Genomic DNA, 140,208 nt, shown 5'->3' with positions numbered 1-140,208 from the left:
ACGGCCGGATGGAATTGTATACCGAGGCAAGAGCAAGTCACGGAATTGCAGCTAGGACTTGTCACGTTCAGGTTTGGACTGCATTTTCTCCTTAGAATTCGGGGCGGTGGGGTGCAGGCCCCGAGGCCCCCTCCGGTGCCTTCTCTGTGGAACGAGACGTCACATCTACATCTGACTTTGCAGAGCCCTTTCGGGTCCATTCCCACGTGAGCCTCCCCAGAACCCAGCACAGAAGTTCGGAGAGAGGGATCGGCATTCCCATCTTATGGCTCGGAACTGAGCGCCGAGGGGGTTTGCCTAGGAGGGCAGGAGGTTGGGTGTACCCCTAGCTCAGCACAGGCTTGTCTCCGCTAGGCCCGACCGGTTGCTTCTAGACGCAACCTTTGCCTGGGTGTCCACTCAGCTGTTGGACTACTAGACGTTGAGTCCGGAGCATATGACGTTTCTCTTCTTTGATCCAGTCCAAGGGAATTTAGTTACTTAGCCCCTCAGAGAAGCTTGTGGAAACATTGCCTTACCAGGATGTGGGGAGTCTGGGCCTGGTTTTATGGAAGGTCCGGTAGAGCTGGGGATTGATACTAATCACCACGCGAGGAGAGTGGGTCAGGAAGACTTCCGAAGCAATTTAGGAAGGAGTCAATTGGGTCACCTTCCCAGGTGCCTCTGAAATGAAGCTTGGGGCTGAGGCGCTGAGCAGGTGCAGGGGTTCTGCGGGCTCGCCGTTTGCTGACTCAGTCTTCGCTTCGTCTCCCAAATTATGTGCTTCTGTGCAGATTCCTTTTTTTTTTTTTTTACCACTTGTCTCTCTGTGTTATTGGAAACTGCAAGCTATCCACAGTAAAGCCAATTTAAACCCAGTCAAGCCTGCAAGTATTAACACTCGGTCTTGAAAATAGGAAAAATGGCAAAGGCTGCTGAAGAAAGCTCTCATTGCGCTCTTTGCCAGTGTCGCCGGTGGGGGGTGGGGGGGGGTGGGCGAAGGATGACAAATGACCTCGGGGGTGGCGGGGGTAGGTGTGTGTTTGGTGGGGGGGGGGGGTGCTGCAGAGGAGATTTCATTTCCGGCAAAGAAAAAAAAAAAAAACCCGAGATTAAAAAGATTTCAAGGTAACAAAGTACCTTCCCGTGTCTGCCCCGGGCATGTAAAGCAGCAGTGACAGGTGTCGGGAGGAAAATGAGAGGGCGCAGCAGGGTCTGTGCAGCCTGGGGGGGGCCTCAGGGCCCCGGGGCGCTTGTGAGGTGCCAGTCACAGAAATGGCAGTGTGCCTTCCGGGTCAGGGAGTGCTGGGAGCCGGCCCGGGCTGTCCTTGTCCCCATGTCTTCAGCCTACTGGCGGATCTCAGTTCACATGTCTCCCATCCCACTCACCCAGAGCAGTGTGAAGCACCTTTTCCCTCTTGTGGCCCAGAGACCTGCTTTCGGACGTGTCCTTTTCTGGACTTCTAGAACACGGTTTCTCAGCCCTGGCCCCTTTGACATCTGGGCTGGATCGTTCTGTGGTCTGGGGTCATTCAGTACAGGACGTGGGACATCCCTGGCCTCTACCCACTGGGTGCCAGCAGCACCGCCACCCCCTCCCCCAAAGTGTGACATCCCAAAATACGTCCAGACATTGCCAAATGTCCCCTGTGTGGCAAAGTGGTCCCTTCCCCTTTGCACTAACACCTCTGCTCTACGAGGTGGCAAAAATTGGCCGAGGCTGAATGCATTTCGGTGTTGAAAGGGGCTGCCTTGCTGAGAAGGGGCCAAGTTAATCTCGTCGAGTAAAATCCTCTCCATATGATCTGTCACTTAAGGGTTTGGTGGCTGTGGCACACAGAATAACGGCCATCCAAAGACGTCCATGGGCTGAAGCCCCAGAATCTGTGAAGACGTCAGTCCACGCTGCAAAAGAGATCCCGCAGCTGGGATGAAGTTAAGGATCTTGAGATCGGAAGGTTGTCCTGGGGGATGCGGATGGGCCCCGTGTAATCCCAGGGTCCTTGTAAGAGGGAGGCAGGAGGCTCAGAGACAAGAAAGGAGAAGGGTGTTAGAAACAGAGGTGAGGGAGGGGGAGAGAAGGGGGGGAGAAGGGGAGAGGGGTAAGATTCTGCACTGCTCATCCTAAACATTCAAGAAGGGGGCCGTGAGCCACGAAACAAACAGCTCTAGAAGCTGGAAAAGGCAAGGAAACAGACCCTCTCTGCAGAGCCTCTGGAAGGAACCACAGCCCGGCGCACACCTTGATGTTAGCCCAGTGAGACCCATTTCGGACCTCTGACCACCAGAGCTCTAAGAGGATAGATTCGTGTCCTTTGAAGCCACTGTGTTCGTGGCGATTTGATACAGCGGCCCTAGAAATGAATGCAGTGGGTGTCCCTCCCTTGTGGTCCTGCTGGGCCATAGCTTCTGAGGGCGGAAGCACACCCTGGCTTTCTGCACCGGTGTTTGCTGGTGGGCTTACTTCCATCCTGACAGCAGCAGCTTTCCAGAAACTCTTTCCCGGCGGGGCCCGCCTAAAGCTGTGGCCTGGATTTTGACGTAAATGCTACCCCCTTGGCTGGCACGATTGCGGTGTGGAAGTCAGGCTGCCGAATTCTGCAAGGCTTGCCTGGGTCCTACGACTCTGCCCTGTGCCCTCGTCCCCTCCCCGGTGCCTTGGCCACAAGTATCCAGCAGCCAGAATCTCTCCTGGAGCCCCTTGGACTTTGCTTCCGGAGAATCAGCACTCCGGGATCTCAAATGCAGGTTGGGTGGTGTAATTGTGGGGTCCTTCCCCTCTCTAGCGTGGGGGTCAGACTGTGCGAAGACTTGCCGATGTCATAAATTCATTAAGTTTTACTTTGAAATTAAAAAAAAATAGTTTGATAGACTTAAACTTTTAGAGCAATTTTAGGTTGACAGCAAACTAGAGTGGAAAGTACTAGAGAGTTCTTTTATATCCCTTGCCCCCCTCCCCCACCTTCCTCACTATCGACATCCCCACCAGAGGGTGCATTTGTTACAGTCGATGAGCCTGCACTGACACATCATCACTGCCCCAAGCCCACAGTTGACATTAGGGCTCGCTCGGCGCTGCAGAATCCGTGGGTCCGGACAAACGCCCAACGGCGCGTATCCATCACTGGGTATCACCCAGTTCCTTCTTGGGGCAGACCGTAGACCTGACCTGTTACATGTCAGGATCGGTTTGCTCAGTAGATATTTGGGGTCATGGAGCCTCCCCGGCACCTGCAACTTGGGGGCGTTAGCTATTAAATGTATATTTTTTGTTATAAGGAGGAACAGGAGAGAGAGTGCAACCAGGTCAGTGGAAAATCCAACTTTACAAAAATATGTTTAAGGCATGTTCACTTATTGGGATGAATTCAGCAAATACAAAGCAGCTGCCATACAGTTTTCTTCCTTCCTTCCTTCCTTCCTTCCTTCCTTCCTTCCTTCCTTCCTTCCTTCCTTCCTCCCTTTCTTCCTTCCTCCCTTTCTTCCCCTTCCTTCCTTCCCTCCTTCTTTTTTCTTTTTCTTTCTTTCTCTTTCTTTTTTCTTTCTTTCTTTCTTTCTTTCTTTCTTTCTTTCTTTCTTTCTTTCTTTCTTTTATTTATTTTTGGGGGGGGTGGTGGTGCAGAGAGAGAGGGAGAGAGAGAATCCCAAGCGGGCTCCACATTATCAGCGCAGAGCCCAACGAGGGGCTTGATCTCATGAACTGTGAGATCATGACCTGAGCCAAAAGCAAGAGTCAGTCGGCCACTCAACCAACTGAGCCACCCAAGTGCCCCGCAGCTGCCATATGTTAGGGAGGAAAGGTCGCAGAGCTCTGCCGTCCCAGAGCTTTAGGGAGCTTGGCGAATGTCAGACACAAATGATGTCTGCTCAGCTGGAGTAAGGCGGCGTGTGCCTGCATAGCCCGCCAGGGCTTAGGAGAGGATAGAGGTGGGGTGCAGGTCCTACCTAGAACAAGGTCAGGCAAAGCTCCAGATGCCGGAGCGTGGGCCAGGTGCTCCCTCCCCATGTCCCTTCTTTCCTCCTGGGATCGTTGCTTAGTCTTATGGGCCCATGAGAAACCTGGGCTCTGGTCCGGCCCAGGGACCTGGAAGCAGGTCACGAGGCTCTCTGAGACCAAACTGCCTCATCTGACAACGTGGTGTGAACGCGAAGGCAAGGCGTGGAGGGCTTCTGTGAGCCAGGATGGACTCTGATTGGACGCCAGTGGAGGCCCTTCTGGCTCGGGTCCGCCTCTGTTTCCATGTCCCTGGTTACCTAATACCACTGGCCCTTAGGAGGTAGCTTCAGATTAATTCCCAAGGTTGGGGCAAAGTTTCAGCCAAGGCCCCCTGCCCTCAAATCCTGCACCACGTCCAAAACGAACAAGTGTGGTTGGCCCTGGTCTCTTTCCAGCCAGGGGGTCCGTAGGGATGACTGTGCCGGTTTGCAGTCTTGCAGGAAAGAAATCTGCGGGGGGCCTGGGTGGCGCAGTCGGTTAAGCGTCCGACTTCAGCCAGGTCACGATCTCGCGGTCCGTGAGTTCGAGCCCCGCGTCAGGCTCTGGGCTGATGGCTCGGAGCCTGGAGCCTGTTTCCGATTCTGTGTCTCCCTCTCTCTCTGCCCCTCCCCCGTTCATGCTCTGTCTCTCTCTGTCCCAAAAAAAAAAAAAAAAAAAAAATGTTGAAAAAAAAAATTAAAAAAAAAAATAAAAAAAAAAAAAAAAAGAAAGAAATCTGCGGGTGCAGACATGGGGCGCCTGCCCTTGGATGCCCTGGGCCGGACATCTTGCTCTTGGCGTGGCCTTCTGCGTGCCCAGAGGTCGGTGCCTCCTTCCGTGTGGCTAACGCTGGGGGCCAGGGTGGAAGGGGAGGCGACCAGACACAGGAGGTGCCCATGTGCTGGCAACTTCCGCTCGGCCCTCCCCTCCGCGAAGCCTCTGCTTGTGTGGTTCTGTCTCCCTCTGCACCGTCTCCCCCGGGTCGGTGCCGGGGCATCCGTCGTTAGCCTGTGGCTCGTGGCCGTTTTCTGACCTTCCTGTTTAAATCCCCGAGTTCCTAGATTGTGCCCAGCTTTCATCCCCTCCTCGAAAGGCACCGATAACTCAATTTGGGGGAAAGTGAAAACCTTAACAGGTATCACTCTTTCGAAAGCGGTCTTGCCTGAGAACATAGTTAATGCGCCAGCGGCCGGGCAGGGTGACTCATTTCACTCTTGTTGCCCTTGGCCTAAGAAGAAAACCTGAACAGAAAAGCTGGACAGTAACATTTGAAGCCAATATATAAACTCGTTTTAAACCAAGGGCCTGTTTTTGTCGCCCAGCTCTAGAGATCCTAGAAAGTACAGAACAAGAATGTGTATATTTTGCTTCGGAAGGTTTAACATTGCTTCTCATCGCCACGGTGGGGGCTAGAGCGCTAAATGTGGGCTCAAGGAGAGGCCCTAATCCACTGTCACCTTCTTTATGGCAGAGCACTCACACCCAAGGAGAAATCCAGTGTCTTTTCCTAGCCCCCTGTGCTCTCTGAGGTGCTCTGGGCTTTCTTGTGTGAACACAGCATGGGGAGCCCTTAGGCTGGCCCCAGGGGTCGTTTGTCCCTCCCGGACATTGACATCGCGGTGACATCAACCCTCAACACTTGCCAGAAGAAAGACTCGGCTGCCATTCACCTTGAGCTGCCCTTACTGGGAATTAGGTGACTTTCCCGAGCCTTTTTTTCAGGATGAGCCAGTAATCCTTTTTTGTTTTAACTAAAAAAATTTTTTTGTTTGAGGTTTATTCATTTTTCAGAGACAGAGCGTGGGTGGGGGAGGGGCAGAGAGAGAAGGAGACACAGAATCCGAGGCAGGCTCCAGTCTCTGAGCTGGCAGCACAGAGCCCAACGTGGGGCTCGAACTCACGGACCGCGAGATCATGCCCTGAGCCGAAGTCGGATGCTTAACTGACTGAGCCACCCAGGTGCCCCCAGTTTGTTTTTTTTTTTAATGTTTATTTGTTTTTGAGAGACACAGAGACTGAGTGGGAGAGGGGCAGAGAGAGAGAGGGAGACCCAGAATCCGAAGCAGGCTCCAGGTTCCCAGTTGTCAGCACAAAGTCCCACGCGGGGGTCGACCCCACGAACCGTGAGATCGTGACCTGAGCCGAAGTCGGACGCCCAACTGATTGAGCCGCCGGGCGCCCCGAGCCAGTTACCCTTCTGTAGTGGGTTGAATAGTGTCTCCCACCCAAGATATTCTGTATCTTAGCCCCTGATAGCTGTGAATGTGACCTTACATGGACTGTCCTGGTAGATGGAACTGAGGATCTCGGGATGAAGTCCCCTTGGATTTAGAGCCCCAAATCCAATGGCTGGTTCCTTCTAAGAGAAAGGAAGGGGAGTCTGAGACCCAGAGACCCAGAGGGGAAGGCATGTGAAGACAGAGGCAGGACCAGGAGTGATGTATCTATAAGCCACCGGACGCCAAGGATGGCCCACATTCCCCAGGATCCAGCAGAGAGGCCTGGAACAGGTTCTCCCTCGGAGCTTCCAGAGAAACCGGGCCTGGTGACACTTTGATCTCAGACTTCTGGCCTCCAGAACCGTGTGAGAACACATTTCTGTTTTAAGCCCCCTGGTATAAGGCATTTTGTTACCATAAATGTAACATAAACGGCGAGATTATTACACCTCCCCCCCCCAACCCCAAACCCTTACAGTGGGGCCTGCCCACAGGCTTTGCTCCGGTGTCTGCTCCGGGGCCCAGGGGGTGCCTTTCTCCCCTTCACTGGGGTGGGTCCATGTTGTTTCCTCCTACCTGGTCCTCGGTTCTCTGAGATTTGTTTATTTATTTGGAGAGAGAGAGAGAGAGTGAGAGAGAGCAAGCAAGAGGGGGAGGGGTAGAGAGAGAGGGAGAGAGAAAGAATCCCAAGCAGGCTCTGTGCTGTCAGCCCGATGTGGGGCTCAAACTCACAAACCAGGAGATCATGCCCTGAGCCGAAACCAAGAGTCAGGACGCTTAACCCACTGAGCCGCCCAGGCGCCGGGAGAATTGACTTTATCTTTTGATAACTTCTCAGCTTTCGCTAATTGCTTGGTCCCGGACTGTTCGGGAGAGAGGCTGGGAGCTCCTAATTCCCCCCGTGGGAGAAGATGGCCAGTGCAGTTTCATCGCAGAGGGTGCTGCCCGGGGTCCTCTGGCAGCACCCCAGAGGGTGAGCCCCTCTCGGGAGGAGACACTTCCCTGCCTCTTCTGCTCTGACCTGGGGCTGATCTCTGAGCCAACCGGAATCCCTTCTTCTCTGAGATGGCTCCTCCCGGTGGAAAATGACAGGCCTGCATGGAGGGGATTGAAAAGGCCCAGGTGCGGGTCTTGGGAGGCTTACCACCCTCCCCCTGGTCTTGCAAGTTTCCCCAGGGAGCTCCCCGTGGGAAGGGTGAAGGCGTCTGGAAGTATCTTTCTTCCCGGTCACTCCCTGAACACAATCAAGTGTCGGTGTTTGTGGGGGAGGGGCATAAGGGGCCCTGACCTGGCACTGACCTTTGTTACCCAAGATTCTAAGATTCACCCTCCCTGTGGATATGGTCTCTCTCTAACTTCTCGCTTTGTAGGACTGGGATTGGTTTTATTAAGGGGGAGGGCAGGTTGGGGACCTGCAGGCCGCGGTGGGGCATCCGGAAGGAAGGAAGGTCAAATCGATCACTGTCTGGGAGTCAGTCGTGGGGAGGGTCTTGCTGGCTCAGGCTAGTCCTTATGCTTGGGGTGGGTAGTTGTTTTTGGTTTTTTTTTTTTTAAGTTTATTTATTTTGAGAGCGGGAGAGAGAGAATCCCAAGCAGGCTCTGTGCCATCAGCACAGAGCCCGATGCAGAGGCTCGAACTCACGAACCGTGAGATCATGACCTGAGCTGAAACCAAGAGTCCTAACCGATGGAGCCACCCAGGCGCTCCTTGGGGTGGGTAGTTTCTGTTCCCACGTGGGACGCTTTGCCGGCAGGGTCTTTTGCCTGAGTAAGAAATTTTGCCTGAGCTAGAAAGGAGGACTTAATGAGAGAGTACAGACTGAGGTCAGAACGGAGGGTTTGAAGCCCCCGTTCACCACCACGCGGTTGAGGGGACTCGGACAGGCAAACCTGGCTTCAAACTCTTAAGGGAGCATAAGGCAGGCTGACACCCCACAAACTACCCCCTCCCCTGAGGTGGCATGTGTGTGACAGTCCTCAGGCACTCCTGGTGCCCAAACACAAAGGAAAGGGAAAGACGACCAGTGGGTAAACGGTAGAGGTCACAGTCCTGCGGGGGCAGGAGTCTCTGTCAGTTTACAAATAAGTTCCTAGTAAATTACAAGAAAAAAGATAATCGTTATCAATAGCCTAATCTCCAGGAACTCCCTGTGGTTTTAATGACAATGCTTTGCCAGAGGGAAAAACTTGACCTTAGTTGGACCTCTGGTAATCTGTGAACCTTCTTTAGCATATGGAAATCCCTTTAAGAAACTTCCCCTTGACTGTACCTCCCCCAACTCCGCAGTCTATAAGCAGTCACTCTGCCCAAGGCCCCTGCAGCTCTCCCTGCCCCCGGGGTGGCTGTCCCCGTGCTTTAATAAAATCACCTTTTTTTTTTTTTGCACCAAAGATATCTCAAGAATTCTTTCTTGGCCCTCAGCTCCGGCCCCCCCCCCCAACCCCCCCCAAAGACCTCAACAAAATCATACTCTGCCACTTGCTAGATGTCATCCTGGGCAAGCGGGCTAACGTCTTGGGGCCTCAGTTTTATCTGCAACACTGGAGAATGGTCCCTCCACAATGGCATTGTGCCCCCTTACTCGGTGAGGCTGAAATGAGGCGTGAGGCCACCTTGCGCGAAATGTCACGTTCACCTTGCTCTCCCAGGTGAGGGAGCACGTTGACAAATGCACACTGAGGTTGAAATGCGGCTGATCTTTCCTGACGGTGGGTTTTGCCACTGGATCCCGAGATGGGTCAGGATGGGAAAGGTGGTGGGGTCAACCTTGGCCGTGGCCCCCAAGCTCTGGATCCAGCAGATGAAGACGGGGGGTTTCTGTCCCTATTCTGCCTCATTTTCTGATGCTGGGGATAGCTGACCTTTCATCCAGCATCCTTTAGAGGGTTATTCAAACCCTGTGGCCCTCATGAGCTATCAGTACAGAGCCCGACAGCCATGAACCTGGGGCTCAAACCCATGAACCTGCAAGATGATGACCTGAGCTGAAACCAAGGGTCAGATGCTTAACAGACTGAGCCACTCAGGTGCCCTCGGACATTTATATATTTCTTGTCTTTTCTTTATTTATTAAAAACATTGTTTTAATGTTTATTTATTTTTGAGAGAGACAGAGCATGAGTGTGGGAGGGGACAGAGAGAGAAAGGGAGACACAGAATCTGAAACAGGCTCCGGGCTCTGAGCTGTCAGCACAGAGCGTGATGCGGGGCTGGAACCCACAAACTGCAAGATCATGACCTGAGCTGAAGTCAGATGCTCAACCGACTGAGCCACCCAGGCACCCCCAGGAACGTGTATATTTTAAGTGAGTTGTTTGATGAATTCTTCCACCATATTTTCACCCAGTAGCACTCAGAGAAAGGGACAGGTTGGGGAGTTTTCTGGAGAGGAAGTTGGAAGGATCTAGGGTACAATGCTGTCTACACTCTGGGGCTGGGCTTCTCTGGGGGGAAGGGAAGCCCTCCTGAAGGGGCTGCTGGTCTGAGTCGATTTCAGGGCAGATAATCTGCCCTTGATACTGTTTGAATATATTGTATCTTTATTTGAGCATTGGTACTTTTAGGATAAAAAAAAAAAACCTCGATTAAAAACTTTTTATTTAAAAAGTCAAATTATTGCACAACAACATTGAGAGCGTACTAAATGTCTCTGGATGGAACACTTTAAACTGTTAATGCTGTGTGAACTTCATCTCAACGAAAACATTTTTTTTTTTTTTAACATGCGGGGATGTTATTATCGACTAAAGAAGATTAACGAGTAATCCAGTGAAACTCATAAGCCTACAATAGACACCGGTTTGAAACTAAGTAGTTATAACAGACGTTCTTGGGAAATTTTGAACATGCAGCTACGGACTAGGTATTAGCTGAGTAGGTAGATCGTTAGATGACGTTATGAAATTACTGTTAGCTTTCTAATGTATGATTATGGTTTTTGGATTGTATACAAAATTCCTTACAATTGATTATATACATGAAATGAGTATACTGTATATGAGATTGTCCTTATGCTTTGAAGAGTTGTGCTGACATAGTTAGGGGTGAACTGTCCTAACGTTCACCATAGACCCCGAAATTACGCAGCAAACACACATGAGAAAAATAAAGCACATGGGGCAAAGTGCCAGAAAAAAGTCAAATCATTCTTTTGGTGACTTCCCCCGAACATCCTTGATGTTCTGTGGCCTGCCCTCCCTGCGTGTGCGCCCATGACACGCGCGCGGACACACGCGAAGACGCATGGACGAGGGCACGTGCGCAAACGTACGCACGGGAACGCATGCACGGGAACGCACGCACGCGCACACGCATGGGGCACACACTAGCGCGTGGATGCGGATACACGCATGCACGCACGCGTACCCCTGCCAGTTTCCGCAGTTCCCTCGCTATGGCCCCTGGATGGTCGAGCGTGGCTACAGCTCGTCCCGCAGTAGAGCTGTTTGGCACACGCCCCATCTGAATCGTACGCAGCCTCTCCGGCCTTCCGCTGCCGTGTCTCCAGCTGCGTTCCCGTCGGTACCCCGCAGCATTGTCTCCAACCTCCTGGCATCCCCTCCAAGGGGGTCCCCCTCTCCTCTTGGTTCCCGAGCTCAGCGCCAGCCTGCCTTCCCTTCGTGGGCTCCTTTCCCTCCGTGCTGGCCAGCCGAGGCGGGGCCCTTCTCCAGGCCTCGGGATGGCCGTCCGTCCATCCGTTCTCGGCCTCTCACGCGGCTGAGCCTGGGAGGGCGCATTAGTGTCCTGGGACTACATTAACAAAATACCCCAAACTGCGTGGCCTAAAGCAACGGGAGTTTATTCTCTCACAGTTCTGGAAGGCAGACATCAAAATAAGCATGCCAGACCCTCCACCCCAAGACTCCCAGGGAAGATCTTTCCTGTCTCTTCCAGCCTCTGGGGGCTCTAGGCGGTCCTTGGCTTCCCGCCGAGCCCCTCCAGGCCGTTTCCATCTTCACGGGGCCCTTTCCTCCTTCCCAAATCTCCCTCTGCCTTTCTCTTACAAGGACACGTTTTGGATGCAAGCCCAACGGGATAGTTTAGGATTATCTCTAGACCCTTGCTTAATGATATCTGCGAAGAATCTTTAGCCAAATAAGGACACACGCACAGGTTGCGGGGGGTGGACACGTTTGGGAGAGTGAGCGTGCACTGGCGAACAGCCTCTGCCGTTTCTGAGCTGTCCTTCCCTCTGTTGATCTGAAACCCTGTCACAGAGCTTTCTGGGTGTCGTTTGCAGCCGGCTGGATGCAGAGGGCAGCAAGAGGCCAAGGAAGGAGGCGGGCCACTCCAGGTTGGCAGGTGGCAGTGTTAATAAGCAAAGGGAACTTTGTAAGAGGTTGTCTTGGGCGGCAAGATGAATGGGTCCCTGGGGGCGCCTGGGTGGCTCAGTCGGTTGAGCGGCCGACTTTGGCTCGGGTCATGATCTCACGGTCCGTGAGTTCGAGCCCCGCGTCGGGCTCTGTGCTGACGGCTCAGAGCCTGGAACCTGTTTCGGATTCTGTGTCTCTCTCTCTCTCTGACCCTCCCCTGCTCATGCTCTGTCTCTCTCTGTCTCAAAAATAAATAAACGTTAAAAAAAAAAATTAAAAAAAAAGATGAATGGGTCCCTGTACCCACCTGCCACATGTTAAAAGTTTATAAAGAGGGGACGCCCCGGTGGCTCAGTCGGTTGAGCGTCTGACTTTGGCTCAGGTCATGATGTCACGGTTCATGAGTTCGAGCCCTGCATCTGGTTCCGTGCTGTCGGCGCAGGGCCTGCTCCAGATCCTCTGTCTCCCTCTCTCTGCCCCTCCTCTGCTCTCTCTTTCTCTCTCTCTCTCTCTCACAAAAATCAACGTTAACAAAATTTACCCCCCAAAAAAGTTTATAAGGAGGCCTTAACTGGGTTCAGTCATAGGTGGTCTGCTGGTGTTCCCCACTCCACATCACGATGTCGAGACTGTCCTTGGAGCGGCCCCCCGGGAGCCGCCAAGGCGAGCGGAACCCGCATTCTGAGGACGGGAGTTGGGGTGAGGAGCCTCTGAGTGCCTGGGTTCAGCTCAAGGGTTAATCGGCAGTCACATTTCTTTGATGACCTTCCCCGGCTCCTTCCCGGGCCTCCCTAAAAGGTGGCCCGTCCTTCCGAGTGCCTGGCATCCTCTCTCACATCTGCAGTGGCAAACAGACCTGGGTGTTTGCCCAGGGGTCTCTGCTGTTACCCCTCACTGGCTGCCTAACGACACTGAGCGAGACATCTCTGGGCTTTGCAGGTTTAGCTGCCGCATGATCACAGACGGGCGGGGGGGGGGGGGTGGCGAGGGATGAGGCCCAGTGTTCCTGAAGCCCCCGGATCCGCAGCTCAGGGCGGCCTCGTCCGTTCGGTGTGGCTGAGGGTTTCTTCCTGTGAAGTCTCTATTTGCAACCCCGGCATGGAGCGCTGGGTAATGAGCCTCGGCACCTGCTGTTTCCTGGCCGGGGAGAATGTGCATGTCTGCTGATGAAATTCTGTGTGGATTAATTAAAATGGGAGAAAGCGTTCCTCCTGAATTATTTACCCGCTTCCAGGGGAGCAAACCTTCATTGCGGCATCTTATTATTGACGTGCTGGAACCTCTCTTTTGGGGGTGCTGCTCCAAGCCTGGGGTTTGGGGTCGGGCAGTGGGGGGGGGGGGGGGGAGGAGCTGGTCTCTTCCGCGGCTTTGAACGGCTTCGTCTCAGGAGGCCTCAGGATAGTCGTTTGTAGCATCAGAGGGGTGCTTAATCCTTAAAGCTAGAAGGGAGATGCCCCCCATGAGGCGGGTGGCAGGGGAACTCTGTAGAAAGTCCCTCCCACAGAGCCTCGTCTCCCTTTCTCTCCTCCCCCCGCCCTCCAGCACCGCCTCTGAGAGGGCCCACCTTCTCCAGGGAGGCTCCGGGAGGGTCAGCTGTCACCCCAGCCCTGCCCCGGGACGGAAGCGACTCACCCGTGCCCAGCACAGGTCTGGGTGCAAGTGTGGGTCCCCAGGGGCTTCTGGGCAGCGAGTGCTGGGTGCTCTGGGGGGTGTGGTGTGCTTCTCAGCTGTCTGGCTATGGAGGATCAGCGCGAGGTTCCTGACTGTCATCTGTGTGCACGTTTGCAGAGCGCTTCTGTGCTGTGGATGTGGGAACAGTGGTACCAGGCCACACGAGCCCCTTGCCGGCGATGCCATCTATCTTCAGTCACCCTCGGCGCTGAGAAGGGCCAAGGACGCTGCTCTGAATCTTTAGGTTGGCCCTTCAGTCCCGAAACGGATTCTTTTTTTTTTTTTTTTTTTAATGTTCATTTATTTTGAGAGAGACAGACAGAGACAGAGACAGAGCGTGAGCGGGGGAGGGGCAGAGAGAGCGGGAGACCCAGAATCCGAAGCCAGCTCCAGGCTCCGAGCTGTCAGCACAGAGCCCGACACGGGGCTCGAACCCACGAACGGCGAGCTCAGGACCTGAGCTGAAGGCAAGAGTCGCACGCTTAACCGCCTGAGCCACCCAGGTGCCCCTGGAAAGTTTTAACGTTGTGACCACAACAATACAACCATTAACCCTGAAGATTTGATGTAGACATCTGTACTTATGTGTGGGGGGGCTTTTTTGGGAGGGGAGGTGTATGTTTTGCTTGCAACTTGGTACTTGTCCGTATATCACGTGCGTATGTCTGTGTATTAGTTAGCTGTTGCTGTATAACAGCTTATTCCAAAACGTGGATGTGTAAAACAACGAACGCCATCTCGCAGCTTCTTTGGGTCGGGAGGCTGGGCACAGCGTAGCTGCGTGCCTCTGTCTCAACGCTTCTCGTGAAGCCCGCGGTCAAGGGTGTTGGCCGGGGCTGGATTCTCATCAGACAGTAGACTGGGGGAGGATCCACTTCCAAGCTCACTCACCAGGTTGTCTGTAAGATTCAGCTCCTCCCCGGAACCGGTCAGAAGCTGCCCTCCGTTTTCTGACCCACGGGCCTTTTCATAGAGCAGCTCACCGCCTGGCAGCTGGCTTCCCTCAGAGAGCAAGAAAGGATCAGTCAAGACAGAAGCCGCAGATTTTTTTGCAGCCTGATCTTGGAAGGGACGTCCTACCACTTTTGTCTATTCCGTTGGCGAGAAAGGGATCACCCGGGGCAGCCTACGCTGAAGCAAAGGAGATTCCACAGGGGTCCAGATGTGAGGGTCGTGGGGGGGCATCCTGGAACCTTCCTACCAGTCTTCAGCGTCCATGGGAGCGTAACATGTGTTGGGGGGGAGTGTGATCTTGGTTTTGCAGGAGCTATTAACACGCACACATTTACAGATCAGGAAATTCTCTTTCTGGCTATCTGGCAGGGATAGGCCTCTGCAGTTCATTAATTTATCTGACTTTATCAAATTTTACACTTTGCAAACAACTTGCCTCTGCCTCTGATAGAGCATCCAGCTTAAATCCATAAATTACAGCTATACATAACAGCAGGCAGCGGCAGATATATGAAAATGCCAGCTATAAAATATCGGCACGGAAAGATGCCTTGCCGGTGGCTGTGGTTTGCAGATGGGGGTTCTGCCTGGGAGGTAAGCTGAGTGAGACTAGCCTCCAGGGCAGGGGCCAGCCCTGCCTCAATGCATCCTCACGAACCCGCTCACCCCCGCGGAATCAAGGTCCTCAGACATAGCGTGCTGTCCACTTCCGCTGTGGGTGACAATGACGTGGCCTCGGCTCCGGCTGAGGGGGACATTCTCACTGAACGGGCCACGCCGGTTCCTTAGGCCACTGGGCAGAGTACTGAGGGAGAGTGAGCAGGAATCGGGCCACTCTCTTCCCTTTCCTGAACAAGTACATGTTTTAAAGCAACTCGGAATCCAGGGAATCCACAGGGCATGCTAAATTCAATTCAACTAAAGGGGACCCCCCAAGAACGACCACTTCTGGTCAGGACCATTGGCCAGACTCTACTTCTGGGATAATCTATTGCTCCTTGGGGGAGCCCCACTCAACCAGAGGAAGTCTCTGGTTCTTCTGGGAGTGTGATGTGGTAGAACGTACCCGGCTTCGGGATAGGACAGACCCTTTAGGATCCCGGCTTCATGGCTTCCAAGCCGCGAGATCTCAGTTTTCCCGTCGGTAAAATGGGAATAATACCACTTACTAGTGAGGTTGTGTCATGATTAAGTAATTTATGCAGAGAGAGGAATTACAGACATACCATGGTCACGTGAAATATCAGTTCCCTCCTCTCTTTTCTCTGTCCCCCAGTCCCTCTCCTTAGCAATTTATTCCAGGAGCATCTCTCTACGAGGGGTGATGCTCCTGTGCAGGCGGCCTGCTACCTTGATGGAGCCCCCTCCCCAGCGACAGCCCCAGTCCATTCCTCTGCAGCGAGTTTTACAGCCAAGCAGCCTCCCTGGTCCCTTGTGGGGGGACAGTGGAGAAGGAGCCTTATGGTATTTAGAGATGGGGCTTTGGGAGGTAATTAGGTTAGATGAGGTCACGATGATGGAACCCCCATGATGGGATTAATGTCTTTATGAAAGACATACCAGAGAGCTTGTTTTCTCTCCGTGAGAAGACATCCACAGGCCAGGGAGACAACTCCCATCAGAACCCGACCACCCTGGTACCCTGATCTCAGACTTCCAGCCTCCATGACTGTAAGAAAATAAACTTCTGTTGTTTAAGCCACTCAGTCTATGGTATTTTGTTACGGCAGTGGAGCAGACAGCCTTCCAAACTGTTCCTCTGGAAGCTTCTGCCTTGCACGGCGGGAGCTACCCTCCAGTGTAGTTACAGGACTTCCCTTCCTGCTGGAGGCTGGGGCCCAGAACCCTTGGATGGAGGAGAAGCACCCTTCTTAGGAAGAAGTTGCTTGTCATTCAGCAGACGTTGGGGATGGTGGAGGGACGGGAACTGACTGGGTCACAGCCCTTGACAGGTGGTGGCCTCTTAGGATTGAGAGCAAGGCCCTAGGTCTCTTCTGAGCCAGGGCGAGTCTAAGTGTCTTTGGGCAGGGATTGGGTTTTTTTCTTCCAAGAGCCAGTTGCAAATTCTGTTCCTGCTGAGACCCTGAGGGCCTCTCAGAGGCTTAGGGAGGACAGCCACGTACCCTGACCCAACAGGGGTCTTCTCCAGCCTGGGGGGCTTCACTGATCCCTGCAGCTTTCACAAGGACCCCCAGAGAGTGGTTGGATTCCAGTTGGTTGCCTTCAGCTCCCCCCCTCCCCCTCCCCCAGGCCCTGTCATCCCCTGGCCTCTGTGGACTCGGGGGTGGGGGCTGGGGGTGTGGGCAGGCTGTACGCCCGGCACACTGTGTCCTGGGGGAAGTTGTTCCCCACCCGGACGTGGCCGAATCAGCTCTGTCCCTCCCCGAAAAGATGCTCTCTTTGTTGTTAAACTTACTTTTGTCTTGTCTGAGCTGATTTATGCTTATTTTCTTCTTTGGCTGGCCTCTGAGTAGGGACAGGGAAGGGGAACAAAACAAGGGGAAAGGGTTTGCTCTCATTGTGTCCACACAGTGCCCATTTTCTTTGTGTGTTTGAAATGTCTGGGAGTCTGAGCTTTGAAAGCTTGTCTTAAATGGTCTAATTGCGCGATCTCAATCCTGGCGTGGCGCCTCGAATTTGGCTTTTTGTGGATTTGACTTGGGAGGGGCAATTGTGGGGGTGGGGACAGTGTGGGCTGCCTAACTGGTGGATATTTTCAGCAAATCAAAGTTTGTTTTTCTGGGGCGATTCTGTTCTCCCTCATCGACTTCCTGACCTGTTGTCTCTGATCTTGTCACTTTCCTTGGTCTCTAGGACCTAGCATAAGGCCACCGCTGTGCTGCTGAATTATCGACAGGACCAGCACAGTCCTGACAGGGTTCCCCGGGGACCCAAACCAGGAACACCTGCCCAGCCCTCTTCACAGCTGCTGTCTGTGCTGGACATTGGGTGCCATGTATCAGCAGTTCCCAACCCGGGGTCCCCATGACGCTCCAAAAGTTTTTCTTTACACGCTTCAGTCGAAATTGGCCAAACGCAGAAACAGACACCAGAATCCGGCTGGCTTCGATTAAGCCAGACACTAAAAAGATTTGTGCTAATGTAAAACAATACCTTTCTGGGGCGCCTGGGTGGCTCGGTAGGTTAAGCCTTCAACTTCAGGTCATGATCTCACGGTTCATGGGTTCAAGCCCCGTGTTGGGCTCTGTGTTGACAGTTCAGAGCCTGGAGCCTGCTTCAGACTGTGTCTCCCTCTCTCTCTGCCTGTCTCCTGATCACACTGTCTCTCTCTCTCTCTCTCTCAAAAATAAACATTAAAACAAATTTAAAACAATACCTTTATTTTCACTAAAATTGCGTTGTTTTGGAAACTAGAATTTTTTTCACTACAAAATGTTACTTAACGGTAATGTGCAATAGTTTATCGCATTGACTATTTTTAAAGAGTTAAACAAAAATTCACATTTCTCAGTTAGTTTCTCACACAGTAACTATTGATCAATATCATGCATGGAAACACAGTTCTTTGGGATCTTCAATAATTTTTAAGAAGGTAAAGGGATTCTGGGGCAAAACGTTTGAGAACCGCGGACATCATTAATATATAATTATCCAGCCACTTATCTGGGAAGCAGTATTACCCCCATTTCACAGATGGAAAAGTGAAGCCCCTGGCAAATGACCGGCTCATGGTTTCACAGTAAGTGGTTGAATCGGGATTTGAAAAAAATTCGGACTTAAAAGCAACAGTTCATATATACTAACTGTAAAACAAAATTGGAAAATGAAAAAAGTGTATAAACCCACTTATAAGTCAGCCATGCAATATTTTGGAACATTCCCTTCGTCTCCAAACTTAATTTATATAGTTTGGATCATCACGGTCGGCAGAGGATTTGAACCCAGAGCTGGGTCAGGGCGACAGGCTGAGATTGTGTCTCCTGGCCGAGGCGGAGGGCAGCTCCCTGTGCGGCAGGGGGTCCTGCCCGTGCGCCCTCCTGTCTCGAGAGCGTCCAGGAGCAGGACCCGTAGATTGTGTGTTCAGGCTGAGCTGTGTCCCTCCAAAGTTGGTGTGTGGGAGCCCTGAGCCCCAGTGCCTCGGACTGTGCGTCTGGAGACAGGGCCTGGAGGAGGTCAATGAGCTAAGACGAGGTTGGATGGGGGGCCTCCTGCTCTCTGTCTGGTGTCCTTAAAGGAGGCGAGTCTGGGAAACACTAGGGGTGCGTGTGGTCCCAGAAGAGGCCCCGTGAGGACGTGGTGAGAAGGAGGCCTCTGCAAACCGGGGAGAGAGGCCTCGGGAGAGACCCACCCTGCCCCCCGCCTGGATCTCAGACATGCAGCCTCCAGGATGTGAGAGTGTAATTGTCAGGCTAGCGACCCCCTGCCCCTGCCCGGTCTGTCCTGCTTTGTGTGGCCGCCCCAGCAAACACACGGAGTCTGATCCCCTCCATGGGTGGGGCCTTCGGACGAGCCGGGCTCTTTCCCTGTGGGGGATCTGTGGGGTGATGGCCACGATGTCACCAGAAGCCGCAGGGGCCCGATCTTAGAACCCCTGCCCAGTGGGTTCCGCCTGCTTGGGGCCGGGGTCACCCCCTTTGCCCTGGGCTCAAGGTGCCAGGAAGCAGCTCAGAGCCTTCCAGGGGGCCTGGGAGCGGGTCCGCCCCCGTGAGAAAGCTCTGACCCGGTGGAAATGGCTCTTCTTCTGGCCTAGACCCCTGTTACCCAGTTACCACCGAAGAGCTCAGCCCGGCTTTGCAGGTGGGCCTGTGACACTAACACCTGGGTCTGGAATGAGCGGAAAGCAGAGCGCCAGTCCAGGCCAGCCCCCTCCCTTGCTGACTCCCAGCCTCTCAAGGACACGCGGAGACAGGCGCGGTCGGGCATCATCCCTGGCTCCCGGTCCTGCCTCCTTAATGGCCTCATTGACCTGAGCGTCCTTCCCGCCCGCTGGTTATCGCGTTGAGCTAACGTTCACTGCTTCCCTCTTATGTCCACATGTCCGCGCCCCCGTGCTCCTGACAACCCACTCCCATCGGCTTTGACCTTGGGTGGCTGGCCCTGTCAGTGCCGTCTCACACACGTGGGCTCTTGCTTCTTAAAGCCCCCAAGTTTCCTGGGTTTCCCTACTGGCCATGCCTTCCTCCCTCCCGCCCCCCAGCCCTGCTCTGTAGGACTTTCTGCGATGGGGGTGGGGGGGTTGCCCCCCGTGCGCAGGGCGGTGAGGGAGCCCGGACCCCGCACCCACTTACTGGGGTTTCCTTTCTCTTTCATTTTAATTAATTTAAATGTAAATAGCCACAGCGGCTGTTGGCCACCCCGGTTATGGACAGTGCTGCCCAAGGGGTCTTCAGATATCTGCTGCCGTCTTCCAGATTTCCACTCCCTGCTCTGACACCTGCCCCGGCCTCCAGAACCACCTCAGGCTGCCTTCCAGACAGCCCAGCAGGGTCCCTGGGAGGTGGATGGGCTTTACCAGGCCTAAACTCTGGCTCTCGCTGCCCCTTCTCAGCTACGGCACCCCACGCACCACCCGGCTCAACCCCCAGGCTCACCTGAACCTGAGCTCTGTCCGGCTCAACTTTGGGCTCCCAGTCAATATACTTGACTGGCTCTGGGCTGGGTCAAGTTCATACTCTCTCTCCCTCTCTGCACCCCTGCTGGCTTGGCTCTGCTCTCACTGCCTCAGGACACTCCCCCTTCTCTCACCTGTTCCCCTCTTTTGGGCAGAGGGTAGAAGGAAGGAGGGGGGAGCTCCTGAGTGAGAGAGGTGGACATCACATCATCCGTGTCCCAAGCTGACGTTGGGACTTGCTGCTCGTGCCGTGTCCTGCAAGGGGGTCCCTCTCTGCTCCATCACTTGGCCTGGCCCCACCCCTACCGGAAGCGTTCTTGGGAATATTTCCTGTTAGACCCAGTGGGGCCAGGGTGCTTAGATTCGTTCTCTGGTATCTGTAGGTTTTGGACACCCCCTCCCGTAGCTCAGGGAGCAAATCCAGCTGTTCTCGGGGAACGTTGGCTGATCTGCCCTTACCGGGTTGGAGCAGGTGGCCAGCTGTCCTCTCTTGGAGGGAGGAGGGGGTGTGCTTTGACGGGGGGCCATCCAGAGGCTTCAGGACAGGGTCACCTTGATCCAGGTCTGTCCAGAGCCAAAAGTGAGGACTGGGCTGGAGTCTGCCTACTTCCGCCGTCCCCTCCCTCCCCTTATGACAGAGCCCCATAGCGGCAAACCCAAACTTCTCTGTGAGCACAGTCCCACCCTAATTATAAGGCAGGAGAGCGCCTGCTCTCGTCAGCCCTGACATTAATTTCTCTAATTACAGCTGAGCTTCCGAGCAGTATTTCCCCCCTTAATCTGCTTAATGCAGACACACACTCCCCCTCCTCCCAATCCCCCCTTCCTTGGCTTCTAACTTTAACCCCTTTGCTGCTGGGGGGCAGTTTTCTGAGCGGGCACCTGTCATGGGCTGAATTGTGCCCCCCTCCCTGGATTCACATGTTGAAGCCTTAACCCCCTCCCCCCCCACCCCCCCCACCCCCGGCACCTCGGGATGTGACTGTATTTGGAGATGGGTCGTTGAAGAGGTGACTGAGTGAAAATGAGGTCGGTGGGGCTAATCCAGTATGACGGGTGTCCTTATACGAAGAGAAGTTGGGACAAAGACAGACACAGAGGGAAGACTGCAAAGGTCCTAGGAACCAAGGAGAGAGGCCTCTGAAGAAATCCAACCCTGCCCACACCTTGACCTCAGACTTCTGGCCTCCGGAACGGAGCGAAACTAGATTTCCGTCATTTAAGCCGCCTCATCTGCAACACTTTGTTATGACAGCCCTAGGAGACGGGTCCAGCCCCAGAGGCCACTGCCTGAGAAGCTTCCCTATGAGGCAGGTGACCCAGGAGGGGTCAGGCTTCAGGACCCACCTGTGGCCAGTGGTCCAGTTGGAGCTGCCTTTTCTCCTCTGGCCTGGTCTCAAAGTGTTGGAACATCTGGGAACATCTGGAAGAGAGGACCGGTGATGCCTCCCCGCTGGTCCATGCACGCAGGCGTGAGGTGTTCCCCGAGAGAGTGCTTGCACAGCATGTCTGTTCCTTTGCATGTCTCATGTTGGCACGTATACGAACAAGAAAGACCCATCAGGCTTCCTGATTCCGCCTTCCACCCTATGGAAGACTCAGTGTGCCCTTGCTTGCTTTATTTAAAGAAAAAGAATCAGGGGCGCCTGGGACGCTTCACCGACCGACTTCGGCCCAGGTCATGATCTCTCGGTCCGTGAGTTCGAGCCCCGCGTCGGGCTCGGTGCTGACAGCTCAGAGCCTGGAGCTGCTTCTGATTCTGTGTCTCCCTCTCTCTCTGCCCCTCCCCTGCTCACGCTCTGTCTCTCTCTGTCAAAAATAAACATTACAAAAAAGTTAAAAAATAAATAAGCTTTACTGAAGTATAGCTTTCAAAGTGACACATAAGTGTGTCAACATCATACTCACCTCGTCACCAGCACCATAATCAAGATATACAGTATTTTTTCCAGCCTTATTGAGGTATAATTGACAAATAAAATTGTAATATTTTTAGAGCGTATAGTGTAGTGATTTGATACAGTGTATACACTGCGAAAGACTTCCCACCATCGAGTTAATTAACAAATCCATCACCCTTTTTATGTCAGAAGACTTAAGGGCTTCTCTCTTAGCAAATCTCAACCCTACAATACAGTATTATCAACTGTACTAACCATTGTTTGTTTGTTTGTTTGTTTTCCAACATTTATTTATTTTTGGGACAGAGAGAGACAGAGCATGAACGGGGGAGGGGCAGAGAGAGAGGGAGACACAGAATCGGAAACAGGCTCCAGGCTCTGAGCCATCAGCCCAGAGCCTGACGCGGGGCTCGAACTCACGGACCGCGAGATCGTGACCTGGCTGAAGTTGGACGCCCAACCGACTGCGCCACCCAGGCGCCCCCAACTGTACTCACCATTGGATGCATTAGCTACACAGACTTCACAACTTACTCGTCTTATAACTGGAAGTTTGTATGTTCCTTCCTTCCTTCCTTCCTTCCTTCCTTCCTTCCTTCCTTCCTTCCCATATTTACTTTTGAGAGAGAAAGAAAAAATAAGCGGGGGCGGGGGGGGGGGGGGGGGAGGAACAGAGAGAGAGGGAGACACAGAATCCGAAACAGACTCCAGGCTCCGAGCTGTCAGCACAGAGCCCGACGCGGGGCTCGAACTCGCGAGCCGCAAGATCATGACCTGAGCTGAAGTTGGATGCTTAACTGACTGAGCCACCCAGGCACCCCAAGTTGTCTCTTTTAAAATTACATTTAAAAAATCTCTTGCTTGCTACTGAGTTGTATGAACTCCTTGTATATTTTGGATATTAACCCCTTACTGGATAGGTGGCTTGCAAATATTTCCTCCGATTCCATAGGCTGTCGTTCCCCCCTTGTTGACAGTTTCCTTCGCTGTGCGGAAGCTGTTTAATTTTTTTTTTTAATGTTTATTTATTTTTGACAGAAAGAGACAGAGCATGAGCGGGGGAGGGGCAGAGAGAGAGAGGGAGACACAGAACCCAAAGGAGCTGTCAACACAGAGCCCGACGCGGGGCTCGAACCCACAGTCTGCGAGATCATGGCCCGAGTTGAGGTCGGACGCTCAACCGACTGAGCCACCCAGGCGCCCCTGTGCAGAAGCTGTTTAAATTGCCGTGGTCACCCTTGCTTGTTTTTGCTTTTGCTGCCTTTCCTTTCACAGCGTGCCATTCTACGAGGATGTCAGAAAATCAATCGGTGTCTGGTCAGGGCAGGAGCGGCCGAGCTGGGCTTGCGTCCCCTTGAATGTGACTGTCCCAGACGATCTGTTCTGTGATGAGACAACGGGGGACAGAGATCGTATGGCGTATGGAGCTGATGGCTGAGCTCCAGCTCCCGGCAGGCCAGGTGCTTTCTGGGACTCTGAGTCATTCTGTTGCCGTCATTCCCCACGGTCACAGCCGTGCCTGCCCGGGACTCTCGTTGTTGGAGATCTTCTGGTCACTGCCCAGTTGTGATGGGCCCACTTGTGATGCATGCCTGACATGCACTGGGGGTCAAAAGGAGAGGAGGTGAGTCTCGCCCTTGACAGTGACCCTCAAGAGAAGTCACAGGCGATGAAAGGTATTACAGAGAGGAGGGAAGGGGGTCCCGTGGAGAGGGTGGGGACAGGAGCCGGGAAGGCCTAAAGAGGATGGGTGTGGTCAGGTCCCAAGGCCTGGAGCTGCCCACAGTTACCCCGAGTGGGGAGCAGGATTTCTGCCCTGGGGTGCTCTTATCCTAACAGGGGAAAATGGCTGGGTGGCCCACAAAGAATAGACTGTCCACCCCATGCCTGACTCCTCACCGGGATGCTGAGCAGTTCTGTGAGGCCTAGATTCCCCGCAGCGTCCCTCTGAGATTCTATTCTATGTTCAGGTTCAGCCGCTGCGCCTCCCACCGGGGCAGCCCCTCCCCGTCTTCCATGACTGTTGTGCAGAAGGGGTTCTAAGTTTTCAGACCATGTATAGCCAAGGCAACCCATAAATACAGCACAAACGGATTCCTGTTTTGGATCCAGACAGTTTATATAAATATAAAAACATAAATACAAATATAAATATAAATATATAAATGTTTATTTTTTATTTTTATTAAACAATTTTTTTAAATGTTTTTTTTATTTTTGAGAGACAGAGAGAGACAGAGCGTGAGCAGGGGAGGGGCAGGGAGAGAGGGAGACACAGAATCCGAAGCAGGCTCCAGGCTCTGAGCTGTTAGCCCAGAGGCAAATGCAGGGCTTGAACTCATGAACTATGAGATCATGCCTGAGCTGAGGTCAGGCGCTTAACCGACTGAGCCATCCAGGCATCCCACATATATATCTATTTAAGTTTATTTTGAGAAAGAGGGAGCGCGCGCGAGGAAGGGCGCAAGTGGGGGAGGGGCAGAGAGAGGGAGAGAAAGAGAGAATCCGAAGCAGGCTCCTCGCTCTCAGCACAGAGCCCGACTTGGGGCTCGAACCCACATACCCGTGAGACCATGACCTGAGCTGAAGTGGGATACTTAACCGACTGAGCCCCCCAGGGCCCTCCCCAGACCGTTTTTACTGGCTTCCCATTTAGTCTCATTCTCTCTCCTTGGTTCCCTTGGGTTTTGGGGTCCCTGAGACCGCCCCCAGGTCTGGTGATTTGCTGGAAGCTCTCGCAGGTAGTTGTGCCCACGGCTAAGGTTTATTACAGCAAAAGGACGCACAAAAGTATTGGCGAGGAGAAAGGTGTAGGCAGAGTCCGAAGACCCGTGCGTGCAGACGTCTGATGCTCTTTGCTCCCGTGAGGGGGCACCCAGAGCAAACAAAGACACAGTAATAGATGTGCTGTGCCTGTCCAGGGATACCCATCAGAGACTCAGCTCCCAAGGTTTCTGCTGGGGGCTGGTCACGTAGGCATCTATGCTGAGCACCTACCAGATTCTGGACTGCCCCAAGCAAAGCCAGTGTTCATCACAAACCACACTGTTTGGACAAACAGTGTAGGTGCAGTGAACCTTCCTTATCGGTTAGGGAAGGGAGGGATCGTTCAAGTGCCAAGTGCCCAGATGCCAGCTCCGAACCAATTCGCCAGCAGGACCTTCTTTTTTTTTTTTTTTTTTTTTAATCTTTTTAATATCTATTTATTTTATTTATTTATTTTTTTTTTTTTAATTTTTTTTTTTTCAACTTTTTTTTTATTTATTTATTTTTGGGACAGAGAGACAGAGCATGAACGGGGGAGGGGCAGAGAGAGAGGGAGACACAGAATCGGAAACAGGCTCCAGGCTCCGAGCCATCAGCCCAGAGCCCGACGCGGGGCTCGAACTCACGGACCGCGAGATCGTGACCTGGCTGAAGTCAGACGCTTAACCGACTGCGCCACCCAGGCGCCCCTATTTTATTTATTTTTATTTTTTATTAAAAAAAATTTTTTTTTCAACGTTTTTTTTTATTTATTTTTGGGACAGAGAGAGACAGAGCATGAACGGGGAAGGGGCAGAGAGAGAGGGAGACACAGAATCGGAAACAGGCTCCAGGCTCCGAGCCATCAGCCCAGAGCCTGACGCGGGGCTTGAACTCACGGACTGCGAGATCATGACCTGGCTGAAGTCGGACGCTTAACCGACTGCGCCACCAAGGCGCCCCTAATATCTATTTACTTTATTTTATTTTATTTTATTTTATTTATTTATTTATTTTTAATTTTTTTTTTTTTATTTATTTTTGGGACAGAGAGAGGCAGAGCATGAACGGGGGAGGGGCAGAGAGAGAGGGAGACACAGAATCGGAAACAGGCTCCAGGCTCCGAGCCATCAGCCCAGAGCCTGACGCGGGGCTCGAACTCACGGACCGCGAGATCGTGACCTGGCTGGAGTTGGACGCCCAACCGACTGCGCCACCCAGGCGCCCCAATATCTATTTATTTTTGAGAGCAGGAGAGAGACAAAGTGGGAGCAGGGGAGGGGCAGAGAGAGAGGGAGACGCAATCCACGGCAGGCTCCAGGCTCGGAGCTGTCAGCGCAGAGCCCGTCACGGGGCTCGAACCCACAGACCCTGAGGTCGTGACCTGAGCCGAAGTCGGACGCTTCGCCGATGGAGCCACCCAGGCGCCCTGCCGGCAGGACCTTCTAAAGAGAGCAGCCGGGACCGAGTCAGGCCTCTCCGATGGCTAATCTCTCCTGCCCTCGTCTTCTTTCCCTAACAACTGGCCGAACCTCAGCTCCCTCTCTTCTTCCACCAGCTGTGACCCTGGCTTCCCTGCTCTTTGCCATGGAAACTTCTATTGTACCTCAGACACCGCTATTGCATGGGGACTGCAGAATCTGCCTCGAAAAGCTCCCCGTCTATCAGCCACTCTTCTCTTCCTTCCTGCCGTTAACCTGTAGCTGTATTCATAACATACCTAGCACACTGGATATATTTTCCCGACTAATACCCCCCCACAGGCTCTTGGCTTGAGAGGCTTGGAGTCTTTCTTGAGGGAGGTTCTAGCTTGTGAGAGAAGGACCCCTTTCTGGCTGCAGACCTCTTCCAGTGCCTTCCACGAACTTCAGCTGACAGAGCCGTGGGCTCCTGTGGTCGTCATCTATTGCTGTGTTGCAAACGATGTGCAGAAGGGAAGGAGAGACAAGAAACTGGTAACGTAAGTTGTCTCCATGGAAGGTACTGGATGGCCGGGGGGGCGGGGAGCAGGGGTGGAAGGGACACAAGGCGCTGAACACCCTTTGAGAGCCTCTTAAGTGTTGTACTGTATGCACACATCACCTTTTCAAACAACATTTTAACTGCCACAAAGGAGAGGAAGACGAGGAGGGCACGCGGAGGAGGAGGAGAAGGGGACGGGGAAGAAGAACCCACAGCAGCTGAAAGGTGGGAGCAACCCATGTGTCCACGGGCGAATGGGTGGATAAGCGAAATGTCGTCTGTCCCCACAGTGCAACATTATCTGGCCATGAAAGAGAACAGAATTCGATACACGCTGCGATATGGATTGAACCTTGAAAACATACTGCTAAGCGGAAGGAAACCAGTCACAAAAGACCACATATGGTGTGATGATCCTACCTGTATAAAATGTTCACATCAGGCAAATCCGCGGAGACAGAAAGCAAATTAGGAGCTCCCAAAGGCTGGGGGGGAGGAGAGAACGGAAAGTGACTGCTTAGTGGGTGCGAGCTCTCCTTTCGGGGTGATGAAGTGTTTTGGGGACCAGAGGGAGATGGGGGTTGCGTAACCAGGTGAATGTCCTAAATGCCCCCGGACTGTATGTTTCATGCAAGTATAAAAGGCTAACTTTATATGATGTGAATTTCACTCTGATTTCAAAAAGAAAAAAACAAAACAAAACAAAAAAAACCCATAAGCCAGAAAGAGCCAGCTCAGCAGGAAGGGCTCTCTGTCCACATACCGTGGATTCTAGAGGGACAGGAGTCCTGGGCGTCCTGGCCACGCGCACCCTGCTGTCCCGTGTCCTGCTCATTGCCCGTTCCGCGTCTGGCTTTCCTGGGTTCCAGAAGCAAAGCGGGGGTATGTCAAGGGCACACTTCTACAGTGCAAGTTAAATGGAGTGGTACAGGGGCACCTGGGTGGCTCCGTCGGTTGAGCGGCCGACTTCGGCTCAGGTCACGATCTCACGGTCTGTGGGTTCGAGCCCCGCGTCGGGCTCTGGGCTGACGGCTCGGAGCCTGGAGCCTGCTTCGGATTCTGTGTCTCCCTCTCTCTCTCTGCCCCTCCCTCACTCACACACTCTCTCTCTCTCTCAAAGAATAAACATTAAAAAAAAAAAACAAAAAACTGGGAGCCTGGATGGCTCGGTCGGTTGAGCGTCCGACTTCGGCTCAGGTCACGATCTCACGGTCTGTGGGTTCGAGCCCCGCGTCGGGCTCTGGGCTGACGGCTCCGAGCCTGGAGCCCACTTCCGATTCTGTGTCTCCCTCTCTCTCTGCCCCTCCCCCACTCTCACTCTGTCTCACTCTGTCTCTCAAAAAGAAATAAATGTAAAAAAAAATTTCTTTTTTCATGTAGCGGTTACACCACAGTGGCCAAAATAGCACTCAGGGGCCGACTCCCAACAATGCCCCACAAACAACTATTTTCAAAATGCGTCAGGATATGGCCAGCTCTGCCATCAACCTCAGGCTCGCGGGCACTTCAGGCTCGGTGGCTTGCAGCTGGGTTGTGCTGAGGGGGGCGGGGTGCCAGCATTGCTCAAGGGGCCCACGGCAAGTCTGATACTCCCTCGGGTTCCTCTGCTCGTGCCTGCTTTCTCCGAGAGACCGGAAGAAAGAACGTATTCATCTTCATGGGTTAGGCTTTTGGACTTCACTGGACCTGGTTGATAAACCGATCATATTAGGAGAACGGGGGCATCAACACCCAGCGGACAGACCCTACAAGCTGCAGGAAGCTTTCCTGCCATCAAGGTTAAGGTTCAAGCTGTTTAGGAAGACAGACGGATGACACTAGAGCCCTGGGGTCCCCAAGGGTCGTATTGACTCCTCCCCTGGCCGAGGACAGTTACACTCAGGACACCCTGGGACAGGGCTGCATTTTATGGGCAGGCTCTGGGAGAATCCATTGCCTTGCTTTGTTCAGCTTCTAGAAGCCACCTGCATTCCTTGCCTCGTGGTCTCTCCCTCCATCTTCAAAAGCAGCAAGGACCAGTCCGGTCTCCCTCACGTCTCATCACTCTGACACTGACTCCCGCTGCCTCCCTCTTCTATATTTCAGGACTCTTTCGATTACATTAGGTCCAGCCAGACAATCCAGGACGATCTCCCTATTTTATGCTCGGTGGATTAACCTTAATTCCATCTGGGACCTTAGTCCCCTTTGGCCATGTTATGTGACATAATCACAGATTTCAGGGATCAGGATGTGACCATCTTTGGGAGACCACGATTCTGCTAACCCCACGTGCCTGCACTGACCTGTGGGACAGTGGTGCAGGGGAAACTGTCCAGAAAGAAAGGGGGGGGGGTCTTTTTTTTTTTTTTTAAGTTGCCCAGGTTGAGCAAATGTAAGTAAAATAGCGGTGTCAACGTGGTAACGTATTTAAAATCCCTGAGTCATTTCCTGGCACATAGTAGGTGTTCAATAAACGGGATCTCATGACGATGTTGAATGAAGAGCTCACCCGTGTCTCCGGTTGCCGGGAGGGGGCCCACTTGGGAGGGTCCCCTGTCTCGTCTCCCCCCCGGCTCCCCTGCCGCCCAACCCCGATGCACACGCGCACGTGCACACGTATGCACACGCATGCAGACACAGACGTGGGCACAGACAAGGCAGCTCACTTCCTTGCAGAGCAGGCACAGTGCTATAGCTGTGTTCTTTCAGCTCCCACAAGCTGTGTGGCAGAATGGCCTTCTGGCATAAATAAAAATAAACCCCAGACGCTGCTTTTCAATCAGAGGATTAGCCTAAATGTTGTGAAACAGAAAGCATGAAATATGCATCGCAGAAACAGCTCTGCCGGCTCCCCGGCCTCCTTGCATGGCTCAGGGCGGCTGGCGTCCGCGTCGGGCGGCTTGTTCCCGCCCGGGGAGGCCGCTGATGATTTGTGCACAGTGTCAGTAAATGCTGTTATGACATTATTAATGCTCTGCACTCCGGCAAAGGACAATGGCCTATTGCCTCTTAATGTGCTGGCTGCTGCTGTAGACGGAGCACATTAAATGAGGATTTCAAACCCCGTGAACTGTTTGTTTCTTTTCTTCCTCTTTCCACCCGGGCCTGTCTGTGAGCTCCAGAAGCAACCTTGAAGCCTTGAACAGGTGGGGGCGGCAGTCAAGGCTCCAATATGCCCAGGAGGCTTCGGGGTGACGGGGGGGGGGGGGGGGAGCAGCGAGGGGGCAGGGGAACTTCGGGGAACCCCCGAGTGCACGTAGGAGTGCTGACCTTCCTCCAGGGGTGTTTGCAGTGGGGGCAGGCCCCAGAGAAGTGGGGCTCGCCAGGCGGGCAGGGCTGGTGGGCTTTGCCCTCTGGTGACACCCCAGGGGGACCCGGATGGCAGGCCTCCGGTGGATTTTATTGGTCTCGCCTAATGTTCTAAAAATACTGAGTTCACCTTTTACAATTATGCGACTGCTCGTGGGAAGTCCAGATTTCTGACTCTTGAAATAACCGGGTCCCTATTCACACGAGGCAACGGTGCCTGTCCCCCGGGGGGACCTCCTTGGCAAGGACCCCTCCGGCCCCTTCCCACTGGGTCCCCGTAGTAGGTTGAACAGGTGTGCGCCCCCCACCCCATTCATGTCCGCCTGGAACCTCAGAACACAATCTTGTTTGGAAATAGGATCTGTGCAGATGGGATTCGTCAGGATGAGCTCATACTGTGGTAGGGGGGGCCCTAATCCAACGACTAGTGTCCTTATAAGAAGAGGAGAGGACACAGAGGGACACACACGGGGAAGGCCATGTGACGATGGGGGAGAGATTGGGTAACGCAGCTGCCAGCCAAGGGTCGCTGGCCCCCACCGGACGCCATGGGCCGGGTCCCCCCTCAGGGCCTCTGGGAGGAACTGACTCTGTCAGACCTTGATCTAGAACTTCTGGCCTCCAGAACTGTGAGAGAATCACTTGCTTTTGTTTTAAGCCCCTCATCTGGGGTAGTTTGTCATAGGAACCCTGGAGACTACTAGAGCCCCTTCCCTTCTTCGCCTGGCCCACCCCCTCGGTACTTTGAGCACGCACCCCTGCGTGCAGGTGCATCACCGGCTTCCCCCAAATCCCTTCCCCAGAGTTCTGCCCTGCCCTGCCGCCTCCCCCCTTTTCCAGACAGAGGCCCTCCAGCCTGGCCAGGGCCTCCTGATGCCCTGGGCTTCTGACCCTCCGGCCAGGCCGCAGGCCCGCGCGGAGGGCAGTGGAGGGTAGAGACAGGAAGTGCCATGTTCAGAGCCTGCACCCTGACACCCGTGTCGGGCCAGCTCGTGGTTCTGCTTGTAGCCTCGGGAGAGAAAAAGAGCGGAAAGGTGCCCAGGCCCCCATCTGCGGTACCGAACCGAGGCAGGGAGTTTCTGTTTTTTTACGTTCTGCAGGTAATTCTGCTGAGTCAGGGCTGAGAACCACTGGCCCGTAGGGTAGGATCTTGGCTCGGGTTCCCTGGAAGTAAATCCTCGGACAAGGACGCAGGTGCCAGGAGTGTATTTTGGAGGTGACCCCAGGAACATGGACGGAAGAGTAGGGGGCGAGGCCAGGAAGGGAAGGAGGCCGGTATGGGTTGTGCTACAGAGCCGGCCACGGCTGTGGGCAGCAGGGGGCTCAGTTTCCCTGGGGAGCTCTGGGAGCATTCCCGCCCGAGGGAGAGGGAAATGGGTATCGGTCCATTGCTCGAGGGCTGCTTCGGGGCATCGATTCGCTGGCGTTTCTGTGTTGGTCTTGTAGGTTCGAGCAGAAATAAAGCCGCGTGTATTGTCAGGAACCTGCCTTTCGGCCTCTAGAGGGGGATGTCCGGGGAATAGGGTGGGGGCCCCAACAGCACCCACCCCAGGTAGGCAGTAACAAGAAAAATCACAACCGCTAGGCTGTGAGGGCTCACGGGCGCCAGGCAGTGGGCCGTTTACAGGCATCCAGGGGTGACTTCTCAGGTCCCCCTAAAGAGCCCGACTGAGGGACGCCTGGGTGGCTCAGTCGGTTAAGCGCCTGCCTTCGGCTCAGGTCATGATCTCACATTTGGGTTTGAGCCCCACGTCGGGCTTTCTGCTATCCGTGCAGAGCCCACTTCAGAGCCTCTGTCCCGCCCTCTCTCTGCCCTTTCCCCACTTGTGCTCTCTGTCTCTCTCTCTCTCAAAAAAAAAAAAAGAGCCTGATTGACAGCTGAGGAAACTGAGGCATGAAGAGGGTATATCTGAGGTTGCATGACCAGGAACTCGCAAACTTCCTCCTAAAGTCTACAACGGGCAGCAAGCAGGACCTTTCACACGGGTCTGTGCTGTAGGCAAGAGGCTGGCAGAGGGGGACAGTCTGAAAGGAGGCGGCCGGGTGGTGGGGCTCAGAGAGTGTCTTTGACTGCCCCCCGCCTCCCTGCCTGGCCACAGCACGCTGTCAGATGGCAGCAAGCACTCTCCCCTGCCCGTCTCAAAGGCCACATGCGCGAGGGCAAGGCCCAGAGCCGGTGGGGAAGACCCCCTCCCACCTTGTGAGCCAAACCAGACATGGCTGTGCCCCTCCTCCCCTTCGGCCTGAAGTGCCAAAAGCCCGACCCCCAAACTTACATGAGAGGCACACAGTTGGAAGGGCCCTTTCATTACTGAGCGTGGATATGGCTTTCACCTTGCCATCCAGGGGTTAAATTCGTGCCTGGGTGTGTGGCAGGTGTGGGCCTGGCAGCGACCCGTGCCTTCAGATCGCTCTTGGGCCAGCCTGCCAGGATGCCCAAGTTTCCCCCCCTGCCACTCCCCTGCAGGGAGGCACGGTCAGCATGTCCTTGTTCAATGCAAATTTGTTACCTAGCTGAAGTCACACATTAATCCGCCAACACCAATTCATCATTGGCTTTCACATTAGCAGAGAGCAAGGCGATGAGATAATGGAACACGGGGCAGGTGAATTTTGATGAAGAAGGGGCAGGAAAAGCAGGAGCATGAGTCACTGCTGGTGAGAAATGGCTCAGAAGCGCGGCCGGCCGGGAGGTGCGCTGGCAAAGGGGATGGGGCCCCAGTTGGAGGGGACCGAGGCCGGGTGCGTGAGAATAAAGGTTTTTCTCCTCTTCTAAACCAGGCTGCAGAATCACTGCCAGGGATGGAAAGATTCAGGGTCATCCAGATCCTTCTAACGTGGCCCGAGGCCTTGGGCTCCTCCTGGCAGGTCCTTCCTTGTCTGTGCTGGGTCAAGGTCTGGTCTGGCAAGTGCTGTTTCTGCCTGAGTGCTTTGTCCGTTGCGGGCCTGGCTCTCGCGTCGCTGCACTGGCCTCCTGGGCCGGTAGAAGCCGCTGACCCACGCCTGTAGTGGCAAACACATCTCCAAAGTCGAGAAGTGGAGGGGGACGGGGCCGAGGGCACGTAAATGCTTTATCGAGTTGGAAAGCCCCTTGGCCAACCTCAGGTCACTCTCATTTCATAGTGGAGAAGCCGAGGCTCTGAAGTGTCCCTGATCTGCCGGCGTCGGCCACTTGTTAACGGAGCGTCTGAGACAAGAGCCCGGGTCAACACCGCGCAGCCTGGCTTCTGGGCTCAGTGGATGAGCCTAAGCGCGAGAGGCGGAGTTTGAACTTAGCTCAGTAAGCAAAGGGGAGCCGCTGCAGTTTCTGACCAGAGAGGGCCAGAGGATGGGTGAGGGCTGCAAAGCGACATCAGAGGTGGTGTGAAGGGGCCAGGACAGCAGGCCACCGGGGGGAGATAGGGGCAGGGGCGGCGACTCGAGGAAGGGCCCAGGCGCCGGAGGAAGTGGGGAGGGGGAGGGGGTCTTCTCCCAGCGCCGACCTTTTCTGTGCTCCGCAGGAGCCCAAGCGGGGCTGGTGGCTCGCGGGATGCTCCCGAAGGCCTGGCGGGGGAGGTGGCACAGCTGGTGAGGGGAGGCGCAGGGACCCCCGCCTCCCCTCCCACACCCGGCCCGGAGGGCGCGCTTCCGGGCCGCAGCCACGAGGTGGCGCCGGCGCGCCGAGGAAGCGCGGCGGCCGCTCCAGGGCCGCCCCAGCAGCGGCTCCTCCGCCTCCTCCGAGGAAACAATGCGGCGCCTCCCCGCGTAGCGCGGCGCGGGGCCGGACGCCGGACACCCGGGCGCGGGCAGCCGAGCGAGCGGGCGGCAGGGCGGGCGCGGGGCGCCCTCGCCGAGAGCCATGGGCGCGGCGCGGCGCGGGGCCGGGGAGCGGCGCGGCCCGGAGGCGCGGGGGGCCGGGACGCGGGCCCGGGGCCGCTTCTAGCCGGCACCGAGGGCGCGGGTCCGGGGATGAGGGCGCCCGCGGCGGGGAGCCCGTCTGCGCGCCGCGGCGCCGTCCCGCCCAGCGAGCGAGCCCCAGCAGGCAGACGCGCGGCCGGCGGTCGGGGAGCGCGCCGCCTCCCGGCCCTAAAAATGTGAAGCGGGGAGGGCGGAGACGCAGAGACGGCCCGGCTGGGCGCCCTCGCCGCCCTCCGGCAGCCGCGCCGCTCCCCTTCCCCGCCCGCCCAGGCCGCGCCGACCCCGAGCAGCGAAGCCGCCGAGCCCCCGCTCCCCCCCCCCCCCCCGCCTCCCTCCCGGCCTCGCTCAGACCCGGCTTCGGCCCGCCGCGGGTTCGCGGCCCGGACGCGGCGGGAGCAGGGCCCGGGACGGTGCGTCCGGCCTTGCCCCGCGGCTCCTCGCCCAGACAAGTTTGAACAATGATCACAGTCAACCCGGATGGGAAGATAATGGTCAGAAGATGCCTGGTCACCCTGAGACCCTTTCGGTAAAGTTCTCTCCCGGCTGGCGCGGGGAGGTCTTTTTGTCCGAGGGGGCGCGGGGTAGGGGTGGGCGAGGTCGTTCCCCGCGAGGGTGCCCGTCCCAGTGGCAGAGGGCGGCGGTTCGTGTTTGTGATGGCCGGCGGGGCTGTAGAAGGGATGGGGCCGAGGTTCGGGTTCGGGTGGGGAGGGGCGTGGAATTCTGAGTCGTGTCCCGAGGTGGCGAGGACTCGGGGTGCGAGGGTGGGAAACGGGGGCAGAGCGCACCCGGGTTGTGGCCCTGGGCCCGGGAAGTCGCCTCTGCCGGGGTGCCCCTTCCCCGCCCCTCAGGGTCCTTCCCACTTCTCAGACGGCCCCACCCCGGCGGCGAAGTTCTTGCGCGGTGCTGGGAGGCTTCCCCGCCCCGCGTGCGAGTCGAGCCCTGGGTTGAGTCGTCCACCTGTCCCACCGCTTTGCCCTCGTCTTCTGCTCGCGCTCCCGTTCTCGCGGCGGCGTGCGGGCCTGTCTCTAACGGGAGGTTCCCCGAGATGGAGCAAGGACACCCTCCCACCCCCCTTTCTGCTGGGAATTCGACCCTCCTTAGCGTCCGGGGAGAGTGGGTGGCAGGGGCGGCGCTGTGGAGCGCCGGGGCAGCGGGAGCCGGGACCTCTGGGAACGTGGAGGCAGGATAGAGGCGAAGACGGATCCTTTCACCCCAACCTCGGGGGGCCAAGTCTAGCTGGGGCCACGCGGGGCTGGCTGGGCTCTGTCGAACCCCTCCAGGCCCCTCCCCCCTCCCAGACCCCGGGCTCCTCTCCCTAGAGCCCGCGGAGCCCGCCTGCTGCTGGGGGTGGGGAGGAGACGCTAAGCGATGGGTGCCCAGCGGGGTCGGAGAGCCACCTTGCCCAGGGGGGCTGGGTGGCAGAGGGCGCCGAGGGAGCGGCGAGGGCGGGGCGGTGGTCGCACTCCGGATGCGGCCACAGGTTCGGTGTGGACGCGGCTCCTTTCCGCTGGGGCAGGAGCTGGGCAGGAAGAGGCGCCGGAGGGCTGTGGGAGGGTCGGGTTTTGAGCCCCTCCCCTCCGGGCCTTTGGCCGGAGTCCCCGCCCCTTCCAGCTGGTCTCCCTCCAGCCCCCAGACGGGGAGACCTTGGCTCAGGTGTCTCCGGCCTCCCCAGCACCTCCAGCCTCTGGATGGGCTGGGCCTGTAGTGTGGAGCTAGGCAGCCTGCCTTCCCGACAGCACGGCTCATGATGGACCGCCGATGTCTGGAGGATGCGGGAGGGGAGGATCGTAGAGTTGGCGGTCCCAAGTGTAGGGCCTTGGGCAGGAGGCAGGGGGATGGCTTGACGCAAGGTTCGCGTGGGAAGCAGGGCGGGAAGTGGGCGTCCCTGGAAAGGACCTTACTCCTCCAGCGAAATCCTCGAAGGCCTGGCTGACACTGACCGTTGAGAGGGTCCTCTCCCGGTCTCTGCCACCCCATGTCGTCCCGCCCTCCAGGTCATGGGAAGGCCCGCCAACCGACCCGAGCTTTGGCTGGACGTTTTCCGGTGCAATTGGAGGCGGCTCTTGGAGCCAGCACCACGGACAGCGCCCACTCCCCAGAGCTCCTTCCCTCTGGGGTCCCGGCTCTTTCAGGCTTTTATCTGAAGCCAGGATTCAGAGGTGGTACTGCATAGACTCCCCTCCCTTCAGGTTCTGTTTATTCACCTAGGGTCTTCCTAGGCTACCCAGAGAGTCACAGCCAGCAGTGGAATCTTCGTGTCCCCTTCAGATGGAGGGGGGCTGGCCTCTAACCACATCACCTCTACCTGTTATTTATTTATTTTTTTTATTACCCGCTAATTTAAAAAAAAAATATTTTTTTTTAACGTTTATTTATTTTTGAGACAGAGAGAGACAGAGTATGAAAGGGGGAGGGTCAGAGAGAGGGAGACACAGAATTGAAACAGGCTCCGGGCTCTGAGCTGTCAGCACAGGGGCCCGATGCGGGGCTCGGACTCGCGGACCGCGAGATCGTGACCTGAGCCGAAGTCGGACGCTCAACCGACTGAGCCACCCAGGCGCCCCTTTACCCGCTAATTTTTAAGGCCAGGCTGGGAGCCCTGCTCCCTTTAGTTTCCCCAGAGCCCCATTCTGTAGTTGCTCCTGGAACATCGTTTGAATGGATACACAGACGGACGAAACCATTTTTCCTTGAATCCACCATCAATGGCCCTAGGATTGGGGTCTGGCAGAGAGAGATTCAGATGAGGTGTGTTTGGGGCGTCAGGTTCTAGGCTAAAAGTTTAGATCCCTTTCTCATAGCAGGTTTGTTTGGGCCCTGGCTCTAAATACAACCCCGTAGCTGGGGAGGGGGTTTGAGGGAGCGGGAGACAATAGACTTGAGGAATCCGTCCTTGGCCTCAGGCCGGGAGACGACAGCTGATTCTTTCAGAATCTTCCTGGGTGTACAACCACCCGCCTCCTACACTGTTTCTCTGGCTGCTGTCCTGAGACCAGCCTGGCTTCATCTTGGGATCCCAGGGACCCATCCTCAAGCTTGGTGGAATGCAGTGAGGGTCCCTCAGAGGTGAGGGAGCAGTGTCTCGTGCTGGGTCGCCTGTCCTCCTGTCACCTCCAGGGGGAAGCCCCCAGGGCTTTCTCTGCTTTGGGGTTGTGCCCCCTCTCCAATTTAATCTCTAACAGCTTCATTTAAATATGGGGTGGGAATTTTGTTGTGCTTTTATTTTCTTCTGCAATTGTGTGTTTTCTTTAATGGGCCAAGTTTTAATTAAATACTGCTCTGCTAGCTTCAAATAATGAAGATTAAAATGCATAAAGCAAGTCTTGCATGGGGACGCCCACAAATGTGGAGTTGAGGGTGGCGGGTGGAGGTGAGAGGGCTGGAGGTCTCTAGCATGACTTGTGGGGCTCCCTGTGGTGAGCCTGGCCCCATATAGGATGGGGTTCCTCGCCCTGACCAGAGCGGCGGGGGTCTCCGTTTTTGGCTCTGCCAGTTCTGCAAGTCCTCTGATACATTCGAGGTCCCCGAGAAGCTGCTACCTCTGGCCTCCCTGGGACTGTGCTGGTTAGCTCAGTTCTCCTGTTTGAGGCCCAGCACCTAGTACGGAAACGGCAGGAACGTGGGGCTCCCTGCTGTCCCCCTGGGGCTACCCCAGTGCCTGGCACCTGGGAACTAATCAACTATGTGTTGAAGGGACGAACAAGGGTCCTGTTTTGACCAGCTCTCCTGATCCGTGCAACAACGCGCTCCCCAGATGACACCCCGTGCTCAGGCATCCGCCTCCCTGATCGGTCAGTCCGGAAGCTGACGACTGCTATGTGCCTGCCCGGTGAAGATGTGGGTTGGGAGTAATCTGGGCCTGGAAGGTGGCCACATGGCCCTGGCCTTGTAGATCGTACCCTCTGGTAAGAATGGAGGCACACGCCACCCGCCTCGAACATGATAAGGAGGTGTTCAAGCCAGCTCATGACTGATTGCCTTGGCAAGACCTGTGTGCACAGTGCTGAGCTGAGCCCAGGTGATTGATGGGATCCAGGTGGGTTTTGTCTGGACCAATTACTTGCCCTCTGGCTGGCATCGGGTCCTGCTGTTTCCATCTATGCCCGTGCTTCTCAGACTTCAGCGCGTGGCAGGATTGCCTGGAGAGCTTGTTAAAACGTGTTGCTTGCACCACCCCCGGAGTGATTCAGTAAGCCTAGGATTGGAGCCCAAGACTTTGCATTTCTACCAATTCCCAGGTGATGCTGTTGCTGGCCTGGGGATCACACATTGAGCCTGCTTAGTGAGCCAGGCTCTGTCTGGAGTCTAGAACTTGCCGGATCTATGCCTGTATCACGGTCCCCCGGGGTTTCAGCCCCTTGTGGTCCACTTCTCTTTATTCTGCTGTGAGAAGAGACCTGGCCAGGAGCTCAGCCCCACTTCATCCTCACACCCTCACCCGTTCATCTGTACAGAGCCCTTGCTGGGTAGGGGTGCACTCCGCCGACCTGTCTCTGACCCGCCCTGTCGCTCCCTGCAGGCTCTTTGTCCTGGGTATTGGCTTCTTCTCACTGTGCTTCCTGATGACGTCTTTGGGAGGCCAGCTCTCTGCCCGGCGCCCGGGGGACTCCCCCTTCACCATCCGCACAGAAGGTATCTCGATGGGGAAAGGTGACTTGGAAATGGGTGCGGTGTTTGTGGGTTTGGGAGAAGGAGGCCTTTGAACCTAGCGAACTCAAGGGACTTTCTGGGTCTCCGTCCCAGGGATCCTGGCCACCTCGACTATGGATGTGTGCTTGGAAAGGGACCGTGGCTTGGGCCGCGTGACCTGGCACGTTGCTCTGGTGCCCCAGAGCTGTGATCATCAGGCTTCTTCTGGTGCAGACTCTCGGGCCAGGGAAGGGCCTTTGAGTCGGGGTCTCCCAGGCATCCGAAGGGGCTGCTTGAGTTGTTTCCTCAGTGTGTGTGTTGGGGGAGAGTGTTTCCGAATATGACGCTTGTCCCTTTGAGACACACATACTCTGTGCTTTTGACCCAGGCTGTGGCCACGGCTGAGGGGGTGGGAGGTGGGGGCCGGAGTCAGAGGGAAGACCCAGTCATGGCTCATGTGTCTTATCTCTGAACCCTTGGGACACAGTCCAGACCTTCGTGGCTCCTTGCCCACGTAATACATGTGAGGGAGTGGAACAGGGGTTCAGAGCATGGGCTTTGGGGACCAGATGGAGCTGGTTTGTACCCTGGCTCGTTATCCCCCAGCTGCATACGATTGGCCCTGGCACTTAGCACACCTACAGAGAAGGGAAGTCATGACCGTCTTCGGGGGCTGGATTGAATGAGCTCACAGCGTTGGGGGCATGACGGGGTCATGACCAGGAAGAACCCCCAAGGATGGCCCTCCTCCCCTCTCTTCCTACTCCAGGAAGAGCGGTGAACAGTGCAGAGTCTTGCTCAGTGTTTCTTAGAGGCTCTTTTGGTGACAGTGGGCAGGAGACACGCGGGTTAGTGGGGCAGCTGAGACACATGAGGCTTCTGGAACTATTCATCGGGCTGGCTGGGTAGGCGACTCTGCAGAGATGTCTGTTTGAAGTCCGCTTTCTCGCCCCGCCTCCCCCCTCCCCGCCCCGGGGCTCAGCGATGTGGCTCCCCTGTTCCCACTGGCAAATATACCCTAAGTAGAATGGGCTGTCGTCCAGGGTGGATGCTCTCAGGGGTCCTGGTTAGGCCATCTGGTGTCTCATCATTAGATTTCTTCCTTTGGTTTCACATGTACGTCTTTATATTTGCAAAAACTCCTGGCAGGAATTTCACATTTATTAGTCACTCAAACCTGGATATACATGAACGTGTCCCAGCTCTGACTTGCAGAGACTTGCTTCAGTCTCCCCGAGCTCCTGTTGTCTCCTCTGATAAACGGGGATCATGCCTGCGCCCCCCAGGATGGCCACCGGGAGCATTAAGATAACACGTATGAAGGGGCTCTCGCAGCGTCTGGCACACGGTGCATGCTCCCATCCGTGTTGACTGGACGTGCTCAGTCTGAGACAGTGCAGAAAAGGTTGTCTAGGGAAGAGGGCCGAGGAGATGCTGGGATTTCTACACAGGAGATATACGTGTGAATAGGGGCTGGAAGACGGAAGGCAGGGCGCACTTGAGGGGAAGCTGGGGGGGGCGCTATGAGGTCACTGGTGGGGAGGAGGGTGGATGAGTGTGAGGAGGTAGGTTGCACAGATCGCTGGTCAAGCTCCCTGGCTGCCACTCCTGGAGAGGGGGCGTGTCCGTCTGGGTGGCTGCGATAAGGGGCTTGAGGAAGTTGGGTCTCCAGAAAGGTCAGGGATCCAAGAAGGTGGCAGTTGGGGGCCGGGGGGGAGGGAGGAGGGGCGTATGCCTGGGCTCTGGTCCCCCTGCTCATCTCCCTGGCAAGGCATGGGTCCAGTGGCCCAGAGCACAAGGGGCTTGCGGGAGCCCTGCGGTGCTGTGCCTGCATTCTGCAGTTTTGCCTGCAGAGATGCTGGGAGTCCAGGGCCAGCCAGATCTGTGTCTTGGGGGTGGGTGGAGCCCTAGAGGGGAGAGGACTCGTCCAAGGTCACGCAGTTAGGTTAGAGGCATGTGTGTGTCTGCATGTGTTGTGTGTGTGCGCATTCAACTTTCTACTGGACTGTAGTGCCCCCAGACCGAATGCATCCATGCACCCAGCAGCCTAGATCAAGGAACAGAACGTGATCAGCCCCCGCAAGTGCCCTCCTGCCCCCTCCCGCGGATGACTGCCCCAGGGGTGTCAGGACCCTGACTTCTCCTAACGCAGACGAGTTGTTCCTCTTCTTCGGACTGTCGGAGGGTGGAATTGCATGGGGGTGGGGGTGGGGGGCGGATTCTGTGTGTGTCTTTTCCTCTCAAGACTCTGTTTGTGAGAGTCGCCCGTCTCCTGGTGTGTGGCTGTCGGCATTTGTCTTCACGGCTGTCGTGCAAATTCCATTGTGTGGATGCATCATATTATGCTTATCCAAAAAAAAAAAAAAAAAAAAAAAAAATCCTTGCATCGGTCAACAGAACCATCTGAGTCCAACTGGGGAAACAGTCTGTCCTCTCCCGGCTTGTCAAGCCTGTGAGGGCAGCGGGTCACCCCAGGACGAGGCTGGGGAGAGGTGGATGGAAGAAGGGTGTTCTCCACCAGGTGGGGGGGCTGACGGTAGCCTCGGTCGACGGTGGTCTCCCTGGGGAGGCTCCAGATACCCCTCTGGGCCAGTTTATATTTTGTGATAAAGTTTGCTATTTGGGGGATAAAAATCTCCTTCTATATGCTATGCACTCGTCTTAAGATCCTGGGGGAAGGAAGCTGGCGGGGAGCATGACTGGGAGAAATGTAACCTAATTCCCTCTTGCTGCAAGGGGCTTGGGCCTTGGGGGGGGAGGCTTTTGGGCATGCGCCTCACCAAACCCCAGTCCCTCTTCCCTGCCTCCTGGCTCCACCTCCCCTGTCTTGTCCTCGGGAGGAACTTGCTCAAGGGGCCCCGATAGGAAGTTGTGTCCGAGGCCTCCCTCCCAGTGTTGCTGCAGATTCCCTTCCTGCTCCCCGCACCCCCAGCCTGGGTTTGAACCTGGGGAACATCAGAGAAATATTTCCTTGTTCTGTGGCTGTCTCTGGCCTCCGACCACGGTGCTAGGGGGCTGTTTCTCTCAGAGGCTGGTAATAGATGAGGGGCCAGGGAGGTCTCTTCTACCTGACACGACCCGGGGGGGGGGGGTTCCTCCCATTTCCAGGAACCAGCTAGAAAGCGTAGGGGTGGGGACAAGAAAGGACAAGGCTGGGGGGTGGGGACAAGGGAGGATGGGAGACAGACACAGAGAGTGTGGAGGAGGGAGCGGAGGGGGCCTGGTGGGAAATCGAGCACCTCTGTCTGTATCTCCTGGCTTCCCAGCTTTCCTTATTTATATGGAAATATGGAGACAACGCTGGGGCCTCACATTAAATACATTTCAATTTAGCCGACACCAAGAGCGGTGAGGTGACTCAGGGCAAGCCGTGGCAGGGGCTGCTCTGCTGACAGTCCCTGGATGGGTGGTGGCAGTCAGGGGACTAGCTCCGTGCCCCGGAGCTCCTCCGCAAGTGGTGGGGAGCTGGCTGCCCTGGTCTCTGGAGCTTCTAGTCTGTGCCATTTGGAGACAAGAGGGGCCACCCTGAGTCCCCCAGGGGCTGGGGATGGTCTTGCAGTGTTGGTCTGGTCCGATGGAGGTAGCCTTACAGACCCATTGGAAAGGGGCCGTCTGTGTCCTTAGCCACATCCCTCAGCCCTCGGGTCTTCTGGGGTTACCCTTTCTGTTGACATTTAAAAAAAATTTTTTTTTAATGTTTATTTATTTCTGAGACAGAGAGAGACAGAGCATGAGTGGGGGAGGGGCAGAGAGAGAGGGGGGGACACAGAATCGGAAGCAGGCTCCAGGCTCCGAGCCGTCAGCCCAGAGCCCGACGCGGGGCTCGAACTCACAGACCGCGAGATCGTGACCTGAGCCGAAGCCGGCCGCTCAACCGACTGAGCCACCCAGGCGCCCCATCTGCTGACATTTTTTAAGAATTGGCTTAATCCTTCCTATGAAGGGCCATCCCGAACCCCACATATCTCTGAGGACTCTCTGGGGGGCTTACGTTTCCCTGGCCACCGCTCGCTCTGATCTCCTGCTTCTCCCCTCCTACGTCCTCGGTGTCCCCGGCATTGACCTAGAGGGAAGGGCATGCTTTCCCGGAAGCCCCTGCACAGAGGTGGGGGTAACGGCATGGGGGCTGTGACCACTGCTCAGCAGAGCAAGCAGATGGCAGTTTCCCCCACCCCTGCACGGGCGCTGCCCTGCCCGGCCCCCCCCCCCCCCCCCCGCCCCCTGCCTGGTTCTCCCTCCTCCTCTCCCGGGCTGAGCCAGGGATCTCCAGTGTCCCTACTTGAATATGCAGGGTCATTTAGCTCTTTGTCCCTCTGCCCTGGGCATCCAGCCTCTGCTCTGGCCCCGAGCCCTCGCCCTAAGGGGATTCGGCCAACTTTGAGAGGAACGGTTCTTTCTTCTCCTATCACCCTCATCTCCAGACGCAATTAGGGGATGAGCCACAACGGCAGTCCCAGCCCATAGAACCTCAGGGTCCGGTAAGTCCAACGCCCTCATTTTATAGGAGGAGAAACTGAGGCCCAGAGAGGGAAAGTGGCGCACCTGTCGGTCCCGCACCCCTGTGGCTGGCGGCCGAGCGGGTGGAGTCCAGGCTTCACGACTCCCACTCCGGCTTGCCCGAGGCCGCTGTCCTGCTCGGACTCTGCTTGGCTTTTGGGGTCGCCGCATCTCTCAGTTATTGGCCCCAGCAGCTGTTTTGCAGCCTTCCCAGTGGGGCTAAGCGTGTGTCTGTGGGGAGGCTGTGTCCCTGCGGTTCCAGGGAGGGGCTCAGGCGGTGAGGAGGAGTGGAGGAAGCCTGGGATGGGCTCAGAGAGAGGGGCGGCAGTGTGACAGGGCCCGGGTGCCAGGCCCGAGGCCTTCCAGGGAGCACGGCACTGCTCCAGAAGCGGTGATATGGGATCAGCATCGCCGGGGTGCTGCATCTGCAGGAGATGAGCTGTTGCCCAGACCCTGTGGTCGGTCCAGTTGGGCCTGAGTGCTCTGGCCAGGTCATGGCTGGGGGAGAGGGGCTTGGTTAACGGGCTCTGACTGAGGGTGTCCCCAGCCGTGGTCTCATTCTCCTTTTTTCATCCCACACCTTTGGGGAAGAGGCCACCTGAGCCTGAGCTGTGAGCATCGGCTCATCAGGGCTGCCCCGGGAGGCCGTGCAGGTGGCACACTGCACAACTCCAAGAGTGGTACTAAGCAGCGGCCAGATCAGATCATCTGCTGTTCCCCTATTTTTCTAGCTGAGATGATGGGAACCACCACCCCCCCTCTCCGCCCTGCCCTGTTTTACTCTGTGCTCCGGGCATCATGTGAAAGCCAGGTGTTACATTTGGATGATGGACTTGGGTGGGGGTCTCAGGGATGAGAGTGATTTGAAAGACTAACCGTTGGCCCCGGTTCTGCGGAGTTGAAAGAGAGAGGAAGCTATTTATATCTTCTTGGATTGATTGACTGGTTGAGCACTGAGTGAGTGGGGCGGGGCGGGGCGACGCGATGGTGAAATCTCCTAATCCCAACTGGTTTGTTAAAAATCTACCCAGTCTTTCCAAGGGGGTGGGGAATGTGGGAAGACTTCTAGCTGCTGGTGCGGGAATGGAGACGGGGTGGAGACAGTGCATCTTTACTTCCTTCCTCTAGATGTGCATTTTCTCCAACACCGTCCCGCCGCTGTTGCTCTTGGGTAACTGTGTGTGTGTGTGTGTGTGTGTGTGTGTGTGTGCGTGCACGTGCTTTGGAGCCCGGGACCCTGGCTTCTTTAAGGAAACTGCAGCTCTGCCTTGCTGGGGACTTGGTGGCCAGCTGGCACTTCCTTCCATAGCACGTGAATGAGCCCTCCCCGGCTCCTGGTGGCCTCCCTTCTGACCTCAGGTGGGCTCAGCTTCCGGGGGACCCCAGCCAGGAGGTGACTTAGTGAGAGAAAGTGGTAGCAGCCACTGGGCCAGGCCAGGCCCCAGAACCAGGGGACACGGGGGACAATCCAAGCAGAAACGTCACAAGCAGCCTTGGTGACACGAAGCCTTCCTTGCCGCCCCCCCCCCCGCCCCCAGCTCAGTCCTATGCCTGGAACAGAGGAGAACAGCCCCCTCCTGTCTCCCCTCTTCTCCCCACCTCTGCCCCCCACTTCCTAGAGGCCTGCCATGCTCTCTGCTGCCCCCTCTTGGCACTGTGACATCGGATTATTGTTCCTTGGGTTGGGGACACAGAGGCCAATAGTGTTGCCATGACTCACCCTTGGCCACACGGCCACATCGGGGATTGGTGGCAGGGGTGGGCGAGAGCCCCTCTGAGCTCACTGGGCCCCAGTGCCCCTGGTCCCCCGCCCCCCGGCCCTCACGATGCCCATGCACACGGGCAGACTGGCAGCGTCCGGTGACTGTGGTTCTTTGCCAGGGGCTTCCTACAGTCGCTGGAGCTGGCTGTGCCACGCACGACAGGTGGAGAGTAGCAGAGCCGGGCTGTCCCTGGGAGCAGCCCTCAACAGTGACTGCAGGAGATGTTGAGCGCATACCCTGGCTCCCTCACGGCCCCCCTACCCCCAGAGGACAACTCTGGGGGCAGGCTCTGCACCTGCTGGTTTCCCCAGTTTGGTGGCTCGCCCTCTCTGGGCTGCCTCCCCTTCCCTGTGTCATCTCCTCGCTCCCTGACTGGGGTTTCCTTCACCTCTCAAATAAAAGCCTCGCCCTTAAACTCTGGTCTTGGGCTTTGCTTCCGGAGAACCCGACCTAAGGCCCTCCCATCCCCACCCCTGGAAACCCCGGGAAGCATTCAGGTCTCCATAACAGGACTCATTTGCTGTGAGAGGTTCAGAGCCTGGCCCCGGGGAATCTCACGGAGCCAAGCTGGGGATTGTGGCACCTGGAACCAAGTACCTGTGGACCGTTTGGAGGGGCTGTTAATACCTCCACGTGATTTGGTTGAAAAGGGAGGCAGGGACCTCTCTCCCACCCTGGCACGTGTGACACGATGATCGGGAATAATTAGGAAATCGTGGAGAATCTGGGCTGGTTAATGAATGGCATCTCGGTTGAAGCCCCTTGCTTCTAGTTAATTTTACTCTTCACGAGGTCTCTCTTGCCCCTCAGTCCAGGAGTTGATCTTTGGGAATTCAGTGGCCAACTGAGAGTCAGGACGAGTTCACGATGGTTTTCTATGCTGGGTTCTGGGGGAGTGCCGGGGGGTGGGAAGGGGTCTGGCCGGGCCCAGAGGCTGGCAGGAGAACAACAGCGCCCCGAGCTCCTTGAATGTGGTTCACAACCTCTCCTGTGTATGCACACCATGTGGGTGGCCAGCAGCCTGCAGACCCCTGGGCCCCACACCCTACAGATGTGAATCGACAGACGGTGACTAGGGCCTGAGAATCTGGATTTTAACAACCTGGCCAGGAGAGTCAGGTGCGGAGTGGGTGATTGACCACATTTTTGGAAGCTCTGATCCAGAAATCCTGTCTGGACCTTAGTGCTGGGGGACCCTGGGGTTCCTGCTCCCCCAACCGGCCCTTTCCCGTCTCCGCACAGACCTGAGATTATGTCTAAAGCTCCATTTTGCAGGCGACAAAACGGAGGCCCAGAGAGGTTAAGATGATCTCAGTGTCACCCAGGTGGTAGAGAGCAGGTTGGCCCCGGGCTCTGTACCCCAACACAACAAAGCTGGGGGTGGCGATCTCCTGTCCTGCAGGGTTGAGGGGTGGGGTGGGCTCACTCTCCTGACCCCTCCTTGGCCTGGGAGAGTGGGAGCGGGGCTGGAGTCTGAGCCGCCAGGTTCGGGGGGCCCCCGGGCGGCGGCTGAGCCTGACTGTGCCCGTGGGCTGTCTGCAGTGTTGGGCGGGCCGGAGTCCCGCGGCGTCCTGCGCAAGATGAGCGATTTGTTGGAGCTGATGGCGAAGCGAATGGACGCGCTGGCCAGACTGGAGAACGGCAGTGAGCTGCACCGGGCTTCTGGCGACGGGCACTTTGCTGCGGACAGGTAAGGGGTCCCCGAAGGGAGAGTGGCACTTGGAGTGGGGGAGGGGTGGATCACACCGTGCGGGCAGCGCGGGGGTGGGGGTCGGGGGGGAGGGGAGGGACAGCAGGGGACGACTGCCGTGCAGCCTCCAATGCTCTCCCAGAGCTGGGGGTGGGGGGGCGCTATCGGTCAGCCCCCTTTCTGTTAATGGAGAAAACTTAAGAAATACGGAAGCCGCACAAGAATAACACCCCAGAGCGCGTTTCCACCACCAGATTCAGCGGCTGTTAACGTCTTGCCATGTTGGTGGCCTGACTCCCTCTTGTCCCTTCTTAATAAGGACCAGAGATGAAGGCCGGGGGGTGCTTTACCTCCTTCCCGGTGGAGACAGGTGCCTTCCCGAGTTAGGCATCAATGGCTCCCGGCACATGCATGTTGTATAAGCACATGCTGGGAACGCGCGGTGTGTGGGGTTCACGGGCATCCCACAGGTGCATTTCCTGCACCTGCTTTTTTCACTCGACACGGCACTTTTGAGCTCTGTCCACGCTGACGGTCGTGCGGGGGTGGGATGGCCCCGGTGGTTACCCGTCCTCCACCGATGGGCCTGGGTCATTCTTTGCCAAAAAGGATTTCTTGGTTTATTCGTTCTAAATATTTCCCTCCCGAGTCCAGAATATCCAAACATCTCCAAGAGTCTGGGCCACAGTCCCATGGGCCTCAGCAGCAGGCCCCCCACACCAAATGGTGTCTTGGGTGTTTAAGCGACCGGAACCCCAGAGAATGAGGAAGCGCGGAGTCAGGGCCCTCGGACTGGGCTGTGGAGGGAGGGGCTTGCAGCCCCCCCCCCCCCCCCCCCCATATCCCAGGGAGACGGGCTCCGCCTGATCTCTTTCCAACACTGGGGTCCCTTGTGACGTGGATTTGTGCAATGTGTTCTAACTGCTAAAAAGTAACTGGGGCGCCTGGGTGGCGCAGTCGGTTAAGCGTCCGACTTCAGCCAGGTCACGATCTCACGCTCCGTGAGTTCGAGCCCCGCGTCAGGCTCTGGGCTGATGGCTCGGAGCCTGGAGCCTGTTTCCAATTCTGTGTCTCCCTCTCTCTCTGCCCCTCCCCCGTTCATGCTCTGTCTCTCTCTGTCCCAAAAATAAAAAAAAATAAAAAATGTTGAAAAAAAAAAAAAAAATTTAAAAAGTAAGTTTGAACCCGGCACTCAACACGATTTAGGAAAAGCTATGCCTTGGCCCGTGTGATTTGCTAAGAATGTTCTACGGCTGAAAAGCCCAGCGGAAATCCACGCTTCTAGACAACGTGTAGGAAAGACGTACCTCAGCCACCACGTGGGAGGTAAAGGCCGAGGCTCCGGGCACCTGCTGTTTGGAGTTTCGCAGAGTCAAAGTTCAAGTGTTGGCGGCCGGCCGGGGGAGGGGGCGTGTGGCACGGACCCCTCCTCTGGAGCCGCGTGGGGTCCGCTGACATAGCCTGTGCGGGCCGGGCTGCTGGTCACAGGACACACCTTACACGGGCCTCGCTGACTGAGTGTCCTGAGAGCCGGTCGGGTCCAACCCCAACGGTCATCAGTTCTACCCCCGCTTTGTGGGTGCTTTAATCTCTGCCGCGTCGAGGAGGGAACTGAGGTGCAGAGAAGTTCCGGAACTCACCCGAAGTTGCCCAGCAGCTGAGGGGCCGGGCCCGGCTCTGGACCGAGGCCACCTAACTCTGGAGCTCACGTTTCTTTTTGTTTGTTTTTGTTTTTTTTTTAATTTTTTTTTTTCAACGTTTTTTATTATTTTATTTTTGGGACAGAGAGAGACAGAGCATGAACGGGGGAGGGGCAGAGGGAGAGGGAGACACAGAACCGGAAGCAGGCTCCGGGCTCCGAGCCATCGGCCCAGAGCCTGACGCGGGGCTCGAACTCACGGACCGCGAGATCGTGACCTGGCTGAAGTCGGACGCTCAACCGACTGCGCCACCCAGGCGCCCCTTTTTCAACGTTTTTTATTTATTTTTGGGACAGAGAGAGACAGAGCATGAACGGGGAGGGGCAGAGAGAGAGGGAGACACAGAATCGGAAGCAGGCTCCAGGCTCCGAGCCATCGGCCCAGAGCCTGACGCGGGGCTCGAACTCACGGACCGCGAGATCGTGACCCGGCTGAAGTCGGACGCTTAACCGACGGCGCCACCCAGGCGCCCCTGGAGCTCACGTTTCTAACCCCTGTGCCCTTGGTGGCCGCTTATTGAACGTGTGGCTGCGTGGGGGTTAGTTTTTATTCCTTTGCAAGACTTCGCATCAATTAATTTACAGCTCAGGGGAGAATATCCTTCACTAGATCTTTGCCTTGATTTCTTTTTGGGGGGGGGTTGGGACATGGGCAGTCCTGGAACCTGGTAGTGTGAGGAACCGGCCACAGTGCCCGGCTCCTGAGTCGGCTGCCTGGCTGGGTGCTGGGTGCCTGGTTAGACGCTCTCTCACCATCCCGGGATGAGCGCCTGACAGAACAAACTAGACAGATCCTCTCAGGAAATATATTTTGGACCCACTAAGCACCAGGCTACTGGTGCTGGCGACGCAGTGATGAGCTTGTCCTCACTCCTGTGGAGGAGACAGGCAGTAGCTGAGAAAAAGAGGTAAATGAGATAATGTCAGATGCCGATACGTGCTCTGAAGGGTTTGGGGTGGGTGTCCAGGAAGCTACTGTTCACACAGGGCAGTCTGGGAGGGCCTTTCTGACTTGGTGATATTTCAGCTTGATTCTGAACAACGGGAAGGAGCCAGCCGCGCGAGGAGCTGGGAGTAGAGGATTTGAAGAAGCGAGAGGAACAAGTGCAAAGGCCCTGGGGTAGGATAAGCTTTAGTGTGTTGGAGGAAAAGAACCAATGGGAAAGGCAACATGGCGGAGGGTGGTGAGGGATAGGACAGGCTGACAGGGCAGGTGGCGCAGGGCTTTGTCAGCTGTGGTGAGTATTGAGGACACGATTCTAAGAGGCGTGGGAGTTTGCTAGAGGGCTCACACAGAGGGGGTGATAGGAGCTGGCTTTGTTGGGTTTTTTTTAAGGATAGCTCTAACTGCTGTGTGGAAAAGGGAAGCAGGGGAGCTGGTGGCAGAAATGGGGGGAGGGAGGCAAAGGTGTTGGGCTCCCATGGCGTTCCTTCCCTCTGGGGCATGAGATCATTTTCTTCTGCATGTACATGGCGTCCATCGTCCGTCCATCGTCCCTCTAATCCAACCCCTCACCCCCCGCTGTCTCTTCCTTGCTCCTCTCCTGCCTGCCCCCAGCTCTGCGGCCGCCCCTCCGGGCTGTCTGTCGGGCTGTCCACAGGTCACCAGGGCGAGGGCAGAGGACGCTGTCGCCTCTCCACTGAGCACCCAGCTGTGGGTGACAGAGCAGAGGGGCAGCTGGCCTGCCTTTTTGGCCGCTGGGGGGCGGGGGTGGGGGGTGGGGAGAGCTATCGTCAGCGGCTCCACGCCTCTCTGGTTTCTTCCAGTCCTGGCCTCTCCCTCCCTCCCTCCCCTGCCCTGCCTCGGGGAGGAGGGGGAGTCCGCGCCACCTCCTAGCTCCCTCCCGTCCCGGGGAAGTGGCAACAATCCATCAAGACCAGCAGAGCCCATCAAACCCCATAGGCAGAGCCGTAAATTTCAGGGACATTGTTGTTTCTTGTTTCAGGGAGAGAAATGGGCGTGTCCAGGGCACGCAGTGTGTCTGTGTGTGTGTGTGTGGGGGGGTTTGCTGGCTCACACCTCCCGTGTGCACAGACACTCCAGCCCCCCGCCCACCTTGACCCACCCGGGGCTGACCTGGCTGCGGCCGGGCAGATGAGAATCCTGCTGCTGTGCTTCCAGCAGACCCTGTTCCCCTGCGCTTGGATTCCCCCGCCTCAAAATGATCTGTGGCCTTCACTACCTCCTCTGTCCTCCTCCTGCCCTGCCCTGCCGGAAGCTTCTGGACTGTTGCCTTCCCCCCCCCCCCCCCCCCCCCCCGCCCCGTGGTTGGCATGTCCTCTGGGAAAGCAAATTTGCTTTTTTAGCCTAGGAAAACCTAATTAGGGGTTATTTGCAGATTTGCTGCAAATGGCATCATATTATGTACCCTAAAGCCAAACAGTAATGATCTCTGAATTTCCCATAAGGCTTCTCTGCAGCAGCAAAGACGGCCAACGTTTCAGGCTGTCTTCTTCGTTCGAGTCAAGCATCAGCCCGTATCTGCCGGGCGCTTACTGTGCGTGGAGTCTCGGCCGGGGTTTCCGGAATGGGTGGAGAGGACACAGGGGGAGCCGGGGTGGAGCCCTGTTCTCCAAGAGCAGCACGTGGGCCCTGCTGGGGAGGGGGATCCCGCACCTGGCCCGGGGCGCAGCTGGAGAGTCACGACAGCAGGTCTCTGGTCTGAATCCTGGCTGCTGACTGGGGCGGTGGCCCGGCAGCACGTCGTGTGGCTTCTCTGAGCCCCGCTGTCCTCATCTGGCGGGGAGAGATAACACCAGAGGGTTAACGTCTAGAGGACCTGGTGAGTGAGGGGAGCAAACCCCAAACTTGATGGCTGTGGAAACGGTCTGCAGACTCTAGACGCCCCAGTTTATGTCTTCAGTCTCAAATACCCACCTGCCCACCTACCTGGGGGTCCCAGGAATGACTCAAATGCGGTGTCTCCTGGGTACACCCGAGCCCCCCATCTCCCCAGCCCTCCTGACCCAGGCCATGCCAGCCCCACTGTTTCCATTGCCCGGACCCCCAACCTTGGAGTCGGCCTTGACCCTTCTCCCTCTCACTTGTATCCAGTCCGTGAGCAAATTGTCTCCACCTTCAGAATGTGCCCAGAATCCCACCTCTCCCCACGGCCGCCACCCGTGTCCCCATCCCCCCACTGATTCCCAGCTCAGCAACCAGAGAGATTATTTTAAAATACCAATTCAGGGGTGCCTGGCTGGGTCATTCGGTAAAGCATGCGACTCTTGATCTCAAGGTCTTGAATTCAAGCTCCATATTGGGCATGGAGCTAACCTAAAAAAAAAAAAAATACCAGGGCGCCTGGGTGGCTCAGTCAGTTGAGCGTCCGGCTTCGGATCAGGTCGTGATCTCACGGCTTGCGAGTTCGAGCCCTGCGTCGGGCTCTGTGCTGATAGCTCGGAGCCCGGAGCCTGTTTCGGATTCTGTGTCTCCCTCTCTCTCTGCCCCTCCCCTGCTCATGCTCTGTCTCTCTCTCTCTCTCTCTCTCAAAAATAAATAAAAATTTTTTTTAAATACCAATTTGGTCAGGTGCCTCCTCCTGCATGGCTCCCTATCATACCCAGTGGCCTGTGACCCCCGTGTACCCAGCCCTGTTGTGTGTCTGGCTCACCTCTCCTGCTATCTTCCGTTTCACTCTCTGGGCTTTAGCCCACCAGCCTCTCCGCTGTTCCCGTAGCACAGTGGTCGCCCTCTGGCCACAGGGCCTTTGCACAGGCCGTGCCCTCTGCCTGGAATGATGCTCTTTCCTCAGATCCAGCCAAGTGAGTCAGTTTTCTTACTCTCACGGTTTCCTCTGGTTTTTGCTTAAATGTCACCAGTGAGTCTTTCCCCGAGGACCTATGTCAAACTGCACCCACTCTCCTGGACTCCCCATCCCTTTTCACTTATCACCCCCTCGCCCTGTGTATTTCCATGATTTGTTTGTGTATGTCCGTCTCCCGAGCTGGAATGTATGCTCTGTGAGGGCAGGGGTTTTGCCTGTTTGACTTCTGGATCCCAGAGTTCAGTAAGTGCCTGCTGAAGAAAGGAAGGATGGGGCGCCCGGGTGGCTCGGTCGGTTGGGCGTCCGATTCAGCTCGGGTCATGATCTCACGGGTCGCGGGTTCGAGCCCCGCGTCAGGCTCCGTGCTGACAGCTCAGGGCCTGGAGCCTGTTTCCGATTCTGTGTCTCCCTCTCTCTCTGCCCCTCCCCCGCTCAAGCTCTGTCTCTGTCTCTCTCAAAAATAAATAAACATTAAAAAAAAAAAAAGTTGGGGCGCCTGGGTGGCACAGTCGGTTAAGCGTCCGACTTCAGCCAGGTCACGATCTCGCGGTCCGTGAGTTCGAGCCCCGCGTCAGGCTCTGGGCTGATGGCTCGGAGCCTGGAGCCTGTTTCCGATTCTGTGTCTCCCTCTCTCTCTGACCCTCCCGCATTCATGCTCTGTCTCTCTCTGTCCCAAAAATAAATAAAAAAACGTTGAAAAAAAAAAATTAAAAAAAAAAAAAAAGAAAGGAAACAAGGAAGGGAGGAAGGAGGAAGGGAAGACAGGTAGTTTGGGTGCCCTTGGGAGCTCTGTTAAATGTGAACCTGGCACGTGTGGCATCACAGGGAGACAGAAGCCATGTGCGCTGCGGCCATCCCCGTCCCAGACGACTTCCCGTTCTGTACACGGAGGAGGCTGGCCCATGTGGGGGTGCCTAGTTGCTGTCCTGTGGCGTCTGGGAGCAGGAGCCGCTTGAACCCCGGGGGCCGCCGGCCACCGTCTGAGTGTAGAACCCTAAACGTGGTCACAGCCCTGGACCTGGTGGTTTCGTGCTGGGAATCCGTCTTAGGAGAAGCATCTTAACTTAGAAACGCGTTTGTGAACACGTTGGTCGCGGACGCCTTTGTTATAGCGTCAAAAAGTGTGAGCAACGGGGCACCTGGCTGGCCTGGGCAGTGGGGTATCCGACGCTTGATCTCGGGGTCGTGCGTTCGAGCCCCGTGTTGGGTGTGGAGAGATTACTTAAAATAAAATAAAGTCTAAAAAAAAAAAAAGATGTTTGAGCAACGCTTGAAATGTCCACCAGCAAGGAAACGGCGCCCAGACTGTGGTGACTCGGTGGGGCTCATGCCGTCCTCAAATAGGACGTGGACGGGGACCTGCGGGGATTTCAGTGACAAGGGACACTGTGAAAAGAGCAGGTTCTGTAATTATAAACAGAGTTGGATTACAAGTTAAACAGTGCGGCAGGGATGACCGAAAGGAGGTGTGTCGAGATTCTTGTCTGGGTAAGGAGAGGAGGGTTTTTCCATTTAAAAAAAAAAAGAGAGGGAAGCCTGGGGGGCTCAGTCCGACTTCGGCTCAGGTCATGATCTCACAGTTTGTGGGTTCGAGCCCTGCATCAGGCTCTGTGCTGATGGCTCAGAGCCTGGAGCCTGCTTCGGATTCTGTGTCTCCCTCTCTCTCTGCCCCTCCCCCGTTCATGCTCTGTCTCTCTGACTCAAATATAAATAAACATTAAAAAAAAAAAAAGAGAAACTCAAAAATGCTCCTAGATGCTGTTGGCCACCTGCGTGCCAGCAAAGCCTGTGGCCTGAGCCAAGAGGCCTACGTGGGAGGGTGGGGAGCAGGGCAGGGGGCACGTAACCTGGGAAGACCACTTTGGGGGCTGCTTTTATTTATTTTTTATTTTTTAATTTTTTTTTTGGTGGGGGGCTGCTTTTAAAGGCATGCCTCAATCATGTCCCACCCTGTGCGGGCCCCCTCTCTAACAGGACAGCCTCCCTGTGGAGATCAGGGTGGGGGTGGGGGCGCTTATCTGACCCCAGGGCTGGAGAGAGGCCCGGCTGGTGGGGAGGGACCGGCAGCTGGGTGACAAGGGCAGTCAGGCTTCCAGGGCGGAAACCTAGCAAATACGAGGATAAGTGTGAATAGGTCAATCATCCTAACAAAGAGATTCTCAACATCCAACTGTATGCTGTTTGTAAGACAGGCGAGATACACCTGTACAGTAGGGTCTCCATGTGTCTTCAACAAAATATACACGTGAGATATTAAGAAAAAAAAAAAAATCCCCCGGGGGAAAGCCAGGCCTGGGGTGTGGGGGTGGGAGCTGGAGTCTGGCTCCTGTGTCCCCGAGGCCAACTTTGCTACCCCGCTTTGCCCCGCTTATGGGGCACTGACCCCTTCCCCACGTGCTGAAACCGCACGAAGCCCGACTCCGGCTCTGTTCCCGTCAGTAGTGGGGAGGTCATCCGTCTGTCTGTCTATTGCTCTAATATAAATCTATGTGGATGGATGTGTCTGTGTATTTCTTGGTGCAAGAGAGAATGCTCTCTGCTCTTGCTTAGGACGGGGCTAGAAGATCCTGGGTCAAGTTCAGAGCCCTCCCCACAGCATCAGGGGCTCTGGACGGGGGTGAAGGGGGCCAAAGACGTGGAGGAGGAGAGCGGTAAAGTTGTAGGGAAGGCTGGACACTTTCCGTCCCGTGTGGTATGTGTGAGAGGGGGACAGACAGGGAGGGAGCCAGCCGCAGAGAGAACGCGTCTCCCCGTCCACGACGCTCGTGTTTCTGGCCGAACCTGTCTGTCTCTCTCGGCCAGCGTGTCTGTGGGCACCTGTGGGCTGAGTCTCGGTGTTTTAAAAGGAAAGCGACCGGTTTCGTAATAAAATAACAACTCCCAGCAAGCACGCTGGCCAGCTGTGCGGGAATCGATACCCTGTTAATTGAAGGCAACCCTCATAAATCATGGGAGGAACATGAAATTCAACCTCCTTCCCTAGGCGTCCAGGAGAGCTTGTTCAAGGGGCCAGGGAATGAGGGTGGCTCAGGGGCCGAGAGGAGGGGCTGGGGCCTCAAGGGGGCCTCTCGGGGGGGGGGGGGGGTGTGGCCTGAAGCCAGGAGATGACTGGAGCCCAGCCAGCCTGGCTGGCCAAAGGGACAGATAAGTGGCATCTGTGTCCTGGCCCTGTGATGACTGGCTGTGGTGTTCGCTGCCTCTCTGGGGGGGGTGGGGGTGGGGGAGGGGGGCTGGAGCAGTGGCCGGGGGCTGGCCTGTTCAGGAGGCCACCTGTGCTCTGGTGGAGGGGTTGGCGGTCCGCCTGTGGGTGCGAGGTGAGGGGTGCTCAGGCAGGAGAGCCGGAATACCGTGGACACTGGAGTATTGTCCCAGTGGCTCCCCGGGGCTGGGGAGCAGGGTGACCAGGGGCCCGGCTTGGCCTTCTTTCCCTTTTCAGGTAAGAAACCGTGGGCCGCATGCCTGTCGCTTCCTGGTTGTGCAGAAATCACACAGGCCCGTGTCCTGAGCTCTGGGCGTGCTTTCGTGTTTTGCAGACGCAGTGGGAAGGAGCAAGGGCCGGCAGAGAGGGCCACGGCCTGAGTCCCTGCCCTGTCCCCAGCCTGCATGCCACCTCAAGGACGTCGTCGTTGTGATTTTGTCTTTTCCTGGTCAGTTTCCCTTCCATAAAGTAAGGGGCGAGGCCGGCAGGGCTCTGGGGTCCTCTCCGGCTAATTTGGGAATGCCGATTCCCAGACCCGGGCAGGCCCTCAGGGCCCTCGTGTGCCCACGAAGTCAGTGTGATGGGTTTGGGCACCCCGAGGGGGCAGCTCCACCAGGCAGGGCAGGTAAGAGCTCCTAGAGTGGGCGGGGGGGAGAGGGGCATCTCTTAGCCCTTTTCCGTGGGGTAGGGGCAGCGGTGGCCTCCTCGGAAGCTTGCCCGCGGATCCTGGGACATGGTTTCCCCTTCCCACCTCTGCCCTGCCTGCTGTCTACAGACTTTGTGTCTCAGGCTGGCTCAGGCCCCCTTGGGCCCCTTTGCTGCCCCTTTGCTGGGAGAGGGAGGTCGGGGGCCTCTTCTAGCCAACACCAGCCTGGGGTGGCCCTCCGCCCTGAGGGCTGAGTCCTGGTGTCCAGTGGACTTTGATGGAGAGCTGGCTGAAGCAACAGTAATAATAGTTAATGAAGATAATAAATAATAATAGCAGCCTCTCTCTGTTGGGTACTTATTATGTACTTTGACTTGACCAGTGGCCCAGTGAGGAAGGTTCTATCCAGGTCTGTGATTCGCAGATGAGGGCCCCGGGCTCAGGCAAGGAAGGGCCTGGCCCAGATCGTAGACCTGGAGGGGGCGGTGCCCGGCCTGCCTTGTCTGCCCAGCCCTGTGGTCCTGAGACTACCACGTGACTGCCACATTTGGAGACAGGGGGCGGGACGTGAAAAGGTCCTGTGGTTCTTCGTGGAGCGTCTGCCCAGCTGGGAGGGATGGTAGGACCCAGCTGACCTGAGGGCCTGCTGGCCTTAAGAGCTTCCCTCTTTTCTGCCCCTGCCCGGCACCCACAGCTTACAGGTTGGGGCCGGAGAACTTCACTCGTCGTGGGGAGCTGCGGGGTCGGGCTCGGGAATAACGCGCGGCTACAGGGTTAAGTGCAAAGGTGCTTTCTCCCGGGGCCTCTCTGAAGTCTCCAGCCCGCCCTCCTCCCGCCTCTCCCTGACGTGACCCTGGGTCTCCGCTCCTCCCATTCAGGCTGCCCCCTCACAAGCCCACCTGTTCAGGCTCATCTGGCTCGACCACCAGATGCACACACGGAAGATTAAAAAAGGAGAGGAATAAAAATATGCAACAAGGAGGAGGGACTAAAAAGCCTTCAGTCACTCCTATCAGCGGGAGGAAGACTGGGCACCCGGGGTGGGAGGGGCCGTGGGCGTGGGCCCCCTGTCGGGCACACACATTTTCAGTTTGTACCCTGGTGACGGGCCCTCAGAGTTAGGATTGATGCTGACGGGGGAAATGCTTTCTGCTACAGCTCTTACAGCCTTCACCACCTGCCCGGGGAGGTGGGGGGGCAGGGGCATTGGGCGGAAACGGTCCTGAGGGTTCCACTCCAGGGATGTCGCTCCCTAGATCACGGCCTTGGTCCTGACAGCTTGCCCCACCCCCACCCCCTGTGCCCACCCTTGAGCATAGACCCCTTGCCTGTGAACTGGTACCTGATTTTTCCACTTAATAGCTCCGTGGCCCTGGGCAAGTAACTCAGCCTTCCTGTGCCTTGGTTTCCTCCTCTGTACGATGGGACCATTAGAAGGGATCCTGATGCTGCGGAGAGAATTGCCTGGGGCCCCCTCAGCAGGAAGCCCCTGCACAGACATCCTGGTCCATCCCCCCCTTTTTCTTTGGCACTTGGGAGCTTCCGAGGCCGTGGCTGTGGTCTGCGGTCTCGTGGCACCTACTTTCCCTGTCGTTCTTTAAGAGAGCTTCCCAGGGAGAGAAGACTAATCATATATATATATATTCTAATGTTTTTAAAATTTTTTTTTGAGAGAGAGAGACAGAGCGTGAGCAGGGGAGGGGCAGAGAGAGACGGAAACACAGAATCCGAGGCAGGCTCCAGGCTGTCAGCACAGAGCCCGACGCGGGGCTCGAACTCACCGCGAGATCATGACCTGAGCCGAAGTCGGACGCTCAGCCGACGGAGCCACCCAGGCGCCCCAAGACAAATCACATATTATTTGAAAATAAAAGTGCTGGGGCGCCTGGGTGACTCCGTTGGTCGAACGTCCGACTCTCGATTGCATCTCAGGTCATGATTCCAGGGTCACGGGATCGAGCCCCGCGTTGGGGCTCCGTGCTGAGGGTGGGGTCTGCTTGAGCTTCTCTCTCCCTCTGCCCCTCTCCCCCACTCAGTCTCTCTCTTCTCCCTTAAATAAAATCAAACACAGAAAATGAAAGTGCTGCTCACGTGCGAAGTCCAGGATAATGGCGGTGGCGTCACGTCTGAATTGTTAAGTCGGACGGATGTCACCTGCGCAGGTTAGAGCCCCTGCCAGTGATGCTGCCTGAGAAACGCTTCCCGTGCGAAAATCCTCCAAAAAGCGAAGTGCTTTGTTCTGCGGGCAGACTTGCGACGCTTCCTTTTGGGGCCGGGGCGATGGCTGCGGACAGGGAATAAAGGCGTCTCAGGCATTTATTGTGTTCGAGCATCGCTGAGCACCTGATATCCTGGGCATCACCCTGTGAGGTAGTCGAGATTCTCCAGCTGTGGTAGGAGCTGGCCCCTGAGCTCAGAGAGGTTAGTGGAGAGAAAGTCTGACAGCAGGGGCCCAGGACAACCTGGACTCTCCTTTTGCGATGGACTAAAAACCATTTGCCCTCAGCTCTGTATTAGTGTCCTCGGGCTGCCACCAAAAAAATGACCACGAGCCGGATGGCTTAACACGACAAAAATTTTCTGTCTTGATTCTGGGGGCTGAAGTCTGAAATCTACGTATCAGCAGGGCCCCGTTCGTTCCTTCCTAAGCCTCCAGGGGAGGATCCTTCCCTGCCTTATCTAGTGCCTGGTGGCTCCTGGCAGTCCCTGGCTTGTGGCCACGTCCCTCCGGTCTCTGCCTCCGCTGTCCCGTGGCGGCCTTCCCCTGAGTGTCTCCACATGGCTCTCTTATAAGGACACCAGGAGCGGAACCGAGGGCCAACCTGATTCCGCATGACCTCGTTGTAACGAATGACGTCTGCAAAGACCCTATTTCCAAATAAGGTCACGTTCTGTGGTTCTGGGTGGATGTGAACTTGGTGGGGGGCGGGGGGGGGGACACTACTCAGCCCAGCACAGTGCTGGAGCCCTGGGCACATGACCCATGCTGGACAGTGCCCACGCTCCATCCGGAAGCACGCTCCTGTCCTTGAGAACTTGGGACTCCACTGGGGATTTCTTCTTCCTCTATCTCCTTCTCCTTTTTTTTTTTTTTTTTTTTAACATTTTTTAAAGTTTATTTATTTTGAGAGAGAAAGAGTAAATGAAGGAGGAGCAGAGAGAGAGAGAGAGAGAGAGAATCTCAAGCAGGCTCCACACCCTCAGTGCAGAGTCTGATATGGGGCTCGAACTCACAAACCGTGAGATCATGACCTGAGCCAAAGTCGGACGTTCAACCGACTGAGCCACCCAGGTGTCCCCTCTTCTTTTTTTTTAATTAAAAACAACTTTTGGAAGTAATCTCTGCATCCACTGTGGGGCTCAAACCTACAACCGCCAAGTCAAGGGTCAGACGCGCTACCGACTGGGACAGCCAGGTGCCCCAGGACTCCGCCGGGGGTCCAGCTGGTCACAACCACACCCCAGCATTGTGAGGGGCTCAGAGGAGAGATCTGCCTCCCAAAGCCAGATCTCTGGATGGATAGAGCGGAGCCTTGAGGGAGAGGATCCTTCAGGAAGGCTTGAAGTGGGGTGAGGTCCCTTCCAAAGTCTCTGGGGACCTAGCAGGACCCCCGCCGGTCCCCTGACAGGGGTTGTTTGCGCTCTGGGGTCTCGGTTAGAAGTTGGGAGGGGTTCCCGGGAGCAACCTCCCTTGTGCTTGGCCGCCCACGCTGGGCACCGACCCTGGCCCAGCAGCTGCAAGCTCCGGGCCCTCCTCCCGGTGGCTGCCTCCTGCGGTCGGCTGAGTGTTCCTTCCGGGCAGAGGAATGTCTGTGCTGTCCCCACATGTCAGCGAGGAAAGCAGTCCCAGCGTGCTCACTCAGAGCTGATGCAGAGCCCAACGGACGTCAGGGTCATGGAGTTCTTCCTCTGGCTTAAAGCAGGCATCCTCCGTGGGTGCGTATCACCCCCAAGGGTGAAGCCTGCTTCTTGAGGGGGAAATTACCTTAGACGTCCCAATGGCCTGTGGCCCTCCCCAGGCCACCGTGTGTAAACGGAGCGGCAGCATGTCTGTGGTTTTCACTTTCAATGGAGGAGGGCGAGTAGGGGAAAATGTCTCCCAGGGTTCCCTCAGGAGTGATGATGAGACAAGACAGACAAGCGCTGGTCTGGCCCAAACCCCTTTGGCTGCAGCTTCGGCCACACCGCGGCCTGGGCAGGAACGGGTACACGTGCAGGGCTGATCTCCGGCAGACGCAGACGTCCTTACTGCTCCGTATCCTCATTCCGGCCTCACGAGACTCCACCAGGGAGTGCCTTTGTCTTCTCCATTAAAAAAAGCGAAAAAAAATTTTTAATGTATATTTATTTTTGAGAGAGAGAGAGAGAGAGAGAGAGACAGAGCTCAAGTGGGGGAGGGGCAGAGAGAGAGGGAGACACAGAATCCGAGGCAGGCTCCAGGCTCTGAGCCGTCAGCACAGAGCCCGACGCGGGGCTCGAACACCTTGATTCCCGACTTCTGGCCTCCAGAGCTGCAAGAATACATTTGTGGTCATTTGTTTCAATGGCCGCAGGAATCCGGTACAAATTCCATTAGTGTTTTAGTTTGTTTTTGAGGGAGTTGACGGGATTGTGTATGTATGTGTATGCACACACACGTGTGCATGTGCACGTGTGTGTGTGTGTGTGTGTGTGTGTGTTGAGGGCTCGTCTGCCCCTTCCTGCCACCTTCTTCCTTTTGTTGCCACCCTACCTCCGTGTCCGCCTGGCCCCCACCGGCCTCCCAAGCCCTCCGTGGATGGGGCCACTGCTGTCCTCTCCTCTAGGAAGGCGGCCCCAGGGGGCGGGCAGCTGTCACCGCTGTGCCTCCCTGGGCGGACAGATCCCCCGAGAGGAGCCCAGGTTGGAAAAGTCCTCCTTCCTATAATTCCCATTTTGTGCGGCACTCAAGCTCCCCGTCCTTGTAAAGGGATAAATGGAGCTCGAGCGGGGCCCTCAGAGCCAGAGGACGAGGTGCGAATCAGAGATTGGAACTAACGTGTTCGCGAAGGGCAGGCGACTTCTGGGGAAGGCCCACGCGCCGGCCGGCAGAGCGGGGCCACCTCGGCAAGGGTCTTTGCAAGGAGACGCATCCTGCAGGTGACGCCTCATAAACTGCTCCGAGAGCCGAGCAGTAATCAACACCAGGAAATAAATTCTCCAAAAATAAAGGCGACGCGAGTATGGGTGGGGGGTGGAGGGCCGTGATGTTTGTGGCAGGCAATGTGTTTGAGATCCTGGGAACAATTCATGCCCAGGAGCCCAGCGATAATTTACTAGAGGCTTAATAGTCGGCAAGTCCCCAGGCGTCTTTGGGTGGAATTTATTTTGGCACGACGTAGCCCCTCTGGGAGGAAATGGAGAAGCAGACTCGGGGCAGCCGGCCATGCCCGGGAAAGGGCTTCCGTCGCCGGGGGGTCCCGGGCCAGATCCTGTCCAGGCTCTGGAATAGAGTTCCTCTGTCTGCTTCGGCCTCAGGCACTGCCCTCCAACACGCAGGGCACACGCATGTGGGGATGACCGGCCAGCGGGCCTGACACACCAAGTGGGGGCTTTCCTGTGTGACGTGTGCGGTGGGTGGTTAGAGAGCCCCGGGGGCGGGGGAGGGCACACGCCTCCGTCTGCTGGCCCAGCGTCGTCCGTCTCCCTGTTTCGGTTCCTTGCAGGGCAGCGTCTGGGTCCCCAGGAGCACGGCAGGCCTGCCGCCCCTGCTCACGGCGTGCTGAGTCCCTCCCGGGAGGGCCACCGTGGCGAGCTGTGCCCGCTCACCCCTGGCTTTTCCCACCTAGGTTTCCCCCGGGGGCCGGCCTCATGGAGCGGATCCAGGCCATCGCCCAGAACGTCTCGGACATCGCCGTGAAGGTGGACCAGATCCTGCGTCACAGCCTGATTCTCCACAGCAAGGGTGGGGGCCAGGGCACCCCTCTGCCTCCAGGGGGCCGGGGTACCGCGCGGCCCTGACCGCTCCCCGTGGCATCTGTCCTGGCTCCTGCCTCAGGCTCTAAGTGGGGTGATTTGGGGTTCACCCTGCTGTGACCTGGCGTGAGGACAGAGGTCTTGGAGGCCCTCTGTGGCCCCTGCATTTCTCCTGATGTGGAGAGCAGCAGGCTGGGGGTCCCCCTCAAAGAGTTTTGAGTACATTTGGGTGGGTACGTGAGGTCTGCCTATCCAGACACGGGTCCATAGCCATTCAAGCCAGCTCCTTACTGGTTCTGAAGCCGCTTTGGAGGGGGAGGGCTAGTGGCAGAGGGGGGAACCCGGGCTCGGGGGCCCTCTGGCAGGTGGCCTTTCAGGTGAGAAAACTCAGCGGAGGGAGGGTGGTGTGGGCTCCTCAGTGACCCCTTCCCACCGCAGACCAGGCCTCTCCAACACTTCACGGGGCCCCTCCGTACACCCGGGGCCTCAGCAAGCTGACCTTCCCTCCCTGCAGTGTCCGAAGGCCGGCGGGACCAGTGTGAGGCACCCAGTGACCCCAAGTTCCCCGACTGCTCAGGGAAGGTGGAGGTAAGGCCTGGGGCTGAGGGCAGGGGTAGAGGTGACCGGGGTGGGGGGCGGGGCAGGCTCCTCCTCAGGGGCTCTGCCCCAGACTAGCCCTGACGTTCTGCTAGTGGGGGCTTCTCTGCCCAGCCCCCTGACGCTGGCACCGGCTGGCAGAGACCAGCCTCAGGGGGATGGCCTCTCCTCTTGGGCCGCCTGCCTGGCCCACCAACCCAGGTTGCTCCCCATCCTGGCAACCAGCTGGGCTGAGAAAGCCCCCTACCCCACCAGCCCCACCTCTGGGGGCTCACCCCCAGGGGCCCGTGGCTGCATGAAGTCTGTCCATCTGGGGGTGCAGTCCCTGGCGTAAAAGCCAGCTTGTCACTGGTTCTGAACTCCCTGAGAGGGTAGAGCAGAGGCACTGCAGACCCCCTCCTCGGTGACATGTGGGGATCACTGTGGGTGGGGCCTGCTCTGACTCCTGTCCCTGTGCCCTTGGAGTCTGCTCCTGACCTTGGCCTCAGCTGAATCCTGCTCCCCATGACCAGCCAAGCCCTGAGCTGCTGTGTCTCCCACTGTTTGGCCTGGAGCTGTCCCTGAATGTGTCGTGACCTGGCCTTGTTCTCCCAGGGTCCTCCTCTTTCCGGGCCTGGGGGACGGTGGTCCTGCTCGGCCTTCCCTGAGGTTCTCAGCAGCCAGGACACAGGGCTGGGTCGTGGGGCCCTGGTCTACTTGTCTTCTCTGTTTCTGGCCCTTGCTGCTTCTTTAAGTGTGACAGAGGTCCCGCCCTGAGGGTCCCCGAGGACTTGCATGCCGAGAGCCTGCCGAGGGTGTGGGTGGGGCTGGTGCCAGCACCCTGGCCTGGGCTGGCCCTCTCCACAGTGGATGCGCGCCCGCTGGACCTCTGACCCTTGCTACGCCTTCTTCGGGGTGGACGGCACCGAGTGTTCCTTCCTCATCTACCTAAGTGAGGTCGAGTGGTTCTGCCCCCCGCTGCCTTGGAGGAATCAGACAGCCACCCAGATGGCCCCCAAGCCCCTCCCCAAAGTCCAGGTAGGCGTGGGAAGTGGGTAGGCCCGTGAGGGGCTGGTAGACAGGCCAGCTGGTCTCCTCAGATGGGGCGTCCTTAAGGGTCAGCGGGAGGAACCCTGAGTGAGGCCAGCCAGCCGTGCCTGTCCTACCTTCTGGGGATGCTGCAAAGCGTGGCCTACTTGAGGGGCAAGCTGGGGCCCCGGAGGCACCCCCTAGATGGAAAAGAATAATAGTAACAATAGCTGTCGCTTCTGGAAGGCTTCCAGATGCTTTATATGTACTTAAACCTCCCAGCAGCCTTTATGCGACCGCATCGAACAGATGGAGATTCTGAGTTTAGGGAGTGGCGGTAACTTGTTCAAGGCACCTCGTTACTCCAGCTCCACTGAAAGGTGGCCCGGACTTCCTGCCATCCGAGTACCAGCTCTGACCACTACCCTCGCTGCCTCTGTGTCGCAGCTGAGACCCCTGGGAACTGTCACAGCTGCCCACCTCCAAAGGGCTTGTGACGGAAGGCTGGGCTGAGACAGAAGGTTGGGCTGGGGGGTTAGTGTTGGTGGGTGAGACCAGGGCTCCCCGACTGTGGGGGCTCCTCGGCCTCTACAAAGGGCAGGAGAAGCTAGAGCAGGCCCCAGCCCCCCAGGGAGGGTGCTGGCCCCTGTTCCCAGGGGCAGCAGGTGACAGTGGTGGTGGGTGCAGCTGGGGGCTGAGGGCTGGAGGACCCAGGTGTGGGCCCCCCCTCCAGGCAGTTTTCCGGAGCAACCTGTCCCACCTCCTGGAGCTGATGGGCAGTGGGAAGGAGTCTCTAATCTTCATGAAGAAACGGACCAAGCGGCTCACGGCCCAGTGGGCACTGGCCGCCCAGCGGCTGGCACAGAAGCTGGGAAGCGTCTGGAGGGACCAGAAGCAGGTACTGCTTCCCTGTGCATTCAGGGAGCTGAGCTCACAGAGCTTAGGAAATGAGCTTAGGGCCCCAGGTTTACAAGTAGGCACCGAGTCTGTCCTTGAAGAGGTTTTATTGAATTTATTTAAATTTTAGCTGAGACAGGGGAGGCAGAGTCAGGATAGATGCATGTGGTGGCCCCGGCTCTTTTCACGTTTGGGGTAGAATGACAAGCCTTCCCCCACACTGCTTAGGGGTTCTGCCTTCTGTAGACATCTTGTGCTTTTCAGGCAGAAAAGTCATGGCATTTGCCTAGAATATTGAGAATAACGTATCCTGTTTTTGGGAGATTTGTAGGTTCGTCCGTCCATCCATCCATCCATCCATCCATCCATCCATCCGTCTATCCATCCATCCGTCCATCCATCCTTCCATCTATCCAACCATCCATCCATCCATCCATCCATCCATCCGTCCAACCACCCATCCATCATATATCCATCCATTCATCCATTTGTTCACCTGTCCATCCATCCATCCATCCATCCATCCATCCATCCATCCACCATTCCATCTGTCCATCCAACCATCCCTCTGTCCATCCATCCATCCATCTATCCATCCATCCATCCATCCATCCATCCATCCATCCATCCATCCACCATTCCATCCATCCATCTATCCATCCAACCATCCATCTGTCAATCCATCTGTCCATCCGTCTACTCATCCATCCATCCAACTGTCCATCTGTCCATCCATCCAACCACCCATCTATCATATATCCATCCATTCATCCATTTGTTCGCCTGTCTGTCCGTCCATCCATCCATCCATCCGTCCACCATTCTATCCATCCATCTGTCCATCTGTCCATCCATCCGTCCATCTGTCTACTCATTTACCCATCCAACCGTCCATCTGTCCGTCCATCCTTCCATCTATCCAACCATCCATCCATCCATTCGTCCATCTGTCTGTCCAACCACTCATCCATCATATATCCATCCATTCATCCATTTGTTCACCTGTCCGTCCATCCATCCATCCATCCATCCATCCATCCATCCACCCACATATCCATCCAACCATCCAGCCAGCCAGCCAGCCACCCATCTGTCCATCCATCCATCATCTATCTGTCCATCCATCCATCCATCCATCCAACCACCTAGCCATCATCTATTCATCTGTTCACCCACCCACTGTCCCATCCACCCATCTATCTATCCATCCATCAATAAATATTTACCTGACTCTCACACCACCCTGTTTATTTCTTTCAGAGTCCCTATCATTTCATGAAATTATCTCTTGTCTGTGTTTACTGTTGTCTACTTCTTCCATCTGGAACGTAAGCGCCTTGAGAGCCAGATGTGAACATCTTGTTCACTTTTATCCCCAGGGCCCAGTGCGGTCACTCTGCCTCTTGGTCCCCCTTCTGGTGCCAGAAAACACCTGCCCAGGCACAGCCTGGAGACAGCATCTGCTGCTGGCCAGGTCTCCCTGGGGGTGGCAGGGCAAGAGCTGCTCCTCCTCCATGCTGACCCTGTGTCCTCCCTCCATGCTGACCCTGTGTCCTCCCTAGATCCTCGTTCACATTGGCTTCCTGACGGAGGAGTCTGGTGACGTGTTCAGCCCAAGGGTGCTGAAGGGCGGGCCTCTGGGGGAGATGGTGCAGTGGGCAGACATCTTGGCCACGCTCTATGTCCTGGGCCACGGCCTGCGGATCACAGTGTCCCTGAAGGAGCTGCAGAGGTGAGTGCTGGGGAGGGGAGGGGAGGGGAGGGCAGGGCAGGGCAGGGAAGGAAGGGGAACCTGTCCCCCAGGGGCCACTGCTCTGCCTGCAGTTCCCTGGGAGGTTCTTGGTATACTGTGGATAGTGACAGTACTAATTTCCTGCTCCTCTCCACGTTGGTTCCTGGTCGTGTTTGGGATGCACCAAGGAAGTATATTTGCATAGTGCTGTTCAAAGGATCCTTTTCTCCATCTTGGGCCAACAGGTGCCCTGGTGTTTGTACTCAGGGGCTGACAAATACCAGTTTGTGGAATCGAACCATGTCATGTAGCTGGGGTCCTCTTTGCCTGCCATCTTGGTGGGCTTGATGGAGTCTTGGAGTTTTTCTTCTGGAATTGGGCTCCTTCCTGGGCCTATTCTGGGGTTGGGGGGCTGGTAAGACCTGGGGGGTGGTAAGGTGGGCTGCTGATGCCTCTCCTTCCCCAACGCTTGCCTTTCCAGGGTCCCCCTGATGCTCTTAGAGGTGGGAGATGGTGACGAGAGGGGGAAGCGTTGTGTGTATGTGTGTGTGCATGTCTGTGTGCAAGTGTGATTAAGCTTAACTACTGCATCTGTGAGATATAGAAATACAGTTTTTCTTCATTTGTTTATTAATGTTTATCATATAATATTTGACACATACAAAAATGTATGTAACAGATGTTAGGAAGTGCAAATATAGGGTGTTCTCCCATGATTCTGCCAGAATTCCCCCAATATTCCCGGGGCACCTGGGTGACTCAGTCGGTTAAGGAACTGACTTTGGCTTAGGTCATGATCTCACGGTTCATGGGTTTGAGCCCCGCATTGTGATCTGTGCTGACAGCTTGGAGCCTGCTTTGGATTCTGGGTCTCCCTCTCTCTTTCTGCCCCTCCCCCACTCATGTTTTCTCTCTCTCTCTCAAAATATAATAAAATAAAATATTTAAAAAAATTTAAGTATTAATTTAAAAGAAAGAAAGAAAGAAAGGAAGAAAGAAAGAAAGAAAGAAAAAGAAAAAGAGAGAGAAAGAGATAAAGGAAGGAAGGAAGGAAAGAAGGAAGGAAGGAAGGAAGGAAGGAAGGAAGGAAGGAAGGAAGGAAGGAAGGAAGGAAGGAATATTCTCAGGACTCCTGTATCCACCTGGTGCCCCTTCTCTCCCTGATCCCTCTGCCTCCCCCCCAGAGGAAACTTGCAACTTGGACTCTGTGTTTATCATTTCTTTGCTTTTAAAAAACAAATTAATTTTTTACATGGTCATGTATCCATAAACAGCATACGGTTTACTTTTCTTTTGCTTTGAGCTCTGTGCAAATGGCATCTACTGTATGTAACGTTTGAGACTTGCTTTCTTCACCCATTATTATGTTTCGATGATTCACCCATGTTGTATGAAGTAGCTCTATTTTTTTTTAATTTTCAATGCTATATTTCTTTTTTTTTTAATATATGAAATTTACTGTCAAATTGGTTTCCATACAACACCCAGTGCTCATCCCAAAAGGTGCCCTCCTCAATACCCATCACCCACCCTGCCCTCCCTCCCTGACTGCTATATTTCATTATGTGGATGGTCCTTAATTATTTATCAGTTTTTGCTGACTGTGGACATCTTTTTCCTGCTTTTGTAACTTATCTTGAATGATGCTATGGTAGACACTCTTATACATGTCACCTGGGGAACCTGTGTCATGGTATAGACTGAGTTTCTCTTTGGGATGGACTAAGGTGCACAATCATTGGGACTAATGGTGTGAAATAATGCCAGCTGTTTTCCAAAGTGATGGCACCGATCTCACCCCACCAACTGGAGGTTCTTTCTCAGTGGCTGTGTTCTCACCCACACCTAGTGTAATCAGACTTCCTAACTGAGGGTGGGGTCGAGTGGTATCATGATATTTTGTTATGTTCTTAACGTGCATTTCCGTGACAACTAACGAGGCCGAGCATTCTGTCATAAGTTGGTCCTTCTTTCCCCTTGATGAAATGCCCACACACGTCATTTGCTCACCTTTCTGCTGGGTTGTTTATCTTTTCCTTATTGAGTTGTCGGAGTTCTTTGTATATTGTGGGTATAAATCCTGTGTGAGTTATATCTGTTTAAAAATCTTCTCCAAATTTGTGGCTTGTCTCTGTCATTTTTTCTTTTTTTCCCCCCAAGGAAGAGAAAGCCTTAATTTAATGTAATCAAAAGCATCGATCTTTTTCTCTTTATGGTTAGGGATTTATGGTTGGATTTTTTCTTCCTCTTTCTCATTGGTATTTGGATGAGACTGTTCTAACTTGGCCCCAGGGCATGACTAAGGAAGGCCTCAGAGTTGTTGCTACACGTCGGCTTTCCTTCATCAGCCCATTAACTTACTCTGAGGTGGTTTTCAAGCTAACGTGGATTCCTGTCCAGAACTTGCCCGCCATCTTGATGGTCTATTGGTTCTGGATGTCTCTGATCAGCACTTTGTCCTGGCCACAAATGCTGATGCTCTATAGCACAGGAGCATTGGAGAGTGGAGGATACTGGCGGGGACAAAGCCATAGACAATCTTAGGTCAGCGTGGTTTGGGCAGCTACTCATCCTCTCAGTTTTCCCCTGAACTTGGAGTCTGCCAGTAACTCGAGTAGGGCTCCGTGTGACCTTGATCGGAGGGTGGTACTAGGACCAGCTCTATGGATGGAGGATTATGGGGAGAAGGAGGCTGACACCAGGTTGTGCTGGGAGGCCACTAAATGACCTAGTGGCTTGAAGGTTTTTATTCCTGTGGCTTGTGATTCACTGCTGGAGTCAATGTTTTAGACCGATGCACTTGTCTGCAGTAGGCCCAGGGAAGGTGAAGTGTCTTCAAAGAGGAACAGTACCTATAGGGTTCACTTTGAAGGGGGAGAAAGAAGGTGACAGGGACTAATGAGGGGGCTGTATGGTGTGGCAGCACTGGGAAACACAATCCCAGGTTGGGGGCAGCAGGTTCTGGGGGAGGAGTTGTCACCTGGGAGTAGCACATCCCCTACCCCTCAACCCCCCTACCCCCAGCCCCTGCCAAAATCTGGCAGGAGGTCGGTCACCAGAGTGGGAAGGAACTGGTCAGGGAGCTGTCCCTGAGTGCTGGTGCTGAACCTGCAGACTAGCTACTCAGCACTGGGAGAGGGAACCAGCATGTCCCTCACTCTGACTCTCACCCTGGTGGCACTTTGTTGTCAGACCAAGCTGTTCACATTGTGCAGGGCTCTTCAGAGCTGAGTGTGCCCACTCACCACCCGCCAGCACACACTGCTGCTCACCTCCAGCTCCCTCTGAACAGAGGACTCAGATGCATCAACACTGTGGAGCAAAATGCTGCTAATGTTTTTGCAAATGATGAAAAGAGGCATCTTTGCCTGGCCTGGAAGCTTCCTGCAGGAAAGCCAGATAGGGTGGGGGTGAGGTGAAGAAAAGAGAAAAGGGAGCCTGTGTCTGCAAAGTCAAAGAAGTCTTGGGCAGTTTGTGGATGGCACAAGCAGGGATTGTGGTTAGCCACAAGCCAGACCTGCCTTGGGCAGAGCAGCAAGCAAGGGTCTAGGGGCCCTTGTCCCCTCGGTCATCAGCGGGAAGAATCCAGGGGGTGAGGGCTGTCCAGACCCCTCATCCCAGGCTCTGCCACACACAAAGTCCCCTGTGAGTGTGAAGCATCCTATCAGCATTACTGACACCTTGACCTGCCTCAAGGTTAGATGAATTCACGTTTATCAGATGGGGTTCAGCTTGATTCCTCCCTGCATCTTCTGGGGCCAGAGACAGGAGAACTTCCTTCCTTTACTGCTCCCTGAGGGAATGGGCAGGCCTCTCCCAGGCCTTTGTGACAGCCTATCAACCACCCTGAGCGAATCATCCCCCCAGGGGAGAGAAGGTATTCGACAAGTCTGCGTAAGAGATAGGAATTTACCTCAGTTACTCTGCTTCTCAACCTGGGCTGAGGTGTCTTCTCGCTCAACCGTCACCCTGAGTCCTTACCTGCCCAGAGCACTTCCTCCTCTGGCCACTTCTTGGGCCTGGCACTGAGTCTGTAGTTATTGCCACTGCTTATCCCAGGGCCAGCGCGGTGCAGGTGGGGTTCACTGCACTCAGGAGGCCTTGAAAGGGAGGCACTTGTGTAAAGTACCAAGGTCTGAAATACCTCCTACAGCCAGCTCTTTCACTACATGCGTGCGCCCACATGATGCCCATGTGTGCCCATGCATGCGTGTCCCAGCGCATAACCGTATATGCAATGCCCACGTGCGTGTGTGTGCACATGTGTGCGGCCCCTGTGCATACCTCATGCATGCACACGTACATGTCTATCCCGACACATACCCACACACAGGCAAACACATGTGCAAGCACACACACACACACACACACACACACACACACACACACACTCACATGCCCCACACCATATCTTCCTGCCAACACATCCCCTCCTGCCAGGCTCCTGTGGATCTGAAATTCCCAGGAACAGGGGCTCCAGGGAAAGGTTGCTCCATTTCTGATTTGCAGTTTGTTAAATGGGCAGGCCCGAGGCTGTGCCCAGATAGCTCTGTCCTCAGTCCCCCGTGGGAGGTGGGTGTGAGCAGAAGCTCTTGCTCAGGGCAGAGTTGTGTCAACAGCCCAGACACCTCAGGGAACAGTCTCATGAAGGGGTTTTCTAAATCTGTTATCAGAAACAATTCCAAAACAACTAAAGGAATTAAAAAAAAAAAAACTATCATCTCCAAGAGATATAATCCAGTTATGTCTACAAAATTAACAGCATCAGCTGTGGTTGGAATACATCTCAGGTGGGGATTCTTACCCTCCACCCGCCCCCCCGGCCCTGTCACCGGCTGCAAACATACTAACATTTGGGCCCCACTCTTGGTGTCTCTATTTAATCGGTCTGGGGTGGGTGTCATTATTACATTTCCCAAGCTCCCCAGATGATCTAATGAGGAGTGAAGGTCGAGAAGTGGAAACATTGAGGCTGTGGTTTTTGTAAGCCTCCCCTGGAGCCCCCCACCCCCACAGTCTGGGCTGCTGTGGGATTGGGACTTTGTAGAATGTGCGAGCCGGCCTTCATGACTTGTTCACGAGAACTGCCCTCTGTGTCTCCAGTGTAGGTCCCGAGGGCCTGGATTCCTCCCCAGAGCACTCACGCTATGCTTGGTCGCAGGGGTGGGCCAAGGAGGCATCCCTTGGAAGTGGCCCAGACAGTGGGGCCTGTCATGCCTCCAGGTGGGAGCCTGCTGACCTGGCAGGTACTGTGCCCCATGCCCTCTCTTGGATATACTTTTCTCCCGTGACAGATGCAGGCCAGGGCTGTGAGCTCCTGAAGCTCATTCTGTCAAGACCACCCAACGCTACCTAAACGCAGGCCTTTCCTTCCGGCGGGGATGTAGACACAGCTGTGTATTTGCCGTGACAAAGCCCCACAGACTGAGTGGCTTCGACAACGGCAAGCTGTTGTTTCTCAGTCCTGGAGAGGTCCTAGATCAAGATGTGAACAGGGCTGTTCCTTCTGAGGCTGTGAGGGAGAATTTGTCACAGACCTCTCCCGGGGCCACTGGCGGTTTGCTGGGGATCTCTGGCGCTCATTGGCTGGTGAAGCGTCACCCCGAGCTCCGCTTTCATTTTCATGTGGCCTTTTCTCTGTATGTCTGTGTCCAAATCTCTCCCTCTTACACGGACACCATTCCTATTGGATTAAAACCCATCCTAATGGCCTTATTTCAACTTGACTACCTCTTCAAAGGCCCTGTCTCCAAATAAAGGCACATTCCGAGTTAGTAGGGGTTAGAAGGCCAGCGTGAATTTTGGGGGGATGCGGTACAACTCATAACAAGACGGTGAGCACTTGAGCCTGGCAAGGGGTCGGGGGCAGAGATCCCACTGAATGCACTCACGGCGTTGCTGTGGGTCCTGAGAATCATCCGGGAGGGAGCCGTCCCCTGCAGGCAGCACCAGGTTGACTTGAAAATAGGTCAATGAGATGTGAAGGCAATCCGGATCCTGAGCCACAGCTCGGCTCCTGTGGCAGAAACGTCTCCCCGGTCTGGCTAAAGGGCCGGTGCGGGGAAGGCAGTGGGACGAAGATGCCGTTTTGACCGTTACCGTGGTTCGCTCACAGATGTTCGTGGCAGATGTCTTGGCCACTGCCTGAGCAGCAAGGCTGGACGGATGAGCCGCCTTTCTCTGCTTCTCGTGTTTTGGTGTTTTAATTAACCGGCTCACTGGACTGATGTTTGGGGGCAATGCACAGAGTCCACATCGGGCTTTGCTGATGGTGGCGGGGCAAGAACAGTGCGCCCAGCGGCGCGCGCTTGCACGGCCCTGGCCACGCCCACCGCGCACCAGGGAAGGAGAGGCGGGCCCAGAGCCTCCAGTTGGCCACGCCCCGACTCATCCCGGTGAACGCCCCGTCCACAGTGCGCATTTTATTTATTTATTTATTTATTTATTTATTTATTTATTGTTTATTTATTTTCGAGAGAGAGTGTGCAAACAAGCAGGGGAGGGGCCGAGAGAGAGAAAGAGAGAAGGAGACACAGAATCCAGAGCAGGCTCCAGGCCAGAGCCCGACACAGGGCTGGAACCCACCAACCGTGAGCTCGTGACCTGAGCCGAAGTGGGCCGCTTAACCGACGGAGCCACCCAGGCGCCCCATATTTTATTTATTTCCTTATTTAAGTTTATTTATTTACTTTGAGAGTGAGAGCGAGGAAGCAGGGGAGGGGCAGAGAGAGGGGAAGAGAGGATCCCAAGCAGGTTCTGCACCGAAAGTGCAGAGCCCGACGCAGGGATCCACGCGGGGCTGGAACCCACCAACCGTGAGATCATGACTTGAGCCTAGATCAGGAGTCCCACGCTCAACCGACTGAGCCACCCAGGCGCCCCCACAGTGGGCATTTTAAATTAAGCCTTTCCCTGCCTGCCTGCCCAGGATCGGTGGTGCTCATTAATTATATTTGCATAATTTCAAACACCATTAATAGTACATGGCATGGGGAAAAATTGCTGAGCTCTTCCTTCATCCATGAGTGAAATTGGGTTTAATAGGAAATTAGTTGACTTAACTGGCAAATGATGAAAGCTTGAGAGGAGAATGTTTAACTAAGGAGGACAAGAAGGGAAAACTCTCAGCCGTCAAGCACGGGGACCCCGTGGAAATCAGTCTCCTGGCCTTTTTGTTGGAGCAGCGTTGTTCCAGGGAAATACCGGGGAGGATCCCCAGAGAAGGAGGGAGGCGGGGGCCACATCTCGGCCCCCCTCGCACAGCCCAACGCTCTGGGAGCCAGGTGAGGCAGGCCTCAGGGCGTGACTGGCTGTGACTGGCTCAGATTGGCCTGAACTAGGCCGAACTAGCCGGCTCAAAGCAGCCACTGGGTGGAGGGTTCTACTGTCCCCTGCCAAGTGATGGGAGGAAAGGCCTGAGCACAAAGCCTTAAGGAACAGTAACAGCGAAAGTCCTCTTGGAGAAAGACGTGCTCCCAGAGGAGACTGAGGAGTGGCCGGGAGGGTCTGGAGCCATGGGCACCAGTAGAGAAAGAAGATGCTTCTAGAAGGAGGGTGTGGCCAGTGATGTGAGATGCTCACCGAAAGTGAGAAGGAGACTGAATTTGGCCGCGTGGATGCCCTATGTTGACCCTACAAAGACCCAGTTGGTCGAGTTGTGGGGATGAACGGCAGACGTGGGTGGGTTGGAGGAGGAGGGGGCCGGTGAGGAAGCAGACATGAAGCCTCTTGGAGGAGCCTCGCTGCGAGGGGAGGAGAAGCCAGGAGGCAGGCGACAGCAGACTCGCAGCTTCCCCGGGGGCTGCCAAAACAAAGTGTTGCGAAACTGGGTGACTTACTGTCTCACGGTGGTGGAGGCCACGGCGCCCCGGTTGTGGAAGTCCCGGGGCCGGTGGGCTGGCTCCTTCCGAGGCTGTGAGAACCTGCGTCGGGACTCGGCCACCTTCTGGTGGCCTCAGGTGTGCCTCAGCTCGCAGGTGACCGTCTCCTCCTGTGCCTTCACGCCGCCTTCCCCGCTGTGTGTGTCTGTCTCTGTGTCCAAGTTCTCATGTCGAATTAGGGCCCAACCCTAACGTCCCTCACTCGACATCTGCAAAGACTCTGTTTGCAAATGAGGTCACATTCCTGGGTACCGGGGTGGGGGGGAGGTTAGGACTTCAACACCTTTTGGGGGAACACAATTCACCCCGTAATGGGAGGTCTGCTCGCTTACCTCTCGAGGTGGGAGAGCATAGGCACATTTCAGTGCTCGTGCGACGGAGCCCGAAAAGGGAGCAGTTGAAGACACAGGATAGGGATAGTGTGGTGCCTGGTGGCCCCCGGGGATGGCCCCCCGAGGAAGGGGGAGAGAGCAGGAGGTGGCAGGGGGTGAGGTGGAGGGCAGGAAATGTGAGGACAGCGGACAAGACAGACACATCCCAGGGCTCCACACGGATTTGCGGTGTGTTATCCCCTGGAGGGGGGGGGGGGTGGGGACAGATTTGAACCAAAGGTGGCAAAATGTGACGACTTGACAAGGCTGGGAAGTGGGAATAGAAGGATTTGTCGTATCGTTATATTATTTTCTAGAATCTTCCAGATGCTTGAGACATTTTATAACGTATAAAGTACGTGAATTAGAAACGGGAAGGGTGAGCCCATCTGGCATCTGTTTGGCACTTATCGGACTCCTGTAAACAGTGGCTATTTCTCTTTGCTGCCCGTTCCTCGCAGAGGCTTGAGAGGCAGACGATTAATCTCTGCTAAAGAAACTCCATCCGCTCTCCCCTCTCCTGTTTCCTTCCCTTTCCTTGGATTCCAACGAGGCATTTTAATCTCCGGGGCGGTGGGACGGGGTCAGTGCCGCTAAGCGCCATGCAAAGTGGGGGACCTCTGCCGCGGAGCCCTGAGCCGCGCTGGCCTCCGCCCTGCATCCTTCCTCAGAGTCCAGGAGAGACGGTTGCTTACAAGGGCCGCCCTCGCCCTCCTGCTCCGTGCTGCACTGAGCCACAGGGAGTGGGAGTCTGTTTCTTACGAATCTGACCAAGTCTCGACACGGGCTGATAAACCTGACCACACGCATGCAGCGGCTGAGTCACCTTTCCCAGCTCCGGCCTGGTCCCCGCTGGGCCAGAGGGCCGCAAAGGAGGAGACCTTGAAAGGAAATTGCAGGCTCTCAGGCAAGGTCCGTGCAACCCCGGTGGGGTGGGCAGGGCCACGGGGAGTGAGGTGAGAAATGAGGCAGAGGCTGCCTCCTGAGGCTCGTGAACAAGGCGAGATTTGTTCCTGGGAGGAAGCCTAGCCTGGGGGCCCCAGGGTCTCATAAAGGGAGGTGGGGTCCAGTGTCCTCTCCATACCAAGTACAGAGACAGAGGAGATCTTGTCATGTGACGGCTGGAGAGTGGGCAGGTGGGCAGTGGAGGCTGAAGCCTCCACCGAATGGAGGAAACCCCGCTGCTCCGGCCTCAGAACCGGGGCTCGGCCGGCCTGGGACTCGTTTTTTCCCGCAGAAGCCGGCAGAAATGTAGTGTGGTACAAATGACCCCCTGTGGTCCTTCCAGCTTTCTCTGAGCTCCTAAAGGAGCTTAGGTGAAAGGGAGGCCTTTTCCTGGGAGCCGGACTCGTCTTTCCCAAGCTATTCCCCAGTGACCCAGGGCCCCTAGCCGTGCACGTGCAGCGCCCCGGGACCTCGTCTCTCCTTCAACCCACGTCTCCCACGGGGTTTGTGCTAACCGTGTTGAGAACAGCGGCTTACCCATCTTGTGCCCTCAAGGCCCCCGAAAAAGCTTTGTGGAACCGGATAGGATCGTGAGAGCCCCTGGCGCACAAGAATCACCCGGGGACCAGGAACCCAACATCCCAAAGCCCGGCCCCACCCCGGAGTGATGAGGCAGCCCCTCTGGGCCTGGGCATCTGGGAATCTCAGTGGTTATGACCTGTGCCGGGCCTGGGAACCACCGTCCTGCTACCTTTAAGGCACAGCTTAGACGAGAGACGCTTGCTTTGTGCATTTACAGACAGACATTCGTTATATAAATTGGGGCCTGTCTGCAAGGAAGGAGGCAGGGAACAGCCAGAGGGATGTGTTCCTGTTCTGACCACATTCACGCCGGCAGCACCCCCCGGGAACTGGAGGAAGGAATCCGTGGTTTCATCCCGTTCTCCTGGGAGCGGTGGCACTATTCTTAGCTGTTTGCTTAAATAGGAAGTCGTGCTGGGGAAGAAAGCATCAGCTCTGGACCGTGGTCCTAATGCCCAGGGCGGGGGGCGGGGCGGGGGTTGCTGCTTCCTGTGTTTCTCTTTTAGAACCTTCTGGCCCTTGCTCCTTTTCTGCCTTTAGTTGTGGCTGCTCTTGAGCTGGTCCTGGGCCAGAGAAGAAAACGCCGCAGAACAATAGAATTCTTTCTCTTTGGTGGTCCTGACCTCCCTTGTAAAGCAGTTCATTAGATGTCCTGTTAACTCTCTGGGGTCCTTTCTCTCTGCCTCCTTTGCTCTTGGGAAGAGGCAGGGGCCTGCCCTAGAAACAGGCCGTGGACCTAGACCTAGAGAGACAGGGGGGCAACACCATAGTGCCCAGGAGGCGGGTACTGGATGGGGTAGGAGGGATCGCAGGTCCCCTGGGAGGCGGAACTGTCCTGGGCGGCCCCGGGTGGTGTGCACCCAGCAATGAGATGGGTCTGGAAAAGCAGAAGTTACCTGCGTGCGCCTAGCACCGGGAGCCAAAGATCTCTGAGCACTTGGTGAGAATTCTTTTTAATTAGGTCCTTCCCACACAGAGAAGAGAGGGAGGGAGGATAGTCTGTTCCAGAATGTAAGCACTACCTGGAGAGGTTATTTCCAGCCACAGACCAAAGGCGCAGGGAGAAATAAAACCAGAGAATTTTTAGCCCAGAAGGGATCGTGGGGATCAGTCCGAGCACCACGTTCTGGGACCGGAGGCGGACGCCAGGATGATCTGAGGTCTGCGCAAGGTCACCGGGCACGTTGGCGCTGGAGCTCACGCCCAGGAGTGCTTTCCACGGAGCCAGAGCTCAGCGTTTCGATTCCCAGCTGAGGATTTTTTTTTTTCAATTGGGCATAGATTGTTTCCCCCCCACCCCCACCCCGGCCCCTCTGTTTCGCCTACTGAGTCTCCCCTCCTGCGAATATGTGCTGCACCCCTGCGTTACAGCCAGCTGGGAGTCTGGGGGAGCTGGGGAAAGGTGGGGACACGGGCACCTCTGGGAGGCAGAGGGCCCGGCACGTCCTTGTGGGGCTGGGCACGCGTGGTCCCTTGAGCGTGAACGGTTTAATTATAGTAAAATACACATAACAAAATTTGCTCTCCTAACCATTTAGAAGTACACGGTTCAGTATTACGTGCGTTCACAAGGTTATACGGCCATTACTGCCATCCCTCTCCAGGACTTTTTCGTTTCCCCAAACTGAAATTCTGTCCCCATTAAACCCTGACCCCTCCACCGCCCGCCCCCCTGCAGGGTGGATTAATTCGGCTTGGGTGTGGGGGCCCCAGGATCACCAGGGGAGCCGTGGAAAAGCTCCATTTCCCTAGATCCCTGTGCCCCTTTCATCCGGTATCCAGGCTCCCTGCTCAGGTGGCCCGGGGCCATTTAGAAATATAACCCAGGCACCCAGTTGGGCAATTCCGTGTAGACTCCCCCATCCTCCCGAAGCATTGTGGACGGTAGTGTGCGGACCAGAGGTGCTGAGTGGACGGTGTCATGTCCCTCCATGGGCAGGTGCTGCCTCCCCTAATAGACTGACCCGGGTCGGGGGGGACCCCACGGGTGCACTGGGGGTGGGGAGGCTCCTCGACCTCCCCTCACCCACCCCACCCCCGACACAGCCCCGGGCTAAGAGTCCGAAGAGGAATCGGGAACTTGCACTGGAAACGAGGAAACATCTGGGCAGGCGCCTTTTGAGAAGCCCGCGTGGAGGGTGGCGTTGCCCGGCCGAGCCTCCGTGGGCACCTTTGGCTGGAAGGCTGTGAGGAGGCAGTGGTTTTCAATTCCTCGCCGCTCAGTGTCCCTCCGGTCTTGTCTCTATTCTAGAGAGATCTTTCCACACTGTAAACCCGGGTTCCAATCCCTCCCAGAAGACTTCTCGCTTCCCGGCCCTTGTGTCCTCCTCCTCCAGGAAGTCTTCCTTGGATGCCGCGCCCCTGTGCTCCCCCAACCGACCAACCCTTGCTCCGACCAACCACGTAGCATAAAATTGCCCATAAAGGCGAACTTAACTGACAAGTGATGAAACCACAGTCCTCCCCCAACCCCCAGGTGGGACTGACCCTCTCCGCTGTCCTCCGGGCGGGCTCTGAGTCCCTGTGACCAGAGCAATGAGCAGCCACACTTATCTCCAGTGAAGTCTCTTTAAATCGAAAACTCTTGTTTTCTAGAAAGGGCCGGGGAGACGGAGCGGCCCCACGTTAACTCCTCCTGGGAGGCGGTCTGCAGTCTCTGGGCCAGCTTGTCTCTCTTCCTCTCCTTCCTGCGGGATGGCTTGCACACTTGCAGGGCACAGAGGTCCACTAGTGTGGGTCCCGGGGTGTCCCAGGACCCTTGCTCACTCCTCAGAAGAGCAGCGTGCTTCTTACCCCTCTGAGACACCTGTCACCCTCGGGCTCCCCTCACCCGGCGCCTCTCTCCAGACAGACTTTCCGTGGCCAAATTTTCAGCACAGGGTTCACCGGATTCATTGGTTTGTTTATTCGTTCCTGAACACAGCAGGGGCTTATCGGGCCAGATGCTGTCCCAGCTCTGGGCTTTCAAAGATGCCTGGGCCTATCCTCACGGGCCCGGTTGGAAGGAGGTGACTCAGGACAGTGCAGAGTGGCGGGGGTTGAAGCAAAGGGTGGGGGAGCACAGGGGCGCGGCATCCAAGGAAGACTTCCTGGAGGAGGAGGACGTAAGGGCTGGGAAGCGAGAAGTCTTCTGGGAGGGATTGGAACCGGGTTTACAGTGTGGAAAGATCTCTCTAGGAAAGAGACAAGACTGGAGGGACACTGAGCAGAGAGGAGATGACCTCAAGATGCGAGGTGAGAAATGACGGGCCTTGAGCGAGGGGGCTGCGTGTGGTTCAGGAAGGAGTTGCCGGACCCACAAGTGCAGAAGGCAGATGCTGACAAGAAGAAACGATTAGTAGCAGAACGCTCACTCACCGCCCCTCGGTTGATCCTACCAGGAACCCTGGGAGGGACGCATTTTTGTCTTTTCCCGAGGAGAAAAACGAAATTCCTAGAGGCTTATGACTCCCCCGAGGTTAGCAACAGAACTGGGACTGGAGCCCAATCTCTGCTGGCAGCCGGGGCTCGGGTTTCGGGGATGTCTTTGCGGTCCGACCATCCGACACCGTGCTGGAGACGCAGGAGAGCTTAGCAGGTGGGAGTGGGGAGGGGGAGGGCTCTGGAGCCCCACTGCCTGGGTCCCAATCCCAGCTTCACAGCCTCCTGGCTGTGCAACCCTGGCTAAATTACTAAATCTCTCTGTTTTCCTAGCCTAGAAAGAGGGGAGCAGGAGAAGGATGAGTTTGATCTCCTAGGGTAGCTGCCCAGATGAAAGGATTTAAATGAATTAATAAGCTGAGACCGTGCAGAATGGTTCCTTGTTCAAAATGTCAGCCCCATCAAGGGACAAAGATGATGAGGGCTCGTGCCTTAGAACGTCAGCGCGGAGCCATTCTCCCAGGGGAGAGCTGTGTGTGGCTCAGCTGGCCTCTCGGCGGCCGTGGTGTTTGGGGCAGGGGCCACGGCTGTGGTCGGGGTTCGGGCAACCAAAGGGAGCCCCCGTGACTTTGTCGGCACCACGTGTGGCCACAGAGGGACACGTTGCCTAGAAACCAACCACAAATGTAACGTGGGGAAGTAATCCTCTTACGGTGCCCGTAGCAGCGACCGGACCCACCTACAGTTTGTACTTTAGGGTTGTTAATTGATTTTCCCAGGCCCCGATTCCTGTGGGAGGAGAAGCCACCCCCTTCCTGGTTTCTGCAAGGAAGGGATAGGGGGTTCGTCGTTTTGTCCTTCTGTCCGTGGCTCCCCATTGAGTGTAGGGAATCGGGGGAGGGAGGCGGTGTCTCTCTCTAGGTAGCTGCTGCAGCCCGGCACAAAAATGATGCTTCTTTCTGGGGCATCAGTTTTACTGGAGGAGTTTTTTTTTTGGGGGGGGAGAGGGCAGGGGGGTGCAGAGGGCAAGAGAAAGCCGGTGCTTGAAAGGAAACGACAGAGGTATCCTGGGGAGTAGAAGGCAAAAATCTGCTCCACACGTAAAAATATCACCAAATATTTCATGAAGTCTCCAGGCTGTGGGAGCCGTTTCCTGTGATGGCTTCAGACCCCTGCGGTCTGTGCTCATTCCGGGTTATTTCAACAACCACGGCAAAAGCTGACGAAGGCTGCCCTGCCTTAGAAGTCCTGGGTTTGAGAGTCCCGTGTGGTGGTCCAGTTGGAGAGGGGACTCACACGGGAGCTGGTCGAGTCGGGGAGGGGACCCTCGGCCACTGTGATGTATATAGATAAGAAGTGAGACACTGGGTGTTCGATGTTTGCATTCTCCTCTCGACGCTTCGCAGGGGAAGCTGGGTGGGGCTGGGGTGCACCGGCTGGTGGGGAGCAGGCACAGGAAAGACCCGCCCCCCACTTCCTCCTGCCCTTTTCTGCAAGGCACAGCCGACCCCTGATGTCTCCAATCCCCGTCACACACAGCCTCCCCTGACACCCTTCCATCACGGCCTTGTCATCAGTTACCATAAACGGCATTGAAAAGGCACGGCTTCTGTCAGTGTGCGCTGGGGACAATGTACGCAGCGCCCCCCTCCCCAGCTTCTGATGGTGGCCGGCAGAGCATGAGCAAAGAGGACGCAAAGACGTCCAGGCTGGTACTTTTCCACCTGGCTTGAATTGGCTCTAGGTGCCCAGAGAGCTCATCAGTCGTGGCCTTTTGCCATCGATGAGCCGTGACCTTGTCCAGGCTCCTCCCCTACCCTGCCTGAGTCTGCTCTTCATGTGGATCCCTGAAGGGGCTCACTGGGAGGTCTCCTGGACCACGCATCCAAGGGAGGTGGGACTCCAGGGGAGGTGGGTGGCTGCTGTGGGGTCCCCACAGGAAGGGGGGCTTTTCCACACCAGGCTTGGCTCAGGGGCTCAGTACAGACTTACTGAATGAGCGATCTAAATGCCTCCTTGTCCCCTGCAGGGGGGTGGGTTTTCAGGCTGAGCCGGGGCTCCTGCGTGGTGGGCAGGGAAGTCCAACGCCAAGATTTTACACGGGCGGCTGTGGCCGTGTCCTCCGGGCTCCAGTGACGTGACCCAAAGGCTCTGGCACTGGGTCACCAGAGGAAAGCTTCTGGGTAAATGATCTGGCAGGCTGGGTGACCCTGGGGGGCAGGGCTGGGCACCTCTGTGGGCCAGGAGCCAGTCAGCAGAGCTGAATTCTATCTTCTGAGGCAGGGCCTTCTGCTCCAAACACGGAAGACACGTTGAGGACCATAGTGGGCACTGATGGCGATTTGTGAGCGCTAGATAAAGGTGCCCCCTCTGGGCGGGCGCAGGCCTGCGGGGAGCACATTTGTGCAAATCCACAAAAGGTGCCCCTTCCGAGTGGCAAGCAGCCCAGGTGAGGGGCACAGCCTGGCAAGCTAGCCCAGGCTGGATCTCAGTCCTGTTTCCTATCGTTGAAGTCTCTTGTGCAGTGGAAAACTTACACGACTGGACATGGCCACCCTGCTCACTTCCTTTCCAAGTCTGCCAGCGCTCATGTGCCAGCCTCGCTTTCCTTTACGGTGCCCCCCCCCCCACTCCGTGTTTATCCTGGGCTGTAAGAACTGGGGGGGGGGCTCCAGGTGCCCCGGACTCGAGGCTGGTTGGGAAGGTGGGGGTCTGCTGCCTGTGGGCCCCTCTTGGGGCTCAGGCTCTGAGGGGCTCTTCTCTCAGTAACTTAGGGGTGCCGCCAGGCCGGGGGAACTGCCCGCTCACCATGCCCCTGCCTTTTGACCTCATCTACACCGACTACCACGGCCTGCAACAAATGAAGCAGCATATGGGATTATCCTTCAAGAAGTACAGGTGAGACCCTGGCCCCAGGGCGGGGGGACTGCCTTGTCCCCGGACCCCGCGGTCGCCGTCTGTTGGGGGGAAGCAGCCTCGCCCTGCCTCTGTCTCCCCTCCCCCACCACTGGCCTTCTTGGAGGAGCTCTGCCCCGCCCCCCCGCTTCCCCAGTTAATACTCGGAGTGGGGGGCTCCCTTCACTGCCCCTCTGCTGCAGGGCAGCCTGGGGGCGGGGCTCAGAGGTGACCTGGATGGGGTGGGCAGGGGAATCGCGGGGAGGAGTGGATGGAGTGGCACACCCCAGGGGGGCCACGACCTCGGCCTGTGGGGGCTCAGCACCCCCTCCTCCACCCTCCCTCCACCCCACTCCCCTGGGTCTGGGCGAAGGCCAATGCCATCACTCCGGCTCCCGTCTCTGCAGCCAGCGGGATACTGGGTTTAATTTAGCACCGAGAGCCCTGCTATTTATTACATTTGCTCCAGTCCCATTGACTATCCCGCATGATTTTATTAGGGAAAAAAAAAAAAGTGACAGGCACTGTTATTGCTTTTATTATTAATGCGTGTTCTTCTTGCGCTCGGTGCCGCTGCCTCCCACCCCCGGCCCCTCCTCTGGGGGAATAGTGCCGACCTCAGCAGTTTGTGGACAATTCTGGGTCACCCGGAAGGAAGCGGGGTGAGGGAGCTTCCTGGAGGGGTGTCCGAGTCTCAGCAGTTTCCTTCCGGTGCCCACGCCCAGGGGTGGGACGGACAGAGCCTCCGCCCGGCTGGGAGGTGTACCTGAAGTGGCCAAGCTGGCATTGCCTTCCCCAGATGTGGAAAGAACTGGACGGTTCTGGAAGGTTCCAGTAGGCTCCAACATTGGGGATAATGGTAGCGGCTGGTCCCCCCGGGCCCTGTCCTCTGCATCGCAGCCCAGGCAGGCCAGGCGCATCCTGGGGGTGTCAGGCTCCTGAGCAGGGGGGCTGTGTACTCGAATGACTGCTGCCCCCTGCTCAGGAAAGTGCAAATCGTACAGGTGACCACCACCCCCCCCGCCCCCGCCACTAGGCTCCCTTGGGGCAGCCGAAATAACGAACAGTTCCTGAGTGAGTGGTCTGTGGTTCACACAACCCTGGGACAGGTGGGCTTTTGTTACCCTCACTTGACCGATGGTGGAGCTCACCCAGAGAGGTTAAGGCACTTGCCTGGGGTCACACAGCCAGGTAGTGTCTGAGCCCAAGCTCTGACCACAGTTGCAGTAGCACCCGGCCACTGGCTGGTTACAGTGCCCCTGCTGGGGCAACCCAGCCCGGGGAGACACAGGAGGTGGCTGACCCTGGTTCCTGGTACCCACCCCCCCCACCCCCGGGGCGGGAAGCAGATGCCGAATCCGGGTCATTGACACCTTCGGGACAGAACCCGCATACAACCATGAGGAATACGCCACGTTGCACGGATACCGGACCAACTGGGGCTACTGGAACCTCAACCCCAAGCAGTTCATGACCATGTTCCGTGAGTGTCCCGGGCACAGGATGTGGTGGTGGTGGGGGGGGCGGTCAGGGGCAGTTGGGGCCTCCTCGTGGCTCTCAGGGGTGCATGGGAGGAGCAGGGTCCCCTATTCCTCCCTGGCTTTCCTCCCCCGGGCCAGTGTGGGAGCAGGGCAGGCCCAGGCACCTGCCTGCCCCAGGAAAGCCTTGTTCCCCCTTCAGCAAATGTGTGACCCAGACAGGAAGTGTCTTGTGGTGTCTGGGGAGCAGGCAGCGCGGAGGGAGCAGCCTGGAGGGAAGGGCGGGGGTGGGGCTTCCAGCCTGGCTTGGGAGAAACGTGGTGACCTTTCCAACACGGAGGAAGTGGCCTTTGCCTCCAGAATCACAGGCTGCTCTCAGAGAGATGCTGAGCACACGTTCCAGAACAACGAGGATTCAGTGACCTTGTAGAAAGAGAGGCCAAAAGTACACTGGGGAGCTCTAGGGGGTGGCGAAGGGGCAGGACAGGCAGGCTCTTCTAAGTGGAGGGGCCAGATGAAGTGAAGGCAGATGTGGAAAGAAGTGGAAGGTTCTGGAAGGTTCTGGAAGGTTCCAGTAGTCTCCAGCATTGGGAATAATGGGAAGTAAGCCTGGGGGCTGGGGTCCCTGTGGAAACCCTCTGACAGTGGGTGCCAGGCAAGGAGTGCGGTTAGAGCTAAGCCTTAGAGCTATTTTTAATGAGACTCTATAATATATACACACGCTGACCTGCCCTCTTACCTGCAGCGTGGTGAAGATAATTTAATCTTTTCTTGACAACGAAGGGTCAATCCTCTCTGGCTCTGGCGCGCACGAGCCTGCCCTTCGGGGTTGGCAGAGGTGTGCGGAGCTGGGTCCCCTTGCTAAGTGGCCCCTTCTGCTGTCACTGTTTGATGTGGTGCTTTTTCTCCTCATTGGGCAGCTATCAGCTGTCACATTTAATTGTTGTCAGTGTGGCTGCCTCCAGCAGCGTCTTGCACAACCAATTTGTGGCTCTTTGAAGGCTCTGGGTTGGAAAGCCAGATAAGCACCTTTGTTAGGCTGTATCTAAATTCAGAGCAAACTAGGTTCCGAGCAGGGTCCCAGGAACTTGCGTAGAAGTCAAGCACCCGCCATTTATTTTGTCTGTCAAATTAATGCGCCTCTTTGGGGCGCTTAGGGTCCTTTTCTGTCTTCATCTCCAGGTTCTAGGACACATTAGTGGCAGATGCAATCCCAGAAGGTTGGGAAGGTGGGATGGTTCCTTGGAGCCCAGAGGAGGAAACTGAGGCCCGGAGGTCTGAGGCCACATGGCTCTGTGGGGACCAGACTCTGGAGGGAAAGGAGGTGGGGATAGTGGTAAGGGGCAGTGGTAGAGGAGAGGGGGAAGCAGGATATGGGTTAAGAGGCTTCTGCAATAATCTACACTGAAAAAATGGAGGATTTATGTGGGGTGGGGCCCGCTGGATGTGGAGTTCCAAACCTGGAGAACTCCTGCTCATCCTCTAAAACCCCAACTCAAATGCCTCCTTTATTTATTATCACTTCCACTGATTCCTTTCATCTTATCTGGGTGCAATATATTCACCTGTTTTTATAACTTATTTTATTAATTAACAACATTTTTGTAACGTTTTATTATGTATTTTCGAGAGGCAGAGGCAGAGCACGAGCAGGGGAGGATTAGAGAGAGAGGGAGACACAGAATCCAAAGCAGGCTCCAGGCTCCGAGCTGTCGGCACAGAGCCCGACGCGGGGCTTGAACTCAAACTGTGAGGTCGTGACCTGAGCCAAAGTCGGACACCTGACTGACCGAGCCACCCAGGCGCCCCTGTTTTTATAACTTTTAAAACCATTTCTACAAAAGCGTTTATTGAAGTATATTAGAGTTACTTGCTCATACACTGATCTCTCCCTGATAGATTATGAACCGCTCAGAAGGGGGGCCACTGACTGATTTATCTCCCTGGAGCCTATCAAGGTCCTCGGGAAATGTTAATTGAGTGAATACATTAAAGAAACAGAACAAAAAAGGAAGAGAGAGTTTGCGGGTCCAGGGCAGAATTCATGAGCAGATTCATTTCCGCATCTAGCCAGGCGGTGTCCCCAGGGTGGCTGCCTCTCTGGGCTCACCCTTGCCCCTGCCCCCACGAGCTCTTGGCTCTTGGTCTCTGTTACTCTAATTGATTGGACACTTCCCTGTCCCACTAGTTTGCTAACTGGGCAGGGTTGGTAGAATGAGGGATTCTTCAGCTGGGTGAGTAGGGAGGAAATGGCAATGAGGAGAGAGGCCTGGGGTGTCGGTGGGGGGAAGCAGGTGGGGCCAGAGGGAGGGAGATGGGGCTGGGCGGGCAAACTGGGGAGAGAGGGTCTGGTCTGTCCTCCTGGGCCCCACCCCCCCTTCCCAATCTGGGTGGAGCCTCCCGAAACAGGAGAGCTGCCCGCATCCTGACCATCACAGAAATAACTCCGGGCCTCCGGCGCCCCTCCTTATGCTCCGGAAGCTCTAGAAGAAAGATCATTTTGTCCTGGGGTCAGCAAAGGCCCTTCCTTACAGTTGGAGTTTCAGACCCAAGAATCCACGAGCTTTCTGGGGACACTTAGGCAGGAAACCTTTCCTTCTACGATGCTCCAGGCATTGAATTGTGACGGTTTGTGGGTAGAAATAGTACGTGAAATCGACACATTGGATCGAAGTATACAGCTCCGTGTCAGAAATGCTAAAATGTGAAAACACGCTCGCGGGATGAAGAAATGGCGTCTTTGGCGCCAGGGCTGTTCTGGGAAATCGAGGACGCGCGGTCTCTGCCAACCTGCTCGCCGCAGCCCCCCCCCCCCCCCCCCCCGGAAGGCGGAGTGGATGTCGTTGGGCTCAACAAATGTTCTGTCCAAGGTCCTGAACACGATGGGAGGGACCCTGTGCCTTGCGAATCCGTGGCACGGGTGCTGAGGCAGACAGAGCTAAGTAGCACGACCGTGGAACAGCGAGAGAGGCTGAAGTGCATTCCCTGCCCCCGGTGCGCTGGGTTCTGGGGACAAGGGAGCAGGTCAGAGTGTGGGCTGTACCGTAGCAGAGGCAGAACCACGGGGGCGGGGCCACAAAGAGAGGGGCACTGGAGCCCAGAGGAGGAGGTGGCATATGAGTGGGGCCCTGAGGCCGGAGAGCATTTTCTCATCCACGTCAGGGGAAGAAGGCGCTCCAGGCAGAGGAAACGGCTGGGGCAAAAAACTTGGAGGTGGGGGAAGTCAGGATGTGCCCACGCACTCATGAGCCAGCGTGCCAGGCTCCCCCTCCCTGGTGCCGGGGACAGTGAGGTGAGCCGAGCAGAGCCCCTGCCCTCACGGGGCTTACATTCTGACACTGATAAACGATCCATCTGATGTATAATATCATGTTTGGGTCAGCAAGTGCAGGGTAAGGGACAGAGAGTGACCAGGGCCAGGAGGGACCTCTCGGCAGGGTCTTGTAGGCAAAGCATGCACGGAGAGAGGGAGTGCACCGGGCGGGGTCCCAGGAGGTAGTGAGAGATCCTGCCGAGGGGGACACGGGGGCAGACCCTGGAGACTGTTGTAGGGACTTTGGCTGTTGGGGCCACCGCAGGGTTTTGTGCAGACAGACCTGGTCTGACCTAAATTTGAAAGGATTGCTCAGGACCTAAAATTGAAAGGCAGTGCCAAGGGAATGGCGGAAATGGGGGTAGGCAGCCGTCACAGTGGCCCAGGACAGAGGATGGAGGCCATGTGGGACATCCCACCAGGTACCGGCTCTGCTGATGGGTGTCGCCAGTGAGAGAAAAGGGGAGGAGCCAAAGCCTGGGTTCCTGAGCGAACCTGGGAGGGAGGACTCTGACCAGGACAGGGTCCTGACTGTGCCTGTCTGCAAATGAGCAAGGGGACCTCCCAGCGTTCCCTCTGCTCACGGCTCCGCTCTGGGGAGGGAGATGCCCGGGGCCAGGACACTGATGGGTGCTCTGCCCCTCCTCCACCAGCCCCCTGTCCCCGTCCCTGTCTAACGGGGCCCCCTCTGATGGGGCCAGTGCAGGTAGACCCGGGGCGCGTCGGTGGCTGTGTGGCAAGCCCCTTCCTGACCCCGTGGTCTGGCCGCAGCTCACACCCCGGACAACTCCTTCATGGGCTTCGTGTCCGAGGAGCTCAACGAGACGGAGAAGCAGCTCATCAGAGGCGGCAAGGCCAGCAACATGGCTGTGGTGTATGGCAAGGAGGCGAGTATCTGGAAGGTGAGAACGCCCCCCCCCCTCCAGGACTCCCACCCCCCAGCTCTGGATGTAGAACTGTCCCCCACTGATGGGTCAGAAAAGAGAGGTCCCTAATTGCCACTGAAAATACCCAGCCTGGGGGCTGCTAACCTGCCCCCCTCGGCCCCTGCTGTGCAACGCTCTCATATGTCCTTTATCAAGGACTGTGCCTTGACCCGCCACCCTCCCTAAGAACAGATCGATAAACACTGTGAGCCCGGCAAGGGGGCTTAGGCTTGACTTGGGGGCGCTGCGGGGTGGGGGGCAGGAGTGCAGAAGGCAGGAGAGGCTAAGGATTAGAGCCCCATCTTCCGGCTGGGTCCCCGGGGAAGCGGTACCTGTACGGGAGGTCATGTGCTCACTGCTCACTGACCTGTTCTCTCTCCTCTTTTCTCTGTGCCCTCCTGGCAACGAGGCAGCTCCAGGTATGGTGACCGCTTGCCATAGTCTCTCCTCCTGTTCCTCTCTGTTCTCAATAGGGCATCCCCTGGCCGGGGGGGGGGGTGCTCTGGAGTCCCCCCCCACCCCGACCCCACGGGGTGTAGGGGGAGGGATGGAGGTCACTCTCATGTGATGCCAAATGAGCAGGCTGCCACGGGGCGCTCGGGCCGGGGGTAGCACCGGCCACATCTGCTTCTTCCAGAACAACACTGCCAAAGAGCTGCCCCAAGAGGTGAGAGGTTATGAAGTCTGGGAAGAGAAAGGCTTTATCTGTAGCTCAGGCGTCTCTGTGATAGCTGGGAGTGACGCTGTTCTGCAAGGGACCTCAAAGAAGCTGCCTCCCAAAAAAGACATCTTTGCTCTGGTCTCTGTGGCTGGAGGAAGCCGGAGGTGGCTTGATGAACAGCATGAAAGGAGCATCCTGGGACAGTCGCCACCCAGGGTTCAGGAGGACAGGTGGCACAGGAGTGCGGGACGGGGGAGACTGAGGCCCTCACCTCCTCACGGGAGCAGCAGCTGGGATCAGGGCGAGGCCTTAGGTGAATTTTGTGCCAGAGGCCCATCTTATCTGGGTGCCCAGAAAACAGGGCTTGTGGCTCAGACCTGGGTGCTATTTTGTGAGAGCGTGTAGCCCAGGGAGCAGGAGTAGGGCAGGGGTGGGTGGAAGAGGGGCAGAAGGTAGGCCCGCCCTTGCCGCTGGAGGAAACAGGTCAGTTATCAGAAGGCCCGTCTGGGGGGCCTTTTCAGACGGCAGGTTGGGACCCATGGATAAATCGCGAAGTAAGCCCAGAGCTCTGGAGTTTTTCTGCTCGGCTTTCCTGAGGAATAATTGACAAGGGAAAATTGTATGGTTCTTAGGATGTACAACACGATGGCTTGATATACACATGTATTGCAAAAGGAACGCCACGATCAAGCTGATTAACACACCTTCACCCCACATAGTCATCTGTGTGTGCGTGCGTGTGTGTGTTAAGAGCACTTAAGATCTGTTCTCTCAGCAAATGGCAGGTGCACCCTACAGTATCATTAACCACAGTCACCACGCTGTTCATTAGGTCCCCGAACTCACGCGTCCTCCAACTGAAAGCTTGTTCCTTTGACCAGCCTCTCCCCACTTTTGCACCCCCAGCCCCCAGCAGCCACCATTTCTATGAGCTCCCCTCTTTTAGATTCCACATATAAGGAAGATCATGCCGTATCTGTCTTTTTCTAACTTAGAGAGTCTCAAATACCCTTTTAAAATGAAATAGGATCACAGAAACTGTAGAATAAAGGAATATCAGAGGACCTTTATGTATTAAGGGGAAATGTAGTTTTAAGATTTTATTTTTTAATTTTATTTGCTTAGAATTTTTTATGTGTTTTTTTTTTTTGGAGAGGGAGAGAGACAGAGACAGAGAGTGTGAGTGGGGGAGGGGCAGAGAGAGTGGGAGACACAGAATTTGAAGCAGGCTTCAGGCTCTGAGCTGTCAGTGCAGAGCTGGACACAGGGCTTGAACCCATGAACCGTGAGATCATGACCTGAGCCTAAGTCGGATGCTAAACTGACTGAGCCACCCAGGTGCCCCTTAAGATTTTATTTTTTAAATAATCTCCACATTCTGGCACAAAAACAGACACTCAGATCAATGGAACAGAATAGAGAAACCAGAAATGGACCCACAAACGTGTGGCCAACTGATCTTTGACAAAACAGGAAAGAAAATCCAATGGAATAAAGACAGTCTCCTCAGCAAGTGGTGCTGGGAAAACTGGACAGTGACATGCAGAAAAATGAACCTGGGCCACTTTCTTACACCACACACAAAAATAAACTCAAAATGGATGAAAGCCCTAACGTAAGACAGGAAGCCATCAAAATCCTCGAGGAGAAAACAGGCAAAAACCTCTTTGACCTCGGCTGCAGCAGCTTCTCACTCAACACATCTCCAGAGGCAAGGGAAACAGAAGCAAAAATGAACTATTGGGACCTCGTCTAAATAAAAAGCTACTGCACAGTGAAGGAAATCATCAGCAAAACTAAAAGGCAACCGACGGAATGGGAGAAGATAGTTGCAAATGACATATCAGATAAAGGGTTGGTATCCAAAATCTCTAAAGAGCTTATCAAACTCAACACCAAAAACACAAAGAATCCAGTGAAGAAATGGGCAAAAGACGTGAACAGACACTTCTCCAAAGAAGACATCCAGATGGCCAACCGACACATGAAAAGATGCTCAACATCACTCATCATCAGGGAAATACAAATCAAAACCACAATGAGATACCACCTCACACCTGTCAGAATGCCTAACATTAACAATTCAGGCAACAACAGATGTTGGCAAGGATGCGGAGAGAGAGGATCTCTTTTGCACTGCTGATGGGAATGCAAGCTGGTGCAGCCACTCTGGAAAACAGTATGGAGGTTCCTCAAAAAACTAAAAATTGAACTACCCTATGACCCAGCAATTGCACTAATAGGCATTTATCCACGGGATACAGGTGTGCTGTTTTGAAGGGGCACACGCACCCCCATGTTTCTAGCAGTGCTATCGACAATAGCCAAAGTATGGCAAGAGCCCAAATGTCCACCGATGGATGAATGGATAAAGATGTGGTGTATATATATACAATGGAGTATTACTCGGCAATCAAAAAGAATGAAATCTTGCCATTTGCAGCTACGTGGATGGAACTGGAGGGTATTATGTTAGGCGAAATTAGTCAGGGAAAGGCAAATATCATATGACTTCACTCATATGAGGACTTTAAGACACAGGACAGATGAACACAAGGGAAGAGAAGCAAAAATAATATAAAAACAAGGAGGGGGACAAAACATTAGAGACTCTTAAATATGGAGAACAGAGGGTTACTGGCAAGGTTGTGGGAGCAGGGGGATGGGCTAAATGGCTAAAGGGCATTAAGGAATCTACTCCTGAATTCATTGCTGCACTATATGCTAACTAACTTGGATGTAAATTAAAAAAAAAAAAAAAAAAGAGACTAGATTTGAAAAAAAAAAAATCTCCACACCCAACATGGGGCTTGAACCCATGACCCCAAGATCAAGAGTCACATGCTCTACCAACTGAGCCAGCCAGGTGCCCCAAGAGCACATCTTGTTTTGTGAAACTGAAAATTTATATGCATGTGGCTCCTGGGTGGCTCAGTCAGTTAAGCGTCCGACTTGAGCTCAGGTCATGATCTCGTCGTTGGTGGGTTCGAGCCCCGTGTCAGGCTCTGTGCTGACAGCTCAGAGCCTAGAGCCTGCTTCGGATTCTGTGTCTCCCTCTCTCTCTGCCCCTCCCCTGCTCACCCTCTCTGTCTCTCTCTCTCTCAAAAATAAATATTTAAAAAATTTTAAAAATAAAGTTTGCATGCATGTGTGCACACACACATCCATAACACACACACGCATTATACACACCTACATAATGCACATTCACGATACATACGTGCATATACACGTGCATACGTACATAAATACGTGTGTGTATGGGTGAAAAAAGGCCGCTGAACAGTATATATAACGTGAACCGTTTGTGCATGTGTTTTAAGGAAAATGTAATTATGCTTTGAGTGCATCGAAGATCTGAAAAGGTACACAAGAAACCGTTCTAACAGCTGCCTCCTGCGACAGAATGAGGAAGTTGGTGGGGGTGTAGACACATTCTCCATACACTTCACATTCATGGTTTGCTTCTCCTTCTGTGAGCACATTTAGTTTTACGAGACGTAGTCCTTTTATATTTAGTGTGATTTCTGATATATTTAGCTTCGGATCTACCATTTCACTAGCTGACTTCTATTTCTTTTTCTTTCCTGTTCCACGTTCTTTCCCCTCTCATTTCTTGTCTTCTTTTACACCGATCTGTGTTTTGAAACTCACGCCCTCTTAGCTGACTCGTACTCTCTCCTAGTCTTGTAGTGCCTGCTGTAAAGATGGTAACATGCACCCTTGACTTATCACAGTCTAGATAAGTCAGTACCTTTACCTTTTATTAGATAATAAAAGAACATTAAAGTGTTTAATTGCATCCCCCCAACGTAGGTGCTCTTATTTTAATTCCCTGAAAATGCCTTTACTTCACCCTTATTCCTAGAGGATATGGTCGCTGTGTACAGAATTCTAGCTTGGTGGTTATTTTCTTTCAGCATTACGAAAATACTGTCTTCTGGCTTCCGTCCTTTCTGTGAGCCTTGCCATTCCTTTAATGGTAATCTGTCATGGGCGCCTGGGTGGCTCAGTCGGTTAAGCATCTGACTCTGGCTCAGGTCATGATCTCACAGTTCGTAGGTTCGAGCCCCGCATCAGGTTCTGTGCTGACAGCTCAGAGCCTGGAGCCTGCTTCGGATTCTGCGTCTCCCTCTCTCTCTGCCCCTCCCCTGTTCACACTCTGTCTCTGTCTCAAACTAAATAAACATTTAAAAAATATATAATTTATTTAAAAATTAAAAAAAAAAAAAGAAAGGGGGTGCCTGGGTGGCTCAGTCGGTTGAGCGTCCAACTTCGGTTCAGGTCGTGATCTCACAGCTCTTGAGTTCAGGCCCCATGTTGGGCTCTGTGCTGACAGCTCGGAGACTGGAGCCTGTTTCAGATTCTGTGTCTCCGTCTCTCTCTGCCCCTCCCCTGCTCGCACTGTCTCTCTCTCTCTTTCTCAAAAATAAATAAACATTAAAAAAGAATAAAGGCAAACTGTTGTCCTTCTTTGCTCACTTTTACGACCTCTGTGTGTTTGGTTTCCAGTAGACTTACTATGGTGTGCCTCGTTGTGGCTTTCTCTTGATTTATCCTACATGGTGTTTATAGAGCTCTTGGATTTGTGGTTTGATCTGTCGTTCGTCTTAGAAGATTTTCAGTTAGGGGGCGCCTGGGTGGCGCAGTCGGTTAAGCGTCCGACTTCAGCCAGGTCACGATCTTGCGGTCTGTGAGTTCGAGCCCCGCGTCGGGCTCTGGGCTGATGGCTCGGAGCCTGTTTCTGATTCTGTGTCTCCCTCTCTCTGACCCTCCCCCGCTCATGCTCTGTCTCTCTCTGTCCCAAAAATAAAAAAAAAAAAAAAAAAAAAAAAAAAAAAAAAAAGAAGATTTTCAGTTAGTTATCTAAGTATTGCTTCTGCCTCTCTCTCTCTCTCTCTCTCTCTCCTTTGCTTCTGGGTCTCTATTTCCACATACATTAGACTCCAGCATAGCCTCTTTGTCTCTTACATTCCTTTCTGTAATCTCCACCCTTGCGGTGTGGTTCATTCTGGATGTTTCCTTCTGTTCTTTCACTAAACGAATTCTCTCTTCAGCTGGGTCCAATCTGCGGTGAAATCCATCCATTCAGTTCCTAATTTCAGCTGCTATATTTCTCACTTCTAATATTTCCATTTGGTTTCAAACCTCGTCTTCTATTTCCTTGACTACATTCAGCAGACTTATCTTGAGGTCTGTATCTGGTAACTCCAGCTTCTAGAACTTCTATGGATCTCTTTTTATTGTCTGTTTCTCTTGGGTTTTGATCATATTGTCATGCACCCGATTCTTCTAAAAATCAAGGTGTTTAAATTTTTTCTTTAAAAATCTATTTTTGGGATGCCTGGGTGGCTCAGTCGGTGAAGTGTCTGACTTCGGCTCAGGTCATGATCTCAAAGTCTATGAGTTCGAGCCCTGTATCGGGCTTTGTGCTGACAGCTCGGAGCCTGGAGCCTGCTTCCGATTCTGTGTCTCCCTCCTCTCTCTGCCTCTACCGCGTTTTCACTGTCTCTCTGTCTCTCTCAAAAATAAATAAACAGTAAAAAAAAAATTTAAATCTATCTTTAACAGGCTTTACTGAGCCTGGACGTGCAGTCCACCACACGTTTCAAATGGATAGTCTCGACATACGTGTATATACGTGTGAAACCATCGCCACAATCAGGATAGTGCCTCTGTCACCCAGGTTCCCTTCCTCCTGCCCGTCCCCTCCTCCCTGCCAGACAGCCCGTGAGCTGCTTTCTGTCACCACAGGTTAGTGGCGATATCACTTTCTATGATTTTATATAAATGGACTCCTCTGACACATGCTCAGTTTTTGGTCTGGGTTTTCTCACCGAGTATAATTATGTCAAGATTCATCCGTGTTATCGCACATATCAATAGCTGATTCCTCTTTATGGCTGAATAGTGATCCATTGTATGGAGGTACCCAGCACATAGTTTGTGTGTGTTCACCTGTTAGTGGACGTTGGGGTCGTTTTCAGTATTTGGCCGTTACAAGCAGAGCTGTTATGAACATCCACGTACAAACGTCTGTACGGACATATCCTTTCACTTCCCTTGGGTAGATCCCTAGGTGTGAATTGGCTGAATCGTAACAGTAGAACTACGTTGAACTTTTTCGGAGCCGTGGGGAGCAGTGGTCGTACTGTTTTATGATTCTACCGGCAACGTGTGAGAGTTCTGGTTCCTTTGCAAATTCGTCAATACTTCCATGGCCGGTCTTTTCCATTTGAGCCATTCTCACAGATGTGCAATGATATCGTACGGTTTCCGCTTGTAGTCCCCTACGTCTGATGATGGCGAAGATATTTTTGCGGCCCTATTTGTCCTCCCTATATCTTTTTGGGGGTCTTTTCAAAGTCTGTCCATTTAAAGAATTGGGTTGTTTTATCATTGAGTTGTTGAAGTTCTTTACACGTTCTGAATAGAGGTCCCATGTCAAATACATGCTTGGCAAATATTTTCTGTCTGAGGCTTGTCTTCCTTCTCCAGAGAGCAAAGTTCTTTATTTTTTTTTTTTAAACGTTTATTTATTTTTGAGACAGAGAGAGACAGAGCATGAACGGGGGAGGGGCAGAGAGAGAGGGAGACACAGAATCCGAAGCAGGCTCCAGGCTCTGAGCGGTCAGCACAGAGGCCGACGCGGGGCTCAAACTCACGGACCGTGAGATCGTGACCTGAGCTGAAGTCGGACGCTTAACCGACTGAGCCACCCAGGCGCCCCACAAACTTCTTTATTTTAACGAAGTCCAGCGTTTTATGGCTTGTGCTTCTGGTGTCGTATCTAAGAAATCTTTGCCTCACCCAAGGTAACAAGGGGTCTTCCCCTGTGTTTGATAGTTTTAGGTTTTACATTTAAGTCTATGATCTGTCGTGAATTAACTTTTGTGTATGATGCGAAGGGCAGATTAAACTTCTAATTCGTTTTCTTCTTTCGCACGTGGACGCGCAACGTTCCGTGACCATTGGCTGAAAACACGATCCTTCCTCCCCTGAAATGTCTTTGTGCCTTTGCCAAACATCAATTGGCCATGCGCCTGTGGGTCTATTTCTGTACTCTCTGTTCTATCCCATTGATCTGTCTTGACGCCAACAGCACACGGCCTTAAGTACTGGACTTTTACAATAAGTCTTGCAATCAGGTAATGTAAGTCTGCCCGCTTTCTTCTCTTGTCAAGTTGTTTCTTCTAAGCCTGCTGGGGTTTTGACTGGGATTTCAATGGTGGTGGTAGTGGTGTGGTGGTCCTTCTCCTCCTCCCCCTTCTTTCTCCTCCTCCTCCTTCTCCTCCTCCTCCTTCCCCCTCCTCCTCCTTCTTTCTCCTCCTCCCCCTCCCCCTTCTTTCTCCTCCTCCTCCTCCTCCTTCCCCCTCCTCCTCCTTCTTTCTCCTCCTCCTCTTTCTCCTCCTCCTCCTCCCCCTTCTTTCTCCTCCTCCTCCTTCTCCTCCTGCTCCTTCCCCCTCCTCCTCCTTCTTTCTCCTCCTCCTTTCTCCTCCTCCTCCTTCTCCTCCTCCTTCCCCCTCCTCCTCCTTCTTTCTCCTCCTCCTCCTTCTCCTCCTCCTCCTTCCCCCTCCTCCTCCTTCTTTCTCCTCCTCCTCCTTCTCCTCCTCCTCCTCCCCCTTCTTTCTCCTCCTCCTCCTTCTCTCCTCCCCCTCCCCCTTCTTTCTCCTCCTCCTCCTCCTCCTTCTCCTCCTCCCCCTCCCCCTTCTTTCTCCTCCTCCTCCTTCTCCTCCTCCTCCTCCCCCTTCTTTCTCCTCCTCCTTCCCCTTCTTTCTCCTCCTCCTCCTTCTCCTCCTCCTCCTCCCCCTTCTTTCTCCTCCTCCTCCTTCTCCTCCTCCCCCTCCCCCTTCTTTCTCCTCCTCCTCCTTCTCCTCCTCCCCCTCCCCCTTCTTTCTCCTCCTCCTCCTTCTCCTCCTCCCCCTCCCCCTTCTTTCTCCTCCTCCTCCTTCTCCTCCTCCCCCTCCCCCTTCTTTCTCCTCCTCCTCCTTCTCCTCCTCCCCCTTCCCCTTCTTTCTCCTCCTCCTCCTTCACCTCCTCCTCCTCCCCCTTCTTTCTCCTCCTCCTCCTTCTCCTCCTCCTCCTTCCCCTTCTTTCTCCTCCTCCTCCTTCTCCTCCTCCTCCTTCCCCCTCCTCCCCCTTCTTTCTCCTCCTCCTCCTTCTCCTCCTCCCCTTCCCCCTCCTCCCCCTTCTTTCTCCTCCTCCTCCTCCCCCTTCCCCCTCCTCCCCCTTCTTTCTCCTCCTCCTCCTTCTCCTCCTCCCCCTCCCCCTTCTTTCTCCTCCTCCTCCTTCTCCTCCTCCTCCTTCCCCCTCCTCCCCCTTCTTTCTCCTCCTCCTCCTTCTACTCCTCCTCCTCCCCCTTCTTTCTCCTCCTCCTCCTTCTCCTCCTCCCCCTTCCCCCTCCTCCTCCTTCTTTCTCCTCCTCCTCCTTCTCCTCCTCCTCCTCCCCCTTCTTTCTCCTCCTCCTCCTTCTCCTCCTCCCCCTTCCCCCTCCTCCTCCTTCTTTCTCCTCCTCCTCCTTCTCCTCCTCCCCCTCCCCCTTCTTTCTCCTCCTCCTCCTTCTCCTCCTCCTCCTTCCCCCTCCTCCTCCGTCTTTCTCCTCCTCCTCCTCCTTCTCCTCCTTCATTCTGGAAAATGCATATAAAAAAATTGTAGAAATAACTCGAGGTCAAGGATGATGCCGTCTTCTTCCAGACACTCTTGGCTTGTGGCTGGGGCCCCAGCAATCTCAGATCAGCGAGAGTGATCGAGACTATTTAAGACAGATTCAGTCCCTGTAGGGGCTGTTCTAGTTCCGGCCCACCCTTTCTACCAGCGTGTAATTCCTCAGAATTCCAACCCGAAGGGTGGAGTTTCCATCAGGCTCCCCCACCCCACCCAACTCGGCAGACCCCAAACTCTGACTTGCCCCCCCGCTCCGCAAGGTGACCAGAAGCTCTGCTCAAGCCTCCTTGCCGCTGACTCTGGAATCAGCAGGTGCCCCTGTGGGGGAACCCTGGTCTCAGCAGCGACCTCAACAGTCTCCTGCCCTTCTTCTCTCAGATCCTGGCCTTGTAATTCTTCACGCTTTGGTAGATTTTCACCACCTTCGCACAAGGTTTTGTACTTCCACATCTTTCCTGGTCATTCTCAGAGGCAGGGCTGATATCCTTTACCTACTACGCCGTTGCCCGGAGCGGAAGGCTTCTTTACGAAAAACGTGTGCAGGTTGGAGTCTCAAAACGTGAACTGTTCCTTATCTTGATGTCCATCGATAACTTTCTTCAAGAGCCGCGGTTTACAAGACAAAACCTGGGCTGAAGCTCCTTGCTGTCTGACCTCATGGCTAGCCAGCGGGACAGAGAGAACCTGCCTTCTTTTTTTCTGGCCTGTTGGCCTGCTGAGGACCCGCCCTCCCTGAACAAAACCCCCTCCCTGGCCCGGCCTTCTCTATGATCGCGAAGTTCCTCTCTTCTCAGCTTCTCCTTTCCTCTCTTCTGTGAGTCTCAGAAGCCCCCAAGAAGTACAACCCAGGGGCAGATCCCAATCTTACTCCTGATGAGATCCTACGCCGCCCATACCTCCCGGCTCAGGGCCCCGGCCATGGGGTCTGCCGGGTGCCTGGTGGCTGAGCTGTTATCTCCTCCTCTGTGCCCCGCTTCCTGTTGTCCCCCTCCCCCCAGGCTGGGCCTGTTTCCACATCGAAAGCAGAGCCTGGGGCTGGGGCTCGCGTCTGGAGGGGCTGAGCCTTTGCTAGTTTGCGGGCGTTCACTCACGGGTGTCTTCCTTGAGGACGAAGGCCCTGCCTGAGCTCAGTGCCAACACATAGCAAGTGCTCCATAAAAATGTGCTCCGTGGATGGATGGACGACGGGTGGAGGCTGGAGGGAGACAGAGAAGGAGGGATGAGATGACCTTGGCCCCACAGCTCCTCAGATGTTCTTAGAGGTCATCAGGGGTTCCGGGGAGGCAAAGCGGCTTCATTTGGGTGTATTTAAATGTGAGTCCCTATACGGTTTCTTTGCAAAGGAAACACTTCCGTGGCTAAAAATAGTCCTGCAGCCTCTCTGGTCTAGTGCAACTTCTGCAACTCACAGATGAAGAAAATGAGGACCAGAGAGGGCAGGGACCTTGCCCGAGGTCACGCAGCTGGCTGACGGCTCCTCAGTTTCTGGCTTCCAGACCGGGGGTGTCTCTTTGGACGGCTGTGCCTTCCGCATTTGGGGCGAGGTTCCCATGTCCAACCGTCCTCTTCCAGGGGAAGGACAAGTTTCTGGGCGTCCTGAACAAGTACATGGAGATCCACGGCACTGTGTACTATGAGAGCCAGCGGCCCCCCGAGGTCCCGGCCTTCGTGAAGAACCATGGTCTCTTGCCGCAGCCTGAGTTCCAGCAGCTGCTGCGCAAGGCCAAGGTGAGCCCCGCCCCCCCCCCCCCCCCCCCGTCCTCACCCCCCTCGGTACCGGTGCAGCCCGGTGGACTCCTGGGCCAGGCCTTGCTGTTAGAGCCGCTGAAGGCATGGCAGGCTGAGGGCATGCCCTGGCTGGAGTTCCACGGACTGACTGCTTCTGGAAGTTCTGCACCGTATTCCTGGAGCAGCCCCGGGTACAATGGGCATTGACTCTGGTGCTGGGCCCTGAGGGATCGGGGTCAGCTGAGGCTGGAGGGCCTCCAGGGAGCACTGGTCCTCTCCTGCTCTAACCACAGCTCTTCCCGCAGGCCCCCTGGATATGTGTGTCTGTGGGTGGGCTGGGCGAGGAGGAGCGGCTCTGTGCAGTCGGCAACTTGAACAACCTTACACTGCAGCCCGGGGTTCAGAATCATTTATTGATCGCCTTTCCAGCGGGGCCAGCCCTGTGAAGCACTCCTGGCGCAAGTTAGGTGCTGACTGAATCGTTTTTTAGGATGTGTGGGTACAGGTCCTTTAAGCTCAGCTGTAGGTGTGGGGTCTGAAACCTCCTAAGCTTGAGACCCTCACCCTTGTCTTTTCCCCTCCAGAATCCTAGCCCGCCGCAGCAGGAACGGGCCATTGATATAACCGAATCGCACCTCCTCTTCCCGAATGGGGAAACTGAGGCCTAGAGAGGGGGAAGTGTGTGCCGTGGCACGTGGCCGCCTCCTGTGGATGCCCCTGCCCTGGCTCCCTGGGGCCCTGGGCTGCGGGTGCCCAGCCTTCCCTGACCATTGTGCCACCTGGCTTCCTCAGCTCTTCATAGGGTTCGGCTTCCCCCTACGAGGGCCCTGCCCCGCTGGAGGCCATCGCCAACGGCTGGCGTCTTCCTACAGGCCCGCTTTAGCCCGCCCCACAGCTCCCTCAACCACGAGTTTTTTCCGAGGCAAGCCCACCTCCAGAGAGGTGAGTGGGGAGGGTCTGACGCGGAGGCCCCCCGCATCACCCAGAAGAGGGAGACAGGCCTGGGTGTGAAAGGACACGTGGGACAAGCTGGGGGGGGGGGGCGTCCCCTTAGCCCAGCCCAGCCAGGCAGGCACAGGGGGAGATGGCTGCTCTCTCTGCCCCGCCAGCTGTTCTCCCAGCACCCCTACGCAGAGAACTTCATTGGCAAACCCCACGTGTGGACCGTCGACTACAACAACTCGGAGGAGTTTGAAGCGGCCATCAAGGCCATCATGAGAACCCAGGTGAGGCTCAGATCCAGTCAGGGCCGCCATCAGCCACCACTGCGGGTCGTAGCCGTAATTAGAAAAAGGTGCCCCTCTTGGTGAATTCAGACTCGTAAGCTTGGGCTGGGAAATTTGATGAGGGGTGGGCTGGTCTCCACTTACCAACTCGAGTTGGCGGGGGAGAGAAAAAAAAAAATACCTTTGTGCCGTGAGCAACCGGCACAACCGTACATGGCAGCCCTGGATCCGGAATCATTTATTAAGCACCTTCGGAGACTGAGCCCTGTGAGCACTGCCTGCACGTGTCAAGGCGCTGAGTGAATGTTTCTCAGGAGTAGCGCTTGGAGGGTCTTTGAACTCTGCTGTCGGTGTGGCTCTGTGGCCTTTTGTCCGCGTGCCTCAAACTATAAACGTGCCGGCAGGTCATCTGGGGGTCTTGTTAAAATGCGGGTTGGGATCCAGCAGGTCTGGGTGGTGCCGGGCCCAGGGCCACCCTTCGCGTAGCAAGGGGAAGAACTTTCCGGGTTTCCTTCGGCAGGTGTGTGGGCATTGCCATGTGTGGGGGCACGTGTGTGGGAGTGGTGACTGTTGACAGCCCCCTGTGCTCTTCTGGTTCCCTCATTTTGGAAAGGGGTCCGACTCTGCTCACCATGATCCCTCTGGACCTGTCTCCCTCCTCGCCCAGCACCGTGTTAGTTGAGCGTGCCCTCCCCCGGGAGGGGAGGGGACGCACTGCTCAGGGTGAACTTCTGGGTCTGGGGCAAACCCAGAAACCTGGCGAGCCTTCGCCTTGGTGAGGCCACCACAAATGAGTGACAGGAAACACCGGTTCCTTCTGTAAGGACAGCCATGTCCCAGGAGGACACTGCTGCCCCAGGGGAGCTGGGGACACTGCCAGACTCAAGGGCAGAGACCGGCAGGGAGAGACCCTCCACCCCAGCCCCGGGGGACTTTCGGGCTTAGCTTTGGACCCAGAGCCCCGCCTGGTTGTTCTGACCGTGAGGCAGGCTTGCGTTTTCTTTAAGTTTATTTTTTTTGAGAGAGAGAGAGAGAGAGAGGAAAGGGGAGGGGCAGAGAGAGAGAGAGAGAGAGAGGGAGAGAGAGAATCCCAAGCAGACTCCAGCTGTCAGCGCAAAGCCCGATGCGGGGCTTGATCTCACGAACCGTGAGATCGTGACCTGAGCAGAAACCAAGCGTTGGACGCTCAACCGACTGAGCCCCCCAGGCGCCCGTGGCTTGTTTTTAATCGCCCTCCTTTCACCACCAGTCACTCCCACGCGGAAACCCCAGCCTCTGTCCCCCCTCGTCAGAGGCCCCCCAGAAAATCCCCGCCTCCCTGGCCTGCTCCGTTCTTCCACTGACCACACCCTCGTCCTTCCCTCCTTCTGTCTGGGGGCGATGTTTGTCTAGTAGAACATAGCTGCCCGGAAGAACACAGCTGTGTCACAGCCTGCGCCCGTCGGTACTCGTCACGGACACGGGCAGGTCGACCTGCCAGGTGGCTGAGCCCCTGGAACCTCCCTGAGCAGTGAGGGGGTGACGCCCTCCACTCCGTTCTTCAGCGTCAGCTTGAGGCAGTCTCTGCTGTGAGTCCCTCCAGGCCACAGACCGTCTTCGATCGGGTTCCTCCAGGAGGTGACCCGGGGGCACAAGTCGGTTATTTGGAAAGTGATCCCAGGAAGGAGCGTCCCGGAGTGACAGAATGAGACGGTGTCTAACCGAGTAGGTCACCCCAGCTGGCCTCTGGCCCTCAGTGCTGGTGGGGACCTATGGGGTAGGTCACATCCCAGCGTGACCTCCATCGCTGGGTGGATGAGGGCTGCACCTGGGGACCCTCGCAGGGCGGAGCCAGCCAGAGACAGTCGTAGTGGGCGAGGGGCTCCCCAGGCGGCCTCATCGCAGGAGAAAAGCCGGAAACTGACCGACCCCAGCCCCCAGCGGTGACACACGGCCCATCCTGCGTTCCAGGTGGGCGTGGCATGAGAAGGGCCCCCCAGCCCCCATCCTCCTCCCGCTCTTCCCCTCCCCTTGAAAAGCAGTCCTCCAAGGCTTCTAACCCAGGGGACAAGGTCAGGGGGTAGAGGACATACCAGCAAGCCCACCCCCAGGGCTCAGGTCCGGCCCAGCCTGCAGGAGACATCGCTAAGCTCAGGGAGCACGTGGAAATATGTTCCGTCCGCAGAACAGAGCCGGGCTGTGGGGGGGCCTGTGAGTGAACGTGCTCTTCCGTTCGTGGGTTCTTTGCGGTCGGACACCCAAGGAATCGGTAACGGACGCTGCCCTGGGGAAGGGCCTGGGTGTCCGGGATGGGAGGAAAACTTACCTTTCGGTGTTTTTTCTCTTGATCTTTTTGTTTTGTTTTGTTTTGTTTTGCTCCAACGTCTGTTTAATTCTGGGGATGAGTTAATTAAAAAAAAATCACAATAACAAAAGGGTCAAGGAACCAAGGTTTTGCCCATCTGCCAAGCGGAGACTGACGGGTGGTTTCCCGAACCTGCCCGCCTGCTGCCTTCAGCCCCTCCGGGGGTCCCGCCACCCCCGCCTGCCTCCCCGGGCGGTTCACACCCCCTTACCCAAGAATCGCCCGGGCAGGTGTTTAAAATGCAGGTTCCTGGGCCTGGCATCTGATATTAAAGGACCGGGTGTGGCCCTCGCAGCTGCCTTTTCACCAAGCAGCCTGGGTATGTGTCCCAATCCTATTTTGGAGAACTGATTTGGGGACAGCCGGCAGGAGCCGAGAGGACCAATGAGGGCCACCCTCAGGGGACACAGCTTGTGGGGCAAATCCCAGGGCCTTTCACAGGGAGAGGGAGGAAGAAAGGTGAGGAACGGGGAGGAGGTGAGAGAGACCCCGTCACCCCCCCCCCCCCGCCTCCTCCCTACAGCGCAGGACCAGCACCTGCCAGCCTGTCGAGACGGATTACACCGTGAGCACCTGTAATTAGGCCTAATGGGGGTAATTTCCAGGCAGGCTGGCTCCTCTGGTGGAGATTCATGGCAGGCGGGACGCGGCTGGCTGATGCGAATTACGTGTGATGTGGGCTTCAAAGCACAGCGGGAGTGACTCGGGGTGGGGGTGGGGGGCTGCTGTTGTGGAGCAGGCCGAGTGGCATTTGGAGGGGAACTCTCTCCTCCGGGCGGCGGGGGAGTGGCTCTCTAGCCGGGGCTTGAGGTCTTGTACCCTGGAGGTGTCCAGGGAACCGCTGGGCAGGAGCCGGCTGCCGGGGCCATCGTGGCCATCAGCCCCAGGGCTGAGGGCAGGTCGGGGCCGGGCCGTGCACCGCTTGGGGCCGCAAAGGCTGCCGGTGGCTGGGGTATAGGACCTGGATTCTCTCGGGTTCTGGAACCGCCCGCGGATGAAGAATAGTGCTCTCAGCTGCAGGGAGAACGGGGGACAAGACCAGATGGGTGGGCTCTCGTCCCGAGAATCTTCTGGAGGCCTGCACTCGTTTCAAGGGGAGCAGCTGCTGTTTCCCTGGGCTACCCCCTCAGCCTGAGTGTCGGGGATGCCCCCCAGGCAGAGGGCCCAGGATGGGCCTCCAGCCCTTCGAGGTGGGGTCTACGGGAAGCAGGACCCCCCCCACCCCCCCCGTGCACCTGAGTGCCCGTCTGTGACGGGGGAGGGAGGCCGCTCCCACTCGGGGAGAACTGTCAGATCACAGCACCTGGAGCTGCGGGCAGGGAAAGGGCGTAAGTTGGAATCGGGCTGGGCCGGGTGTGGCGCCCACACCCCCACGTACACACAACACACACACACACACACACACACACACACACGAACCTATGAGATGCGCTTTGCATCTTATACACACACGTGCACACACACTGGGGAGAAGCGAGGTCGGAGGCCCGAACAGGCTGCTCTCTGAGTCTGGGATGGGCTATCCCCACGGCCCTGTCCAGCCAAGGTGGCTGTGTGCCGGGGTCACCAGAGAGGGCTTGGTCAGGAAAGGTAACTGGCGAGGGGGTGGGGTGCCCACTCACGGGCGGTGGGCACCCCCTTTATCACCGTGTCTCCCTATTCCCCTTGCTCCTCGGGCCCCAGCTACTCGGCTCATCTGCTCATCCCCGGTGCAGGCTGCTCTGTAACCGTCAGGTACTCGGACAGATGGTCTGTGGCCTCTCCGTCTGGGGGCTCGTGTCTTACGTAGCTCCCAGGTGCCTGGCCTGGGCAGGAAGCCTTACAAATTCTCCTCGCCCCACCTGACCGGGAGATGCCCCTGTGTTCCTTTTCGTGAACGTTCTACCTTCTGGGCAGAATGTACGGGCAGAGCTGGAGGTGCTACTTGCTGAGCACCTACTGTATACCGGGCATTGTGCCAGGCAGGTCCCGGTTCTCCAGGGGGCCTGTAAGCTGGGAGACACGAGGGACAGATCGGAAATGATGACACAGGTGCCACCCAGGAGAGTGGTCCTGGACAGGAGTGGGGCTGGGGCTCAGGGAGGGCTTCCTGGAGGAGGCGTCCCCTAAGAGGGGAGGGTGAACCCATCTGGGCTGGCTGTGGGAAGGGCAGGCATCACAGCCCAGGAGGGGATGGGGGCTGAGCTTTAGGACAAAGGGAGGGCAGCCGGGAAGGGGGCAGGCAGGGGGTGGGATGGCCCCCAGGGCCACAGGCAGGTGTTCCAGCTGATCCGGGTAGAGGGGCCGGGTTGATGGTGTGGGGGGAGGGGCTTCCGGGCGCACCAGATTTTGCCCCCAGTGCTGAGCAGGGCTGGCCCCCAGCAGCCGGGTCGGGGAGGGGCCCGGCGCTCCTCCTCCCCCATGTGTCCGCCCGTCTCTCCCACAGGTAGACCCCTACCTGCCCTACGAGTACAGCTGCGAGGGTATGCTGGAGCGAATCCACGCGTACATCCAGCACCAAGTAGGTGGGCCCCCCCGCTCTCCGCCCCCAGGGGTGGGTCCTCCCCAAACCCCATCAGCCCCGAGGAGGGGGCCTAGCCCGCTCCACCGTCTGAGGACGCTGTCTCCACCCAGGGCTCTGTGTCCGTTCAACCCCCGCCCCTTCTTCACCTGTCCGTCCGGGTACTTTCCCCGGAGATGATGCAGGGGAGCGGTCCTGCACTGCTCAGGCCAGGAGGCCAGGCCTGGGGGTGAGGTGGGGCGGCCCTGGGCGTCCAGCTCGAGAGCCCAGCCCCATACCGCAACACAGAAACAGACTTATTTTTACTTTGAGAAAGAAGTCGTGGACAAGTCTGGTAACTGATTGGCTGGTGAGTATGGAGGACCCCCCCCCCTCCACCCCCAGGGATGAGACTGGGCTGGGGACCAGGTCCTCCGCCCTGAGAACCCAGGGGATCTGAGCCTCCTGAGGGCCCACGGGTGGTCCTTCCAAGCTCTAGGGCCCAGCTGGGCAGCGAACTACAGGAAGTTGGCTTTATAACTACTTGATATTCAGACCGATAGCGTGTGGCCGCTGGCTGCACCTTGCCCCCAAGCCCTGAGGGCTGGAGGGTGGTTCTGGACCACTGCTTCACCACAGGAGCACTGAGGCCTGCAGCAGAGAGGGCTTGGTGGGGTCAGGGCCAGAAGCTAGACCCTGGGACTCTCAGCTCCCAGCCGCCCTTTGGGATGTCATCAGGAAACTCACAGGAAAGCATTTGCTGGGCCCTACGGGTGGTCCCTGGAACTGATCCCTGCCGGGAGAGCCCTTCCGGCCAGCACCAGCCCCCCCCCCCCCCCCCCCCCCGACCCCAGTCCACACCGCAGGTGGGGCACACGGGCCTCAGGGTAGAAACCCTGACTCTAGCCAAAGTATGAGGTAGCACAGGGTGGATCAAACCTTGCCATCCAGCTGTGACGCCCTGGGCAGATTCCTTGACCTCTCTGAGCCTCCGTCCCCCGCCCCCCAACTGCCGAAATAGCTGGAGGCATAGTGGTACCCTTTTGATGGGGTTGTCACGAGGGGGAAAAAAAATGGCATGATGCATGGCGGTTGGCCTGGTATTTGAGAAGCTCCCCATGTGGTACGATTGTTGTTGTCGTCGTGGCGAGGCCACACCCCCCGATGTCAGCGTCCCATTTCCCCTTCTAACGCCCGCTTTCCTCCTGCAGGACTTCTGTGCAGCCCCAGGCCCTGTCCCGCCAGGGGCCCGAGCCCCACAGAGTCCCTTCGTCCTGGCCCCCAATGCCACCCACCTGGAGTGGGCCCAAAACGCCAGCTCGGCGCCCGGGGCCTGGCCCCCAGCGCACTCCCTCCGAGCCTGGCTGGCCGCCGCTGGGAGGGCCTGCACGGACGCCTGCCTGGACCACGGGCTGATTTGCGAGCCCTCCTTCTTCCCCTTCCTCAACAGCCGGGACGCCTTCCGGAAGTGAGTGAGCCCCCGCCCCCGCCCCCACCTGCCTTCCGTGGGTGGCCCAGTGCAGCACGCCGGTTGGTCCTCGTGCCATCCCTGCCCCGCCCCCTGCCAGCCCCTGCCCTCCACCCCTCCCTGAGCCTCTTCTAGGTCCAGGCCAGGAAGGCTGCCCCGGGGGTCCTCCTGGTGGCTCAGCCTGCAGCCCCACCTGCCCTTCTCTGTCCCCGGGCCTCCTGGAAACGGGGAGGGGAGCGGGCGGTACGAGGCTGGGGCAGTGAGCGCCGCCCGCCGTGCCTGTCCAGGCTGCAGGTGCCCTGTGACAGCACCGAGTCGGAGATGAACCACCTGTACCCGGCCTTCGCCCAGCCCGGCCGCGAGTGCTTCCTGCAGAAGGAGCCGCTGCTGTTCAGCTGTGCCGGCTCCAGCACCAAGTACCACCGGCTCTGTCCCTGCCGAGACTTCCGCAAGGGCCAGGTGGCCCTGTGCCAGGACTGTCTGTGAGGGCACCCGCCCGTCTGGCCCTCCCTGCCGCAGGAGAAAGCACCAGCAGATTCCCAGCTCCAGCGACCCGCCCGCCCCTCGACGCCCCCAGACTGGAGCTTCCTTCCTTGGCCCGGAAGTGGCCCGGACAGACATGTTCGCGGGGAGGGTGGGGGGGGGGGGGGGGGGCAGCTTGTCCAGGTGCCGGGTGCCCGCCCCAGGCAGGCTCCTCGTCCTCATCCGGGGGCTCGTGACAGCGTGGTGGCCAAGCAGAGGGCCCCGCTGGCAGGAGCAGGGGGTCGGGGCCCCTGGCTTTGTGCAGGGCCCCTGTTGGACCAGATGGAGAGAGGGCCCTGGTCCTTCTCGGGCCCACGATGGGGCCTTAGGATGTATGGGGAGGGAGCAGGGGCCGTACTTGCCCGATGACCCACTGAAGGGTCCAGAGAGTGATGTGTGAGGGGTCAGTCTTGTCCCTTTGTGGTCAAGAGGGACAAGGGACGGGGGGAAGGCCAGGCCGGGGGACCCTGCTCATGCCTCCTCTCAGCCCCATCCCGCCTGCCTTTGCAACGCCCCCCCCCCATTCTATACTTGGGGGGCACAGTGGGAGTGCGGGGGGCCGCCTAGACCCTGGGTTGAACCGTCTCCCTCTCCCGCTCGCTCGAGCTCTCTCCACTTCGGGCTTCTGCCCAAACTCATCTTGGCATGACTGTGACTCCAGGCCATGGACTTGTCCCCAGAGCCTCAGTTCCCGGCCCAGCAGGCTCTGGGACCCCCACCCCTTAGCATCACTTGTAGGCAAAGGCTGGGGACGGAGCTGTAGCCCAGGGTACGTCCAGTCTAGTCCCTGGCTTCCCAGGCCCCCTAGCCCCCAGGTAGGCCCCCCCACCTCCCCCAGTGCTGCGTGTCCCTATCTCCAGCCTCCTCTAGCCTCCAACCGCCTCTGGACCCAAGCATCATCTCTGTGTGGCATGCCTGCCCCGGCCCCAGGACGCCCCCTCCTCCTCCTCCCCAGGCCCAGAGCCCTGCCCGAATAAACAGGTCAGGCCTCCAGAGACACTGCCACCCCAGCCCCTTTTATAATCCCACCCCCCACCCCCCCCAGCCAGGCCTGACCCTCCACCCTGCCAGGGAGGCAGCCCAGGGCCCCGAGAACCGGGAGAGGGGAGGAGCGAGCCGGCGTGGGGCCGAGGTGGGGTGCCTCCCAATGCCAGACCCCTCTCTGGGCCTGGATGGCCCCTGTAGCCGCAGAAACTCAGTGGTCGCCAAGGACCTGGCCCGTCGGGGGAAAGCAATAGAGACACTCTTTTCTCTCTCTCTCTTTTTTAAAGATTTATTTCTTGAAATAATAAATATTTTATTGGGATGTGAGGTGCAGAGAGCAGTGTGCTGTTTCCTATCTTTTCCTGGGGCGGCCAGGGCGTGGCGGGGGCGGGGGGGGGGGGGGGGGCGGTGCGCGGATATCCTGGGGCCCTGGGCCCCTGCTGCATGTGTCTCTTGGAGCACACAGGGTGCTTGGGGCTAGAGAGTCGGTGCTCCCTGGGTCAGGCTGCCCAAGGGAAGTCCCTGCGGGTGCCCCACGCCATGACTCCAGGGACCCTGCTCAGCAAGCAGGGCTGTACCCGGTTCTGTTCACCTCGGGCTGGCCCCCGCGAGGTCAGAGAGCACAAATAAATTTTGATAAAAGCCCGAGTCAGATCATGACAAATACTGGCTAATACTGTACTTCAGACACAGGGCTGACGGTCGGACACACAACCTGTCATTTTTTAAAAATTTTAATTAATTTATTTTTTCAGTTTTTTTTAATGTTTATTTTTGAGAGAGAGAAAGAGACAGAGTGCGAGCAGGGGAGGGGCAGAGAGAGGCGGAGACACAGAATCCGAAGAAGCAGGCTCCCGGCTCCCGAGCTGTCAGCACAGAGCCCGACATGGGGCTCGAACTTACGAACCGCGAGATCATGACCTGAGCCGAAGCCGGACGTTTAACTGACTGAGCCCCCAGGGGCCCCTCTACTTATTTTTAATTGATTTTTAATTTGCAGTTTCCTGATGGCCTAGGATGCGGGGGCATCTCTTCGTATGCTTACTCCCCATCTGTGATCTTCTCTGTGAGGTGTCTCTTCAGCTCTCCTGCCCAGTTTGCAATCAGTTCTTTGTTTCTGTTGGGTTTTAAGAATTCTTTGTACAAGAGCCTACTTCTGAATGTTCTCAAGCTTTGAACTCGGGCGGGGTGGGGCGGGCAGAGGGTGTGGGGCGCTGGCCAGCGGGAAGGGGAGAAGGGGACCCTGGGAAGAGCCTGCAGGCCAGATGTAGGACCAGATGCCGGGGTGGGGGAGGCTGTGAGTTCTACGGCCCTTCCCCCCTGGACCGGTGCCCGGCCCCCCTCCTCAGCGCCCACTGGACAGGGGAGGAAGTAACGGGCCCAGGCCGGCCTCTCCACCACCCCCGTAAGGTGATGTCATCCTCCTGCTGACAGGTGAGGAAACCAGTCTCCGATGACGCCCCTCCCCAGCCTTTGGAATCACCGGGGGAGCGTCCGCCACCCCCACATCCAGGCTGCATCCAGACCAGTGAAACCCAGTCTCTGAGCAGGGCCTGGCATCCGAAGTTTGAAAAAGCTCCCCTCCGGGTGTTTGTACCGAGCATCTGATGTGAATCCCTGGGCTGACATCCAGAAGGGGTAGCTCCTCTCCGCAGCCCCACCTCCCGGCTCTGCTCCCAGAGGGTCGATGGGGTGATGGGGTCGAGGACCTACCCTCGGGAGGCCTCACTTGCCCTGCCCCTCCCTCCCGTCTCCACAGCCCAGGGCCCGTGGGGGTGCGGCCAATGAACCTGAGAAGGAAGAAGGAGGAGGCTGGGGCCAGCCTAGAGCAAAGAAGGCACACGGGCCCCAGCTGACTCCAAGACTTGAGTCCCAAGTTCGAGGGCAGGAGAGAACCCTGGGAGGCTGTTGACAAGCACCCCTCCCCAGGACTGGGGAGGCTGGAGGGCAGCGGAGGGGGCAGGGTGCCCTGCGGTCTCTGCAGAGACCTGGGAGGCATTGCCAGTTTGGTTTCCTGCAGCCGGAACCTGGTGGGCTCAGCTTCTCTGCGTCCCCGCACCGCAGCTGACCGCTTTCCCTTTGCGATGCCAGGGGCCCCTCAGAACCCCAGCCCGTGGCTGTGGGACCCCACCTAACTCTGTGCTTCTGGCTCCTCCTGCACGAAGTACGGGAAATAGGGCACACAGGGGGGGTTGAGGAGGAAACAAGGTCGGGCAGGTCTGGGCCCGGGTACGAGGAGGGAGGTGAAACAAGAATGGGCAGTAGGGGGGCTTCTGGGCTTGAGGCTCAGGACCGCCTCCAAGTGCTCCGGGATCAAGGGGCTCATCGCCCCTTCCTGGCAGCTGAGGGCCCTGAGGCTCCCGACCGCCGCTGCCCAGAACCGCCGCTGCCCAGAACCGATGCCACATATTCTGACCTCAAGCCTGGAGGGTCTTCTCCCGGCCACAGCTGCTGGGCGGGGCGGGGGGGGGGGGGGAGGCTGTGCTTGGGTAGAACGAGATGGAGAGTATTGTGGGTTGAATTGTGTCCCCCAGAAGGTATGTCAAAGTCCTAACCTCCAGCACCTGCCAATGTGATCTCATTTGGAGAGAGAGCCTTTGCACGCGTGATAAAGTTGGAGCCCTACTGGATGGGGGTGGGCCCAGAGTCCAACGACTGGGGTCCTGAAACGGGAGGGACAAGGGGCACCTGGGGGGCTCAGTCGGTTCAGTGGCCGACTTCAGCTCAGGTCGTGATCTCACGGTTGGTGGGTTCGAGTCCCGCCTCGGGCTCTGTGCTGACAGCTGGGAGCCTGGAGCCCGCTTCGGATCCCGTGTCTCCCTCTCTCTCTGCCCCTCCCCCACTCTCTCTCTCTCTGTCTCTCTCTCTGAAAAATAAATAAATCAACATTAAACTGTGAAAATAAAAATAACAACAGGGACACTTGGACCCAGACACACACGGGAAAAAGCCATGTGCAGAAAGAGACAGCCACAAACAAAGCCATGCCAAAGACTGTCACCAGCCCCCGAGGCTGTAAGAGGCCAGGAAGTCTCCTCTCCTCCAGCCTCCCGAGGAGCTGCCGACACTCGGGTCTCAGACCTCAGGCCTCAGACCTTGGGCCTCCATAACGGAGAGAATAAATTTCTGTTTTTCTCTCTTTTTTTTTTTTACTTGTTTTTCCTTTTCCTTTTTCTTTTCTTTCTTTTTTTGTTTTTAGTTTTTTTTCAAGTTTATTTTGAGAGAGAGCGTTTGAGAGACAGTGCGCAAGCAGGGGAGGGGCAGAGAGAGAGAGAGGGAGAGAGAGAGGATCTCAAGCAGGCTCCGCACTGTCAGCGCAGACCTGCTGCGGGGCTCAAACTCACGAACCGCGAGATCATGGCCTGAGTCGAAGTCGGACGCTGAACCTAAGACTGAGCCGCCCAGGCGCCCCAAATTTCTGTTGTTTTAAGCCACCCAGTTTGTGATCATTTTTTTTTTTTTTTTTTACAGCGGTCACAGGAACCTGTTCTGTTCCTGTTCATACAGAACAGGTCAGATTTCTGCTGCCTTTAAGGACGGATAATCACAGCAGAGGGAGGTCACCACCAGCCCAGAGGCTTGAGCTGAGTGTCCCCAGGGTCATGAGCCAAATGGCCCCTGGCCAGACGGTTGGCCCCAGCACACAGCCCAGCCCGTCTTTTCTCTGGAGGGCAGGACGGTGGTTGCTCTGTAAAAGTTCCAAAGGAAAAAGAAGGTTGGCCCCAGGGATGCTGGCCGACTGTGGTCCACACCGCTGTCCCCTCCAGACACACACAAACACCCAAAGCCGGGGGCCCGGGGCCTCTGGGGGCAGCACCCAGGTACTTGGAGCAGGAGGGGGACGTGCCTGGAGCCTGACTTCCCAGCTTGAGTCTGGGACCGCAACCCTCCAGCTGATTGAGCCTTAGATGGCCTCCCTCTGACTCTCTGCTAAAAGTAGCCCAGCCCCGGCTTCTGCACATATTTGGATATCGGGCTCCAGAGACTCATGATGCCGGAGGGATAGCGAGGCAGATTCTTCCCATGTTGGGTGTGAAGCCAACTCCTGGTCATTTGCTTTCCTGGTCAACTCCCAGCTACCCGCGCCAGCCCTGGCCGCCCAGGCCTGACCCTTTCCTTGCGGACTCTTTGTCGGGGGGAACCCAGGGCTGGTGGGGGCCTGGGCCTTTTTGGCTTTTGGAATTTCGGGCTGGGGCAAAGCTGCGAGGGCTCTGTGGGAAAACACGAGACACCCCCGGAGGCTCCGTACCCTCGTCCTAGTTCCCCCTTGTCCCTTAGAACCTTCACCTGGACACATGGGTTGTGGTGTTTCTTTTACTTCCTGGTGTTTTATAAAGCAAAGCTCTCCATGGGGCACCTGGCTGGCTCAGTAGGCAGAGCGTGCGACTCTTGATCTCACGGTTGTGAGTTCGAGCCCCACATTGGGTGTAGAAATTACTTAAAAATAAAATCTTTTTTTTTTTTTTAAGAAGAAAAGCTTTCCAGTTATCTAGGGTGATATGGGGTTAAGTTGGCGACCTTCCAAAGGGGGGTTTACATTTAAAGAGTGGCTTCTCTCGTGGACTAAACATGTGCTCGTGCACACACACACACACACACACTAACTTGGGCCTTGGAATCGGCCGGCCCTGGGCTCAAAGTCTGTCTTTGACACTTGTCACTGGCTGCAACCTTCAGCAGTCAACTTCTCTGAGCTTTAGCCCAACGTTTAGGTAAGTTCGGATGCAAAAATTTTTTTTTTTTAGTTTATTTTTTGAGAGAGAGAGCGGGGGAGAGGCAGAGGGAGAGGGAGAGAGAGAATCCCAAGCAGGCTCCGCACTGTCAGCGCAGAGCCTGATGCGGGGCTCGAACCCACAAACCGTGAGATCATAAACTGAGCTGAAATCAAGAGTCAGATGCTTAACCGACTGAGCCCCCCCGGGGGGCCGCTGGGTAAGTGCAGATAATACGTATTAGTATTGATTCTCATTACTGCCGTAATGAGTGGCCGCAAACTTAGTGGCATAAAACAACACTAATTTATTATGTTATTATTACATATTATTTTTCAGTCAAAGTCCAAAATGGGTCTCATGGCTAAAATGAGGTGCCTGCAGGGTCACGTCCTTCCGGAGACTCTAGAGGAGAATCTTTGTCCCCTGCCTTTTCCACCTGCTAAGGGCCACCTGTGTCCCTTGCCTTGTGGCCCCTTCCTTCATTTTCAGAGCTGGCGATGGCTGGTCGAGTCCTTCTCACATCTTATCACTCTGGCACCAGCTCTCGTGTCTCCTCCTTCTGCAAATAAGACCCCTGTGATCACACGGTACCCCCCAGATAATCCGGCACAATCTCCCTATTTTAAGGTCAGCTGATTAACAATTCAAATTCTGCAACTTGATTCTTCCTTACCACGTGTGCTAGTCAGGGCTCTCCAGAGAAACAGGAGTGTAGACATATATAGACATCTACATAAGTATAAAGAGAAAGAGATTTATTTTAAGAAGCTGGCGTACGTGATTATGGAGAGCGACTAGCACGAAAATCTGAAGAGTGGGCTATCAGGCTGGAGACCCGGGGAAGAGCTGACCGTGTAGCTCAAGTCCGAAGAACATCTTCTGGCAGAATGTTCTCTGTCTCAGGGGAGATCAGTCTTTTGTTCTACTCAGGCCTTCAACTGATAGGACGAGGCCCACCCACACCCTGGAGAGCAATCTGCTTTATTCAAAGTCTACCTATTTAAATGTTAATCTCATCCAATCTCATCTCATCTATGTTAATTCTCTCATAGAATCATCCAGAATCGTGTTTGACCACATATCTGGGCACTGTGGCCCAGCAAACCTGACACACAAAATGAACCATCACATAATCTAATCTAACATATGCATAGGTTCCGGGGATTGGGACACGGACATCTTTGGGAAACCATTATTCTGGTGACCACAACCACCTCTGTATTAGTTAGGGTTTTCTAAAGAAACAGAACCAATAAAATGGAATATATATGTATATGATTTATTATTAGGAAGTGGCTGATGTGATTAAGGAGACTGCCAGGTTGGGCCAATGGTTTTAAGCATTTATCTGAGTCCAAAGTGCTAAGAACCAGGTGAGTGTAAGTTTCAGTCCCAAAGCCAGCAGACTTGAGACCCAAGAAGAGGCAATGTTTCAGTTCAGGTCTGAAGATGGAAAAAGACCAATGTCCCAGCTCAAGACAGTCAGGAGGGAGGAGACCCCCCCCACCCCTTACTCATAATAGGGTCAGCCTTTTTGTTCTTTTCCGGTCTTCAACTGATTGGACACGGCCCACCTACACTGGGCAGGGTAGGGGGGGCATTTGCTTTACTCAGTTTACCAATTCAAATGCCAGCCTCATCCAAAAACACCCTCGCAGGCATACTCGGAACAATGTTTGACCAAAAACCTGGGCACCCCGTGGCCCCATCAACTTGACATATAAGATTAACCATCATACCTCCTGCAGGGAAGTTTTGAATCCTATCACATAGCAGGGTCCTGGGGCTGGCTAGCTCCCACTGGCCTGCAGAGGTGCTTGTTAAATTTTTCAGGAATTTTACAAGCCAGTTGCTAAATTGTTGGTATCTCGAAACTGGCCGTGGTGGGAGTATCTATACTGTGCAAATTGGCACGCGTTACAAATCAGGGCTTTTATGTGTCATTTGCATTTTCTTTTCCAGAGAGTGGGTCTATCCCCCACGCAAGGTGGCCCAGCCACTGTTCCATAAGTAGTGATTCTCTTCCCTTTCCCCCTTCGGCCAAAGCCACAAACCATCCCTCCCTGATGAAGCAGCTTCTTTGTAGGCGAAGTCTCACCCTGGTGGAGGGCCCCCCCCCCCCCCACGCCTTCTCCGCTTTCTTTCACACTGTGGTCTGGAGGTCCTGGCAGCATGGCCTGCTCTCTCTCCCACCCCAGGCCCAGGCGAGCCTGGTCAGGGCTGACCCAGGCCACTCCTCAGAGCCCCACTCATCCAAGGGTTCGATGGGCAACGTGACGCTGTGGGCCGAGTGAGGCCCTGCTTCCCCCTAGCCACGCTCAAGAAAATAACTAATAATAATCAATGAATAAACTGTGTTTATGGAGAGCGGTTTACCACAAAAAGCCTCAGGGTACATTGCACTCAAACATAATTAAAAGTGGCGTCTTTTAAGCATTGATTTGAAACAAACAAACAAACAAACAAACAAAGTTGGCTCTATTGCCCAGTGCGGGTACCCCCCCACCTCCCTCTGATCCTGGCTTTGCGGATGGACCTGGAAAGGTGGGAGCGAGGGTCCTCATCATGGGGACAAGGGTGCAGCAGGGAGGCCTGGGAAGGGTCCAGGGGAGTGGGGCCCCAGCGATCAGAGTTGGTCTTCAATTCTGGGAGGGCTGGTGCCCTGTGGCCACCAGTGGGGATGGAACCAGATGCCCTAGAAACAGGGGCCCACCCTCCACGAAGGGGCGGGACAAAGCCCCAGGAGCCAAGCTCAGACCACTTGGCCCCTGTGTGCCAGTTGATTACAGAGGGAGGTTTCCCTGTTTCCTTTTCTCAGTGAGCTGGGCTCCTTCCCTAGCCCGTGGTGGTCCAGATGCACTCCTTCATTCAGCAAGTGTTTATGGAGAAGTTACTACATGTCAAGCACTGTTCAGGGAATACGGCTGTACACAAACGAAGGCACCCCCTGTCATGGAACGTATATCGTGTCTGGTAGAACACAGACAACAAACTAATACTGAACGCCTGCTATAGAGAAAATCTCTAGCAAGGAGGAGAGGGAGAATGGGCGATGGGAAGGTGGTGAGAGGTTTATAAGAAGACCTCTCACTGAGACGACATTTGGGCAGGAAGCTCGAGGAAGTGAGCCAAAAGGAAGAGCATCCCGGGCGGAAGGATCAGCCCGTGCAAAGGCCCTGAGGCAGTTGCGAGGTGGAGGAAAGAGACTTGCATGGGTGCCACAGAGCCAGAGAGAAGGAGAGTAGTGATCAGAGTCCATTCTCTCTACAAAGAATCCTAAACTCCAGCCCTGTGCTGGCCTTGGACTAGACCTTTGAGTGGTTGATCCCCAAATGGAGAGGCATTTAAATGGCAGGGAGAAATGCTTTAATGAACCCTGACCTGCCAGGGCTTCTGATGATCGGTCAGGTTGGGGACTGCACCCTAAGAGCCTGGGCATCCCAGGCTTGAACAAAGACAGGTGGAGCCTGGAGAACCCATCCTTCTACATCCCCCAACCTCTCAAGAGGCCCTCAAGGTCGGTCTGGGAGGCAGCTTCCCCCAGGGACTGCCTCCCACTCAGCTTTCCATCTCTCTCCAACCCGGTCCTCTGCTCGCTTCCTGGCTACATCAGCCTTATTCTTTTCCTGTTGAGACCCCCTTGGGAAAACCCACCACATGAGGCTATGAGTCACTCTCGATAATGATTTCATCCTTCCCCTTCTCTTGGGGGAAAGGATGGAATTAACAGGAGACATCAGGGTACCAGGGCCCCTCCCAGAGTTCAGCCTGAGAACGTGGACCGTTGGCAGCTGCCCTGCTCGCTTTTTCTCTATATTTCTCTAAAGTCAGGAGACGCTTATCCCTCTGAGTCCCAAATAAAGCTCATGAAAGCTGTGTTAGGACGACAGAGGACCCCGGATTTCTGCCAGGAGTGGGAGAAATAGGAAGGATTAGAAGGGTGTCCACGCCTGTTAGAGTGGTCACTTGGCTGTCCCCAAAGGGTGCTGTGCTGAGAGCTGTGGCCCCACCTCTCTGCTTCCCCCTCATCAGTAAGCTGTCGTTTTAAGAATCCTACCTCCGGGAGAAGGCGGGAAGCAGGGCAGGTGACATCTCATTGGGAGGTCATGTGGCACTGGACAGGAAATAAAGGAAAAGCAAAATCTTTTTGCCCAGGTTCTTAGCCTCATGGGGTCCTGAAATTTCAATTACCTTTTGATAAAAGAAACAAAGTTTGCTCTGACCCAGAAAGTAGCAAGGGTCATACCTAATTTTGGAAGCTTCCAAACAGCTGGCTTGGCCTTGTTTCCATTCATCCTACCACCCATCCATCCATCCATCCTTCCATCCAACCAGCCATCCATCCATCCATCCATCCAGCCATCCATCCATCCATCCATCCTTCCATCCAACCAGCCAGCCAGCCAGCCATCCTTCCATCCATCCATCCATCCATCCATCCATCCATCCATCCTTCCATCCAACCAGCCATCCATCCTTCCATCCAACCAGCCATCCATCCTTCCATCCAACCAGCCATCCATCCTTCCATCCATCCATCCATCCTTCCATCCAACCATCCTTCCTTCCTTCCTTCCTTCCACCCGTCCTTCCTTCTGTCCTTCCTTCCTTCCATCCACCCATCCTTCCTTCTGTCCTTCCATCCATCCTTCCATTAATTAAAAAGCAATGTCTGCGTGCACAACCAGAGCCAAGCACTGTGAGTTAAGCCCTCAAGACGTAGCTTTGTCCCCTCTGTCTCTGGAGAAGGAAGGCTACTTGAATGTTTAATGCTCCAGCAGAATTACAATTATGAAAAGCACACACTGCAATTCAGGTTTAGGCTGAAAGTATTAATTTCCTGGTTTTAATTATTCAATAGAAATTAATGAAAATGTGAGAGGAACCTCAGAGGAGCCACTAACCAGCAGGAGTGGGCATGGGCAGAGGAAAGTTGCCAAAGTGGAGTCTGGGGAAGCGGGCTCAACTCAAAGGCCGAGGGTCCCAGCACCAACCCAAGACTTGGAGTTTGCACTTTCACCTAGGGGTGGGGGTGGGGTGGGGTGGGGAATGCACTGTCTCCACCTGTGCCCATCACTGTGGCAGATCCAGATGCTGGGGAGATGAAGAGGACCCAATTCTGCCCTCAGGGAGCTCACAGACCATGACAGGGACAGATGAGTGGCTTTCCCACCCCACCATAAGAGCTCCAGCCCCGGTGTGACGGGAGCACAGGGCAGGGTGGCTCAGCTGGCCAGGGGCAGTGCTGGGAGTGGGGAAAGGAAAGTCTTCCCCCAGGGGGAGACTCCTGGCAGAATTCCAAGATCTCTCCCTCTTGGGCGAACTCAGAAAAACCCCCTTTGAACAAAGGCACTACTCTTAGGTCAGGCAGCATGTGTCATCTGTTTTCCCTGGAAAAGAATTCGAATTCAGAGTCCACACCAAGGGGCAAGGGGAGTATGTTTTGAGTCCAGAAGACCGAATTATTGAGGAGTGGGCAGCTCTGGGGCTGGGGGCACGCAGAGAGTAGCTTCTCGGGAAGGATGTGCAGATGGGTCCCCAGAGCTCTGGCCTTGGGAGCCCTGGCAAAGGAGTACCCACACCCAAGCTGAGCTCCAGGCATACAGCTGCCAGTCTTTGAATGGGCCACGAGAACCTTGGATGATGAGCATCTCCATGGGGACCACGTGGGGATAAAGATGGGGGCTTCGCCATTCTTGTGTGACCTCTGAGAAGGCAGAGGGCACAAAAAGTGACCAACTCCAAACTTCTTGCCATGTCCAGAAGCAGGGTTTGGAGTAAGCTTTAATTTGATTTAGCAAAACGTTATCTTTGTCAAGAGAATGAGAAGACAAGTCATAGATTAGGAGAAAATATTTGCAAATGGCACATCTGATACAGGACTGTGACCCACAGGGCGCCTGAGTGGCTCAGTCGGTTGAGTGTCTGACTTCGGTTCAGGTCATGATCTTGGGGTTCATGGGTTCAAGCCCCGCACCGGGCTCCGTGCTGACAGCTCGGAGCCTGGAACCTGCTTCGGATTCTGTGTCTCCCTGTCTCTCTGCCCCTCCCCCCACTCACACTCTGTCTCTTTCTCTCTCAAAAATAAATAACCATTAAAAATTTTTTTTAAAAAAAGACTGTGATCCAAAATATGCAAAGAACCCTTAAAACTCAACAACAAGAATATGAACAACCCTACCAACTAGCTCCCACAGATCTTCCTCGTTGTCCTTTGCTCTCTGCTGTGATCATAAGTAGCAGTTCCTTGATCACAGGCCATTAGATTTCAAGATCTCCTTTAAAAATTTTGGTGTTTGTTTGTTTGTTTTAATCAGGGTTTTTGGTTGCGAATAACAGATGTTGCCCTGGAATTACCACTAGAGCTGCCCATCACTGGTCTTGCTTCTTCCAGAGAAGGAGATCCCTTCTCTGATTGGTGGAGGTGAAGGGGCGTCTCTTCTCTGATTGGTGGAACTGCGTCAGGTGTGTGAGTTCCAGCTACAAGGGTGTCTGAGAAATTGACCAGGGCGTTGCCCATGCCTGCCAAGCCAGGATGTTCCCAGACTAAGGAAGGGCTCAGATGCTGGGCAGAGAGACACAATGACAGATGTCTACAACACTTAACATAGAAACTTTGGAAAATCTAGACCGGTACAGACAAGCAAGTAAAAAACCACCTACTCTACTGTTCCCTCTACTGTTAGTTTCAGCATATTTCCTCCCGCGTATTCTGTGCAGATACGGATATGTTTCCACAGCCGATATCCTCCCATCTCTGTGGTTTTGTTTCTTGTCCTTTTTCCCGAAGGGTAGCACCGTATGCTACCCCAAAATATGCCACTTTGGCGTCGGGATTATTTTGAGCTGAAGGCGACTGAGAAGAAGCAGGCACAAGAAAAATTCTCTGCTCTCTCCCTACTTGCCTAAACGCAGGATAAGCATTTGTAAAGGTGTTGCCCCCGCCCCGCTACCAGAAAGGAAGACACACGGACCCTTCCCAGCCCAGAGAGGCACCGGAGGAGTCTGGCTAACAAACCCTGTGGAAGGCAGCCCCTATGTCTTCCATCGGCTTCCGCATATATTTGCTTCCCCACAATTTACTGTCCTTAGCAGCTCAAAGCCCTTGGTCTTGTCACTTCTCTACAGCTTTGTTGTTGTTTTGTTAAAATGCTGTAGAAGCCAGAGTTCCAACCCCTTTGAGTTACTCCTCGCTGGGCGCTCCCGCATGTTAACCAACTCTGGGTTGTTCTCCTCTTGTGAATCGCATAGACCCCAGCTGGAGGCCCTAGGAGGCTTTTCCTCCCTGCGTTCCTTAACAGCCTATCACAAGCATTTTACTTTGTCCTTAGAAAGCCTTGGTTAACGTTATTTTCACTAGCGGCATGATCAATTCCACCTACGGAGCACAGGCTGCAGCCCCAGTGAGCCATCTCCAGCCCCACCTCGTGGTAGGAGGGGAGGGTCTAAAGCCAGCCCTTCAGTTGGGAGATGACTTGCAAGAGCTTGTCCTGGCTCGAGAAGGAGGCCACGCACAAGGCAATGAGTGATGCAGAGGGGTCAAGTGTGCTGGAGCAGGGAAACCTGAGCCCAGAGGGAGGAGAGAGCTCTGTGGGCCGTGCTGGGCAGAGCAGGTGGGATTTCAGCTGTGCCCGAATGTTAGGGGCCACCAGGTTCCCTGCAGGCCAAGGCTAAGGGACATGGGGGGAAGAAGCCGGGCTCTGAACAAGGGCAGACCTGAGCTTGAATCCTACCTTCTGTGAATCTCCGTGTCCCGGTTGGAAACGTAGGTATTTCCGCAGCACTCGTGTCCTGGGGCTGTTGAGTGGACACCAGTGTCTTCCTGGTGACCCAGTATCTTAGCCTTGTTTCTATGGTAACAGCATCCCTATTTTCCTCGGGAAGTCACCTGTCTCCCTTGCTGGGCCTTTTTGGGGACATATGACCCAAAGCAAATCAAAAGCTCCTGCCTCTCCCCTCCCAGGACACCAACCATGATCTGCAGTCACCGGCCCAGGAAGCTGGCCTTCCCTAATTTTTGCGCCCTCTTCCAACCTCACATCAACCACAGAGAGCCCAGGATGCACCTCTAACCCATCTCCTAGGACCCCCTGCGCCTGGCTAGGGAGCCGCTGTCGGGTGCCCCCGAGTGAGTCTTTTCCTTCTGTTTCACCAGGAAGTTTCCTGCCTGGGTTTCTGCCAAAATGAAAGTGATGGGGCTGCAGCAAACTGAATCCATAGTATTTGCCTGCTTGGCACAATGCAATGGCTGATTGCCCGTGGGCAGCTTGTACATTCATTTCAGTATTCCTGACTGTCTGCGTACCTACCCTACGCTCCTTTTTTATTTTTTTAAATTCAAGTTAGTGAACATACAGTGTGGTCTTGGTTTCAGGCGTAGAACCCAGGGATTCATCCCTTAACATCCGAGACCCAGAGCTCATCCCAACAAGTGCCCTCCTGAATGCCCATCCCCCATTTAGCCCATCCCCCCACCCAACGCCCGGCCAGCGGCCCTCAGGTTGTTCTCTGTATTTAAGATGTTCTTCTTTTTTTTTTTTTTTTTTTAATGTGTATTTATTTATTTTGAGAGTGGGGGAGGGCCAGAGAAAGGACGAGAGAGAATCCCAGGCAGGCTCCACGCTGTCAGAGCGGAAGCCTGACGCGGGGCTCCATCCCATGAAGCCGTGAGATCACGACCTGAGCCGAAATCAAGAGTCAGACACTTAATCGACTGAGCCAAACTGAGCCACAGTTTGGAGGTGGGCACTGTTATCATCTGTCGTGTTATAGGGGAAGAAACTGAGGCACAGAGAGGCTAAGAGGCTTGCAGAAGGACTCACAGCAGGGTGTCTGGATTTGGATGTGGGAATCTGGTTCTGGATTGTGCCTCTAAGAATACTTGAGCTCTTGGGGCGCCTGGGTGGCGCAGTCGGTTAAGCGTCCGACTTCAGCCAGGTCACGATCTCGCGGTCCGTGAGTTCGAGCCCCGCGTCGGGCTCTGGGCCGATGGCTCGGAGCCTGGAGCCTGTTTCCGATTCTGTGTCTCCCTCTCTCTCTGCCCCTCCCCTGTTCATGCTCTGTCTCTCTCTGTCCCAAAAATAAATAAGAAATGTTGAAAAAAAAAAAAAAAAAAAAAAAAAAAAAAGAATACTTGAGCTCTGTTACTTCTTAGCTAACCCCACAAAACAGGCCTGGTATTTACAGATGAGAAGCACAGAGTGGTTCTGTAACTTATCCCGGCACACGAGGCTGCTAACTGGATGATTCTACAACAGGACGGACAGCTGTCCCCAGTAGTGCTGGTGTGTGAGGGCACCGGTCAAATATTAATACAAATCATGGCTAATGTTTATGGGGTACTTTCTAAGTGCCAGATCCTGAGCCAAGTGCTATACCCAGATCAAATCATTTACCCCTCCCAAAGGCCCTACAAGGCAGATAACTAAGAATATATTTTTAAAATTTATTTTATTTTATGTAATCTCTATACCCCACGTGGGACTCAAACCCACGACCCCCAGATCAAGAGCCGCAAAGGCAGAGAATTTCATTATCCCATTTTACAGACAGCAAGACTTGGAGGCACCCTGGGAATAAATTGGTTCTCTCTTCATCTCTGGACTTATTTGGGGCTGAGCTTTGCAAGCTGCGGTGCCTCCCCCAGGGCCCCCATCGGGGTCTGCCTTCAGATCTGCTGTGCGTGCCCCCGGGCTCCCCCGAACCCCCAGCCCGGGCCTCTCCACCCCCACCACAAAGACTCAGTCCCTGGACTTCCGAGAGGCTGGACACCGGACACAGACTGACCTCCACGGCCGATCCCTCCAGCTGGGCTGGGCTTTGCCCCCCCCCCCCCCCCCCCCCCGCCTTGAAAATCTGCTAATTATCGCGGGGTGGGGGCGGGAGCCCAGTGTCCGGGGCCTCAGTGAGGGGAGGTGGCGGGTCAGGGATCGGAGGCGCCGCCAGCTCAATCTGTTTCCTAGGGACTCGTCAAACTCAAGGGAAACGAGCCAGTAGCTGCGGGAGCGGGGGGCCCGGGGGCGAGCGGGGCAGCCGAGCTCCTGGGTCGACTGCCGTGTGATGAGGTATTAACGAGGAAACGCCGGAGCAGTCGCTTCGTTTGCAAAGGAAATGACTTGACGGGAGCCCTTCATTTGCAATCTCTGGGCCCCGAGTTTTTGATTAGCTGTTGGGAAAAAGGTCCCTCCTGTTTTATGCATGAGGGGCTGTGTGCGGGGGGGGGGGGGGGGGGGGGGGGGGGGGGGGGGGGGGGGGGGACGAGGGGAGGCGCCAGGGGACCGCACCCGCCCCGGGCCTACTCCCACCCTTGTCTCCTCTCCCTCTCAGGTCGGGCAGGAGCCTCCCCTTGGTGGTGGGAATGGAAAGTTCCCAAAGCGAGGCTTCCTCCTGCTTTGCCTGCAAAGTGTCAAATAGACCTCCGTGCGGGGACTGGGTGGGGGGGTGGAATTTAATGAACTCGGCGCGTGGGAAGGAGCCCGGCTGGGGGCAGGCGCTCCTCTCTGGTGCCAGCCACCCACCCGGTGACTTTGTGGAAGCCCCTCCCCCCACCCGCTCCTCCCTCCAGCCCCTCCCCTTCCCACAGCCCCTCCTGGTGCTACCTCTGACCCAGACCGCCCGCCCCCCCCCCCCCCCCCGCCCCCCTTTGGACACTGGGGCCACACGTCTGCTGGGAAAGCCAGGGGGCGGGAGACTAAGCTTAGGTGTTTTTCAGAAATGCTCTCTGCAGCGCCTGGGTGGCTCGGTCGGTGGGTTGTGTACCTGCCTCTTGATTGTTGGCTGAAGTCGTGATCTCTCCCGGTTGATGAGTTCGAGCCCCCAGCGGGGCTCTGTGCTGGCCTGCTTCCGATCCTCTGTCTCTCTCTCTCTCTCTCTCTCTCAAAAATAAATAAACATTAAAGAAATAATAATAATAGGAGCACCTGGGTGGCTCAGGTCATGACCTCCCAGTTCAAGCCCTGCATTGGGCTCTGTGCTCACAGCTCGGAGCCTGGAGCCTGCTTCCGATTCCAAGTGTGTGTGTGTGTGTGTGTGTGTGTGCCCCTCCCCTGCTTGCACTGTGTCTCTATCTCTCTCAAAAATAAATAAACATTAAAGACTTTCAAAAATAATAATAACATTTTTAAAAGTGTTCTCTCCAACATTGTCGGAACAGTCCTTTAAAAGTTGGACATTACTGGGGCGCCTGGGTGGCTCAGTCTGTGAAGCGTCCGACCTTGGCTCAGGTCATGATCTCGCACTCTGTGAGTTCGAGCCCCGCGATGGGCTCTGTGCTGGCAGCAAGGAGCCTGGAGCCTGCTTCGGATTCTGTGTCTCCTTCTCTCTGCCCCTCCCCCGTGTGTGCTCTCTGTCTCTCAAAAATGAGTAAATGTAAAAAAAAAATTTTTTTTTAAGTTGGACATTACTTTCTGGTCCTTTCCTTTCATATTATTACACTCTTTCCCCCCTCCTTGGGTTTTGCCCACCTTCTGTAACACTGTATTTGCTGGCCCCCCTGCCCTGCAAATGTGATTAAATGCTACACGAAACCCTGCTTGGTGCTGCGAGGGCTGGAGGCCGCACTCCTGGCTGGGGCAGCCACACAGGGTTAGGTGGCCCGCAGGGCCCGGCAGGTGAGGCAGGACTGAGCCAGAATCCTGACCAACAAGAATGTGGCTGTATCTCCAGACAATGGGTGTGGGGGGTGGCGCCCAGGATTCACCCTCCAAAATTGCTGAGGGTCACAACCCTCACTCCCACTTGGGAGTGCCCAGGCGGAGGGTCACGTGAGTTCAGGGGCCTGGCTGCCCCTCAGGGCCACTGCCAAATGGCAGGGGGTGGGAATCCTGTCATTGTGTGTAGGGCACCCTGCCGTGTGTGCCTTTCAGACCCTGCTTAAAGTCCAACTCTGCCACTTACCAGCTGGTGGCTTATCCTCTGAGCCTCAGTTTCCTCACCAGATGATCGGAGATGATCGTCCCTACCTGAAACGGTTATTGAAAAAGTAGACATGATGCGCGAATGCCATGGGCCTTCGATAGACAGCAGCTACTGCTCTGAAACTCATCAGATGGTGTTTCCTCCGGACCAGGTGGGGGATGGTGGGGAACAGCTCTGCCTTAGCCTCAGGATCCCTGCCCTGCCAGGCACCCACCCCTGTGGGGGAGCTCTTCTTCCTCCTCCAACCCTGAGGGAGGCTCTAATCGAGGTGAATTAATAACCTGGAAGAGAGGAAGGAGCCAGGTGCAGCCCCACAGCTGTCCCGGGATTGGTCAGAGGGATCCCCAGGGACCCCTTTCAAGGGCACTGAGATCCCTGGAGGGAGCCCGGTCTTCACGATTTTCCTGGAACATAAATGTGGGTGGGGATTGAGGCTGCACGGCCTGGGTGTTCAGGAACATCTCCCCTGCTGCCTGGCGTGGACTTGACTGGTTTCTGAAGGCTGGGCTGTATCGCCCAGTGGATGAGGGTCCCGCAGGGACCTGGAGGGGCGGCAGCCCCATTAGCATCTGGACCTTGGAGTCAAAAGGATGGAAAGTTGGAATTCCGATCCCACCTTTCTCTAGCCACATGGATTGGAGCAAATTACTTAATTTTTTAATTTTATCTTTTACTTTTTTATTTTATTTTTTATTTTAGAAAGGGAGAGAGTGTGTGCGAGTGGGGGAGAGAGAATCCTTTTTTCTTTTTAATTTTTTTTTAGTTTATTTTTTATTTATTTTGAGAGAGAGAGAGAGAGAGAGAGCAAGTGAGAGAGGGCCAGAGAGAGAGGCAAGCACAGAATCCGAAGCAGGCTCCAGGCTCCGAGCTGTCAGCACAGAGCCCTATGCGGGGCTCAAACTCACAGACTGTGAGATCCTGACCTGAGCCGAAGTCAGATGCTTAACCGACTGAGCCACCCAGGCACCTCTCATCTATCATCTTCTTTTACCCAGATGAGCTCGTCTCATACTCCTTGTCCTGCAACCTTGCTATTTTTTAATTTAACGTTAAATCTCAGAGATTGCCCCATGTAAATACATCCACAGTTTTTCCATCCTTCGTAAGAGCAGCGTATCCTGCCATGGTGTCCACTCACCATAATTGACTTCACCATTTCCTTACCGATCTACATTAGCTCCCGATACTTCTCTCTTACAAGCAACAACGCCACAAATGCCTTTGTGAATCCATGTGCCGGAGGTCAACGTTTAACTTTCAAAAAGTGAAAAGCGTGGTTCTTCCACCAGTAGAAAGTGATTGTGTATCTAAGGCTTCTTGAACTCATTAACGGAGGAACCAGCAGGCTGATTCAAAGAGAATCCAAGAGCCTGGATACATACAGGCTCGGGGAGAAATCTGGAGCAAGACAGGGGTGTTAAGTTCAAAGCCCATGAATGTCCTCCAGGGTAATGAAACTGTAACCTTTGGGACTAGCTTTTCTACGGGAAAATCATTTGCATCTCTCCCAGACAAAATTCATTTGAATGGTTATTAGACAAGAATCATTTGCATAGTTAACAGGTTTTTACAAGTTGCTATCTGCCCTTCAGAGCCGCCAAATACCCTAATTAATGGTAAAAAAGTAGGTCACAGCAAGGTGCAAATGTCTATATAATCAGACGACCCTCGTGTGCAGGTGGCAGGCACATCAAGTCCCAACAGGAACGGAAGGCCTGTTTCCCAGTTTCGGATTAGGTCTCTTAACGTAGGACAGCTGTGGGACACGCGACTGGCTGGGTCCAAGGGTGCACGCGTTTGTAGTTTCCATAGAGAGGGCCCGGAGGCCCCCGTGGAGCTCATACCGGTCAGGCTCCTCTGTGATCTCTCCGCTCCCTGAGATAATTGCACCCATCGGGATGCTGAGGGTTAAGTACGGCCGCATGGCCTCTGTTGTTTTGGGGAGGGGGGAGGAGGGGAGCAGAGGACGGGGGTCCTCTCCCCCTCTGCCCCACCCCACCGCTGTCGGTCACTCCAGTGGGCCCATGGCGCTTTCCACCGCTGACTGTAGCTCACAAAGAAGTCACCACCGCGCCTTCTAGTGACACCGGTGGCCTCTTACCCACGCCTCCTGCTCTGGGAAACCTCCAGGCCCCCCTGGGGATCATGCTCGCCTGGCAGTTTTCCGTCCTTAGTGTACCTCCTGGAACACGCCCGTGTCTCTGGCCTTTGGATGCCTCCTTCCCTGGGCCGCATGGAATTCTGGCGGTTCTAGCTCAGTGACACGGGCGTCGCCCTCCTGTGCTTCCAGGACGGTCCCAATAGTGTAGGCATCATCCCCTGGGCTCCTCGCTGGGGGGGGGAGGGGATTCCCTGAGTCCCGGAAGATTGCTCCCTCCCCGGCTGCGTGTTCCGCGCATGCGATCACACACCTTCCACACCGAGTTCCCTGTGCTCTCTTCTGGCTCCCGCAGGGACAGGCTGGCTGGCTTCCCCAGTTCCTCTGGGGCGGGATCCTTCTCCTCTGTGTCCTCAGCTGGGCTGAACTGCAGCTTGACCCTACTTCTCGGGGGCCAGGAGGGGCGGTGGGGGCGGCTTCTGCAAGGGATGTGTGTTTCCGCAAGGGAAACTGTCTTCAAGTCTGGAGGGTGGCGGTGCGGGCCCTTAGCAGCAACGTGTGGGCCTCTCTACCTTTTCCCAGAGCGCCACTGTCCCGGTCTGGTGTCTCCTCCATGTTTATCAACTGCCAGAGGATCACACCAGCCGGAGCGCTCTCTTCCCCCGCTACACCAGTTCACCACGGGTAAAATCTTAACAAATGTTCTTCCCTGTGCCAAGATCTATCTGTGCTCCATCCATTACCACGACCGGGGTCCGCGTGGCCAACCGGATGATAGATGACCCAGCCCCAAATGCCAACCTAGCGTGGGTGTTTGGGGACCATTTCTGGCACCCACTGTCATAGGTTGGGTTCTCCAGGAGGCAGACTTCTGAGTCAGAGGTGAGCATCGGAAGAGTAATCTGAGGTGCTCTTGGGATGTCCCTGATGTGATGTTCTTTGGAGGCGGGGCCTTCGGGAAGTAATTAGGTCATGCTCTCAAGCAGGGGATTGGCGCCCTCAGAAGAGGCCAGAGAGCTCACTCGCTTTCCGCGTCGTGAGGGCCCAAGAAAGAGGCCTTTTGCAACCTGCCCCGCTCTCGGTCCTCACCAGAACCCAGCCCAGCTGGTACCCTCGTCTCCAACTTCCAGCCTCCAGAACTTTGAGAGTCAATTCTGTGGATAAGCCACCCAGTCGATGGAAGTTTGTGGTAGGAGCCGGAACCGACTGACAGAGTCAGCCGGGAAGAACCAGCGTGGGGGCCTCTCAGGAGGAAGGACAGTGCAAGGAAACCAGGCTCCGGGGAGGAGGATCGGACCTTCATCATTTGCAAAAGAATCCCAGTGGATGGCACCCCCAGGGGTTGCCTGATGACACACAGCAGATGGGGCTCCCCCAAAGCGTCCCAGGCCCCAGAATGCTAGTCACATCGCACGCACTGGTGTGTGTATTCACAGTGGGGCCTGTGTGAGCAGGGAGAGCATGTGCCCACCGGCTGGGCCGGGTGCACATCCACTCGGGAGACCCCAGCCCAAGCTCGGAGAGAAACCACTCCTCTACCCTCAGCACTTCAGGCTCAGCGGTCACGGAGGGTTGGCTGGGAGACCCCGAGACCCTTCAGAGACAGTTCTCAACCTGGGTGGGGCCAGGGAAGGAAGGGACGCCCTTTGCGCGGGCTAAGCTTTGACGTGTGTTCACAACCAAGTGGTCAGAAAAGGCATCTTCTCGACCCGCCACTGTTCGAGACGCACCAGGCAGGCTTTTGCAAACAGCCTTCCTGAGAAAGCGGGGAAAGAGACCCACTGGCCACCTTGCTGTGCAGGGACATGGAGCCCCACAGTGACCAGGTAACTAAAGGACACTCAGAGCCCTCAGGGACAAGAGCAAAGCTCGGATCCTAGATGTGTGGCACCAGTTTGACCCCCGCTGTAAAGAGAAGTCAAGACAAGTCCATCTCGGGGAAGGCAGAGAACAGGCAGGAAAAAACAAAACAAAACAAAACCCACATCCCTGTATTTTCTGAACCAAAAATTATGGCCCCGGATTCCCCGCTTCAACTTGAGAATGCATTTAAATGAGAAAGGTGATAAGAGCCTGGACCACGTGGTCTGCCCCTGCCAGCTCTCCCCAGCAAGGGGGTGCTCGCTATGCCAGGGTCCTCGGCACAGGGTGCCTGCTACTAACCACGCCCCCCCCCCCAACCCCGGAACTTGACGCAAGCACAGCGCGTCTCTGGAGCCCCGCCAAGTCAGCTATAAATGTGAAGTCACATTCTGTTATGCATTTGACAACCCTCCTTTACTGAAAAGAATAAAAGCTCACGAGCAGAAATAAAAAATGCTACAAAAATATATATCCGTTAATATAATAGTCGAAATTGCAAGGGTTGCAGACCACCCAGGAGGAACGAGGTCTGCATCTTGGGGACCCTGCCTCAGGGCCGCTGTCTGATGGGTCAGGCGCAAACAGCTTCCACCTCCGCCCCCCCCCTTTCCCCTCCAAATCCTTTCGAGCCCAGGTGGACTCCACCAGTGCAGTAGGGAAGGGGTCCCTGAAACCTGGGAGCGAGTCACGATTTTGTGAATTGCATTCTATTTCCGATGCCCCCTCCCCAGGGGCGGGTGCTTCCTGTTTAACAGGGAACATTTAGGCAAGGTAAAAAGAAATGATTAGAATGCAAATAAGCCCTCTCCATTCTATCCTTTTTTGGGGGTGAATCTGATTTTCTCTTTTCTCTGTGTTCAGAGCTGGGAGCAGCATCGTGGTCGCGAGGGAAAACCTAGGTGGGTCACGCGATCCAGCCGAATGCCCCCCAGGCAACAGGCAGCACGCTGCGTGCGCTTCTGCGGGGGGGAAGATGGTGCTGGGCTTTGAGACCCAGCCAGCCCTCAGGTCAAGGACGTGGCCTTTGCCCCGAGACACCTGGTTAGCCTGAGAGATGGTTTAGCAGAGCCACGATGCTGCCTTTGTTAGCATCCTTCTCGTCTATCCTGCCTGTCCTTGCCCAGAGCCCTTCTGGCCACCTGGACCAGCTTGCCCCCTTCCAGTCCCATCCATGTGCCGTCCCACAGTGAGTCACCCCAACTATCCACCCCTTACGACTCAGGACCACCCTTAGACCCAGGCAAGAGGGACCCCTTCCCTGGGCCCCAACTTTAGAAGGCCCCCACTCTCGTCTTCCCCTGCCAGGGGCAGGGAGTCTACCCAGAGTTGTGCCAGATGTCACAGGTTTCTGTAGGACTGCCCTTGCTTCGGACACCAGCTGCAGGTTTGGGGGCCCCTAGGCCACCCTCACTTCTGATTAGCTGGCTGCAAATTTGGGGGTTCCGATACCCCCTAATTTTTAATAAGTCGCTAGAATGGCTTACAGAACTCTGGAGAGCACTGAACTTCTGTTTATAGTTTAATTATAGCAGAAGGACGCAAATCAGAACCAGGTACAGGGAGAGACACCTAGGGCGAAGTCTGTGAGGTCCCAAATGTGAAGCTTCTGCCACCCTCCAGAACAGGACACCCTCCAGACATATCAGTAAGTGACAGAGGTCATGCTGAACACCGGCAGCGGGGAAGCTTATTTGTGCCTCAGTGTCCAAAACTTTTTTTTAAGTTTATTTATTTTAAGAAAGAGAGAGAGAGAGAGAGAGAGCAAGCAGGGGAGGGACAGAGAGAGACAGGGAGAGAGAGAGAGGATCCCAAGTAGGCTCCACGCTGTCAGCATGGGACCAAGAGGACATACCCGCTGCCCCCTGTCTAAACCATGCTCTGGAGCTTGGGGTTCCAGAAGCTCTGCCCACCCCGAGGTGCTACAGGTGGTCGGCACGCAGGTGGATGCAGCCTGTCTCACAAGCGGCATGGACGGAGCTGGGACGTGGGGCTGGGGGTGGGAAGGAAAAGGGGGAAGGCCCAGCCGTCTCGCCTGGTGCCACCACGTTCCAGCACAGCTGTCTGAAACTTCTGAACTTGAATCTGCCCTTCGAGGTGTGATAAAGGCCTATCACTGAGGTAGGAAAATAGACTAGATCATATTTTATTGAAAGGTTTGTTAGCTCGAGTTAGAGTCTGTAAATGTTCAGACCTGACATGTGCACACGTCCCTCGTCCTCTCGTCCAAACGTCAGGCCGGGTGCGGGGAACCCTTCGGTGGGTTCACTTTGCCCCAGGATTGAGTCTCAGCTCCGAGGAAGGCACCAGGCACCCGGTTGTTATTTCCTGCCTCATCTCTGGCCACCCCCGCCACCCCCAGCTCCTGCCCGAGGTCCAGCCTCCCTCGTTGTCTGACAGTCCCCCCCAAAGAACCAAGATGCCAAGGCTCCCAGTTTGCTCCCGTCGTCCCCTGCTTAGGAAGCCCTCCCGCCACCCCCTGGGCGCACACAGAAGCAGGGGAAGGCTCCGGCAACCCCCACGGGCTCTGGCTGGCTGTCACCGCTCCTCTGTCTGACCGGATCCCGGACCGGCGATCCCGGGGGACAGGAGTCGCCTCCTTCACCTGTGTGGGCAGTCGGGAGGGGCTCCGGGCCTTTGGCTTCGTGGACGGCAGGAGGGAAAAGCTGTTAGAAGTCAACGTGGACGTCTTTGGGGGGGGCTGTTATCCTACCGACGACACCCTGCGACTGGCTCTTGGGTTTCCTGGATCAGGACTGAGTTTGGTTCAAGTTTTGTGGGCCGTGGGGATGGAGGGCCCTGCACCCTAGACAGGCTGGAAGACCGAAGCTCGAGTCCCAGGTCCTGGGGTGGGCGTGCCGGAGACCGTGACTTGGGAGGTGGAGGGGTTCTTGGAATCGGTGACCACAGTCCCGCCTCAGGATCCGCAGAGGTGGGCTTCTTCCAGCCTTTCCTTTGCGGCCTGGCTTTGCTTTTCCACTTGGCGTCTTCCTCAGATACCAGGAAAATCACCATCGGTTTTGCATAACTGTGAAGGCAGCCGCAGATGCCAGGAAATTCCTCTGAGGCCTCCCATCCACCCTCCTCCCAGCCTCAGGGACCTGGCTCCTCCCAGTCTGTTCTTGGGAAGTTGGTGGATGTTTATTTGTTTAAATGCACAGCTCCACACGTGCTCCGCCTCCCAGGAGAGCTGGAAACCGGAGGCAGCACGCAAGCACATTTGGAAAGAACCGGGAGCCGGGAACAGCACCAATCCGGGGCCCCCCAGAGGTCTTGGGCGATTTTCTCATCCTGCGCCTGCGCCGGCCGGGCATCCGTGTGTCCCCCTCACCTGGAAATGGCAGAAGGAGACTGGGAGAGACAATGGTCATTTGAGCCTCAGTCTTCCTGCTGAGGATCAGCGACACCCATCATTCTTCCCTACAAATTAATAGTGTGGCCCATCCCTGTCGCTGTAGCAACCCCACCCCCAGTGCTCCTGCGATCATGGAATGGAATTTATGGACATGCCATTCAGTGAACTCTTCTCCAGACAAACAGACCTGGGAAAGAAATTACTGGAAGCCCGGCACCTCCGAGCGAGTCTTTGTTTCCAGGAGAACCGTTCGATTGGCTGATGAGGGACCCAGAAACCACCGCTGAAAAGGACAGATATTAATTAAGGAGTGTTCCAGAAGTTGACCCGGCCACCGCGGAGGAGTGGGCTTTGTAGATCCCACACAGGGTTCCTGGCACCGCAATTAACCCAGAGCCATCCAGAAATTTCCGAGACAATGAGGTTTTATTTTTCTCCTACTCTCCCACTGTCCTGGGCTTGATTACAATATTTCCCACCTCAAATTGCCTTCCTGGGCTCCTGTCCCTGGGAAGGATGCCACGTGCAGAGCAAATGTAGCTCCAAAGGAGAAAACCTAGGAGCCGCAGGCTGGAGGCTGCTTGACGGGTCCACGGAGGCTCCTCCAAGCAGGCAGGATGTTACAACTCTCCAGGACTGGGCCCCCACAGAGAAAAGACCCCCCTATCCTGCATGCATACTTTTCACGCAATTAAAAAACGAAAAAGTATTTTTTTCCAATTATGTAAGTGATTCAGATCCCCAGTAGAAAAAGTGCAAAATAGGGAAAACCACACGGAATAAAGCATAGCCAATTCTCATGGCTACCCCCCCCCCCCCCCCAAATAACCACCATTCGTGTTTTGGTGAATATCCCCAATCCCGCTTCGAGGTGTAATGTCCGTGTTGACTCTTGTCAAACGAAGCACTTCCTTATCTGTGTCCCTTAGCCCCTTAATCACCTTCCCTCCCCCAGCGATGGAAAGGCTGGCAAATGCCATGGCTTCTGGGCAACTTCTCTTAGGTGACAGCACCATGGTCTCTTCGTGTCACAGAGACAGTCTTAGGATACTCAGCCCATGACATCAGCCACATCTCCCAACTGACCTTGGTTGTCTTTCCCCTCCCCCAGCTCAGACGTCTCCAGGCCAGAGGCTTGTGATGGGGAGGGGAGGAGGTGGGGCTGTGTCCCACGCGATGGAAGGTTCCAGGAACCTTTCTGGGGTCTCTTCCGTAAGGGCGTGAGTCCCATTCACAAGGAGTTCAACCTTCATGACCTACTCAGCTCCCAAAGGCCGCACTTTCAACCACCACTGGGGTTTCAACAGATGAGTTTTGGAGAGACACAAACACTCAGTCTATATATAGCATACTTATGCAGCATTCTTCCTACATATAAAATTGGGACGTAATGGTAGTTACATTTACGGAGCGCTCACTATGTGTCGGGCACCATGGTGAACGCTACGGGATTAGCTCATTGAATCCTCACGACCCACGAATTAGGTACTGTGTAGAGAACAATCAACCTCACCCGGCGAAGGGTCTGGGCTCTGCCCTCAGCTACCCAGGGGTGATCTCTAGGCCCCTGCGACGTCCTGCCCGTTGGGCCTCTTTTTTTTTCTAAACGTGGCCATAGCACTATTTTGGGTTCCCAGTGCTCTTTCTAGAACCCTGCCACTCCCGATCAGGAGGCGAGATCTATTTCCCCTCCCCTCGAACCTGGGCGGGCTTGTGAGCACAATGAGTTGCAAAGGATGCTGTTTGACTCCTGAGACTCGACCAGTAAAGGCCGCGTGCCTTCCCCGGGGCGTGGTTGCCACCAGCTGCGCGTAGCCGTTGAAAACGTGACATGTGGCTAGCGTGGCTCGGCCCCTGAACTTCAAATTTTATTCAGTTGTAACTGAATTTCATCGAAATAGCCACAGGTGGCGCTGTCTCGCACGCGCGCTCTCTCCATTGGCCTGTGGAGCCCTGAACCGCTACGTAAGGGGTGCCATGTCGTGGAAACCAGGTAGAGAGACACAAAAAAAGTTAAATAGCCCGGGAGCCCCCGGCTACATGCAGTCACGAGTGAGCTTTCTGTTTGCAGCTCCAGCCACTGACGGACAGCAACCATACGAGAGATCCCAGGAAGAGCCCCCTAGATGGACCCAGTCAACCCCCAGGACTGTGAAAGACAATGCTAACTATGGTGGTTGTTCCAAGCGGCTGAGTTTCGGGGTGATTTGTTATGCAGCAATAGGTAACCGGAGAGGGGGTGAAAAACACAAAGAAAGGTCTGCTAGGCTGTCCCGTGACCCAGCAGTATCCACTGCCCCTTCCTTCAGCAGAATATGGCCCCCTGCCTGGTGCGATAAATAAAGTTTTATTGGAACAAGCGTTCATTTACGTTGGTCCGTGCCTGCTTTCTCATTAAGTGGGAGAGCTGAGTGGCTGTAACAGAGACCATGCAGCCCACGGCATAAAACGTTTGCCGTGTGGCCAACTTCTGGGGTAAGGGATTACATTTCTCTGCTTTTTGAAACCACGGGTATGCGGGTGACCTGTTCCAGCCAGCAGAATGTGAGCAGAATGACGGGGTCGCTTTTGTGTGCAACCCTGAGAACCAGCTCATACTTGGTGCCTTGTTTTCTTTCCCTTTGATGAAAACCCCAGTGGTCTGGGGACAGGCTGCTCCCTCAGCCTGGGTCCTAGAGCAAGGATAAAATCTGTGTTGGGTTCCCGTGGTTGCCCTAACAAAGTACCACAAATTTAAAGCGACAGAATTTATGTTCTCACAGTTCTGGAGACCAGAAGTCAGAAATCAGGGTGTCACAAGGCTGTGCCCCCTCTGAGGGCTCTAGGGAAGACCTCTTCCAGCTCCTGGCGTCCCCTGCCTCCAGTCTCTGCCTCCACCGTCTCCTGGGGCCCGGCTGTAGCCGATCTGTGACGGGCTTTCAGCACGAGCTAAAAACAAACCTTGTTCACAGCGAGCCACTGAGAGTGGAGGGTCGCACGGCCTTGCTGAGTCGTGCTGAACATAAAATGACATCAAGGACGGAGGCAGGCCGCACGCCTCCAAGCACAGGGGCACTGGGAGTGGCCAGTGACCCAGTGACTTAAACAGTGACACGCGACCAAAATGCACGGCGGAGGAATTGCCCCAGCTGTGGAAATAGTTGCTTTGCGTTATCTGAAAAGATTTTTCTTTTCTTGTCTTTTAAATGTTTATTTTTGAGAGTGAGAGACAGAGAGAGGGTGGAGGAGGGGCAGAGAGAGAGAGGGAGAGAGAGAATCCCACGCAGGCTCCGCACCGTCAGCACGGAGCCTGTCGCGGGGCTCGATCCCATGAACCGTGAGATCACGGCCTGAGCCGAAATCAAGAGTCGGATGCTTGACTGCCTGAGCCACTCAGGTGCCCCTGATCTGATTTTCTTCCATGCGTGTTCTTTTCTTTTCTTTTTTTTCAAGTGTCCATTACAATTTTAAGGAGCGAAAAGTGAGCGGCAGGTTGGGGCTCTGTGGGACAAAGCAGAGACCATTTGACGCGGCTTTGGGAAGAAACCTTGACCTTCCTCCCCCTGCCCCGCCCAAACCGAGACCCCACATCCTGACAGTTCCTGGTCTGCACCACAATCTGCTGCCAGCTTTGTCTTACCTTAGCTTGGGACCTGGCTGGAGACCAAGCCTGATGTACCAGGAAGACCGCAGATCTGCCTGAATTTACATATAGATTTCCCAGGGCAGGTAGGTGCCCAGCTTCTTCCTGATGAGGCAAGTTTGTTCTTGATTTTCTGATTACCCAGAGGTCACGTTGATTGTGCAGCTTTTTTGCAGAGCAGCTTTCTGGGTTTGGGGGTGGGGGGAGTGGCGCGGCCCTGGGTGGGAATTGAACGATGGGATTTGGTGATCTTTGGGGGGTGCTGGCCAGATGCGCTCGCTGGGGATTCCTCTTCACAACCTGTCAACAACATTTCTTGTAAGGAGCAGGGAAGAAAACGAACTTCCCATTCTTTCCCTTCCGTGTTCCAGAATCACCGCCTCGAAGACAAGCTTCTTCTACCCCACCTCCCCGGCAGCGGCTTCTTACCTCTTCCTTCTGGCTAATTCTGCGTCGCTCTTCTGAGGCCGGGCGGGTCAGCGTAATGAAGCTCACAGATTTGCTACCAGATGAATGGTAAACCATTAGCCGCCTGTTTAACAACCATATTTCTTGTCCTGATGAGGGCTCAAGATCTCTCCCATGAAATATTGCTTAAAGAGCCCCCATCCCGGACTTGAAGTACCGGGCAATTACTCAACAACGATTCCGGAGCTGCGGCAGCTTGGCGACAGCTGCCTCTTCTGTCTCCTCGGTTTGATTGGAGATCGGAAGCGGGCAGGCTTCCATTTTATGAGAGATTGATGCCTTCTCCCTAGTGCTTTGCCGGCTGTCTGTGAAGCTCTCCCTCCAGCGCCCTCTTTCTGGCCCAAATTCTAAAGCCGTGGGTCTCCGTGTGCTCCCTGGGGGCTGAGATGGTCTGCAGGCTGGATCTCTGCCGGAAGGAGGTGGCCCACCTGGCCAGACCGTGGTGCTGACCTAAGGTAATAACTGCCATCCTGACTCCCATGAGGTCATGCCAGAGTTGAAAAGAGATCACGCTGAGTCAGACACGGGCCGTCTGCTCTTTGGAGGGGTCTGTCAAATCACCCTACCTGGGTTGCCTACGCAAGTAGGCCCTTCTCAGACCCCGAACGGGGCCTCCCCAAATCCACCCCTATGGAGATCGCCCCCACGACCACTCAGCCCATGCCTTCCGTCATTACTTACCCTCCTCTCCCTCGCCGATCCTCGCCCCTCCCTCCGGCCTCCTCCATCTAAGGGCTCTTTGCAACCTGTGTCTATATCAAAACCAGGTGGAGGACAGGTGAGTGGAAGGAGAGAAGGGCTTCCTAGCCACACGGCAGACCGAGCGAATGGGGGCTTTTCTGTCCTCTCCTAGTGCACAGAGGAGCAAAACAAAATATACCACCACCAGCAAATGGTTTTCATAATGAGTATCCACACTCAGAAGAAAGAGAGGAAAGTCCTCAGGATGGGAAATCGAGGGGTAAAAGCTGGAGCAGGAAAGCAGAAGGCCAACATCCTGCCACTCTTCGGATGTGGGGATGGGGGCTGAGGTTCTAACACAGGGACCCGAGGTGACATCTAGAGTCACTCAAGGTGAGGTAGCTGGCATGAGCCCCAGCTTAAAGCCTGGAGTCTTCAAGAGGGTTCACTGCTGTCCTGAGGTGGTACAAAGACAGCTAGCAGAACCCCACCGCCTGGGCCAAGGATTTAGGGACTTGGATAGAAACGAACTCACCCGTCAGAAATCAAAACCCTGGGCCGGCACCCAAAACGGGAGCAAGGTGCGATGATGTTACACTGCCAGGCAGAGAAAGCCCAAGTCTCAAGAGCAACAGAAAAACTGTTCCCGAGCCATTTAAATGCCTGAGTCCTGGCAGAAGCAAATACGAAATTGCTCTACAGGGACAATATCGTGACCTAGAGCGCACCAGACTGCCGCGGGGCTGGGGCACACACTCTCATGTGAACCTGCAAGGGAAAAACTACAAAACATGCACGGAAGTAAACCACCACCAAGAAAGAGACGTTAGAAGTAACAAAAGAAGAATCAGCTCGCCCATAACTGAGATTCACAGAAAATCTTAACTTTAAAAAAACAAAACTGCCAGGTATTTGCCCAGCAGAAATGGGTTCCTTCGGAAAACAGTGGAGAACTGCATTACAGGAAACGCGGGTACTGCCAGAAGCACAAGCAAGTCTCCAAAACAAGGGGCGGAAGTTCTTTTATAGAGGAAAGGGGGCTGTTCTAAACAGAAAGTCCATTGGAGTCAACTGGGAGTATGGTGGTTTTTCATTGGCTGGGCTGGCGCGCGCGCGCACGCGCGCACACACACACACACACACACACACTCTCTCTTTCTCTCTCTCTCTCTCACTGGCTGGGCCTCTTACTCTCTCATTGGCTGAGCTGTGACTGTCTCTCATTGGCTGAGCTGTGACTGTCTCTCATTGGCTGAGCTGTGACTGTCTCCAATTGGCTGGGCTGTTGCTGGGGGAAGAGGAAACCTTCCTTCCTCCTAATGGGAGAGTAAAATGGTAGCTAGGGTAGTATGGACTTGGGCTGTGGTCTTTTCCTATTGAGTCCGTAATGGACAAGAGTGGTAGGGAGTGAGACCTTCCCCTGCGGCCTCCAGGCTTCATTCTAAATGAAGTTTCCTTTTATTAATTTTCACAATCTGAACATCCGAGATACAATTAAAGTGTGTTGAAATAAAATGACATAGGAAGTAAAAGAGGGACTCGGAGCCACGAAGAAAGAATAGGCCATTTTGAAAAGAGTAACAGGACGCGAAGATTAATCAAGTAGACCTAGAGGTACAATAGATCTTCATTGGAATTATAAATTAAACTTATGAGATAAATAGAGGTAACAACACTAAAGAGAGAATTCGAGAAATAGAAGATAATGAAGAGGAAATCATCCAAAATGCAGCACAGAGATATAAAGAGATGAAAAATAAGAAAACACAATTAAGAAACGTGCACAATAGAATGAGTAGGTGGGGCATACATCTTATGGGTGGTCTAGAAGGAGAAAATTAAGACGGGGGGATGGAGGGACAAATTTTTCAAAATGGGAAAGTGACAGGGGTTTTCCATAATTGCAGGAATGAGTATTTAGAGTAAGTGTCCCATTACCCAAACAGGATAAGTAAAAAGAAATACACATAAAAACACATCGTGGAGAAACCAGAAAGCGTCAAAAATGCAGAGATCTTCAAGGAAGCCAAAGAGATAAGACTACCTACCTGAAAAGAAATGACAATTGGATTGATGACATTCTCGGCATCACCACTGGATGCCAGAAGACAGTGCTGTTGTGTCGGTGAAGTACCGAGAGGTGTATCTGTTGTCCTAAACTATATGTCCAGCTAAACTATCATCCGAAAGTGACGGCTGTGATGGATTTTGAGAAAGAAACAAACGAGTCTACCAAGAGCTCCCCTCTACTTGCTGGATGGGATGTTGCCTGACTTATGAATCTCATGATAAAGACAATTAGATCCTCAAATTAAAAAAAAAAAAAAAAAGTTTGCTATTCATGGATCCCCACTGAAAGAACTTCAGTTGTAGGGTAAATGAAATCCAGGAGGATTTAAATGATAGTCAACCTAATAGGCATTGGCTGTAATTAATAGTTATATCGGCAGTTACAATCATGCTGAATCAAGGGGGTTAAAGACAAAGTGAAGCTAAGATGTTAGCCAACAATAATATGCGAGATGGGAGAGGAAAATTGGAAAAAAGGCTTGATAAGATAATACATGTCAGTCCAAATACACCAGTTAAGTCCATATATGTTAGTGATTATGATAGTAAACATATTAAACTTGCCTATTGGGGCGCCTGGGTGGCTCAGTCGGTTGAGCGTCCGACTTCGGCTCGGGTCGTGATCTCACAGTCCGTGAGTTCGAGCCCCACGTCGGGCTCTGTGCTGACAGCTCAGAGCCTGGAGCCTGTTTCGGATTCTGTGTCTCCCTCTCTCTCTGAACCTCCCCCATTCATGCTGTCTCTCTCTATCTCAAAAATCAATAAAGGTTAAAAAATTAAAAAAAAAACTTGCCTATTAATTACAGAGATTGGTTGAAAAGAATCTATCTATACAAAGAATCTATCTAACCCACACAACCCAAAGAGGTTGAAAATAAAGGTTGAAAAAAATATGTATAAAAAAACCTGGGGCACCTGAGTGGCTCAGTCGGTTAAGCGCCCGACTTCGGCTCAGGTCATGATCTTGCGGTTGGTGAGTTTGAGCCCCACGTCGGGCTCTGACAGCTCGGAGCCTGGAGCCTGCTTCGGATTCTGTGTCTCCTTCTGTCTCTCTGCCCCTCCCCTGCTTGAGCTCTATCTCTCTCTGTCTCTCTCTCAAAAAATGAATAAATGTTAAAAAAAAATTTAGATAAGTAAAACTGCAAAAGAAATCAACAACGCATAATCACAGGGGAAAATTTTCACATGTCTCTGTCAGAAAATCACAGCTTAATTTAAACCACATCATTTAACAAGCTTGACCTAGATGGACATAGATGCTAAATATTGTCTTCAGACTCGAATCTGACATTTAACAAAATTGAATTCGACATCAGGTTGCAGAGGAAATCTCAACTGATATTGTACAGATCACCTCCTGACACTAAGTAATAAAATGAGAAAGCCCAAATGTTTGCAAGCTAAAAAGCACATTTCTAAATAATTCAGATGATAAAGCATCATAAAAAGTCTCAAGTGTTTAGAACTGAAGACAGTGAAAGGACAAGATTTCCAAACATGGAAAAAAGTAGCAATGAGAGGAACTAAAAATAGTCATTGGCAAGTAATAGTGAAAATAACGTATTTAATGCAAGATGTTAGAAAAAATAGCAGGAAAGAAAATGTGTAACAAAAGGAAGGACATGCTAGAGATAAGTACAGAAGTTAGTGAAGCAGGGAATATACAAAAGAAAGAATTAACAAGTGCACAGTTAATTCTCCAGGAGGACAAAATGGATAAACTTCTGGAAATAAAGATCGCAAAAAAAAAAAAAAAAAAAAAATGGAGATCACAAATGAATTTTATCAGGAGCTCAACGGTAGACGTAAACACACAATCGAATTCTTTAGCGAAATAAGCACGATGGACAGCTTTCTGTCAAGCAGATTTAAGAGCTGTGCAACATGAAATAGACAAAGGCATAGAAAAAAAAGAAAGATGATCAAAAGGTAATAGGAAAGCGGGAAGCATTTAGGACATTAAGTCAGTAGAGTCATAAATCTACTTGCAAAAAAAAAAGCATCAAACTGGACAGCATTACAGGCAAGTTTTATCAAGCCTTCAAGAACACATAACCCC

General features: G+C 55.3%; 1 protein-coding gene, 2 long non-coding RNA genes and 1 other non-coding gene across 4 annotated transcripts; 1 reads left to right on the top strand and 3 right to left on the bottom strand.

The window, feature by feature from the left end:
* The first annotated feature begins 33,358 nt into the window (after positions 1-33,358).
* Positions 33,359-107,691, top strand: MGAT5B (alpha-1,6-mannosylglycoprotein 6-beta-N-acetylglucosaminyltransferase B). Its single transcript, XM_058703532.1, is given in 20 exon segments — positions 33,359-34,006; positions 38,000-38,112; positions 45,912-46,059; positions 61,178-61,293; positions 61,819-61,892; positions 62,748-62,918; positions 63,643-63,807; positions 65,369-65,538; positions 81,443-81,574; positions 82,921-83,054; positions 87,134-87,264; positions 98,186-98,341; positions 99,134-99,154; positions 99,156-99,200; positions 99,202-99,252; positions 99,254-99,283; positions 99,451-99,567; positions 104,337-104,411; positions 105,602-105,858; positions 106,146-107,691. Coding segments are annotated over 20 exon segments (2,373 nt in total). The 5' UTR covers positions 33,359-33,938; the 3' UTR covers positions 106,345-107,691.
* Positions 90,745-90,817, bottom strand: TRNAK-CUU (transfer RNA lysine (anticodon CUU)). The gene has a single exon. It is a non-coding gene; the product is annotated as a tRNA-Lys (tRNA).
* Positions 101,631-103,130, bottom strand: LOC131497340 (uncharacterized). Its single transcript, XR_009254907.1, has 4 exons — positions 102,485-103,130; positions 102,123-102,343; positions 101,873-101,941; positions 101,631-101,755 (listed from the first exon to the last, which is right to left on the bottom strand). It is a non-coding gene; the product is annotated as an uncharacterized LOC131497340 (long non-coding RNA).
* A 26,025-nt stretch (positions 107,692-133,716) lies between the features above and the next one.
* Positions 133,717-136,104, bottom strand: LOC131497452 (uncharacterized). Its single transcript, XR_009254978.1, has 2 exons — positions 135,360-136,104; positions 133,717-135,230 (listed from the first exon to the last, which is right to left on the bottom strand). It is a non-coding gene; the product is annotated as an uncharacterized LOC131497452 (long non-coding RNA).
* Positions 136,105-140,208: the final 4,104 nt, after the last annotated feature.

The sequence above is a fragment of the Neofelis nebulosa genome, chromosome 16, assembly GCF_028018385.1.
Source record: "Neofelis nebulosa isolate mNeoNeb1 chromosome 16, mNeoNeb1.pri, whole genome shotgun sequence".
Taxonomy (NCBI): domain Eukaryota; kingdom Metazoa; phylum Chordata; class Mammalia; order Carnivora; family Felidae; genus Neofelis; species Neofelis nebulosa.
Note: the sequence above shows the minus strand (reverse complement) of the source record. Positions and strands in the feature narration are given on the sequence as shown.